This window comes from Mobula hypostoma, chromosome 5, assembly GCF_963921235.1.
Source record: "Mobula hypostoma chromosome 5, sMobHyp1.1, whole genome shotgun sequence".
Classification (NCBI taxonomy): Eukaryota; Metazoa; Chordata; class Chondrichthyes; order Myliobatiformes; family Myliobatidae; genus Mobula; species Mobula hypostoma.
Window position 1 is genome coordinate 165,775,745 of NC_086101.1, and position 121,896 is coordinate 165,897,640.

Here is a 121,896-nt window from a genome sequence, read left to right on the forward strand (position 1 = left end):
ACAGTGAAATGTGTCATTTGATTCAACGACCAACACAATCTGAGGATGTGCTGGGGCTCTGCATGCGTTCAGCACCAACATAGCACACCCACAAAGCACACCCTCTAACCTGTGCATCTTTGGAATGTGGGAGGAAACCCATGCGGTCAATGGAAACCATACAAACTCCTTACAGATAGCACTAGGTGTTCCGTAAAGCGTTATGTCTTTGTAGGGCATGTTGGCAAAAAGGAAAAAAAAACTTTATAAACATAAGTCCCTTCTTTTGCCAGGCTCAGAAAGTTAACAAAAAAATGATCTGCACATATTCAGACAGACAGGCACTGTCCTAGGGAACATGGAAAAGTAATTGTCAATAATATTTTTCAAAATATTCAGGAAGTACCATCTACCATGCATTTTAGGATATACATTTTTGTTTAAATTTACTGTATTTGTATAAAGCCTGAAATTGTCACGTCTACATGATAAAAGCAAACATCATAATGAATAAGAAAGGTAGCTGACTGCCAATATCTTTTAAAAGATCAAGGATCAACTTTATCCACCATAACCGGCGCACCAATCGTGAGTTGGAGAGCTCCGAGAGAGGAGATGGTGCACAGGTCCGGGAGCGAAGTTTAAAAGGGGAAAGCTTCATGGGAACTTGGCTATAACCAGCACACCAATTGTGAGTTGGAGAGCAGGGAAGGTTCAGGTATAAAAGGGAGACATTGCCTAGCAGAACAGTCATCGACGGAGTGATCTGAGGCAGAGTGGTAGGGTTTTGGCTCACTCGGGCTTCAGCGAGGTAAGTGGATTTCGTCTTTCTCCTTGCATTTTTTTTTGGAGGAATAGAGAGCATGTCTGTAGGGTTAGCACTTTGCTCTGGGTGTCAGATGTGGGAATCCTGGGAATCTTCCAGTCTCCCAGATGGCCACATCTGTGCCAGGTGCACCGAGATGCAGCTCCTGAGAGACAGCGTTAGGGATCTGGAGCTGCGGCTTGATGACCTACAGCTTATTAGGGACAGTGAGCAGGAGATAGATAGAAGCTACAATGAGTTACTCACCCCGAGGCTGCAGGAGTTAGATATGTGGGTGACTGTCAGGGAAGGGATGAGAAGAGCTCAGATAGTAGAGAACACCCCTGTGACCATCCCCCTCAGTAATCGTTATGTCATTTTGGATGTTGTTGAGGGGGTGACCTGACAGAGGATGACCACGGCGATCGGGTCTCTGGTACTGAGCCTGGTTCCATGGTGCAGAAGGGAGAGAAGAAGGTAAGGAATGCGGTAGTCATAGGGGATTCCATAGTGAGGGGAACAGACAGAAGGTTCTGTTAGCCTGATAGAGATATCCGCATGGTGTGTTGCCTCCCAGGTGCCAGGGTATGGGTTGTCTCGGATCGGGTGCAGAGTATTCTGAAGGGAGAGAGTGAACACATTGGTACCGGTGACTTAGGTAGAAAAAGGGAGGAGGTCCTGAAGAGCGAATTCAGGGAGTTGGGTAGGAAGCTGAAATGCAGGACCTCCTGGGTAGTAATCTCAGGATTGCTGCCTGTGCCACATGCTAACAAGTGCAAGAATAGCATGATCAGGCATGTTAGTGCGTGGCTGAGAGACTGGTGTCGGGGGCAAGGCTTCAGGTTCCTGGATCATTGGGGCCTCTTCTGGGGGAGGTATGACCTGTACAAAAAGGACAGATTACACTTGAATCCAAAGGGGCCCAATATCCTAGCAGGCAGATTTAATAGAGCTGTCAGGGAGGGTTTAAACTAATTTGGCAGCGGGGTGGGAACCGGAGTGATAGGGCTGAGGAAGGAGAAAACAGAAATAAATCAAAGATAGCGTCCAACAGAGATGATAGAAAAGACAGGCAGGAGATGAGGCATAATCACAGCCAGTGGGATGAGTTACAGGGTAATAGAGGCATGGTGCAGTTAAAACAGAATGCAGAAAACGTTACATTTGAATTCATGCAGCATAAGAAATAAAATGGACGATCTTGAAATTCAGCTACAAATTGGCAAGTATGGCATTGTAGCCATCTCTGAAACTTGGCTAAAGGATGGCTGCCATTGGGAGCTGAATGTCCAAGGATATACAGTGTATCGGAAAGATAGGTTAGTAGGCAGAGGGGGTGGTGTGGCCCTGTGTATAAGAAATAACATTAAATCATTAGAAAGAGATGACATGGGATTGGAAGGTGTAGAGTCTCTATGGGTTGAGTTAAGAAATGGCAAGGATAAAAGGACCCTAATGGCAGTTGTACACAGGCCTCCAAACAGCAGCTGGGATGTGGATTACAAATTACAGCAGGAGATAGAAAAGGTGTGTCAGAAGGGCAATGTCATGATAATCATTGGGAAAACCAGGCCAGCACTGAACCTCAAGAGAGAGAATTTGTAGAATGTCTAAGGGATGGCTTTTTAGAACCGCTTTTTGTTGAACCTACCAGGGGATCGGCTGTGCTGGATTGGGTGTTGTGCAATGATCCAGAGGTGATAAGAGAGCTTAAGGTTACGGAACCCTCGGGGAACAGTGATCACAATATGATTGAGTTCACTTTGAAATTTGAGAAGGAGAAACTAAATTCCAATGTATTGGTATTTCAGTGGAATAAAGGAAATTACAATGGCATGAGAGGGGGACTGGCCAAGGGTAACTGGAAAGGGACACTAGCAGGAAGGACAGCAGAGCAGCAATGGCTGGAGTTTCTGCAAAAAATGGGGGAAGAGCAAGACATATATTCCAAATAAGAAGAAATTTTTGAATGGAAGAAGGATGCTACTGTGGGTGACAAATGAAGTCAGAGCCAAAGTAAAAGCAAAAGAGAGGGCATACAAGGAAGCCAAAGCTAGAAGGAAGATAGATGATCGGGAAGCTTTTAAAAACTTGCAGAATGAAACTAAGAAGGTCATTAGGAAGGAAAAGATTAATTATGAAAGGAAGCTGGTGACTAATATCAAAGATGATACCAAAAGCTTTTTAAAGTATATAAAGGGTAAAAGAGAGTTGAGGGTAGATATAGGACCAACAGAAAATGACGCTGGAGATATTGTAATGAGAAACGCAGAGATGGCAGAGGAACTGAATGCGTATTTTGCATCAGTATTCACAGTGGAAGACATATGCAATATACCAGACATTCAAGAGTGTCAGGGATGTGAAGTATGTGCAGTGAAAATTGCGACTGAGAAGGTGCTCAGGAAGCTTAATGGTCTGAAGGTGGATAAATCTCCTGGACCTGATGGAATGCACCCTCAGGTTCTGAAGGAAGTAGCTGGAGAGATTGAAGAAGCATTAACAATGATCTTTCAAGAATCAGTAGATTCTGGCTTTGTGCCAGATGACTGGAAAATTGCAAATGTTTCTCCACTATTTAAGAAGGGTGGGAGGCAGCAGAAAGGAATCTATAGACCTGTTAGCCTGACATCAGTGGTTGGGAAGTTGTTGGAATTGATTGTTAGGGATGAGATTACAGAGTACCTGGAGGCACATGACAAGATAGGCCAAAGCCAGCATGGTTTCCTGAAAGAAAAATCCTGCCTGACTAACCTACTGCAAATTTTTGAGGAAATTACAAGCAGAGGAGACAAAGGAGATGCAGTAGATGTGGTGTACTTGGATTTTCAGAAGGCCTTTGACAAGATGCCGCTTATGAGGCTGCTTAGCAAGATAAGAGCCCATGGAATTACAGGGAAGTTACTAGCATGGGTGGAGCATCAGCTGATCGGCAGAAAACAGAGAGTGGGAATAAAGGGATCCTATTCTGGCTGGCTACTGGTTACCAGTGGAGTTCCACAGGGGTCGGTGTTGGGACCGCTGCTTTTTACAATGTATGTCAATGATTTGGACTATGGGATTAATAGATTTGTGGCTAAATTTGCCAATGATACAAAGATAGGTGGAGGAGTGGGTAGTGTTGAGGAAACAGAGAGCCTGCAGAGAGACTTAGATAGCTTAGGGGAATGGGCAAAGAAGTGGCAAATGAAATAAAATGTTGGAAAGTGTATGGTCATGCACTTTGGTGGAAGAAATAAATGAGCAGACTATTATTTAGATGGGAAGAGAATTCAAAATGCAGAGATGCAAAGAGACTTGGGAGTCTTTGTGAAAGATACCCTAAAGGTTAACCTCCAGGTTGAGTCAGTGGTGAAGAACGCAAATGCAATGTTGGCATTCATTTCTAGAGGTATAGAATATAAGAGCAGGGATGTGATGTTGAGGCTCTATAAGGCACTCATGAGACCACACTTGGAGTATTGTGTGCAGTTTTAGGGTCCTTATTTTAGAAAGGATATACTGACATTGGAGAGGGCTTAGATAAGATTCACGAGAATGATTCCAGGAATGAAAGGGTTACCATATGAGAAATATCTGACAGCTATTGGGCTGTATTCCCTGGAGTTCAGGAGAATGAGGGGGGGATCTCATAGAAACATTCTGAATGTTAAAAGGCCTGAACAAATTAGATATGGCAAAGTTATTTCCCATGGTAGGGAAGTCTAGGACAAGAGGGTATGACATCAGGAGTGAAGAGGGCATCAAAAGGTGTGGGAAGAAGGCAGGGGAGTGGAATTGGATCAGCCCATGATAAAATGGTGGAGCAGATTCGATGGGCCGAAAGACCTACTTCTGCTCCTCCATCTTACGCTCTTATTGTCTTACGTATTAGGAATTTGCTGTTAAAGCCACAGCATTCAACAATTATAAAGATTGAGGAATTATATAAAAATAAAGTTAGAGATTAAAGTATGGTCATGGAATAAAATGTGCAATATACATAAACATCTGTATGTAAACAGCATTATAAAAATTAGTTTAAAGTATTTGCAGTGCAGTGACAAGTGTTAATAGACAGGGGTGGGGTTGGTTAACTCGAGTGGTTGATCAGATGAACTGCCTGGGGGAAGAAACTTTTAAGATCAGACACGATGAAGCTGAAAGTTGGCATCGATGCTGGCTCAAAGCAGGCAATTCATCTCTCAAAACTCAGCCACCCCACAGGGAACGCACTGCCTGAGTCAGTGTGCAGGCAGATACTGTACACTAGTGAAGTTCAAGAGACTACTAGACAGGTATATGGAGGAATCTAAGGTGGGGGGTTTAAGGGTTGGCACAACATTGTGGGCTAAAGGGCCTGTACTGTGCTGTACCATTCTATGTTCTATGTTCATATTAAGTATGTGAAGATTGCAAATTTTGCTATTGATAAGTAGAATACCATGATTTCAGTACTTTGTTCTAGTGTATTTATGAACCATATCATGGTCTGCTTAGGCGCTAGCAGATCTGCCAAATATCAAAACTGCACACCAGATTCTAAACCACTGGTGAAAAAATACCACAGGATCTATGTTCAGGAGACAATTATGTTTATTTCAGGAGAAATATAATAAAATCAGACGACCATAAAAGGTCAGCACATAGGACAGTATCTGAAGGATAGCAAAAGTTAACATTTCAGGTGGATGATCTTTCATTAGAGTAAGGGAAACATAGGAAACAACTATGTTTTAAGTTGAAAGAAAGAAGAGGAATGGAGAGACGGGAAAAAAAAGAATGTCTGAAATAGAGTGAGAACAAGTTAGACTTAATGCAAGCAGTAGAGCTGTCAGGTCCAAGGGATTGGTGAAGTGCTCATCTATCTGGAAGAGATTTGATGGGAAGGAGATGAATGAGGTCAGAAGAGAGAAAATAAATAATGTTGGAATTTTGAAATATAGTGCGAATGGAACTGGAAATATAGTTGAAATATATCTAGTGATTTCCCCTTCCAGTAAAAAAAATCCCTCCCCCTAATCCTCTTCTATTCCCCACTCTTACCTCTTCTTACCTGCCTATTATCTCCACCGGGTCTCCTTCTCCTTCCCTTTCTCCTATGGTCCACTCTCCTCTCCTATCAGATCTCTTCCTTTCCAGCCCTTTATCTTTCCCACCCACTTGGCTTCACCTATCACCTTCCAGCTATCCTCCTTCCCCTCCCCACCCCCCAAACTTTTTATTCTGGAAACTTACCCCTTGCTTTTCAGTCCTGAAGTAGGGTCTCGGCCCGGAACGCTGACTGTTTATTCATTTCCACAGATGCTCCCTGGCCTGTTGAGTTCCTCCAGCATTTTGTGTGTGTTGCTTCTGCAGACATTTTTTATGTTTACAGCTGAAATGGGCTTGGCCAGTGGTGTGGTGGCTTGAACACTGGATTTTGAGGCGGATGGTCCTGAATTTGAATCTGGCCGGCTCCCAACCTGAGTAGCAGCAGTATCTGCACAGAAGAGAGGTCTGGCAATCTATCTCCATAGTGTAGTGGACAGCACTACACTATGGGTCTATAGGGTTGCTAGTCGTCAACAATGACTCAGTGGCGCTCAACCTCAACAACAACAACATAATTGAAATATAATTGCTGCAAATCTGAATTAAAAGATAATGCTGAAAATACTCAGTACATCAGGCAGCTTGTGTAGTGGAAGAATAAGTGAATTAACATTGTAGGTTAATAACATTTCATCATAGCTGGCCAATTCTGGTGTGAAAAGGAAAAACATGAATTCAATGTTATGCCCTAGTAGCTGTAACCTACTTAGGAGATCAGATGCTGCTCCTTGAGGTCATCTTGGACTATGTTAGAAAGACCGAGATCAAAGTGGGAGCGGTATGGAGAATTAAAATGATGGTTGCCCTCTTTGACAGGTGTTCTGCAAAGAGTGTCTTTGTGTTTACCTTCCCCAATATAGATTAGATCACATCATGAGAATCATGTGCAGTTCATTTATTTGTAATTTTCATTCTTAGTAATATGCTTTTTGTCAGGTAATGTTTTTCTAGTTACAGGTCTTTTAGTGGGCGTCCATTCACAAATTGTTCAGAGACTTGACAACACATTTAAAATTAAGAGCAAAAAATACAATGAAGATTGTGCAACTAGTGGAGCTGCTACCTCCCAGATCCAGGACCTAGGTTCCATCACAATCTCTGGTATCGTCTGTGTGGAATTTGCACATTCTCCCTGTGACTGCGTGGGTTTCCTCTGGGTGTTTCAGTTTCCTCCAACATCACAAAAGATGTGCAGATTGAGTTTTAAAATCTGTGTTGATTCGTTGAGAATGTAGGGATAATAAAATAGAATGGGCCCATAAGATACAGGAGAAGAATTAGGACATTTGGCCCATCGAGTTTGCTCCACCATTCCATCATGGCTGATTTATTCTATGGGTGGATAATCAGAGCAGATCTCGTGGAGTTAGAGATTGTTTCCAAGTTGTATGACTCAATGCAAGGAAATACACTTTTTACTCAATAGTTAAAAGGGAATTCTCAGTTTTTAAAGGATGTGGAAACTATCAGTGCCTTTAAAAGGGAACTGGATAGGCACTTGGGAAAATAATTTGTAAGATGATGGAGAAATAGAATTGATAGATTTATTCTATTGGGAAATGTGATGATCTGAATAGCCAACTTCTATGCTGTATTAATAGTGTGATTCTAACATATGGAAAATATTAGGAATTAAATGGTATGCTCAATTGGTTGTTCTGCATTAGATCCTGATATTCCTTGATTTTCTTAATAGCCAAAAATCTATTAAAGTTCAGACTTATATTACGATCTGAGCATCCATAGCCCTCTGGGTTGGAGAATTTGCAAACTTCTCCATTAAAATTTTTTAAAGCTTCACTTTCTGGTAGAGTGCTCACTGAAGATGTTTTCATGTCTTTGGGAAAAAAAATTACCCTCCAGCAGACTATTGCTCCGAAAGCTTTGAATTGATTTTATTCAGTTTATTTTTTTTCGTTTCTCTGGGGCAGACGAGCACCATGACAATTGTTAATGATGTCTCATCCTTCATTCAAAGGGTTAAGCTGTCTTGCGCCTCTTTGCAAAAAGAACAATGACGTATTGGTTGAGTTAATACATTCCTGTTGTAAAAATCATTTAAAGTGGTTCATAGTATGTCTCCAAATAAAGACCTAATTTAATCGTTGGTTAATATAGTTTGACCTCACTTTTGATTGCTAGATCATCAAGCGCTGCAGTTGTGTAATGATTTGGATGCTGCCATGTCTTGTACTTATTGGCAAGAAAAGATTGGAAATAGAATCCCCTGGGCCGAAGTTCAATAGCAGAGACTTAAATTACAAACTAAGTCTGGAGAATCCAAACTTCTCAGCCCAAAGCAGAGTTTACTTAAAAATAATATATAAAGTGGAGGAAAGTTTCAGAATGTTAATTTGACTTGCACGATGAATGTGGTAACATTGGACATGAGTAAAACTTGTAAAATACGAATAAAGGATTGACAATAGGGGATTCTTTTTCACGCGTATTGAACGAAGCGTAAAATAAGATTTCCGATCAAGAAATGAAGGCTGAAACGCTGTTTTATCTATTTAAAAAACTTCGCGATTAAAGACGCTTTACAACCTCCGAAGTGCCTTTCTGAAATTTAGTTAATAAAGAATCGCCAGTTAGTTCACAGCAAGAGCAAGGCGGCAGAATATGATCTCTCCAAATAGATAAGATGTCGATTATGTTGATCATTAACTTATTTGTAGTGGACATTAGGACCCGGGGGACGGTGGTTTCGGGAGGAAAAAGGAAGTCCTTATTGGCGGCGATATTTCTATTTAAAGATTATCCTGAGTCAGGAAACTTGGGCTCCGTAATGACCGGGCTTCGAGAATCTCTCTGTTAAACTGCCGGCGTGAAAAGCAATGGAAGCAAAAATGGAAGACTTGGACGCCTGCATTTCTGCGGAAACTGATAAAATTGAGCCGGAAATATCTTTGCTAGAGGACGAAGTATGTGAAGGTGGAGTACTGGAACCGGAGGAGGAAGAAAAACTTGGAGAAAGGTAACAGGATTTAGAGAGAAGGCTGAGGGAACAATTTTAGCCATGGGGCACTGTTTACATAATTTAGCAATACAGACGAGCGCTGCGAAATAATGTAGAGAGAAGTGGTCAGATATGATTCTGTGCAGATCTAGATTCGTTTTGCTCACTGTTCTCGCCTGCAGTTTGGCAGTGGTGGTGTTTGCACTGCCGGCTATTTAAAGTTGACTTGGACACCAGATACGAAGGCCTCTCTGCCCCTCCTACTTGTTGTCTGTTGAAACCAAAATAATTTTGCATTAAATCGAATGTCATTGTCGAATGACAGTTTCTCCGGCAAGAACTTTATCAAATATGACCCCCTTCCTTCCACCCTCTTCCCGGCAGTAACTTTCTATTGGACAGACGAGTTAGTCAAAGGACAAGTTAATATGGGGTCCCTGTCGATGACGCGATTACAAAAATAAGAACAGCAACAGATCGTTGATTTGGACAGCATTGTATGAAGTAGTAGAAATTTTGGCCCGCTGTGAAGGATATTTGCTGTACTTTCACCAAAATTGTAGTATATCCCATCTTTAATTCCGAATCACGATTTAACTATGAAATTGTGTTTGGGTCGGGAGTTGGGGGGGGGGAAGGGGGAAATTATTTGGGACTCTGGCCCTGTGTCGTTGTATAGTTGAGACCGGAATGTGCAATAAACAGTGACAGTGTTAGCATCCACAATAAAATTAAAGGGAACTAGCTGGATCGAAACTTCACCAGATTCCACGGGATTTGACACTTTCTGTTTACGTTTGTCTATCACAAGGCCCTGACAAGATCCGAACTGGATACTTAGTAGCCCTTGCGTTGAATCTTGATATCGTGGTATCTGTACCAAGTGGTTTGCAGAAGGGACATCAGGGTATCATTAAACCTCTGCTTTTCTCACTGCCATAAACACGAGAGATTTGCAGGTGCTGGAAATCCGCAGTAACACACACAAAATACTGGAGGAAAATCAGCAGGTCGGGCAGCATCAATGAAGAGGAATAAAGAAGCTAGCAGTCCGAAAGGTCGCATCTTTGTTCCTCTCCATAGGTGGTGCCTGACCTGCTGAATTCCTCCAGAATTTTGTGTGTTTTCTAATTACCTGTTTGCTGCAGCTAACTAGAACTTGGACCCCCCCCCAAAGTAAAATGGTGGTAATGTACAGAACTTTTGATGACATTTTATTAGTTCAGTATAATTAGATAACCTTTTGTTTAATAACATGGTAAACCTGGGGAAAGATCAAGGTAAGTGTAACTATCTGCCATAAAGGAGTTATATACAGTACTCCAGAATGTCTGTGGGATTGCTTCACAATGCACTACCACACTGACAGGTAGGTACTGTATATCAGGTAGCCATTTATGTCCATTGGCCAATTTTTGCTGGCTGCTTACTACATAACATTTTAACTGCTCCCTCCAAAACATGCAGCACACTGCTGCATAATTATCTCTAATCTACAGCCTGTCTGATCCTTGGCTAAACATTTCCTTGTTTCTGCATTATTTATAAATGTCCCTTGTTTCCAATTATTCTTGAAGTTTCCTTGGCCTATACTGGCCTTTTCTTGCAAGCCATTCTTCACCTGACATGTGAACATGTACAGCCAGTTTTATATGGATAATTATGGTATTAGTTCTAGTCCCACAAGAAAGCTGAATATTTCAATGTTGACACATTACTTTCTACTCAACATTCACCTGAGGTCACATATGCTTTTGGTGTATTCTTTCTAGCTATTTCATATGTCAATAGTAAACAATCTAAGTTTAGCAACAAATTTTTAAAAATTGTTGGGTAGGACTGGACTTGCATCCCTTCTTTATCCTTAGCATAGTCTAAGGATAGTCGAAGTCTTTTTAGACTGTATTGGTTCTAAAAAGCAACTTAGATATTAAAGAGATTATAAAAATAAAGATTAGCTTTATTGTCACACATACATTGAGGATAAGGTGGGATGTGTAATTTGTGTAAATGATCACCACAGTGAGAGGATTGGACTGGGTGCAGCTGCAAGTGTCCCCGTGCCTCTGGTGCCAACATAGCATGGCCACATCTCACTTACCCACACCCTAACTGTACATCTTTTGGAATGTGAGAAGAAACCAGAGCTCCTGGAGGAAACCTATGCAGTCACAGGGAGAATGTACAAACTCCTTACAGATGGCAGTGGGAATTGAACTTGTATCTGCTGCTGTAAAGTGTTGTGCTAACCATGCTGTTACCATGGTATCTTAGTAATAACTTTTTCTGCAGCTGTTGATTTTATGATTCAACTCTGCATGTTGCCCATGATATAGGGACATTCTAGACATTAAGCTTTGTGTCTCTCATACCTGCCTTAAATCGACTGGGGTCACTCGTGGTGTATTGACCAGCATATTACTGGTAACATTTTGCTTGTGTTTTTGTGAATTTATTCTCATCGTCTTTACTCCTTAACTGACTGGGCAAGTTAAATAACTTACTCACTTTAATCTTCCTTTCCTTTCCCTATATTCAAGCGCTGTACCTTGTCTCTGATAAAAGCAAGTTGATGTCAAGACCTTGCAAAGAGGGCTGGGCAGGGCTTCATAGCGGCAAATAATGCTAACTGTTGATGAAAAATGCAAATCGGAGGCACATACATCCGAGTAGTTTGGGATGGTATATGAAAGCATGTGTAAGCGTACAGGTAAGTTGGATGGTTACAGTCTTCTTTCAAGGGCAGGAGGGTCTAAAACTAGAAGGCATATATTTAAGGCAAGTGAGAGAAGATTTAAAGGGGGCCCAAGGGTCAACATTTTCCACATGGAGGATGGTGGAAATGTGGAAGAAGCTGCTAGATGAAGCTTTAGAGCTGGGTACAGTTACAATATTTAAAAGGCATTTGAACAGGTAGATGCATGGAAAAAGGTTATACGGATATGGCCAAAATGCAGTTAGGAGACCAAAAGGCAATGTTTTTAATAGGTTGAAAACTGTGTGAAAAATGGTTACAACCTAAACTATTGATACTAAGTTACAGCAACTTCTCCTCTGATACCTACTTATGTTTCTATTCAGTCATTCAAACATCAGAATTAAGGCATACAGGCCTCATCAAAAAAAACTGTGAGGTTGTGGTTGCCATATATAAGAATCATTTACTGCAGAAAGAACAATTAAAATTGACATTTCAGTGGGATCTTTTAAAAAGTAAGAATGAGTATGACACTGGGAAAGTAAACGAGATGAGCCTTCATGCGCACAAACCTTCATACTTCTCACGAATGTGGAACCGAAAGGCAAGAATTTAGGGTTGTGCTGAACAAATTAAGAACAGATGTTCAAGTGAATTTCTTTATATGTAAGATGATTAACAACTAGAACAGATTGCCATTGAGGATGGTTGGGGCCAAGACATGGGTATTATTTCATTGCAGACTGATTTATAATATGAATGTGTCTGGCTGTATATCAAATAGGTAGAATTGCTCAGTTGACCTCAAGGGATGCTTTGAAGTATTCAGGTGCCGATATTTTGTGTTTTTCTTCAATGCATAAAATAATAATGTCAGAATGGAGGAAGAGGAACTGGCCATTCAGCCCCACAAATCTGAACTACCATTCAAAAAAGTTTGTAGCTCTCATAAAATCCTAAATCCATCCAAACATCATGGCCCTATAACCCTTAATGTTGCAGGCTATCAAAATCCATCACATATTATCTGTCAAGATAGCACGTGCTACTTTTTCTGAGAGAGTTCCACACTTGTATCAGCCTTTGCATGGTGAACATCTCTCCAACAGGCTAACATCTCTCCAGAATGGCTTGGCTCTGATTTTAAGGTTATGACCAATCACTTTGTGGAAACTATTACAAAATGGGATAATGCTGGAGGACTGGGAAATGCCCCTTTAATCTAGTTTCCCTTCAAGCAGGAATGATTGTTCTTCAACTATCTCCAATTCCATTCAAAGTCTATAAAACCTGAATCCAGAATAAACTATTTTCTTATCTGTTTAACATGTTATTTTTATTGTTGCACAATTCATTGGAAAGTAGGGAGCTGGAAAAGCTGTTTGATGCATCTTGGCGACCCTATTTAAAATGGCATGTAATTTTCTTGCCAACCTTTATGTCTCATACAGGGTGCCGAGCAAAAGTCTTAGATATATATGAGCTAGAATGATAAGGTATTTGCACAGTACTGTATTTGTCAACATGGAGCGGAGAGTGAGTTTAAAAATCTGGCGGGAGCAAAAGATGTTGGGAACGGTGAGAGTGGGGTGCCGCAGGAGAGGTGTGGGACAGGTGGCAGAGAAGGAGTGCCAGGACAGGACTGTGTTGGTAGCGTGGCTGCAGACACACCCAGTCCTGAAACACCAGGCAAGGTCATTTGTTTCCAAACAATTGGTTTATTGATCATTACAGAATGTGTCTCTGGTGTTCCCCGCTCCCTCCCCTCTCCCAGTGTAAACGTAACTTTGCTAGATCAAATAATGACAGCACAAAAAGATCGTTTCTTATCTTTTCACCCATTTATTTCTTTGAGCTCAGCCGGCGAGTGAACTTGGACCTGACATCAGGGAGAGAATCTTTCTCATCTCCCCGGTGGTTCAACAAGTTCACTGCCTGATGTCAGAATTGTCAGAAGTTATAAGGCCACCGATACAAAAGAACAATCAATTTGTTAAGTATTCCAGCCAAGTCAATAGACTATTGATACAAAGAACAACCACTTTGATAACCACTCCAGCCAAGTCAATGGACTATTGATACAAAAGTACAATCAATTTGATAGACACTCCAGCCACCTTAATTAAAGAAAGGAATATCCTACTTGGTTTGCTGGAGCCACAACTTAATTACAAAGATAAGAACATCCATCAAATTTATGCTTTAGTTAAGAAAGGAATGTTCTGTCTAATTTCCATCAGGTACTGCTTTTTGTCAAAATCAAAAGGTGTGTAAAGCCCAGAAACATCTTGTGTGGATCTGGGTGAACTTTAACCCTTACCTTGCTCCAAAGAAAGCAGCTGTGAGACATTATTCAAACACACTGCGGTCACAGACATAGTCAGTACTTAATCCATTGTTTACAGGAATCTGAGAATCCCCCATTCCCTTAAACTTTATCACCAGCCCGCTTCCTACTCTCAGTCCACAATAGAGACCCATATCAGAATCAGGTTTATCATCACTCATATATGTCATTTTTTTTTGGCAGCAGCAGTACAGTGCAATACATAAAATTACTACAGCACTGTGCAAAAGTCTTAGGCTTCCTGGCTGTATATACTGTGTGTGCCTATGACTTTTACACAGTATGTAAGGCAATTTTGTTCTCTTTTTTTTAATCAGAATTTTAAACTGTATGGTTAATGTCCTTATAAACTTTAATTCCCCATCTCGGTTGTGATCCACCTCCCAAGGAGAAATTGATGTAAATTATTTTCATATCAACTAAGCTGATCTCAGAAGAGTTAACATTTTGCTTGGGTTTAATGAATTTATCCTTCTGGTTTTTACACTGTAATGGATTGGCCAAGTTAAATAATTTACTTACTTTAAACTTCCTTTCCCTATGTTAAAGCACTGTACCTTATCTCCATTCAGGATTCAGAGTGCCAACAGAATTTAATTCAGAAGTAAACTTGGATCAAATGCTTAAAGTAATAATTGACTTTCAACGTTTTGGGTGAAGACTTCTCATCCAGACTGATGAGGTCTTGACCTGAAATGTCAACTGTCCATTAGCCTCCACAGATGCTGTCTAACCTGCTGAGTTTCTCCAGCATACTGTATGCTGGTCTCTGTCTCTGTCTCTATAAATTAAGCAGCAGATTGATTCCTTTTGTAAAAGGATAAAGTGAGAGGTAATATTTAAACAACTGAGTTTATATTTCTTCATCTCTTCAGAGATGAGATGAGGACTACTCAGCCTATGGAAGATTTATGATCATCTGTTTGTACTGTGAAATGTTAGTAATGTGGCCTAAATCTAAACAAGTGATTAACATATTAATCCAAATCTGTGTACATCTGCAATATAATTCTGGGTAAGATACGAAATAAAAGCAGAAAATGCATGAAATCCTCACCAGGTTAGGTAGCATCTGTGGAAAAACAGAGGTAATATTTCATGTGGATCACATTTCTTCAGATCTCAGGAAAGTTAGAAAATCAATGTGATTTAAGTTGCAGTGAAGGATAGAGAAAAGGAAACAGAACTTACTGTAGTGGAGACCGAACGAAACAGAATCAGAATCATGTTTAATATCACTGGCATAAATTGTGACATTTGTTTTGCAGCAGTGGTACTGTACAATACATAAAAATTATAAATTACACAATATGTGTGTATGAAAATGTGTGTGTGTGTGTGTATATATATACACACACACACACACAAAAAGAGAGGGAAAAAAATAGAGGTAGTGTTCATGGACTCGTAGTCCATTCAGAAATTTGATAGCAGAGGGGAAGAAACAGTTCCTGAAACATTGAGTGTGTATCTTCAGGCTCCTACACCTCCTCCTTAATGGTAGCAATGAGAAGAGGGCATGTGCTAGGTGATGGTTTTTGGGTGGGGGGGTGGTTGTCCATAATGATAGATGGTGCCTTGTTGAGGCATTTCCTTTTGAAGGTGTCCTTGATGTTGGGGAGGCTCGTGCCCATGATGGAGCTGGCTGAGTTTACAGCTTTCTGCAGCTTTTTCCGATCCTCTGCAGAGGCCCCTTCATACCAGAAGGTGATGCAACCAGTTAGGGTACTCTCCACAGTACATCTGTTAAAATTTGCAAGTGTATTTGGTGACATACCGAGTCTCCTCAAACTCCTAGTGAAAAATAGCTGCTGTTGTGCCTTCTTTGTAATTGCATCAATATGTTAGGCCGAGGATAGATCCTCAAAGATGTTGCCACACAGGAACTTGAAACTGCTCACCTTTTCCACTGCCGATCCCTTGGTGAAGACTGTTGTATATTCCCTTGATTCCCCCTTCTTGAAGTCAGCAATCAATTCCTTGTTCTTACTGATGATTGTTTGTTTATTTAGGGATAGAGTGCAGAATAGGCACTCCTGACCTTTCAAGATGTGCCACCCAACTCTGATTTAAACCTAACCTGATCATGGGACAATTCACAATAACCAGTTAACCCACCCGTTACTTCTTTGGACTGTGCGAGCAAACCAGCGCACCTGGAGAAAACCCATGCTTCCAACAGTGATAACACACAGAGACTCCTTACAGAGGATGCCAATGTTGAACTCTGATCTCCAACACCCTGAGCTGTAATAGCATCACGCCAACTATTGCATTACCTTGGCACTGAGTCCAACGTTGTAGTTATAACAACACTCAACCAGCTGATCTGTCTCGCTCCCGTATGCCTCCTCCTCCTCTGAAATTCAGACAACAATAGTTGTGACATCGGCAAATTTATAGATGGCCTTAGAGCTGTGACTAGCCACGTAGTTGCATGTATAGAAAGAATACGGCAGTGGGGTAAGAGTGCGTCCATGAGGCGTGCCAGTGTTGATTGTCAGCTAGGAGGAGATGTTATTTCTGCTCTGCATGGACAGTGGTCTCCCAGTGTGGAACTCAAGGATCCAGTTTCAGAGGGAGATGCAGAGGCCCAGGTTTTGCGGCTCGTTGTTTAGAACTGAGGGCATGATGCTGCTGAACGCTGAGCTGTAATCAATAAACAGCAGCCTGATATGGGTTTTGCTATTGTTCAGGTGCTCTAAGGCTGAGTGGAGAGCCAATGAGAGTCCATCCGCTGTAGCCTATGGTGGTGATAGGCAAATTGCAGCAGGTCCATCCCTTGCTTAGGCAGGAGTTGATTCTAGACATGACCAACATCTCAAAGCATTTCAAAACAGTGGAAGTTAGTGCCACTGCGCGATGGCCGTTGAGGGAGCTCACCCTGCTCTTCTTGGGCATGATTCGAGCACGTGGAAACCTTCAGAAGCAATAGTGAGGGATTAAAGATGTCCTTGAAAGCTCCTGCCAGTTGGTTGGCACAGGTTTTCAAAGCCCTTCCAGGTACACCATCAGGGTCTGACGCCTTGCGAGGGTTCACCCTTTTGAAAGATGTTCTGATGTTGGCCTCCGAAACAGAGATTACAGGGTCACTAAATGCTGCAGGGATTTGCATAGTTGTAGTTTTATTCTCCCTTTCAAAGTGTGTATAAAAGGCATTGAGCTCAGCTGGGAGTGAAACATTACAGCCATTCCTGATGTTAGGTTTCACTGTATGGGAAGAACTGGCTTGCAAGCCCTGACACAGCTAACTTGCATCTGATTCAATCTGTAACCTCAATTGGAGTTGTTTATTCACTGTAAAATAGGCTTCCGTAGGCTGTACCTGGGCTTTTTGTATAGTTCAGGATCACCAGCCTTGACTGCCACAGATCTTGGCCTCAGCTAACTATGAATCTCCTGGCTGATCCACATTATTTGGTTTGGGTAAGGCCAGTATGTTCTCAAAGGCACACACTCACCCACACAGGTCTTGATGAAGTCAGTGATAACTGTGACATAATCCTTCAGAATATGAAGAATAATCCCTGAGTATTCTCCAGTCCAGTCCATCAGCTCAAAGCAGTCCTGCAAGTACTCTACCTTTGTTGACCATACCTTTGTTGGTCCTCACCGCTAGTGCTGTGGTCTTTAATCTCTGGCTCTACACTGATAGTAAAAATACAGCCAGGTGATTGGAATTTTCAAAGTGTGGGCGTGGGTTGGCACAATAAGCATTCTTGATGGTGGTATATCACTGGTCAAGTGTGTGGCTCCTCTGGTTCCACAGGCAATACGTTAGTGGAAGTTGTTCAGATACTTCTTCAAGTTGGCCTGGTTGAAATCTCCGCAATGAAGGGGAAGACGTCATAGTTTGCTGTCCTGTGCCTGTTGATCATGGTGCTCAGCTTCTCCAGTGCCCGCCTGGCGTCGGCCTGTGGTGGAATGTACATTGTTACCAGGATGATGGCAGATAGAATGGACAACATTTGACCACTAGATGTTCTGGGTCAGGTGAGCAGGACTGAGACAGAACCACAACATCCGTGCACCATGATGAGTTAATGATAAAGCACACAGTGCTCCTTTATCTTTAAAAGACTGAGTTGACCTGCCTTTGTGGAGAATAGTGAAGCGGTCGGATTGCAGCGCTGTGTCTGAAAAGGCGGGGGGTCCTTTATGATGGATGTTGCTTACCCATAACAGAGCTCCACGTAGATGTGTGTAATGTGTGGGGAGGGCTTTACCTGTGATGCACTGGCTGTATCCATTACTTTTTGAAGGAATTTTCATTCAAGGGTATTGGTGTTTCCATACCAGGCTACAATGCAACCAGTCAATATATACATCTATAGAAGTTTGTCAAAGTTTTAGATGTGATGCCAAATCTAAGGAAATAGAGATGCTGCTGTGCTTTCTTTGCAATGACATTTACGTGCTGGACCCAGGACAGATTCTCTTGAAATGATAACGTGGTGAAATTTAAAGTTGCTGACCCCCTCCTCTTCTGGTCCTCTTATGAGGACTGGCTCACGCACCTCCATTACCTTTAGTAGGATTTTCTGTTCAAAGGCATTGGTGTTCTTATACCAGACCATGATGCAGCCAGTCAGCACTCTTTCCACCACACATCTACAGAAGTTTGCCAAGGTTTTTGATGATGTGTCGAATCTCCACAGACTCCTGAGGAAGTAGAGGCACTGCCGTGCTTTCTTTGCAATCGTATTTATATGATGGGTCCAGGACAGGTCCGCTGAGATAGTGACACCCAGGAATTTAAAATTACTGACCCTCTCCACCTCTGATCACAATCAGTTCTTTGGTATTATTGACATTGAGTGAGAGATTGTTGTTACTTAGCCAAATTTTCAATAGCATACCTCTTGTATGCTGATTCATCACCCCCTTTGATACAGCCCACAACAGTGGTATCATCAGCAAACTTGTATATGGTGTTGGAACTGTACCTAGCCACGCAGTCTCATAGGTGTAAAGTGATTAGAGCAGGGGGCTAAGCACACAGCCCTGTCATGCACCTGTGTTGATGAAGATTGAGGAGATGTTTTTCCCAATCCAAACTGACTGGGGTCTGCAAGTGAGGAAATCCAGGATCTAATTGCACAAGGGGGTATTGAGGCCAAGGTCTCAGAGTTTATTGATTAGTTTTGGGAGGATGATGATATTGAATGCCAAGCTGTAATCAATAAAGAGCATCCAATATATGCATCTTTTCTATCCAGATGTTCCAAGGTTGAGATGGCATCTGCTGTAGACTTGTTGCTTTGGTAGGCAAATTAGAGAGGATCCAAGTCGCCACTTAGACAGGAGCTGATATGTTTCAACACCAGCCTCTGAAAACACTTTGTCACTGGGGATGTAAGTGTCACTGCCGATGGTCATTTGGACAGGTTACCACACTCTTCTTGGGCACCGGTTCAACTGAAGCCTGCTTGGAGCAGGTGGGTGCCACACACTGCCAGAGCGGGAAGGTGAAGATATCTGAGAACGCATCAGCCAGTTGGTCATCATACTCGACCAGGTACTCCATCCGGACCAGAAGCTGTACTTGAATTCACTCTCTTGAAGGCAGCCTGCATGTCATCTTCAGATACTGAGACCAAAGGATCATTAGGAAACATGGGGGTGCATGAAGGTTCCTCCCTGTTCTGGTGGTCAAATCAAGTATAGAAGACATTGAACTCGTATGGAAGCAAAGCTCTGCTGGTCCCCAATGTCCTAGCTTTGTAGGAGGTTATGGCAATCCAACCCTGCCACAACAGTTGTGCATGCCTCGTTGATTCCAGTCTAGTCTGGAATCTCCACTTAGCCCAAGAGATGGCTTTCCAGAGAGCATAACGGCACCTCTTGTAGCATTCTTTTTTTTTTATTTTTTAAATTTTTTAAATCTTTTTATCAAATAAGTATACAAAAAGGTAAGCCATATAGACACTAATACACTGTTAGAATATAATAAAATTACAGAAGATATTAATATAAAAAAAATACTACAAACAATATAATTTAAACATAACATACCAAGGTAACATAATAGTATACTAATTTTATATATATATCAATAGAGAAAAGGAAACCCCCCCCCCCAAAAAAAACCCACCGTGCAACTAACTAAAAGCAAAGCAAAGCAATGGGCTAACTTGAAACCAAACAGAGTTAAACTTAAAATCACGTCCTCAATCCCGACCTCCATTAAAAACAGTAAAAAAAAACAAGAAGGGTATATATTACATTAAATGAAAATATTGAATAAAAGATCTCCAAGTCTGTTCAAATTTAAATGAGGAGTCATAAAGATTGCTTCTAATTTTCTCCAGATTCAAGCATAATATCGTCTGAGAAAACCAAAAAAAGGTAGTTGGAGCATTAAGCTCTTTCCAATGTTGTAAGATACATCTTTTCGCCATTAAAGTAAGAAATGCAATCATTCTACGGGCTGAAGGGGAGAGATTACTGGAAATTTTAGGTAATCCAAAGATAGCAGTAATAGGGTGAGGAGAGATATCTATATTCAATACCTTAGAGATAATATTAAAAATGTCTCTCCAAAAAGTTTCCAAAGTAGGGCAAGACCCAAACATATGAGTTAAAGAGGCTATCTGCCCCGGACATCTATCACAAAAAGGATTAATATGAGAATAAAAGCGCGCTAACTTATCTTTGGACATATGTGCTCTATGAACAACTTTAAATTGAATTAGGGAATGTTTAGCACAGATAGAGGAAGTATTGACTAATTGTAAAATCTGCCCCCAGTCATCCACGGAAATGGTAAACCCCAATTCCTGTTCCCAATCTACCCTAATCTTATCAAATGGAGCTTTCCTAAGTTTCATAATAATATTATAAATCATAGCCGATGCACCTTTCTGACATGGATTAAGGTTGATTATAGTATCTAAAATGTATGTAGGAGGAAGCATTGGAAAGGAAGAAAGTATAGTACTTAGAAAATTTCTAACTTGTAGATATCTAAAAAAAATGTATTCTTGATCAATTATATTTATTAGATAATTGTTCAAAAGACATAAGGGAACCATCTAAAAATAAATCCAAAAACCGTGAAATACCCTTAGTCTTCCAAGTTTGAAAAGCACGATCCGTAAAAGAGGGAGAAAAAAATATGTTACCTAAAATAGGAATCGCTAACCCAAATTGATTAAGATCAAAAAATTTTCTGAATTGAAACCAAATATGCAAGGTATATTTAACTATCGGGTTAGACACCTGTTTAAGGCGTTTCCAATCAAAAGGAAGAGAGGAACCTAAAATAGAGCCAAGTGTAAAACCCTGAACAGATTGTAATTCCAATACTACCCATTTAGGAATGGATAGTATATCCTGGTCCAGTAACCAGAATTTCATATGTCGAATATTAATTGCCCAATAATAAAATCTAAAGTTAGGTAATGCTAAGCCTCCATCTCTCTTAGCTTTCTGTAAATGTATTTTACCCAATCTTGGGTTTTTATTCTGCCAAATAAATGAAGAAATTTTAGAGTCAACTTTGTCAAAAAAAGATTTTGGAACAAAGATTGGTAATGCCTGAAATATATATAAAAATTTTGGCAAAAAAAACATCTTAACTGCATTAATACGACCAATCAAAGTTAAATATAAAGGAAACCATTTAGATGAAAGTTGAGTAATATGGTCTATTAATGGTAAAAAGTTAGTCTTAAATAAATCTTTATATTTACAAGTAATTTTAATCCCAAGATATGAAAAATAATTATTAATCAATTTAAATGGAAATTTATAATATAAGGGAAGTTGTTTATTAATCGGAAAGAGTTCACTCTTACTAAGATTTAATTTATAACCTGAAAAAAGACCAAATTGTGCTAATAACTCTAAAACAGCCGGGATGGATTTTTGAGGATTAGAAATATATAAAAGTAAATCATCAGCATAGAGTGACAATTTATGGGACTTTAAGCCCCGAGTTATCCCAGTAATATTTGGAGATTCTCGAATGGCAATTGCAAGAGGTTCTAATGCAATATCAAATAATAAGGGACTAAGAGGACAACCTTGTCGAGTACCTCGAAAAAGAGAGAAAAGTAGCATTCTTGATTTCCAGACTGGAATGATTGATCTGGCTCTCGGCAAATTCTGGATTTCATGGTTCATCCAGGCCTTCTGATTGGGGTAAATTCTGAACAATTTTGTGGGGGCCACTCATCTACAGATGTTCTAATAAAGTCTGTTACAACTCTGGTGTAGTCATTGAGGTCCTCCAGATGAGTTCCTGTATGCAGCCCAGTCTACTGACTCAAGGCAATCCTGTAACCATTCCTCTGCATCCTGTGACCACCTCTTAGCTGTCTTGATCCATGCGCCTTTAGGCTTTGTTTGTATACAGGTAGCAGGAGTACAGCCAAGTAGTCTGATTTGCCAAAATGTTGTCTCGGAAAGGAATGATAGGCTTTCCCTGTCGTAGTGTAGTTGTGGTGAAGTGTGTTGGGACCTCTGAGGTAACAGGTTATATGCTGGTGATAATTGGGCAGGGTTTTCTCCACAGAGGCCTGGTGAAAATCGCTGACTATAATTTGAAGTGTGCCGGGGTGGGCTGTTTCTTGCCTGTAGACAATGTTGTGCAGTGTTGCGAATGCTTGTTTGTACTCAGCCACTGGTGGTATGTAAACTGCAAGGCAGGATCGCGGATGAGGCAAATAAAGTGGTCCATATTTAATCGTCAGGTGTTCTAAGTCAGGTGAACAAGAAGTCCACAAAACCCCAATGTCCATACATTAATGAGAATTGGCTAAAAATCACATGCTGCAACCTTTTTTCTTACCAGAGTTCACGGTTCGATCCAATCTGAAAATCATAAAACATTCTGGTTGGATAACTCAATCAAGCGTATTCGCAGTTAACCAAGTTTCAGTGCAACGGACAACTGAGATCTGCCTCATTTGTCTCTGATACAGCAGCCTTGCCCTGAGATCGTCAGTTTTATTTTCCAGTGACTCGAACCACATCGTCAGGTTCGCCAATGACACGACCGTGGTGGGTCTCACCAGCATGAACGATGAGTCAGCATACAGAGAGGAGGTGCAGCGGCTAACAGACTGGTGCAGAGCCAACAACCTGTCTCTGAATGTGAACAAAACAAAAGAGATGCTTGTTGACTTCAGGAGGACACGGAGCGACCACCCTCCGCTGAACATCGACGACTCCTCTGTAGAGATCGTTAAGAGCACCAGATTTCTTGGTGTTCACCTGCTACAGAATTTCACCTGGTCCCTCAACACCAGCTCCATAGCAAAAAAGCCCAGCAGCGTCTCTACTTTCTGCGAAGGCTGAGAAGAGTCCATCTCCCACCCCGCCGGCCCCCATCCTCACCACATTCTACAGAGGTTATATTGAGAGTATCCCGAGCAGCTGCATCACTGCCTGGTTCGGAAATTGCAGCATCTCGGATCGCAAGACCCTGCAGTGGATAGTGAGGTCAGCTGAGAAGATCATCGGGGTCTCTCTTCCCACCATTACAGATATTTACACCACACACTGCATCCGTAAAGCAAACAGAATTATGCAGGACCCCACGCACCCCTCATACAAACTCTTCTCCCTCCTGCCATCTGACAAAAGGCATCGAAGTATTCAGGCTCTCATGACCAGACTATGTAACAGTTTCTTCCCCCAAGCCATCAGACTCCTCAATACTCAGAGCCTGGACTGACACCATCCTACTGCCCTCTACTGTGCCTATTGTCTTGTTTATTATTTATTGCAATGCCTGCACTGTTTTGTGCACTTTATGCAGTCCTGGGTAGGTCTGTAGTCTAGTGTAGTTTTGTGTTGTTTTACGTAGTTCAGTGTAGTTTTTGTATTGTTCATGTAGCACCATGGTCCTGAGAAACGTCTCGTTTTTACTGTGTACTGTACCAGCAGTTATGGTCGAAATGACAATAAAAAGTGACTTGACTTGACTTGTTTACACATTCGCCGACAAGATGCTGGTTAGAGGAAGCCTCACCTGTCTGTGTTTCAGCCTGATTTGAATTTCGCCTCTCCTGTTGCATTTTCAGCCTTAATGTCGCTGCGTATAACTGCTCCTCATTTAACCGTCGAATATGAAATCTGAAGATCGTTGATATAATTTCATAGTCCATTGTTAAGAGGAAATTTATATGCTGCAGATTGTAGCAAAAGTAATTCAAAAGAAGTATACAGGTTTCCCCTGCCATCCGAAGGTAGAGCGTTCCTATGAAACGGTTCGTAAGCCGAAATGTCGTAAAGCGAAGAAGCAATTTTGTGAACGTTCGCAGACCCAAAAATAACCTACCAAATCATGCCAAACAACACACAAAACCTAAAATAACAGTAACATATAGTAAAAGCAGGAATGATATGATTAATACACAGCCTATATAAAGTAGAAATACTTTTCCACAATCATTGCCGGCACTGTTCTCCGTAGCGAAAATCTCACGCAAGCGCTGTTGGCAAAAACACTCTCTCCAGTAACCTTTAAGCTATGAAGCTGCCAAATCATACCAAATAACATGTAAAAATACACAGCCTATATAATGTAGAAATAATGTATGTACAGTGTAGTATCACTTACTGGAATTGGGAAGACAGCGCCGAGCACACTGATGATGGTGTGTTAGACTGAGTCGTCGCAAGCTGGGGTGGTGCAGTGGCCCCCACCCTCCAAGCCACCGACTGATACATTGCCGCGAAGCACGCAGGGGTGTAGCGGTAGCCGGAAGGCACCCAGCACATCTTTAAGAAAAAAAGCTGAAATAAACATGCTAATTAATTACGTGCCGCCCGACACGTAATTGTCAGCCCAGATCAGTGCCGATTGCATCGCCTCTGATCTGGGCCGACATTTACGTGTCGGGCAGCACCTAATTAATTAGCATGTTTATTTTGGCTTTTTTCTTAAAGATGTGCTGTGGGTCTCCCAGCTACCGCTGCATTCTCCGTGAATCAGTATCTGTCCATGGCCCGGGGGTTGGGGTGGTGGGACACTGGGGTGTCATCTCATTGTTGTCTGTTTCCATTAGTGCAGGCAGCTCGTCTTCTCCTATCTCTGCCTGCCTCGATGTCAAAGGTCGAGGTTTGTCATCTGCGGTGGCTGATGTGGAAGGCTTGCTTGACTGCTGAGCCTCGCGTATTTTTCTATCATACAGTTCTTTGTAAGCACTCAAACCATCCTGCAAATATCCCCTAAACCTAAACTTTCAAAATTAAAGTCGTACTTTATCATTGCAGCGAAAATCTCACGCAGTTGCTTCACGTTCATTTCGCTTCTGCCTTTTGTTTCGATGGTTATCCTTTCCTCTTCCAATTGCATCAGCTCTTCATCTATCAGTTCTTGGTCATGGGATGCCAAAACCTCTTCAACATCATCTTCGTCAGCTTCCACAAGCCAAGCTCACGTTGTCCTTACTTCGTTCACCACGATCGAAATGCTTAATTATGTCTAGTTTTACGCTAAGTGTAACACCCTTACGAGCTCTTTCAGGCTTTTCCGATACCTCAGAACTCATCTTGCAAACGGCTGCTCACAGGCACGTGTTTAAGCAATGCCGGCGAGAATCCGGGGGAGAGCAGCTGCTCGGGACGCACGCTGATTTTTTCGCGCGCTGATTTTTTTATCATGTGCTGATTTTTTTCCTAACAGTGATAACACCTTCTCTTAGCAACAACAGGGTACTAATGTAGGTCTTTCGTAACAGTGAGGTTTTGTAAAGCGAACGTTCGAAAAGCGGGGGACACCTGTATTTATAGGAAAACTGGTACAATTTTCTGAAGTCACCAATGCACTTCAGTGTCATCTTGAAACCTAATGTCGTTAGGTTGATGTAACTCCACACTCAACAGCTCTACTTTCTTGCATTTTTTTATATTAATATTTTTATTTTTATTACAAACAAAAAAAATACAGCACATCCGCAAAAACTGCAACCATAACAAAATCAAATTAAATCTTGAGCAGCAAAAGGGAGAAAAATATAAAGGCAAAAGTAAACATACACAGCAGAGGTGCACCACACCAAAAGCCATTGTCAATAGTAACCTTTGGTCACTTGGAGGATAAGACAATTGAATTAATAGTAACAGGAAGCAGAACTAAGACATAGGAGAGAGGAGCAGAATTTAGGTCGTGTCTGCTCCACTGTTCGATCATGGTTGACTTATTGTCCCTCTCAGTCCTATTCTCCTGACTTCAACCCATAACCTTTGATACCCTGACGAATCAAGAACCTGTCAACCTCTGCTTCAAATATATCATTCACCTGTCTATGGCAATGAATTCTACAGATTCACCACCATTTGGCTAAAGTGTCAGAAATTGTAAATTATTTTTGATCAGTCTTCATCAAAGAAGCACTTAAAACATCCTGATAAAAAGAGAATGTATTTTTAGCCAAACTTCCTCGAAAAGCAGGTAGTTAAGCTTAACTTACCTTTCTTGCAATTAATCTCTTTCTTTGCCTTTCATAAATTTTAAAAACTCATAAGAAAAACATAAATTTCTGTTAAAAATGGGATTTGATTTCTCTAAAGGTAGGCTTGGTCAGTATTGATTATAATTAATGCTATTTATAATATGTAAATTTATTGACAATGTTGAATAGTAAAGTTACTAAAAAACATAAGCCAAAGTAATATGGATAAAAAATATAGCCTAAGACACAATTTTATACAAGACTTTCTCATGCTGCATCTTGTCCTAGCATTTTACCCACTATATTTTCTTTCTTTTCTTCTCTGCTGCAGACTTGGCACAAAGGAAACTTGGATCACTAGTCCATGTAAACCCATTGATAAGTAACTTCCATTGTAAAGACAGACTTTTTGTGTGTCTGTTGTTGCACTAATGCAGTGAAATGACTCAGAAGATTGAAATTCTTCATCATTAACCTTATCAGAATTGTCCTTGGGCTGGGGCCTAGAATCCTCCTCTTCCAACTCATACACAGACATCCCACCTCTCCTGGAAGTTCCGGGAGTTATCGCATATTAATAGTGGCTCCCTGATGCCCGCAAATTATATACAATATCAGGGAAATCAATTTTTTTGAGAGAAAGCAAGAGAGCGCGAGAGCGACCACGAGAGAGAGCGCGAGAGCAAGCAAGAGAGCAAATTGATGGTGCTACCTCCCTGAAATGACTTTTTGCAGGGTGGGATGTCTGCTTACATCCTCTTCAAAAATCGTCACTTTGGACTGTCTTTAGAATGAAAAATTTGCTCCAATTTTCTACTACACGAGAGAGTTTGTTCGATCCGATAAGTCAGTCGGCAGTGTGTTAGGGGAAGTCAAGGGGTGTAATGAGGGAGGGAGAGGCTGACCTAACATCCCAAGCAGGGCGAGTCTATTCAATGCTTGGAAAATGCACTTCATGATCCGCATCGGCCTACTGGCCTCTCCTCTGTGCAGGACCGTGCTCACCAATGGTCAGCCTACCATCCTCCCCTTTGTGCAATACAGTGCTCACCAATGATCAACAGCCTCCCCTATCTTGCGGCCAAAATTGAGAATGGACTCAACCAAATTCTATTGCGCACTGCCACACTGGGCTGAGAGACCTCTAATGAGATTATTAGCCGGGGCTGCTCAGCCTTCGCCCACCACTCTGAGCGCTAGTGTCATGTGTTGTATGAAGTTCAAAGAATGATTTTTTTTAATCACAACCTCTCGCAGAACTCTAGGTTGAAGTATCCAGAGGTTTTAGCCACAGCTTTGGTCTCCAAATTTAAGGAGGATACAGTATATATATATATATATATATATATATATATATACACATACCTGAATATCCCTTTACTGAGGTAAAGAGAACAAAAATGTGATGCTATTGAAATGGACAAGATTTTGTGGGTATCTAGCAGGTGGGTTTTATGGGTATCTAGCAGGTGGATACTTAGAAAAAAGGGGCAGACTTAAAGAAAAGCAGGGATTTCTTCACTCAGATGGTCATGACTTTTTGGGACAGGGAGCTGTGGAGGCAGAGTCAAGAAATATAGTCAAGGTGGAGATTGACACAGACTTGAATTTGGGAAGGGAATGGGAAGGTGGTGTTGAGGATAAGATAGGTCAGCAGTGATCTTATCGAATGTCAGAGGGGTTTCAAGGCACTGATTTGGCCAACTCCTGCTCCTTTTCTTATTCTGATCCACTTTTCTCTGTCATAACCCAAGAGCGTAAATTTTTAAAATAAGTTTTGATTTAAGAGATTAGCTTTTCTCAGCCTGAGCACACACCCCTCAGCATCAGCGACTCCACAGTGGAGAGAGTGGAAAACATCAAGTTCCTTGGGGTGCAGATCTCGGACAATCTCACCTGGTCCAGGAACACCACTGGGATTGTGAAACGGGCCCAGCAGAGATTGCACTTTCTGAGGAAGCTTAAACAAGCATCACTCTCCACTAACATCTTAACTACATCCTACAGAGGCATGGTTGAGAGTGTGCTGGCCTTTTGCATCACAACCTGGTACTCCAGCTGCAGTGCTGTTGACAAAAAAGCCTTGCAGAGGGTGATTAGGGGAGCAGAGAAGGTTATTGGGGTCTCCCTACCTTCTGTCCAAGACCTCTTTCAGAGTCGATGCCTCGAGAAGACACGGTACATCATTAAAGACCCCTCAGACCCTCTCCATGAACTGTTCGTTCTTCTGCCATCAGGCAAACGTTACAGGAGCATCAAAACTAAAACCACAAGGCTACTAACCAGCTTCCTCCCACAGGCAGTCAGACTGCTAAATAGCTGCTCTACCTGACTCTGCTTTTGGACACTTCTAACTTGCACTGGACACTTATAACCTGATTTTAGCTGACATGTGGCTGTTGTGTTTTACTATTTATTGTTATGTTTATTATTTAGTGTTGTGTTTGTTATGTTATGATTGCACTGCTCCTGGGGAACGCTGTCTCATTCTGCCCGGCGGAGCTGATGTATGTGTAAGGGGGTTTCAACTTTTATGTTACTGCAGAGGCTAATTAAAATGGCCTCTTTATTATGTTAATCTGGGGAATGTGGCTTTGTTGTGTTAAATGCTGAGAAAGTTTGCGCTAGCAGCTTGTTTTAGTTTAGAGTGTGATAAGAAATATGTTATGAACCAATTGGGATAGTTGTTACGTTTTTGGTTTATTTGAAGATACTGTATGCGCGGGGTTTTGTGGGCAGAAGGCGGGAGAGCGAGACAGAGGATGGACGAGGTGCTGTGATGTCCGCTAACGGGATCGGACCCCGAGGAGGGCGTTCGGTGAGGAGACGGAGACGAACTCGTGTGGAGCGTCTGGTCAACCACCGTTGGTGGTCCCAGGCGGCTGATCGAGGTGGTCCGAGGGGTCGCAGGTTGAAGAAGAAGGTCCTTGAGCTCCAACTGTTTTGTGCACAAAGAGATTGAACTTTGATAAGTGTGGCACCTTTTATTTTCCTTTTATATTTTATTCTCTCTTAATTATATAGTTCTAGTAATATCTATAAACTGTAAATCATTTAATTGCATCTGGTGTATTGTCTGTTATTTGGGCGGGGTGGGGTACATCACACAACATCCACACAAACTAATTACCCAGTTTGGCGGGGCCGAGGCTGTTTCCCTAGACGACAGCGAGCCGAGCGACCCTGAGGGTGGCCGGGGGGGGGGGCTACATACGGTTAGAATGACAATAAAGTTTTTTGAATCTTGAAACTTGAATCTTGAATGTACATCAAAACATACAGTGAAATGCATAAATCAAATCAGTAAAGATTGTGCTGGGCACCCCACAAGGGTTGCCATGCTTTGGCTGCCAATGTGGCATGACCACAACTAACTAACCCAAATCGTGCATCTTTGAAATGTGAGTGAAAACTGGAGGAAACCCATGCAGTCACATGGAAAATGTACAAATTCTTTAGGCAGTGGCGGGAATTGAACACCAAATGTAAAGTGGTGCGCTAACCACTATGTTACGGTGCCAATATTTAAGGTTGTTTCAATGTGGAATATTCTGTTGTACACTGTGGTAGCATTGAATTTGAATTGAATTGACTTTATTGCTTACATCCTTCATATTAATGAGTAACAATCTTTACGTTATGTCTCTGTCTAAATGTGCAATTTATAGTAATTTATAATAAATAGTATGTACAACAGGACAGTCAATATAACATAGAAATACAGTTGTGTCAGCATGAATTAATCAGTCTGATGGCCTGGTGGAAGAGGCAGTCCCGAAGCCTGTTGGTCCTGGCTTTTACGCTGCAGTACCGTTTCTTGGATGGTAGCAGCTGGAACAGTTTGTGGTTGGGGTGACTCAGGTCCCCAATGATCCTTCAGGCCCGTTTTACACACCTGTCTTTTTAAAATGTCCTCAATAGTGGGGATAGGCTGCCTAGAAGGAGCTTTTACGTTTGCCCTGTGACTGCATGGGTTTCCTCCTGGGCTCCGGTTTCTTCCCACATTCCGAGGACGTATGAGTTGTGGTTAGTAAGCTGTGGGCATTCTGTGTTGGCTCCGGAAGCCAGGTGACACTCATAGGCTCTCCCCATCACATCTCCAACTGTGTTGGTCATTGATGCAAACGACACATTTAACAGTGTTTTAATGTACTGTATATGTAATAAATCTAAACTTTAAATTAGTGAAGTAGAATCCACAGAAGTTTTAATGAAATGATTTATATACTCAGGAATGGAATATTTCAGTGTATTGCAATAAATAGAACTGGTCCAATTAACTCGTAGAGAAAAACAAAGAAAGATGCCCATATACATGCAAATATATATCAATGCTTGTATAATTTTTGTTTCACACAATATAACAGATAACTGTTATTAAGGCAATAGACCTCAACAACTCAGACCACAAATGGCCTTCAATAGGCCTCAACAACACTTCAAGTTCCAAATGACTCTTGAACTACAGCAACTGTGTCTGTTGTCCATGCAATTTCTTCCTTTCCCGAGTTTATTAAAGCACCTGCCTCACCAAATATGTGTATCTGTTGACCAACTCCTTGTTTTAGGTGAGGAAAAAAAAACCAATCAGAATCCAAAGCCCTGAGCTGAAGCAGTATTTCATTCAATAAGAGAAAACACTTCGGGAAGACCAAGTAATGGAAGGCCCCAAACACAAATACAGTATGTACACTGCTCAGTCCAATATAGATGGCCTCCACAGTGTAGCCGGTTGCATTCCAAAAAGCAGGATGGTATCATGATTTCCTTTAACACAAAACTGTTGTCTATGCATGCATCATGAAACACTAGTTCAAATAGAATATATTTTGTACTAACTAATTTACTTTTTTTCACACATATCCCATGAGAGGGATTTTATAAATTTGGGAAGTGGTTTGTGAATTTTGTATGGGCAGTTTTCTGAAAAATAAATTGCTGTAGGGGGGAGGGGTCAACTGTACATCTCACTTTGATTGACAGGTGTCAAATACAATTAGTTGTTCACCGTATGTTTTACTATTTTGCGTGTGAACAAATGGTTCTACAGCATAATATATTTACGATGGGAGTGTATTTTAAGCTACAAGGCAACTATGACGTTCTTGATTCTTTCTATTCCCATGACGACATGTTGTTCAATGGTCTCCTCTACTGCCGTGATGAAGCCACTCTCAGGTTGGAGGAGCAACACCTAATATTTCGTTTGCATAGCCTCCAATCTGATAGCAGGAATATCGATTTTTCTAACTTACAGTAATTTCTCCCTTTCCCCCATTCTTTTTCAATCTCCTATTCTGGCTCACCTCTTACCCTTTCTCTTCTCACTTGCCCATCGCTTCCCTTTGGTGTCCCTCCTCGTTCCATTTCTCCCGTGGTCCACTATCCTCTCCTATCAGATTTCTTCCTCTTAAGCCCTTTATGTCTTCCACCTATCACTTCTCAACTTTTCACTTCATTCACCCCCTCCCTCCCCACCACCTACCTGGTAGGTGAGGCAATGTTAGTTAAATTTAGTGTAATTTGGCCTTGTGTTTGACAGAGACGTTGTGGGCCAAAGGGCCTGTTTGTGTGCTGTACTGTTTTATGTATTGGATAAGGTCACTCTGGAGGAGGTGGAAATGCCGAACAATTATCTGAAATTATTTGAGGAAAATGGAATGAAAAGTGCAAACGTGACTTAAAAATACTAGAGTTCTTACATATTTAAGCTTGATAAACACTTCATGTTGCTGGAGTGAAATATCCAAGGCAGTAAGTATGCAGGCAATGCCATATTACTTTTGGAAAGGTTTGCCATGTGGGTAAAGTCTTGTTCTCACATATCTTCTTTATCACTTTCCCATACTGTAGAGGATGGAATCTTGTTTATTGCTATCGGGAGCAGTGGTAATTACTTGCTATATCAATGCACAACAAACTGTGAGATAATACCTCTACAGCAGCTTAAAATATCCTGAGGCATAAATTGATGACTATGACCAGTGATTGGGTATGGATCTGCTGTTGTTGCTAAAGCTGTTGGTTCAGCTTGGGAAAAATCACCATTGGTGAAGATTTCCCATCAGTGATGTTAAGATAGAACTACTCTTTGAATTCTCTGGGATTTGGCTTCCTGTTACATGCATCTGTTCCTGCCTCCTTTTATTGTATTTGATGCTTTCAATCATGTTCTAACCCGGACCACACATTTGTGAGTCAAGTGAAAATTTTGCAAGAATCAGCTAAATCTCACTTTATGTTGAGAAAGTCTGACAATTAATTGAACACTTCAAAACATTTCTATCAACAAGACAGTAACCAGAAGGTGTGAACAAGCAACTAACATCCAAGCACCGAATAACCTCTGTAAACTTTACCCTTGAGTTTTTACTCTGGCTAATATACCATTGTTCTGAGTTGGGTCAGCTTGAGGCTGTTCGAAAACATATGTCAAAATGGCCAATGAAGGTTATCGTCTTTATATCCCTCAGAATTCTAAACCTAACAAGGGCATTACCACATACACCACAGTAATTCTGAGCAGAAGTTGTGGATCCTTTTACAGTTGTGTATCTTGCTCAAATAGTTTATCAGACAATTGACACTGTTCAGAATTTTGTATACGCAATTTGTAGTTTTTAAAATTCAGATGTCTACAATGTTTTTATTGTCTTACTTTAGCACATGTTATAGTAACTCCTTGATCTATGATTACTTACTGAATTTTTCTAAAACATAATTTTTGGGGGTAACTTCTATTTATGAAGCTCTTTTTGCTATAATGAGCAGAGTGTCTCTTGCCACATGTAGGAATACACTATACCCAAATGCCCACAATGCATTTAAACTCAGCCTTTGTATGAAATACTGCTTCCTGGACTGCACTGGCATCTCACGTGGCTCTCAGTAGGCATTCCCAGCAAAATGAATGCTAATTGAATCAATTCTAAAAAGGGTGTTGCATCAAGATTGTCTCTTCAACTCCTGCTCTATCACTTCCTGAGCTTTCTTATTGATATTACTCTTTCAGTCCTATTGATAGAGTGGTGATCTATTATTGAAGTGACTAGCTTCACGAACCCCAGAGTGACATGTACCCCACAGGGTCAATGCTGTCACAGTCAAAATGCATGAATCAAATGATCACAAATTGAGGAGTTACTGTAAATTTATTTTAAAAATAATTTATGTATTTGAAATAGTTTGGAAATGTACAATGCAAAATCTTGCCTTACAACTTTGTTTGCTTATTTTCTGATAGCCTAAAGGAAGTCATTAAAGACAAGTCAGTAAAACCTAAAGTGAATTACATTATGTCAAGCTCATCCTTCTCCATGTTGGCGGTTCAAAGTGAGGACTGTGGAATTATTTGGGAAACTGTTTCAAGTAGTCGGTGCTCCACACCATGGGCATCGGAAAGCACTGCCTCTGACGTTTACAGCATGGAAAGTACTCCTCTGAGCTCTCCACCAGGGAAAGTAATATTTATTACAGATGAACTGTCTCAGTGCTCATCTGTGAATGAGCATCAAAGCAATAAAAAGAGTAAATCTGAGAAGCATCGTGTAGAGGCAATGGATCTCAGGCCCGGGGACACCTTGGAAATGGCCAGAAATAACTTGTGTGTTTTAAGAACACAAGCAGACAAAGTTCAACAAGTTGGAATGGACAAAATGACAAATTCAAAATTGTTGAAGGAGACTAATAAGACAGAGGTTTACAGTCAACCGCTCGTAGAACATCGACCAGTATTGTCGAAATTAGCAAGAAAACCTAGTGAGGATGAAAATGTGATGCATGAAGTGTCAGCAACCTCTGAAGATGTTGTGCAACATCTTGCTCCAGTGCACTGTCGGAGGAAACATCATAAAAATACAGTAGAACAGAATGAAAATAGTGTAAAGCTGAAAGACAGTTGTTTAATCAATTCATTTTCAACAAGACCAGACCAGCAAGTTAGCATACCTCCAGCAAAACTAAGAAAGCAAGGAGAATCAGAAACTCTGAAACATTTCTCAGATACAGGACTTATTTCAGCATCACCAGAGTGCAAAGATTCAAGGCTGTCTGTAGAAACTAGTACAGAGCCTGTAAGAATTTCACATTCGAAAGAGACTTGTAAAGATACAGAGCTCTTCTCTTCACCTTCCAAGATGGTAATATCTAATGGAACAATACCTACAGGCAAGGGTGACTTGCAAAATATTAAAATTGCTTCAGATTACGGTCCGCCCTTTTCTCATGAAACATCTATTCCAGACTGTAAAAAATTAGCTTCTGACATGGAGCTAACATCTGTTCCATTTGAGGATAGATCACATTTAAATAGAAGTCCCGCTGGCAACACATTAACAAAAACAATACTTCATAGTTTTCCAGAGAAACAAGAAATTATGATAAAAGAGGATCAAGCTTACTCAATGGCAAATCCAGAAGTCAACTTCCTAGGGATGCCTATAACTATCAGTTCAGAGCTTATGAAGCCCATGGGAAGTGCAGAATCTGGAATACCTTATAAAGGCACAGATAATTTTGGATCAGTAATCAAAGATGAATGTGTAGAAGCTGCAGATGTAAACTTACAGAATTTATCTTTCACTCCAACTGTAGGGATGGTTGCAGGTATGGAAACACCTCAAAGTTCAGAAAGGCATGAAGCTGAGATACAGGAGAAACCATTTTACTCAATGGCAAATCCGAAGACATTGGAAGCGCCAAATGGATCCCTTCACAGAACACCTGAGGATGCTTGTCTCTCAAGGTTAGTGGATTTGGAAGATAAATTACAGCTTGAAGAAGATAGTAAAATTCAGAAAGCTGTGTTCAACATAGTGGCTGAAGGTTCTGAAATATTGAACATTATTGCTCCAGCAAACCTTTGTTCAGTGGACCAAGAGGAATGTCGCAAAATGCAGGACAACCTGTTGTATTTACAAGTCAATCCTAATATTGAAAAAAAATATTTTGAAGGTGATATTGCGAGCACAGATAGTTTTAATAGAATGAAGGATGCACAACAATCAAGCTTATTGGGTGCATCACAACATTGTGAGCAACACCCGAATCCTCAGAATTTATGGGACTCTTTCACTGTGGGAAAATCCATTCCTTCCTCTGTAGTGCATGCTGAACATATCCATGTAACTGGATCAAATCCTTCCAATGTGGCTGGGTCAAATCCCTCTGATGCGATTAGAACCAATCCCACTCATGAGATTGAGACACATGCTTCCCATCGACTTGGATCCAATCCTCATACTATCAGCTCTAATCCCTCTCATGGGAGCGAATCTAAACCCACATCAGTTGAGACACCCAATCCTTCCACCGCTACAGTATCCAATCCTACATCCACTGAACAGAGCACTGCAGTTGATAAGTCTGCTAAGAAGAGCGGAAGCAAGGAATATGATTATTTTGAAAAATATACTTTGGTGGATGAAAGAGTCCCCATTGATCCAGTTACAATAGGACACAAAGTCTTGGAATTACCAGTTCCAGAGGTAGAGAATCCATCTGTGATAAACCTGGAAATGGGCCTGAGCGCAGAAGAAAAAGAGCTTTTTAATTTTGATGAGTTTGATGTGTCTGGAAGTCCTGGAAGCTATGACGATACAACAGAATTTTCTGTACAAACACCCAAGCCTGAGCCATTGAGAAAAAGAGAGGAAGGAGATATTGCAGGTGTATTTTATCATAAGGAAGCTGGTTCGTTGCTCTTTGACACGACTGAAGGAATTCTTTCGCGCTCCCATAGTTTTCCAATTTCAACCAAGTTGGTTGACCTTACACTTCTAGAGGAACCACCTGCACTGGCATTTTATTATAAAGACCTCTATGAGGAAGCTAAGGGACGGAGAGACCAAAACAATGACCAGTCAGATGAGGACAGCAGTAATCCCGAACTTTCATTTCATTGTCATTCATCTGACACAGATGAAGGGAATGGATTGTACTTCGAGAAGTACATCCTGAAGGATGATATCCTAGATTTGCCAAGGGGAATGAAACCAGAGCAATCTCCTTGTTGGAGTGAAGCATTGCCGCAAAATGTTGCCGTTGAAGCAGAAAGAATTTCATTATTTTCGGAAAGTGAAGAGCAGTTTCCTGCAATAGACATTGATGAGGCAGAAGTTCCAATGCAAGAAAGAGATTCTGAAAAAGTATTGGAGCTACAGAAAGAATATGAAGAAAAATCAATGGAAGAACATGAAGATCAAAAAGTTTTGTCAGAAACTCTATCCGTAACATGTGAGAAAGTTTCAGAAGAATTAAGTATGGCAGTTGAGCAAAAGGAAGAAAATGCTAATGAAATGGCAAGTAAGGAAACACTGGATATTCAAACATTCCCTGTTGAGGAAACACTTTATGTAAAAGAAAAACTTTCCGCTGATGTTGAAGATCACTTGGATACAGGGCATCTTGTCAATCTAGATTATTCATTTGACAAATACGGAAATCTCTCCAGTGAAACAGGATTAGACATTAATTATAATTTGCCAGCACTAGAAATTAAAGATACTCAGGAATGTGTGTCCAGTAAGAAGGCAGATATTTATCAGAATGAATTTGATATTTTGGAGAAGGAACAATCTGTTGAACAAAAATTCAGAATTGAAGATGAACAAGCTCCTGCTGAATTGGGACAGGAAGCTGACCAGGAATGCATTAAACCATCCAGAAATATTGAAGATACAGCACATGATGAAATAATCATTGGGGAGCACATTTTAGAGACTGAAGAAATAGCTCCACAACCAGGGACAGAAGAATATGGGAAGACAGACTATACAGCAAGAATGGATGAAGAAATCTGTAAAGGTGTTCAGAAAGAAGACTTTGGTCTTAATGATAGGACATTACATTCAGAATCAACTGAAATTCCAATACCCGTTGATGAAATGGAAACTTCAGATGTTGAAATAATTGATTTACAGAGTATTGAAAGCATTTCTAAGGAAAAGGTTAACATTGAAACCGAAGACCAAAGAAAAACTATAGATGAAACAGGTTTTGAAGAAAACAATGATGTGACTCAATCTGAAGTCAATAATTATGAAATTATTCCAGCTTTTACTGAACAATTGCAGGAAGAAGAGTGCCTTACTGGTGACACAGTGCAACCCATGCAAAACAAGTATGAGTCACCCAAGATGCCATCAAATGAGATACTTACTGATGTAATAACTTATGAGCGAGAGTCAAAGCATATTTTTGATGATATTCAAACTGAGCAAGATGCTCACAGAATAATAAGTGAAACACAAGATCATGAAATTGAGGTTCCACAACAGCATTGCCCTCTAGAGCTGATCCAGAATAAGGTGGATATCAATGATAAAGCTTATCTTCATGACAGCTCAGAGGATTTACTTGTGAAAGATGTAGAGGAAGAATCCAAAGATTTGTCTTTAATGGAAGATGTGAAAATTATTGAGGATGAAAGAAACCAGGCAGAACTTGATAGTCTGGAATTTACAGATAAAGAGTTGGAAGAAATTAATCAAGAAGAAACTCAAGAATCGAGTCTCCAGAAGACAGTAGGAGAGGATATAGTTGCAGTAATCCCACAGAAACCACCAAAGCCAGCAGACACCTATTGTGTTACCTGTGGGCTTCCAATCTTTGCAATTGATAAACTGTTTGGAGAACATCAAGATCATGATGTCATCTCAATAGATGCAGCTGTGGTGAACCTAAAGGTGAGAAATGTTATGTTAAATAAACCCACATTTAGATCACCTTGCACATTGAAGCATTCATCCCAAATTGCAGCCTTCCAGTGAAAATTTATTTCTGTGGCACTTGATTGGTTAAAAAAAAAGTTCAATACTTATTAAATGAATAGAAAGATAATTATTGGCTACTAATACTGTAAACTAAGCAAAATTATCTAACTTCAAAATTTTCCTTGTGTTGTTTTATTCCTTATACTGATGTTTAAAATGTCTAGTTGGAAGGAATACATGCATTGCCTAAATGTTTTGATGAGCCATTTACAAATATAAGAAAACTTGACTCTATTGGGGATATCAGTTTAGTAGTTATTATCAATTAATCATGCAACAATCTCCATTCTGCCTGAAACTTGTTGTAACAGGCACCCAAAAATAAGGGCATCAGGCAAATAGTGGAGAGGGGTTATTGAAATAGGGAGATAAATGGAGCCAACAGGAGTAGCTTGTAACAACAGACCAGTATAGGTTGCCAGGTCTTAAGAACCTGAGTTACGGGGAATGGTTGAACAGGTTAGGACTTTATTGCCTGGAGCATAAGAGAATGAAGGGAAATTTGACAGAGGTATACAAAATTATGAGGGGTATAATAGGATAAATGCAAACGTGTTTTTTCCTCGCTAATGTTGTGTGAGACTAGAACTAGAGGTCAAGAGTTGAGGGTGAAAGCTGAGATGTTTAAGAGGAACATTAGGGGAACTTCTTCACTCAGAGGGTGGTGAGAGATTGGAAAGAACTGCCAGCACATTGGTGAATACAGGTTTGATTCCATCATTTAGAAAAGTTTGGATACATACATCGATGGGAGGGGTTTGGAGAGCTATGGTCCAGATGCAGGTTGATGGGACTAGGCAGAATAATAGTTTGGCATAGACTAGATGGGCTGAAGGGCTGTAGTGCTGTATGATTCTATCATTGCTTATTATCAATCATTACAAATGAAATCCTAGGATTCAAACTCTATTTCATGAAGATATTGAAATACTGTTATTTATTAATTTTCTATATATCTGCACAATACAGCTGTGGTTGAAACCTGAAACAGTAAATGTGTTGATGTCTATTAAGCAGATTGGCACAGGAACAGGCAGGTTAACCATTAGTCTGTCAGGAATGCAATGGCTCTGCTGCCCAGTTATTATCAAAGCAAGGAGCAATACCTTTGTGTCATGCTCCTTGTGAGTATTCAATTACGCATACTTGGGCGTTATGGATAATTTGGATGATGATGACATGGGAATGCCAGATGCAGATAGTTTACTGCTTAAGGAAATTACTGATCCAGCTAACGGATTGAATTCATCTCCTAACTAGAATCTCAGTCAATAAAACATATTCACACTTAAAAAAAACTCAAAAGGCAGTAACTAGGACTGCTTTTTCCTTTGATCGCCAATGATCATGTATTGTATACAGTGTATACCACGCCTTTAATTCACATGGTGAATTTTGGTTGAACAAATAATAGGCATACAATAAGTACAATAAACATCATTACAAGATTGTCTTCTCAAATTATCAAAGTACATTTATTATTAGTGTCACCATATAGTATCAGAAGATACATTTTCATGCAGGCATTCCCAGGAAAAATCCCAAGAATATTGTTTACCAAAATGTCTACCACACATTGTAGGACGAAGTGTGTGCCTACAAATGTTCACGTGCCGAGATTTTAATGATTGGGTATCAGAGACCTAACAAGTAGTTAAGAGTATTCTTGAAGGGTGCCATATGTTGTGACTGTGATCAAAGTTACCAGGAGACACTGAAGCTGGTGAGATTGAAGTCTTTATTCAGCACAACAAACTGGCATCATTGGAAACACTCTTGGTAGAGGCTTGCCTGACCCAATATCACATGACATTTTTATATGCTAAAGATCAAAGGTAATGGCAGGACAAGTCTATAGTTACAATGTGTCCACAATGCTTCCTTTGAATTACATATAATTTTCAAACACACAGATCTTCACACCAACACTCCAGACACTCAAACTGAATGTTAATCACCACTGGCTCTGGCTGCATTCATGCTTATGCTTCCATTTCAGGTCAATAAAGTATTTATATGTTTGCAATCAACCCCAGTCCGCAGCTCCAGGAACATCATTGTTCTGAGCTGCATTTTAAACTCAATCTACAACCCACATTCAGGTCCGAAGACTGGTTACTGTTCCAATTAATATTTGCTGTATTACATTACTCCAGAATGCGCCCTAACAGCCCCTCCTCTTGGCCCCCCTGGACAAAAATAATTTTGATCCAGGAAAGACCAAACCTTAAGGATCTAATCAAGAAAGGCAGCAAAAGTGTCCTGTACTTTGGACTCTCTTCGCCAATTACCTGTCATATCCCCATGTGCTTCTACATCTACACTACCATCCCTGATGGCTAACTACAAACTCAAGCAGAGATGGTACTGTGCCAGGGCAGCATGGTAACGTAGTGGTTGGCACAACACTTTACACTACAGGTAACCTGGGTTCAATTCCCACCACTGCCTTCAAGAAGGTTGTACGTTCTCCATGTGACTGCATGGCATTCCTCTGGGTGCTGTGGTTTTCTCCCACAGTCCAGAGACTTGCTGGTTGGTAGGTTAATTGGTCATGGTAAATTGTCCCATGATTAGGCTAGGATTACTCTGGGGATTGCTTGGCAGTGTGGCGAAGGGATAGAAGGGTGTATTCCACTCGGTATCTCAATAAATAAATAAATAAAATTGACGAACAGTCTTTAAAATGCAGCTTTGTCATTGACTGTTGTCTCCTTCCCTGCTGGCCGATTGTGGTTTAATCACATTCTTTGTCTCTGCTCCTCATTCTCTGATAACTTAAGACTCAACAGTGGCTATCAGTGGCTCTTTGGTCAGACTCACAGGCAACAGTTCACAATCCATACCCTGACAAAAGACTGTCAGAATCTGACAACTAGTCTCTCAGACCCTTTAACTGATGTACAGGAGGGGTTGGATGGTCTCTAATTACTGCGAGGACCTCACCCTGATGGCGCCCCCTTCTGGATTGCCCATTCAATCACTGGCCCAAGCACTGAAAGAGTCCAGTTTATTTGTTTTCATTCCCTATTCAGGCTAGAGTGACTGTAATTTCTTCTCTTAGTCTGTCATGCTGTCAAAGTTGTGGAACCTGATGTCCCTGTAAACTCAGATCCCTTCCCATCTATTTTCCCCAGTGGTTTTCTATTCTGATCTATACATCTGCCTCCAGAAACCAGCCTTCATTACAGTGTATAGTGGCCATTATACTTTAACAGGCAGTTCATAGCTTGCTACCACACTTTCGGTGTCTTCTGCATTTGTGTTTATTATGGGTCTGCTTCAGACAGGTGCAGTCAGATCTGATGCAGCTAGCTGGGGTTCATCACTTAGGTTCTTTGCAATGACACTGTTAACAGGTACCTTGATCCCTCGCTCTGTCTGTGAGTTTCACCGGAGACCAGTGTTTCCACGGGCTACCTCATCAGGTTTGCACACAACACAGGTGTCATTGGTTAAACGTCCCATCTGGGGTCCAATCTATCGTGGAGCAAACCGTTCCTTTTCATGACTTGATCATGGGAGGACTATCTCTTCTCTCTCAGCAGCAATGTGTTGCTGCCGTTTTGCTCGGTCCCTCATTGTGTTACCCTGGTTACAGTGGTCCTTCGCATCTCTGTATAATCTCATTAAATTGGCATTTGTAGTTTCTTCCTGTACACTTGTAGTTACAGTTGCCTCTTGTTCTTCTGCTTCCCTCCTTGCACTGAGTCTGCCTACTCATTCCCTTTCTGCTCCGAATTATCCCCTTTCTGTGAGCCTTTAATCACTGCTGCCTCCTCTGGCAGCTGCATGACTTCCGACAGCTCCTGGCTGTGCTTGGCCCCTACCCTTGGGACCTCCTGACATGATTCCCACACATTGCTCTGTTTCACCTCGCTGCTTGGGGCTGCTGTTACTCTGTGGGCCATGCTGGTTGTTTTGTGGGTCACACATGTTTGCTGTTCCTGTCTTGTCCATGTATTTCATCCTTTTTCTGAGTCTATGATAGCACCTGCCTTAATCACTGTGTCTGGTACTTTCATGTTTGGACACACCCAAAATCTCTTGGAAGCTGCAGTCCCTCAATCTCAAGTACCTGAGGTGACTTCTCTCCACCCTCATTGTTTCATTTCCTGTAATGGTAATGTAAATCGCCTTTCTGGTCATGGACAAGGGTAGATCAGTTATCGATTCTGACGACCCTGTGTCCAACTTTTCACATTGCTGGTTTATTAACCTCTTGTGTACATCGATGGATGACCGTCTCTGGCAATAAAGGCTGTAGCCAGCTGTTTGTCTGACCTCACCAGCTCTGTAATGTGGTTGGCAGTTAAATAGGAACAAGAGGGCGCTGCTGTGGAGTCTGCCTGTTTTGGTGAGTAATCCTCACACCTTCCTCTCTCTTCAGAACACTGCCTCCAACCATGGCCAATAGGCCATAGCTGTAACACATTATCTCCTTTATCCTTCCACCTCTATTCCAGCAGTTCCTTGCTAAGTGCTCTGGATATTGGCACACAAAGCAAGTCCTCTGATATTATTGCGGAGTAGGTTGGTCCCATCGCTATCTTCAAATCTAAAACTTCCCGCTGAGCGAGCTCAGGCCCTCCTTCAGCATTTTCAGGAAGACTGGGTCATTCCTCCCTGGATTATCCAACTCTGAATACTCCTCATACACTCGATATTTACGTTCTGCACGAACCACGGCAGGCGCACCAGCTCTCTGAAAAACTGACATTATTTTTCCCCAGTTACTCTCACCTCCCCCCATCACTGCCTCACTTTCTCCTTAAAGAATTGATATCCCTTGTCATTGTTAGTATTCCCCATAGTTGGCTATGTACCATCCTGCACCCCCTGGACCATACTGGCCCACATATTCCTTGGGCACTTTGCTTTTGCTAACACATGTATATCTTTGGGGTGCATCTGGTGAACTTCAACCATTTGCTGAGGCTTGCGCCAGAATTCTGTATTCCCACAGGCAACTTTGGCAGGGTAGCTCTGACAAAATGCTTTGCTCTCCCCTCCCTAGGAGTGAAGACCTTGTAGATGGTCATAATTAGGGTGAAGGACTGGCTTTGGTTATCAGGGTTTTCAACCTGATGTTGCCTGACTTCATCGGTGCCACCCTGACAGATATATCTAGATATTTCCTCTCCCTCAAGTATCTCCACACTAATTACCACAATATGCAAAATATAAATGGAAGATAAAAATGAATCAGTACATACTTAAAACCACAGGGTGTGTACTCTGCAATCCGCCACTTATGTGTGTTTGAACTTGTACTTTATCCTTAGTATTTGACTGTTATACCAAAGTTACAGACTTTTTCTTAAAAAAACAAACACATTTGTATATGAGTCTGGTACTATACAGTTCTCCAGATGAGTACACATGCACCCCACTGGGGTTCCAAATGGTTAGTATCCACCACTGATAGCCCTGCCTCACCAAATTTGCCAAAACTGTCTGGTCTCTTACACAAACCCTACTTTTATATCTACCAGTTCAGCTCTCTGTCATGTTCGTGATACTTCGTGATCCCATGATTATTGATCTGAACAGATCTACTGCTGAGTCTTAAGAGGACTGCTGAGATCACTGGCACACAATGGGCCATGAAAGTAACCTGGATGAGCCCCCAGATGTGACTATGATCAAAGTCACCATAAGACACTGAAGTTAGGGATATAGAAGTCTTTATTCAGCACAACAAGCAGGCGTCATTGTAGACACTCTTGGTAGAGGCCTTCATGATTCAATATTACATGACATTTTTATATGCTAAAATGGCAGAACAATTCTATAGTTACAATGTATTCACAATGCTTCCTTTGAATTACATATAATTTTCAAGCACCTAGATCTTCATACCAACAGTCCAGATACCCAAAGTGAATGTTAATTGCCACTGACTCTGGGTTGCATTCATGAATATGCAGACATCTCAAGTCAATGGAGTATTTCTTGGTTTGCATCTGACCCAGGTCTGCAGCTCCAAGAAAACCATTGTTCAGAGCTGCATTTTATTCTCAACCTACAATCCACATTCAGGTTTGTAGAATGGTTGCTGTTGAAATTAATATTTCCATAACTCCAGATTACACTCTAACATCATAATTGTAAAGGCCAGTGAGTGCAGTGGTTGTGACAGGGCTTAGTTTTGACCCACTGTGGTATTTAACTAGTTCCAAACAATTGGTTTCAGAGATCATACATTTCCATCTAGGAATTGTCCAAACCACAAGTTACGGGGTAGGAGAACCCTCTCGTGATTAAACTGATGATGGCCTTGTTGTTAATTAGTATTTACTTTGAAAATTTACTGTAATAATATCACAGTGGTTTATGATTGTACATCATTCAACTTGGATATTGCCTTGTTCTTGGTACAATGAATATGTGGAATTGTTGTCACTTCTAGTAGATATACACAATATAAAAAGAGCTATTTTATTTCAGTAAAGAACAGAAAATGTCCCTCTGCAGCCAAACTCACAATATTTGACCCAATGTATTCTGTTTAATTAGTGGTGTTGTGGATTGTGTAGAGGATTGTCGAAGATTGCAGAGAAACATTGATAGGACGCAGAAGTGGGCTGAGAAGTGGCAGATGGAGTTCAACCTGGAGATGTGTGAGGTGGTACACTTTGGAAGGACAAACTCCAAGGCAGAGTACAAAGTAAATGGCAGGATACTTGGTAGTGTGGAGGAGCAGAGGGATCTGGGGGTACATGTCCACAGATCCCTGAAAGTTGCCTCACAGGTAGATAGGGTAGTTAAGAAAGCTTATGGGGTGTTAGCTTTCATAAGTCGAGCGATAGAGTTTAAGAGTCATGAGGTAGTGATGCAGCTCTATAAAACTCTGGTTAGGCCACACTTGGAGTACTGTGTCTAGTTCTGGTCACCTCACTATAGGAAGGATGTGAAAGCACTGGAAAGGGTACAGAGGAGATTTAGCAGGATGCTGCCTGGTTTAGAGAGTATGAATTATGTTCAGAGATTAAGGGAGCTAGGGCTTTACTCTCTGGAGAGAAGGAGGATGAGAGGAGACATGATAGAGGTATACAAGATATTAAGAGGAATAGATAGAGTGGGCAGCCAGCGCCTCTTCCCCAGGGCACCACTGCTTAGTACAAGAGGACATGGCTTTAAGGTAAGGGGTGGGAAGTTCAAGGGGGGATATTAGAGGAAGGTTTTTTTACTCAGAGGGTGGTTGGTGCATGGAATGCACTGCCTGAGTCAGTGGTGGAGGCAGATACACTAGTGAAATTTAAGAGACTGCTAGACAGGTATATGGAGGAATTTAAGTTGGGGGGTTATATGGGAGGCAGGGTTTAAGGGTTGGCACAACATTGTGGGCCGAAGGGCCGTACTGTGCTGTACTATTCTATGTTCTATGTAAATATTCAGATGAAATTATTGCTAGACATCTAATGTTTATTGATAGCACTGCCTAATTGCTTGCTATAATATCTAAAGCTGCTGGTTATTTTCTGGAATATTACTTATGGTCTGTGTCATGTTTATCTCTATCTGCCATTTTAATTTCAGAGAGTAATGTGATTCAATTACGTCAGCTAACAGCTGTAAATTCTCAAGTTGTCTGTTTGCTTCAATTGTTTTGCCTTCTTAAGCTACTTTCACAGCAAAATTCCACATGAGAGATGGAGTCAGATAGGATTGGAACAGAGATGGGAATAGATTGGAGTATGAAAATGATCGGCTTCTGCATTCAATATGAAAATGATAAGCCTCTGTGTTTAAAGTGGAAATGATAGACCTTTGCTGCCTGGATGCTGAAAAGTATCCAAAATAACAGATATCGAAGTAACACACTTGGCAGTGTGGAGGATCAGCGAGATCTTGAGTCTATGTCCATAGGACACTCAAAACTGCTGCACAGGTTGACAGTGTTGTTAACAAGGCGTATGGTGTGTTGGCATTCATCAACTGTGGGATTGAGTTCAAGAGCCGTGAGGTAATGTTACAGCTATATAAGTCCTTGGTCAGACCCCACTTGGAGTACTGTGTTCAGTTCTGGTCACCCTTCACTATAGGAAGGATGTAGATACTATAGAGAGAGTGCAGAGGAGATTTACAAGGATGTTGCCTGGATTGGAGAACGTGCCTTATGAAAATAAGTTGAGTGAATTTGGCCTTTTCTCCTTGGAGCGTCAGAGGATGAGAGGTGACTTGATAGAGGTGTATAAGATCACAAGAGGCATTGATTATGTGGATAGCCAGAGGCTTTTTCCCCAGGGCTGAAATGGCTAACACAAGAGGGTATCATTTTAAGGTGCTTGGAAGTAGGTACAGGAGGGATGTCAGGAGTAAGTTATTTACACAGAATGCAGAGTGGTGGGTGTGTGGAATACACTACTGGAGACAGTGGTGGAGATAGACACAATAGGGTCTTTTAAGAGCCTCTTAGATAGGTATATGGAACTTAGACAAACAGAGGACTATGTGGTAGGGAAATTCTAGGCAGTTTCTGGAGTAAGTTCTGTGGTCGGCACAACATTGTGGGCTGAAGGGCCTGTAATGTGCTGTAGATGTCTATGTCTATGTTCTATAACCCAGGAAACATTCAGGGGATCGAGCATTTTCTGGAGAAAGAAACAATTAATTACCCTGATATTAATAGGTGGGCTTGATGAGCTGAAGAGAAGGGTGCAAATTTAGTGTGGTTGTAACTCTAGAGTGATTTTTGTAGAGTGCGTCCTTTGGCAGGGGAACGTAGGGATGTTGGAGGAAAATTTGAGTAGCCTGCGCCAGCGCAGAAGTGAGCCTCCCCTCCACTGACTCTGTCTACCCCTCCCACCTGGTCATTCTCACCTCCTCCCACTGGGCAGAATGTACAAAGGCCTGAGAACATATACTGCTGGGCTCAAGGATACCTTTTACCCTGCTGTTATAAGACTCTTAAACAGAGACCTTTTGGGCCAAAGATGAACTCTCAATTTCCTCGTCTACTTTGACATGACCTTTGCACTTTATTTCTCCACCTGCACTGCACTGTCTCTGTCACTGTAACGCTTGTTCTGCATCACACATAAAATACTGGAGGAACTGCATCTATGGAAATGAAGAAACAGTTGACGTTTCGGGCCAAGAGCCTTCTTCAGGACTGAGAAGTAAAGGGGAATAAGAAGGTGGGGGGGAGGGGCAAGGTAGCTAGAAGGTGATGGGTGAAGTCAGGTGGGTGGGAAAGATAAAGGGTTGGAGATGAAGGAATCTCATAGGAGAGGAGTGTGGACCATAGGAGAAAAGGAAGGAGAAGGCAAGTGAGAAGAAGAAAGAGGACAGAGTGAGGAATAGAAGAAGAGGGGAGAGAGAAATAATTTTTTTTTACCATAAGGAGAAATCAATATTCATGCCATCAGGTTGGAAGATAACCAGACAGAATACAAGATGTTGCTTCTTCATCCTGAGGGTGGCCTCATCTTGGCACAAGAGGAGGCCATGGACTGACATGTCAGAACAGGAATGTGAATCGAAATTAAAACCTGGAAAGTTCCACTTTTGGCGTATGGATTGGAGGCACTTGAAAAAGTGGTCCTCCAACTTACAATGGATCTCATCAGTGTTGAGAGGGCAGCATTGGGAGCATTGGATACGATAGACAGCAGCAGCAGATTCACAGGTGAAGTGTTTTCTTACCTGGAGGAACTGTGTGGGGCCCTGAGTGGAGGAGAGGGAAGAGTGAACGGGCAGGTGTAGCACCTTGGCCGCTTGCCGGGATAAGTGCTGGGAGGGTGATGAGTTTTCTTCTTACCTTTAATAGGTATGTAGGAGCTGCAGTAGGCCATCCTTGTACTTATGTTTGGAAATATCTGTATGGAGAGCATACAAATAAAAGCTTTTCACTGTAATCCCATTACATGTGACAATAATAAACCAATTTCCAATCAAAGGGGATTTATGAGTTCTGGGAGAACCATGAGTAGCTTTTCAAGCTGCTCATGATTTGCAGGTAATATTGTAAACACACTTGCGTCTTCTCCTGAGCTGCTGGGTCTAGGAAGCCTGAATGGCCAATGTTGAGCCAGTATGAATAATTGATTGTGAGGTCCCCAGCTTTATTGTAAAACTTTGGTTCCTTCACCCCTGTCCCACTTTTATAAACCCTGCAAAGTGGGTGGGCTTGGGACTGAGAATTTGAAAAAACTCACGTGACCCTCTATCACCCATATCATCAACTCCCTCCAGTGATGTTGTTTGAACTGTTGTGTCTTTTCTGGAACTTTCTGTTTTTTTATGTAAGTTTGATACACTTTGGAAGGTTGAGCTTGAAGGCAGAGAACAAGGTTAATGGCAGGGTTCTTAGCAATGTGCAGGAGCAGCAGGATCTTGGGTCCATCTTGTCCATAGTTCGCTCAAAGTTGCTGCTCAATTTGATAGTGCGGTTAAGAAATCATATGGTGTGTTGGCCTTCATTGGGGGATTGAGTTCAAGAGCCCCTGGTTGAACTACACTTATGTTAACTACTATTATGTTCAGTTCTAGTGGCCTTATTATAGGAAGGATGTGAAAGCTTTGAAGAAGACACAGAGATTTACCAGCTAATTGGGGAGGACATACTTTTATGGTGATTGGAAGAAAGTATAGAGGGATGTCAGAGGTTTTTACAAGCAGAGTGGAAGGTGCATGAAATGGACTGCTAGGAGTGGTGGTAGAGGCAGATACATTAAGGACAATTAAGAGACTCTTAGATAGACACATGGACGAAAGGGAAATGGACGCCTATTTGAGAGGGAAGGGTTAGATTGTTCATGGAGTAGGTTCAAATTCGTTTAATTGTCATTCAACCATACATGAATACCATGAATGTGGCTAAATGAAAGAGTGTTACTCTGGGGCCAAGGTACAAAACACAGTACCAACAGTCATACACAGCACAAGGCACATGCAGCACATACTGTATAAGATAGCAAGAACACCTAAGATATTAGTAAAATACAGTCACACAAAAGATGTATAAATAAAATTTGTAAAATTATTTTTAAGAATATGTAGTTCAAGACCCTGAGTCCATGATTGTTGTGGCAGTCTGCAGCCAAACACAATATGGCTTGCCTTCTGCTGAGCCAATACTGGGGAGCAGCACTGGCTCCAGTTTGGATGCCGTGCCACGCTGGGAGTGCACCGACTCTAACACCTTTCTCCTGGGCGACTGTAAACTAGCGACACCGCTGCTTGGAGTAAACCGTCTCCAACGCCTCTCTCCTGGGCGACTGTAAACTAGCGACACCGCTGCTCGGAGTAAACCGTCTCCAACGCCTCTCTCCTGGGCGACTGTAAACTAGCGACACCACTGCTCGGAGTAAACCGTCTCCAACGCCTCTCTCCTGGGCGACTGGAAACTAGCGACACCGCTGCTCGGAGTAAACCGTCTCCAACGCCTCTCTCCTGGGCGACTGTAAACTAGCGACACCGCTGCTCGGAGTAAACCGTCTCCAACGCCTCTCTCCTGGGCGACTGTAAACTAGCGACACCGCTGCTCGGAGTAAACCGTCTCCAACGCCTCTCTCCTGGGCGACTGGAAACTAGCGACATCGCTGCTTAAAGTGCACCGGTTCCAACACCTCTCTCCTGGGCAACTGTAAACTGGCGACATCGCTGCCTGAGGCCTGGTTCTCGCTGAGACCAAGACCACACAGCTCCTCCGCTGTCCTCCCCTGCTGTCCGCACTAAATCAGTGAGTCGGACTTGCAGTGTCTGATGTCCAGTGTTATGATTACAAGATGGTCAGTTGCTGTTAGACTACGCATCGCCTTTACTCGTCTACTCCTATGTCGCCTCTTGTCGCAGGCAGCAGCACAATCCCCACCACATCCAGCTCCCTTAGTTTCTCCGTCGAAATACACACCTCGCTATTGGGGTCGACCTGCAGTACTTTAAGTTCTTAATGTCCAGCTGTGTCTTGTGATCATATAAAAATACATTTAAAAAGGACAATAAAACCTTTGGTTGGCCGCATAGAAGCAACTACGTCCAAGCCTGCTGCCATCTTACTGGAGCTTAAAAGATTGACAGATCTTCGTGAGGCTAAGGGTCCATACAGTACTCTATTCCAATTTCAGTATCCACTATATTTTAGATTTGTAAATAATGGCTCCTCCGGCTCCAGAATTGTCTGTAGCTGACAGGGAAGTGTGAGTCTTTCATTCCATTTTGCTGTTCAGCCCTGTGCTTTCTGCTCTCCAGCGGTGGTAGTCAACCCATATACACTTGTTGCCTCTGCCATCAGAATCGGGTTTTTAAAACTCTCGTTGGCTATCTCATCTGGAATTCGAAAGGCAAAAAACTGCAGGAAGTAAGAAATAAAAATATGGAACATGTAGGCAATAGCCAGCAGGTCACAGAGATCTATGGATGAAAAACACAATTAATACTTCAGTTTGAAAGCTTGATCGGACAACATCTTTATTTCGATCAAAATTTTAATCTTAAAGATTGTCTGTTTTTCTCCAACATTTCCTGTTTTGGTTTCACCTGGCACTTATTTATAATGAGATGTTTTTTTCCCCATCATTTTAATCAACAAAATTAAAACATTGAAATTTTAAGATTTATAGATGAGTGGACATCCAATCGGTGCACACAATAGATATTTAAGCATCATCTCTTAGGCTTGACCAGAGCATAGTTTCATTGGGAGCTCTTGTGTATTACAACTCTGTGACTCATTAACATAACTGTATAAAGCCACATTCAGTGTTTCTTTTAATATTTCTCAAATTTAACATTATTTTCCCAGCAGAATTTAAAATTTGAGTGAGGAAAGTTACCTATCCCCTTAAATCACTGATACAAAAACTTCTCATATACAAGACAAATGACAACCTTTTGTTCTTAACAATTATGACTAAAAGTAGCATATTTAATTCCATAAGATAACCTTCAAAAGGTATTGTAATTGCTTTTTAAATGTTTTTCTTTCTTTGTAGGAAAAGTTGGATGTGTTTATGGAGGCAGCTGAGGAAAAGGCATACAGAACAGAGGAATTTGTGACAGAACTAGAAGATGCATTTAATACTGTTGAGGTGGGTGGTATGTTAAATTTTACATCAGTTTTGATATTCATACAATCCAGGTCAGGAGGTTTGTGTAAATACCACAAAAAAACTGTATTTGTTTAATTTTTGTTATAGACTGCTAATGAGGAAGAATAATATATATTTCAGGTGACATGTGCTCAGTGTCACTTTGTTAGGCATAGGAGTGGAACTCAGTGCGGTCTTCTGCTGCTGTAGCCCATCCACTTTGACATATTATGCATTTAGATGCTCTTCTGCACACTACTGCTGTTAACGTGGTTACTTGAGTTACTGTCGGTTTGAACCAGTTTGGCCATTTTTTTTCTGACCTCTCTCACTAACAAGGTGTTTTTTGCCCACAGAACCTGGTGTTTTTTTTTTGTTTGTTTTTGCACCATTCTCTGTAAACTCTGGGGACTACTATGCATGAAATTCCCAGGGGATCGGCAGTTTTTAAGATACTCAAACCACCCCATCTGGCTCCAACAATCATTCCATGGCCCATTCTGATGTTGGGTCTGAATAACAACTGGGGCTCTGAATTTAAGAACATAAGAAATCAGAGCAGGAGTCGGCCATCTGGCTCACCAAGCCTGCTTCGCCATTCAATATGATCATGGCTGATCTGTCCATGGAGTAATCTCCACCTACCTGCCTTTTCCCCATAATCCAGAATTCCCCTACCATGCAAAAATCTATCCAACTTTGTCTTAGATATGTTCACTGAGGTAGCCTCCACTGCTTCATTGGGCAGAGAATTCCACAGATTCACCACTCTTTGGGAAAAGCAGTTCCTCCTCATCTCTGTCCTAAATCTACTCCCCTGAATCTTGAAGCCATGTCCCCTCTTGGCCATGTCTGCATGCTTTTATGCATTTAATTTTTGCCACATGACTGGCTGATTAGATATTTACATTAATGAGCAGGTATACCTAATAAAGTAGCCACTGAGTGTAGTATTAATGATTGCGTGTCCAATTCCAATTTTGTATTGGAATAAACAGCAAATAGGGAATATAAGATATGCGGTAAATGCATGCCCTCTTGCATTTGACATTTCTACCCTGGGAAAATGATTGATTGTCTACCCTATCTATGCTTCCCATAATTTAATACACTATCAGGTATCCCCTTCAGCTTTTGTCATCTCGAACCCAGGTTCGGCCATTAGCTCACTAAATCTGTGCCAAGCATCAAGCATCCATTAAACTAATCCTTCCCCAACACAATCTTTTCTCTCTATATTCCCATCAACATCCCTCAAATTTTACACAGTGCAATTTACAGTGGCGAATTAACTCATTGACTCCATGTTTTTAGGGTATGGGAGGAATCCAGAGCAACTAGGGGAAACCCAAGCAGTCACAGGGAGAATGTACAGACACCACCCAGACAGCACTGGAGGTCAGGATTGAATATGGGTCACTGGGGCTATGTGGCAGTGACTTTACCAGCTGTGTCACTGTGCTGCACATGTCTATAATAAGCATTGCTTTCAGCTTCCAGCAGTGAGCAAATGCTTTCTACAAGTGTTTGTGCTTTGTTCCAGATCACTGTCCCTTTGCGAAGAAATATTTCCAGCTATTTATGCTCTCATGTTCCTTTTTGATCTTCCCTGGTTTTCCAGCCCTGTGTTACACTTGTTACCCAGATGTTCAAACTGAAAATTTTCCCTTTAGAATTTCAAACATTTCCTCATTTTAAAAAAATCTAAGTTATTTTAACTTAAACAAATAACTAAGATTTATAAGCACAGATATTATTCTTGTAACTATAACAATGAGGTACTTAAACCAACTTTAATCCTACTTCAGCAATGGAACAGAACAACTCTTGGAACCCTATGGACTAAGTGTTTTTTTTTTGTACAAGTGTCTTTTTTTGCAGCCTTTTTTCACTATCTTATGTAATTGATGTAGATATGTTGTATATAATATATTGTGTAATTTCTATACCTAATGCAGCTATACATCCTCTACCTAATAAAGTGGCTATTGAGTGCATGTTTGTGGTCTTCTGCTGTTGTAGCCCATCCACATCAAGGATAAATGTGTTGTGTGTTCAGAGAGGTTGTTCTGCACATTACTGTTGTTATACGTGGTTATTTGAGTTCCTGTCATTTTCCTGTCAGCTGGAAGTCTGGCTATTCTCTTCTGACCTCTCTAATTAATAAGGCATTTTCGCCCACAGAACTGGCACTCACTGCATGTTTTTTTTTTGGCATTGTTTTTCTCTGTAAACTCTAGACAGTTGTGCATGAAAATCCCAGGAAATCAGCAGTTTTGTGAGATACTCAAACTACCCCATCTGGCACCAACAGCCATTCCACGGTCGAAGTCTCATTTCTTCCCCATTCTGATGTTTGGTGTGAACATTAACTGAACCTCTTGACCATATCTGCATGCTCTTATGCATTGAATTGCTGCCACATGATTTGCATTAATGTGCAGGTGTACAGGTGTATCAAATACACTGGCCATTGCGTATATACTGCTGCAAGGAAGGTGTTCATTGTACCTGGACCTCACTGTACTTGTGCACATGACAATAACATGGACCTTAATCATGATTTAATCTACCATTTTAAGTGAAGAGATCAAAACTGAGCATAGTTTTATAGTATTGTGAGCATATTAAAGCATTTAAATGTAAGGTGCAAGTCCCCAGTTTACATTTGGAATGCCCTAGCTATACAATATAACACTATATTTAATTTGCCTATATACTGGACATATTGGTTTCAATATTTTGTCATTTGTAAATCATTAGTCCCTCAATTTTTCATGAACTTGCTTGTTAGTAAAGGCATCCGTTAGTCTTGCGAGACCATGGATCTGCGCCTGGAAAGTCTTCACTCTCCAGGGAGCAGGCCTGGGCAAGGTTGTATGGAAGACCAGCAGTTGCCCATGCTGCAAGTCTCCCCTCTCCACGACACCAATGTTGTCCAAGGGATGGGCGTTAGGACCCATACAGCTTGGCACCAGTGTCGTCGCAGAGCAATGTGTGATAAGGGCCTTGCTCAAGGACACAACACACATTGCCTCGGCTGGGGCTCGAACTCACGACCTTCAGGTTGCTAGTCCAGTGCCTTAACCACTTGGCCATGTGCCCACTTGTTTGTTAGTTATGTAGAAAAAAAATACCCATTTATCCCCATTTTGTTATCATTTAATGCTCTCAACTGAAGTTATACTTGTAATCTCCCGTACATAGGAGCAGAATGAATATTACTGTAGACATGAAGGAAGTTAAACTAATTTCATTAATAATCTAACTATTTCTCTAAAAATCACAGGAAAATTGTGCCAAAGAGGAGAAGTATCTGGAGGAGCAGCACGAAGAAGTAATGAAGTTGCTGCTGTCACAGTACACTGAGATGACACAGGTCCTTGAAGAGGAGAAAAAGATGAAACTAGAACACTTGTGTGACCAAATGGTCCATTACCGATGTAGCATTGATTCGACAAAGGAGGCTGCTGAGAAGACGAGAGAGAGCCTTGAACTTGATGACTTGGCATTCCTAAAGGTATGTTTACATATCAATTGTTACCATATCCACAGTATGAACAAACCTAAGGGGTCAGATTTAGTAGTAAATTTTTGAGTAATTTAGTTATTTTATTTCACTTAGAGATACAGCCTTTTGGGCCGCGCTGCCAGCAACCCCTAAATTTAACCCTAGGCTAATCACGGGACAATTTAGAATGACTCATTAACGTCTTTGGACTGTGGGAGGAGACAGCAGCACCCGCAGGAAATCTATGCGTTCCACAGGGAGCACATACAAACTTCGTACAGATGGTGCCGAAGTTGAACTCTGAACTCTTAACTCCTCGAGCTGTAATAGCGTCACACTAACTGCTACACTATGGTTACTTTAAGAAAAAACATACAAAATACCAAAATGTTAGATTGATCTTAGAGTAGATTAAAAAGGTAGCATGACATCGTGGACCAAAGGGCTGGTACTATGATTTAGTGTTCTATGTTTTTCGTTTCATATCCAAATTTTAAACTTTAACATGATGGACGGCAGTTGTTAGATAGGCTGGAGGAACTCAACTGGAGGGAAGTAATGTTTGACATTTTAGGCTGAGGCCCTTCATCAGGATTGGAAAAGAAGTGAGCAGAAGTTAGAGTTAAAGGATAGCTCAACCAGAAGAAGATATAGCAATGGGCACTCATATAGACCCACCTCTGTCTGCCTTTTCATTGGCAATGTGGCACAGTCCATATTGAGGAACAACTCCACAGTTGCATTCAAGTCTGTGAGTTAGACTGCCGGGAAGAGTATAAAAGGTGATCATTTTTTCTTTGGTGGTTTGATAGAGGAACGACTGTGCAGGCGCGTGGACATCAGCGAGTTAGATTGGCAGGAAGAATTTAAAAAGAAGACAGCTTTATAGAGCGGGCAACAGAGTAGAGGAAGCCAGAGTAGGAGGGCTTTGGCTCAACAGAGCTTTGGCGATAACGGGTCGAGGCAAGGTAAGTTACTTGTGAAGAAAGTATGTCTGTGAGGCTGGTGTTCTGTACTGGGTATCAGATGTAGGATGTCCAGGAGACTCCCAGCCTCCCGGATGGTCACATCTGTGCCAGGTGCATCGAGCTGCAGCTCCTTAGGGACCGTGTTAGGGAAATGGAAATGCAGCTCAATGATCTTCGTCTGGTCAGGGAGAGTGAGGAGGTGATAGAGAGGAGCTATAGGTAAGTAGTCACACCGGGGCCTCGGAAGACAGGTAAGTGGGTAACAGTCAGGAGAGGGAAGGGCAAGAGTCAGATACTAGAGAATACCCCTGTGGCTGTCCCCCTTAACAATAAGAGCTCCTGTTTGAATACTTTTGGTAGGAGGGACCTACCTGGGGGAAGCAACAGTGGCCATCCCTCTGGCACAGAGTCTGGCACTGTGGCTCAGAAGGGTGGGGAAAGGAAGGGGATGGCAGCAGTGATAGGGGACTCTATAGTTAGGGGGCAATTCTGTGGACACAAGAAAGGAATGTGGATGGTAGTTTGCCTCCCAGGTGCCAGGGTCCGGGATGTTTCTGATCACGTCCGCGACATACTGAAGTGGGAATGTAACAGCCAGAGGTCGTGGTACATATTGGTACCAATGACATAGGTAGGAAAAGGGAGGAGGTCCTGAAAACGGACTACAGGGAGTTAGGAAGGAAGTTGAGAAGCAGGACCTCAAAGGTAGTAATCTCGGGATTACTTCCTGTGCCATGTGACAGTGAGTATAGGTATAGAATGAGGTGGAGGATAAATGCGTGGCTAGGGATTGGAGCGGGGGCAGGGATTCAGATTTCTGGATCATTGGGACCTCCTTTAGGGCAGGTGTGATCTGTACAAAAAGGATGAGTTGCTCTTGAATCCAAGGGGGACCAATGTCCTGGCAGGGTGGGAACCGAACTGAAGAGATGGAAGAAAGGGCGGTTGGCTCACAAATCAAGAAAGCTTGGAGACAGTGCGAGAGGAAAGATAGGCAGGTGATGGAGAAGAGATACGCTCAGACTGATGGTTTGAGATGTGTTTATTTTAATGCAAGGAGTATCATGAACAAAGTGGATGAGTTTAGAGCGTGGATCAGTACTTGGAGCTATGATGTTGTGGCCATTATAGAGACTTGGATGGCTAAGGGGCAGGAATAGCTACTTACAGTGCCAGGCCTAAGATGTTTCAGAAAGGACAGGGAGGGAGGCAGAAGAGGTGGGGGTGTGGTACTGTTGATCAGAGATAGTGTCATGGCTGCAGAAAAGGAGGAAGTCATGGAGGGGTTGTCTACGGAGCCTCTGTGGGTGGAAGTTAGAAACGGGGGTCAATAACACTACTGGGTGTTTTTATAGACCACCCAATAGTAACAGGGACATGGAGGAGCAGATAAGGAGACAGAATCTGGACAGGTGTAATAATAACAGGGTTGTTGTGGTGGGAGACTTTAATTTCCCAAATATCAACTGGCATCTCCCTAGAGCAAGGGGTTTAGACGGGGTAGAGTTTGTTAGGTATGTTCAGGAAGGTTTCCTGACACAATATGGAGATAAGCCTACAAGAGGAGAGGCTGTACTTGAACTGGTATTGGGAAACGAACCTGGTCAGGTGTCAGATCTCTCAGTGAGAGAGCATTTTGGAGATGGTGATCACAATTCTATCTCCTTTACCATAGCATTGGAGAGGGGTAGGAACAGACAATTTAGGAAAACATTTAATTGGAGTAAGGGGAACTATGAGGCTATCAGGCAGGAATTTGGAAGCATAAATTGGAAACAGATGTTCTCAGGGAAATGTACGGAAGAAATGTGGCAAATGTTCAGGGGATATTTGCGTGGAGTTCTGATTAGGTACGTTCCAATGAGATATGGAAAGGATGGTAGGGTACAAGATCCGTGGTGTACAAAGGCTGTTGTAAATCTAGTCAAGAAGAAAAGAAGAGCTTACAAAAGGTTCAAAAATCTAGGTAATGATAGGAATCTAGAAGGTTATAAGGCTAGCAGGAAGGAGCTTAAGAATGAAATTAGGAGAGCCAGAAGGGGCCATGAGAAGGCCTTGGCAAACAGGATTATGGAAAACCCCAAGGCATTTTACAAGTATGTGAAGAGCAAGAGGATAAGACGTAAGAGAATAGGACAAATCAGGTGTGACAGTGGAAAAGTGTGTATGGAACCTGAAGAGATAGCGGAGGTACTTAATGAATACTTTGCTTCGGTATTCGCTATGGAAAAGGACCTTGACAATTGCAGGAATGACTTACAGCAGACTGAAAAGCTTGAGTATATAGACATTAAGGAAGAGGATGTGCTGGAGCTTTTGGGAAACATCAAGTTGGACAAGTCACCGGGACTGGACGAGATATACCCTAGGCTACTGTGGGAGGCAAAGGAGGAAATTGCTGAGCCACTGGCAATGATCTTTGCATCATCAATGGGGACAGGAGAGGTTTTGGAGGATTGGAGGCTTGCAAATGTTGTTCCCTTATTCAAGAAAGGGAGTAGAGCTAGCTCAGGAAATTATAGACCAGTGAGTCTTACTTCGGTGGTTGGTAAGTTGATGGAGAAGATCCTGAGAGGCAGGACTTATGAACATTTGGAGAGGCATAATATGATTAGGAATAGTCAGCGTGGCTTTGTGAAAGGCAGATCGTGCCTTACCAGCCTGATTGAATTTTTTGAGGATATGGACTAAACAGATTGATGAAGGTAGAGCAGTAGATGTAGTGTATTTGGATTTCAGCAAAGCATTTGATAAGGTACCCCATGCCAGGTTTATTGAGAAAGTAAGGATGCATGGGATCCAAGGGGACATTGGCTAACCCACAGAAGGCAAAGAGTGGTTGTAGCCGGGTCATATTCTACTTGGAGGTTGGTGACCAGTGTTGTGCCTCAGGGATCTGTTCTGGGACCTCTTCTCTTTGTGATTTTTATAAATGACCTGGATGAGGAAATGGAGGGATGGCTTAGTAAATTTGCTGATGACACAAAGGTTGGGTGTGTTGTGGACACTGGCTGTCAGAGGTTATAGCGGGGCATTGATGGGATGCAAAACTGGGCTGAGAAATGGCAGATGGAGTTCAACCCAGATAAATGTGAAGTGGTTCATTTTGGTAGGTCAAATATTATGGCAGAATATAGTATTAATGGTAAGACTCTTGGCAGTGTGGAGGATCAGAGGGATCTTGGGGTCCATGTCCATAGGACACTCAAACCTGCTGCATAGGTTGACTGTATGGTTAAGAAGGCATACGGTGCATTGGCCTTTATCAATCATGGGGCTGAGTTCAAGAGCTGAGAGATAATATTACAGCTGTATAGAACCCTGCTCAGACTCCACTTGGAGTACTGCGCTGAGTTCTGGTCGCCTTACTGCAGGAAGGATGTGGAAACTATCGAAAGGGTGCAGAGGAGATTTACAAGGATGTTGCCTGGATTGGAGAACATACCTTACGAGAATAGGTTGAGTGAACTTGGCCTTTTCTCCTTGGAACAACAGAGGATGAGAGGTGACCTGATAGAGGTGTATAAAATGATGAGAGGCATTGATCGTGTGGATAGTCAGAGGCTTTTTCCCAGGGCTGAGATGACTGACATGAGAGGGCACAGTTTTAAGGTGCTTGGAAGTAGGTATAGAGATGTCAGGGGTAAGTTTTTTTTTTATGCAGAGATTGGTGAGTGCGTGGAATGGGCTGCCAGTGATGGTGGCGGAGGTGGATACGATAGGGTCTTTTAAGAGACTCTTGGATAGATACATAGAGCTTGGAAAATAGAGGGCTATGGGTAACCCGAGGTAATTTCTAAAGTAAGTACATGTTCAGCACAGCTTTGTGGGCTGAAGAGCCTGTATTGTGCTGTAGGTTTTCTATGTTTCTATATAAGATTCCACAACTCTCTCTCTGCTGCATCGTTGACTTCATTGGTGCTACCTTCCACACCTATGCTGAGCTCGTCATTTTCATCAACTTTGCCACCAGCTTCCACTTTGCCACCAATTTCTACCCTGCCCTCAAATTCATTTGGCCCATTTCCAAAAGCTGTCTCTGCTTTTTTCATCTCTTTGTATTATCTACTGATACTTTTTTACAAACCTACTGACTCCCACAGTTACCTTGATCAAGGATGCTATTCCCATCTCGCAGTTTCTCCTCTGCTGAAGCTGAATTGTCCTTTTTTTTTTCGGAAAGTGAGTTTCCCCTCCACTTCCATCAATGCAGTTGTCAGAATCAGGTTTATTATCACCGGCATGTGATGTGAAATTTATTAACTTAGCAGCAGCAGTTCAATGCAATACATAATATAGAAGAAGAAAATAATAATAATAAGTAAGTAAATCTTATTCAGTATACTTTTACAGTATATGCATATTGAATAGGTTAAAAATCATGCAAAAATCAGAAATACTATATATTTTTTAAAAAGTGAGGTAGTGTCCAAGGATTCAATATCCATTTAGGAATCGGATGGCAGAGGGGAAGAAGCTGTTCCTGAATTGCTGAGTGTGTGCCTTCAGGCTTCTGTACCTCCTACCTGACGGTAGCAGTGAGAAAAGGGCATGTCCTGGGTGCTGGAGGTCCTTAATAATGGCTGCTGCCTTTCTGAGACACCACTCCTTGAATATGTCCTTGACTAGTACCCAAGATGGAGCTATCTAAATTTATGACCATCTGCAGCTTTTTTTTGTTCCTGTGCAGCAGCACCCCACCCCGCCTGCCATACCAGACAGTGATGCAGCCTGTCAGAATCCTCTCCAGTACATCTATAGAAGTTTTTGAGTGTATTTGTTGACATACCAAATCCCTTCAAACTCCTAATTAAGTATAGCCGCTGTCTTGCCTTTTTTATAACTACTTCGATATGTTGGGACCAGGTTAGACCCTCAGAGATCTTGACACCCAGGAACTTGAAACTGCTCACTCTCTCCATTCCTGATCCCTCTATGAGGATTGGTATGTGTTCCTTTGACTTACCCTTCCTGAAGTCCACAATCAGCTCTTTTGTCTTACTGATGTTGAGTTCCAGGTTGTTGCTGTAGCACCACTCCACTAGTTGGCATATCTCACTCCTGTACGCCCTCTTGTCACCACCTGAGATTCTACCAACAATGGTTGTATCATCTGCAAATTTATAGATGGTATTTGAACTATGCCTAGCCACACATTCATGTGTATATAGAGAGTAGAGAAGTGGGCTAAGTACACACCCCTGAGGTGCAACAGTATTGATTGTCAGCGAGCGGGAGATATTATCACCAATCCACACAAATTGTGGTCTTCCGGTTAGGAAGCTGAGGATCCAATTGCAGAGGGAGGTGCAGAGGGAGGTACAGAGGCCCAGGTTCTGCAACTTCTCAATCAGGATTGTGGGAATGATGGTATTAAATGCTGAGCTATAGTCGTTGAACAGCATCCTGACATGGGTGTTTGTGTTGTCCAGGTGTTCTAAAGCCATGTGGAGAGCCACTGAGATTGCATCCGCCATTGACGTATTGTGGCGATAGGCAAATTGCAATGGGTCTGGGTCCTTGCTGAGGCAAGAGTTCAGTCTAGTCATGGCCAACCTCTCAAGGCATTCAGATCTTCACTCACATCTCACATCGCACATCTCACTCACGTCTTCTCCATTTCTCAAACATCTGCCCTTACCCCTTGTACTCCCCCCAAACATAATGGGGATAGGGTTTCCCTTGTCCTCAGCTGTCACCCCATGTGCCTGAGGATCCCACACATCATTCACTACAACCTCCCCTTTCCTCACCGCTTTCTGCAGTGATTGTTTTCTCTGTGACTCGCTTGTCTGTTTGACCCTCCCCACCAATCCAATGCAAGGCACTTAACCACGCAACAGTGATAAGTACTACACCTGCCCATACACCTCTCCTGTCCCCAACATGTAGGGCCCTAAACATTCTAACCAGGTGAGGCAGCACATCAGATGGTAATACATCAATGTCATTCATTACATCTGGTGCTCCCAGTGCAACCTCCTGTACATCGATGAGATCCAGTGCAGAGTGGGGGTTGTCTCATCCAGCGCCTTCTCCCGGTCTGCTGCAACAGATGGAATCTCCCAGTTGCCACCCATTTTAATTCCTCTTCCCATTCCCACACTGACATGGCTGTACACAAACTCCTGTATTGTCACTTTGAAGCCAGACGCAAACTGGAGGAACAAAAACCATATTCTGTCTTGGTAGTCTAATCTGATGGCATCAATATCGATTTCTGTAACTTCCAGTAACCCATCCCCAGTTTGTTTTCCTTTATCCCTGTGGCCTCTTTTTCCCCTAGTGAGGCAAGTGACCAAGTGGTTAGGGCGTTGGGCTCACGATCTGAAGATCGTGGGTTCGAGTCTCGGCCAAGGCAGCGTGTTGTGTCTTTGAGCAAGGCACTTAACCACACACTGCTCCAGTCCACCCAGCTGAAAATGGGTACCAGCAAATGCTGGGGATTAACCTCGCGATAGACTGGCATCCTATCCGGGGGGGGGAGGAGTCTTGTACTCTCAGTCGCCTCATGTCACAGAAACCGGCATAAGCACCAGCCTGATGGGCCACAAGGCTCGGGACAGACTTTAACCTTAACTCTTTCCCCTGCCCCGCTCTCATGGCCTACCCAGCACCTCAACTTTCTGGTTCCCCATCTCCTTCCCTGTATTCCATGATCTACCATTCTCATCTATCAGAATCCTTCCACCCATCACCTTTCAGCATCTCAGCATTTTTCCCTTTTTTATTACTCCCCAACCTCCTGCCTTTCCCCTCCCACCTGTCTCAGGCATCAGCTGCTGGCTTGTGCTCTTCTGCCTTCCCCTACCCTCGTATGATGAAGGGTCTAGGCCTGAATCGTCAACTGATTATTTCCCTCTATATATGCTGCCTGGCCTGCTGAGTTCTTATAGTATTTTGTGTGTATTTAATCTTTGATATTTTTATGGGAAGAAGTAGAAGATACTGTAGATGCCATAAATCATATTCATAGTGAAAATAAGGATTACTTTCCATGCTGTGAATAAACCTCAGTTTTGAAAGTGCTAATTAAGGGAGCTTTAGTGAATATGTTCAAGGAAGGGCATCATTTATTTTATCCTGATTTCACCTTCATCCTGATGTGTACTAATTGCCAACAGATGTATATCCATTTATTAAATGTTGCTGTTACATGATCGCACGCAACAAAAGATTTGGATTTATGACTCCATAACATTTGTGACAAGTGGCAGTAGGTGTATAATTTATCTACATCACCTCCAATCAGTTGTGTTGATAGATGTACAACACTGTGAAACACGAATGTCAACTTATTTATTGAAGTGTAATTGATAACAAAAGAACTGTGGATGTGGGAAATCTGAAATTAAAACAGAAAATAACCTGCCAGACCTGCTGAGTATTTCCAGTATTTTTTTTTTGTTTTCGTTTTGTAAAGTTCACACAATAAACTTAGCATAGTTAGCATGCTTTGCATTTTAAATAAATGTCTTCCAAATTTTCAATTTACTGACCTGCATATTTTGGCATAAATTCATTCTTACCTGATCTCTCTGGCCAGTGCCTTCTCAGTCACCATTACTAACTAGTAAAGTGGTTGAGTACATGAGGCCGGGTTTGATCCTACCCTTTCAAACTTGATGCCTACACCAAATACTTGGCCATTAACCACCAATAGATCTTCTATGTCATTAAATTAATGCATTGCCAACCCTTATTCCTCTGATTATCATTGCCAATTTTACAAGCTGCATACCCTTCATTCCAAAAATAAAACAAGGTGTTCATGGGCTGCGGTACAATCATTAATGCTCACTGTACGCTACACAATGGGAGCTTCTGCCCACCTGACTTGTGTCATATAGCCTGTGTACAAGAAGAATATTCAAATATTACATTCTTCTGCTTCAATAGAAATGACATGTTATCAGAGTTTGCTAAGTATTGATGGGTATATTCAAAATATCTCATGAAGCAAGACTGGATGAACTGGGCTTGTACTCGTTGGAATTTAGAAGATTGAGGGGGGATCTGATTGAAACGTATAAAATCCTAAAGGGATTGGACAGGCTAGATGCAGGAAGATTGTTCCCGATGTTGGGGAAGTCCAGAACAAGGGGCCACAGTTTGAGGATAAAGGGGAAGCCTTTTAGGACCGAGATTAGGAAAAACTTCTTCACACAGAGAGTGGTGAATCTGTGGAATTCTCTGCCACAGGAAACAGTTGAGGCCAGTTCATTGGCTATATTTAAGAGGGAGTTAGATATGGCCCTTGTGGCTACGGGGGTCAGGGGGTATGGAGGGAAGGCTGGGGTGGGGTTCTGAGTTAGATGATCAGCCATGATCACAATAAATGGCCGTGCAGGCTCGAAGGGCCGAATGGCCTACTCCTGCACCTATTTTCTATGTTTCTATGAATAAACATGTTAAAATGGTTTTGTTCAACTGAACCGCAAAACAATGTACTTGGATGTTTTTTCCTTCTTTTGAAAACTTTGATCTGGTTACAGTCTAAAGCTATTTAATAATTAGCACTGATAGATCTTGCAGCCTTCTAATTATAAAGTCATGCATGAACACACTGAACCAATGCTTAATGAAGCTGGCCTTGTAAGATCAACTCAGTTTGTTATGGTTCAACGTGCTTTGCCCTTGAGTCACACTATCAAGCCTAGTTTAGATTCCTGAAATTTAAACGGAAGCATAAACTGCTGAGAATGCTCAGATCAGCCAGCACATGTGGAAGGAGAAAAAGTTACTATGTCAGCCTGAAAACCCTTCATCAGAGCTGGGGGAGAGGGGAAAACAGGGTAGTTTTAATTTCTGTTGACTTGAACCGTTTCTCCTTCCACGGATGTTCCTTGACCTGCCGAGAAACAAAACGGAGATAAGTTTCAATTTGAGGACAAGTTAAAATTAAATTGTTTTCTCACTTTTCCAATTCTGGTGAAGGGCCTTCAGCATCAAACCTCAACATTCTCTCTGCCCGCAGCATGGTAGCATAGCGGTTAGTCTGCTCTTTTGCAGCTTGAGGCGCCATGAGTTTGGAGTTCAATTCCAGAGCTGTCTGTCAGGAGTTTATACGTTCTCCCTGCCACTGCGTGGGTTTCCTCTGGGTGCTCCAGTTTCCGCCCACAATCCAAATGTGTACCGATTAGTGAGTTAATTGATCATTGTAAATTGTCCTGTGATTAGGGTAGGGTTAAAAAAGTGGATTGCTAGATGGTGCAGCTTATTGTGCAGGAAGGGCCTGTTCCACATGATCTCTCCAAATAAATAAATAAATACCTGACCTTTCTCGGGGTTTTTTTTGGGTCATGTTTCCTTTGTCAACAGTTTTTTTATTTTCTAGTTTAGATTTGATTTCTTCCTTTGGTTCCCTGATTAGCCTCTGTTTTTGTTTCAGCTGTTAGTTACTCTTTCATTTCCAGTCTGCAGTACCTTACATCAAGAGTAGATCAAATAATAATGTTTTTCATTGACCTGGATTACAATAATTTTCTTACTGGATACGTTGACTTGGTTTGTTTTCATCACAGTCAGATGAGAAATGTCTTTCTATGTGGATTAACAACTGCCGAGTTATTTCTGCTACGTGAAGGGCAAATTATCCAGAAGTATTTTTCTTGAACTGTGTTCCTGGTGTGAACTTGTGATGTGAGTTAATTTCTCATCCATCCACCCACGGCAGAATGAGGTTGTTTATCTAGTCAAAACCATAAGACATAGGAGCAGAATTGGGCCATTTGGCCCATTGAGTGAGTTCCACCATTCAATCATGGCTGATCCTTTATTCCCCTCCTCAACCCCATTCCCTGCCTTCTGCCCTTAGCCTTTGATGTTGTGTCCAATCAAGAACATATCAATCTCTGCCTTAAATACACCCAACAACCTGGTCTCTACAGCTGTTTGTGGTAACAAATTCCACAAATTCACCACCCTCTGGCTAAAGAGGTTTCTCCACATCTATGTTTTAAATGGATGCCCCCTCTTTCTTGAGGCTGTGCACTCTTGTCCTAGACTCCCCCACCATGGGAAACATCCTTTCAGCATCTACTCTGTCTAAGCCTATTAACATTTGAAAACAGCGTAAAATTGGGGGGATGGCTGCTAACTTTTGCAGGTCTGCATAGTTCTTGCCTGTTTGGTGCAACTCATGTTTTCAGTATATTTTTATTTGCATGGTTTGTCTTCTTTTTCACATTGGTGTTGTCAGTCTTAGTTTGTTATGTGTAGTTTTCCATATATATAAAATGTCTATTGTATTTTTTCCTGTAAATGCCTGCAAGAAAATGAACCTCAGGGTAGTATATGGTAACTTGTATTTGGATAATAAATTTACTTTGAACTAGTTGGAAGCTTATGTTTTCTTTTGGACCATGGCTGGAATGGTTTTTTTTCTGAATGATTTTTCTCTCTCGTAACAGTGTTAAAATTGCATTCCATACTCAAAGTAATCAACTGACACAAGGTCCTCCATTGGTCAGGGTCAACCTTGGATGTTGTGTCCTAGCTATCTCTACAGCACATGCTCTCAGTAGTATTATTTATTTTTTATTTGCCTTTTTTCACTCATTGGTTGTTTGTCAGTCTTTGTTTATGTATAGTTTTCCATAAACTCTATTGTATTTTATTTTCCTGTAAATGCCTGCAAGAAAATGAATCTCAAGGTTGTATATGGTAATGTGTATATACTTTGTTAATAAATTCTCTTTGACTTTGACTTTTGACCAACTTAACAATGACCATCAGCAACAAAGGAGTGTCTAACTACCAGCTCTCAAAATTCATTGACATTACCATAAGATCATAAGGCAGAGCAGCAGAATTAGGCCATTCAGCCCATTGAGACTACTCCGCCATTCTATCATGGCCGATCCCGGATCCCACTCAACCCACACACCTACCTTCTTGCCATATCCTTTGATGCCCTGACCGACCAGGAAACGATCAACTTCCACCTTAAATATACCCTTCAACGCAGTCTGTGGCAGAGCATTCCACAAATTTACTACACTCTGTCTAAAGAAAAATCCTCCTTATCTGTTCTAAAGGATCTCCCCTTAATTTTGAGGCTGTATCCTCTAGTTCTGGATACCCCTACCGTAGGAAACTTCCTCTCCACATCCACCCTATCTAGTCCTTTCAACATTACCATCACTGAGTTCCCACCATCCTTATCTTGGGGGTCAACATTGACCATAAAGTTAACTCCAGAAACCAATGACATAACATGGCTCCAAGAGCGGGTCAGAGGATAATTATACTGAAGTGGGTGACTCCTGACCTTCTCAATGGCTTTCCAGGAGTGTGATGGAATGCTCTCTGTTTGGTTTGGATGAACGTAGCGCCAACAGCATCCAGGGCAATGGGACTCCCTTGACTGGCATTCCTAAATATTTACTTTCTTCACGTCCAGTGCAGCACAGTCAGAGTGTATATTGCCTTGGGCTAATCTGATGGCACCTTTCAAGCACATGACTTGTACACCGACAAGGACGCAGGCAGAAACCATGTGGTAACAGCACCACCTGCAGGTTCCCCATCCTGGCTTGGAAAGATATTACTGATTTATTTTCATTGTCACCTGGTCTCAGTTCTGGAACTCACCTTCCAACAACATCATGGTGAACTTGTACTGCAGCAGGCCAAGTACATGGTTTATCACCACCTTAGGACTGGCCAATAAACACTGGCCTTGCCAATGATGACCTCATAACTGAAAAATATAAAGTGGAAAGGACTAACAATTAAAACTTTGCTGCAGGCAAGGGAGCCATTTTATCTGTTGTGCCTGTGTTGGCTTTTTGAGTTGCATTGTGTTATTCTCAGTTGTCCCACCTTTATCTAAAGCTCAAACAACAGGAATTCTGTAGATGCTGGAAATTCAAGCAACACACATCAAAGTTGCTGGTGAATGCAGCAGGCCAGGCAGCATCTCTAGGAAGAGGTACAGTCAACGTTTCATCCCTTTCCCTCCTGTCTTCTCCTATCATTTTGTAAGTCCCCCTCCCCCTCCCACTTCCAAATCTCGTACTAACTCTTCCTTCAGTTAGTCCTGACGAAGGGTCTCGGCCTGAAACTTTGACTGCGCCTCTTCCTAGAGATGCTGCCTGGCCTGTTGCGTTCACCAGCAACTTTGATGTGTGTTGCTTTATCTAAAGCTCAGCAGTTTAACTTCTTGTCGAAGTAGATATTCCATACCCTTTGAAAAATTATCACTGCATTTATTTCTATCAAGGATCAGCCTTATTTTCATATACATTTATGTGTATTCGGAATATGCTGTGGTGCGTTGGCACGGAATGGAACAAAAATAACATTCATCAATGGCTGGTGCAGCTCGAAGGGCCAGAAGGGCGTATTCTGCACTCTCCATAAATATGTAAATAATATGTACGAACCGCATTATAAAAAGTGGTTTAAAGTGTGTGCCGTGCAGTGTCTGGGGTAATAGATAGAGGAGGTTGGGGTGGCTCCATCTATAATCCCAATCACTGCACTATAGATATTACATTCCAATTCGTAGTGATACCCCTTTCATTCTGCCACTCCAGTTTTGTCCTACGTTCAGGACAAAATGATTGCTAACACATCAGTGATGAGACTATTATGTGTTTGTTGAACAAAGCATGTAGTATAGGTGATGGAAGATTTGGATCTGTGAAAAAGCCTGAAATTACCGAGTGTGGTAGTCTGTAGTATTGCAAGGAATTGGTGGCTTGGATTTGGAACTACCAGGTTGGTAGAGATCAAGCAAGTAAATAGTTAATATTCTGCTTCCTCAGCTGGTTCACAATTTGATCATACTTTTTAAACCCCTCAAATACTCTCTGCTTTACCAAAGCATTTGTTAATCCCCTCATAATTAGCATCTCTGTTGGATCATAATCAATTTTGTCTGAGTGGTATTTTTCATTATTAAAAACAACAGATAGATATGTAGAAGTTGATGTTGCAATCTCTAACTTACTAAACTATTCTTACTAAATCTGACTTTTTCTAAAATGAAATAATTTGCAAAGGATTTGCTATTATCTCCACATTATTATAAATTAAAAATAAGGCTCCTAATTAAAATATTTGTTGAAACATACTTTTATACTTATCAAAATATTTCTAAGACTTGTATGGCACCCTTCATTACCTTGAACATTATGAAGTTATGCGCAGCCAATTAATGACTTGTCAACTACACTGATGCAATAGGACCAGAGCCAATTTGTGCACAGCGACATAATCTACGATCAGACCAAATAATCTGCTTTTAATTATGTTGGTCAGGATACTTTTGAACAGGAGCAGGTGAGTTTTCCCAGTGTCTGAAATCCACCCCATGGATGGAAAGTTTAAATTTCCATTTGAAGTACAACGTTTTCCTCACCATTCCTCACATTATTTACAAGACTCTAAAGTAGAATTTGAAACCATAACCGTATCTGATCTATTACCACTGAAAAATTTCCAACTATATCTTAAAAAGGCCTGGGAACTGTCAGAAACTGGATGATTGAACCTATTTAATGTGCATGTTGCTACTCTGTACCAACGTCCATGCAGATAGCATGGTCTTTTAGATAATTTTAATGCCAGTTTATCAAAATTTTAAAAAATATTATGTGCGCAAATGTTAATAATTAATTGAAAGGTAGTTAATTTAAATGATTTTGATTTTCTGAACATCTATGGGATAGCTTAGTGAAAATATCTTAAATCCTTCCTGGTCGATCAGTACTAGAATGTTTGATGGAACTTTGAGTATTCTTGAAGAATGTTTAATGTCTGTTGCTGACAGTTTGAAGGCTTTGCTCTCATGGCTTAGTTTGTTTCATTTCTGCTTCTCCTCCTTATCCACAGTCCTTCAGGATGATCAATGACAGGTACTTTTGGATTGATCTATTTTTGCTTGCTTCATTCAGAGTGGTTGACAGCCGAATCTAACAGCTGATCAATGCTATGGCAGTGAAAAGCTTAAGAGCCTTGAAGATGGTGATTAATACGTTTGGGATGTTTTTAATACTATACTAACTTTGTGTTGCTAAAGTATATTTTCTGCAATACTGGTACTAAATTTGCACTTTGAGGCTTATAAACATATTTGGAAGGGCAATAACCTGTTTTGAAGTAACGTCAGTAACATGATGATTTGTAATATTCTGGATTCAAAAGTACATTGATACACTGTTTAGATAACAGATTGCATTCTCCTTTGTTCTAAAATGGGAAGAAACAGCCCTGTACATTGCCCTTATCCTGTAAGCACATGATATATGAGGTGATTTTAGTGCAGCAACACAGATACATCATTTTCTCAAATGCTTCCATTTTTGGGAAGAGACACATTCCAATAAAACCTCTTACTGAATTTGGTACCAATGCCACTTAGCTCTGTGGCTGCAGTGCCAGGCTCTAGCTGTTAGTAGGGCCCACGCATGTCGCACCCAATGCTGGAAATGGTGCTATGGAAAGAGAGTGTGAGATTGAGAGAAAAGGTAAGGAGGAAATGAGCCTCTGCCACTTTACTGATGATTATCTCAACATGAGGCAACACAGTAGAGTAGTAGTTAGTGCAATGCTGTATAGCACTGACTGTAAGAATGAGCTTCAATTCCTGCCGCTGACCGTAAGATCGAGCTTCGATTCCCAGCGCTGACCGTAAGATTGAGCTTCGATTCCCGGTGCTGACCGTTTTCCCCATTGACATCTGGATTTCCCCTGGGTGCTCCAGTTTCTTCCCACATTCCAAAGATGTACAGTTAGGGTTAGTGAGTTCTGGACATGCTATGCTGGCATCGGGAATGTTATCTCTATCAGCACAAACCTCACTGATTTGATTTGACGATGCAAATAACACATTACAATATATGTTTCAATGTACATATGACAAATGAAGTTAATCTAATTTAATCGTGTTGATGAAGGCAGTTAAAAGATGGCAGGATGTGCTTGTGTATTGGTGAGGTGGGAGCACAGTAAGGTACATCTGGTGAGAGAGTTAGCAGAAAGCTGAGCTTCGGAAGTGAGATACCTCAATACTGTCTGTGCAAGAAATGGCACCAAGGTTGTGTGGATGTGGGAGATAAGTGAGAGATTAATGGGTGATCTTACGAAACTTTCTAAAAATTGAGGGTTATAGGTACAGTAGATAGTCACAGTCGTTCTTCCAATGACAGCAAAGTCTTAAACTAGAGGGTATGGTTGGCATAGTTTTATGGTGAGACAAGAAAAATTTAAAGGGGCACATTTTTCACACGGAGGGTAGTGGGGTATATGGAGTGAGCTGCCAGAGGATGTGGCAAGGCAGCTACAGTCATACTGTTTAAAAATAATTTGGATAGATACTTGGATAGGAAAGGTTTAGAGGATTATGAAGCAAATGCATGTAGATAGGATTAGTGTAGATAGACGTCTTGATTGGAATGGACAAGTGGGATAGAAGGGCTGTTTCCTTGCTGTTTTACTCTATGAAGTCCGGCTTGCACTTGCTACTGAAAGGTACTGTACTTCTGTTGGCTGCAATACTCTGATTAGTCAGACGCTGGGGTCTTATTCCCCCACATTTGCCACAGAGAGAGAGAGAGAGAGAGAGAGAGAGAGAGAGAGAGATGTGTATATACACTGTAAATTAGCCTTGTCATGGGTCCTGTTCCTTACTTTGCCCCTTAGCCTCACAGTCTAGGTTTGCTGGAACTTCTACACAGAAGGGAGGCTCATTTGGCCTCAGGAGCTGAGATGGATCACCTGAACCTCATGTCCCAGGATTCTGGGGCACTGCAGAACCACACAGCATTGTCTGCGTGAGAGGCAAGGCAACGAACGACTGCAGCCACCCCAGATGGTTACAGCAGTTGGAAGCCAGCCTTACTGGCAAACAGCACAGATATTTGGTTCACCAGTCAAGGAGAAGAGACGACCTTCCTGCAGCCATGGGCAAGGAACTGCCTGGTGGTAACACAGAGGAGCCCACCCAACTATCTGATTCCATTTAAATGTTAATATTTTGTTAATTTGGACTGGAGAAGGATTTAATGTTGAGGCCTTTAACTTCTATTTCATTTTGAATTCTGAATTAAACACTTTTGTTTAATCTTAAATTGCAATGAGAAATCCAGAAACTGTGCAGATCAATAAGCAACCTGTTCAACAGAGATCAATTAATTGTTTACTCTACAATCACAGAATTACAGAATATTCTTTATTGTAGATAATGCACATGAATCAGCACTTGCAATTTTGGTGTTAAGGTATTATTCATCATGATGAAAGATGAGACAGTATCTCAATATCTCTGAAGTATTCTTTAATAGGGGGAGGCACTATTGTCTCCCTTAGTATGAGGGTACAAAACGTAATGCAAGATTACCATAAATTATATGGTAGGGGGATGTGACCTGTACACAATATTCCAGATGCAGTCTCAACAGAGACACCTGTAATTGGATAAGGTATCTCTGCTTGTGTTCAACTCCTCTGGCAGTGAAAGCCAAATTTTGTACTGAACCTAAGAGATTCTAGGTAGAAGGATGTGATGTTCCTCTAAGCACTGATATTCCGCCTTTTAAAGTACGCCTCCTGTTCCACAAACCCTCATTGTTTCCTCTGCTGCAAATCTCTTTTGCTTCATTTCTAAGGTGTTTTCAATGTTTGGACCTCCCCATTGATCTCTGTCATGTACTTGCTGTTCTGAACCTAATATACTTGTTTTGAGTACCGTACCTTGGCAGCATGCTGCTTGTTTGAAGCTTTAATTAATGTTCTGTCTGCTTCAAATATGACACTACTTCAGCACAGGCTTTGCAATTAGCATTGCTGTTGACTTTTTACTGACTTACTCTTGTTAGTATAGAATTAATAGATATTCTAATGGCTTTTACAAGCTTTTCCATGACATTGATGGTATTAAAAATGAAGTATCAGAAATTATTACTCACTTCATTTAATATTGATAGTAATTACTTGTTAAGATCAGCATTTGCCTATTATGCTTTTGCATGACATTAACATTAACAGAGGGTACTTCTTTTCTATTGAAGTTGATCTTGCTCACACAAGTATTTTGGGCTGGTTGACCAAAGAATATAAAAGCAAACATGTAATGCTGGGGCTTTATAAGGCATTGGTCAGACTGCACATGGAGTTTTGTGAGCAGTTTTGGGCCACTTGTCCAAGAAAGGATTTGCTGGCATTGGAGATGGTCTGGAGGTTCATGAGAATGTTCCTGGGAATGAAAGGGTTAATGTATGACGAGTGTTTGATGACTCTAGGCCTGTATTTGCTGGTGTTTAGAATAATGGGGGGTGGTGGGAGTCTCATTGAAACCTGTCGAAAGGCTTGGATAGAATGGTGGAGAGGATATTTCCTATAGTGGCTGAGTTTAAGACTGGAGGACACAGCCTCAGATTAAAAAGATGTCCCTTTAAAACAGAGATGAGGAATTTCTTTAGCCAGGAATTATGTGGAATTCATCTCCACAGATGGCTGTGGAGGCCAAGTCATTGGGTGTATTTAATGCAGAGATTGATAGGTTCTTGATTAGTAAGAGCTTCAAAGGTTACGGGGAGAAGTCAGAAGAATGGGGTTGAGAGGAATAATAAATAAGCCATGATTAATGGTGGAGCAGATTAGATGGGCTGAATGGCCAATTCTGCTCCTATGTCTTGTGGTCTATGTCTCATAACTATGGGAAAACAATACTGCAGATGCAGGAATCTGAAACAAAATCTAGAAAAACTCAGCTAGTCAAACAGCGTCTGTGAAAAGTGCTGCCTGTTAATACTTCCAGTCAAAGACCCTTTATCAGAAGTGAGAAAGCAGGTTAGAGAGAAAGCAGTGGGCAATGGGTGGAACAGAGGAAACATCGATAAAAGGATGACACGATGAACCCCTAACCTCCTTTGTCAATGTGATGTGTTCCTAATGCTGTGGGATCTGGTAACATTGAATCAATTGGCTTACTGGAACATACTGAGCAGAATATACAAATGAAAGGAAATAAATGGTATGTACAAGTGTTCAGTCCTGAGAGAAACTGAAAGAAAGAGCATGTTATATCTGAAGTGTATCTGGAATGTTTATATATCCAAGCACTCCCTCTGCCTCATGATCTCGGCTGAATGAGCAATAAAGGGAATTGCCTGTCCTGCTGCAAACTACAACAGGGATTGTCATAGTGCTGTAGTCAGCAGCAAACAATGTAATAAGTTATTGATCAACTACAGCTACCTAATGTAATCCTGAAGTGAGGAATCTGGGCTTGGAAGGGATCTTCATCCCACTGATAATATACTTCAGGTAGTGAGACTATGGTTTATGTCATAGAAGGTTTCATACTTCTGTGACAACAGTGACACCTGTCCTTGGAGAGATTGAGAAAGGAGTGCAGCTACCTAACAACCATGGGGAGGAGTCTGTGGTATTGAACTCTTTCATAGCTTCTCCCTCAGAGAATACCTTGCATTACTGTGCACCCTTAATCCCCCCACGTTGCAGTTCCAAGTCTTGCATCAAAAGTACTGGGGTTTCCAGCTGCAGTTCCCAAGGTCTGAAGTGACAGAGGAACTCAGTGGAGGTCTCGGCTGAGGGTGATGATGTATGGTAGTGTTGTCAGAATGAGCAGGCAGCCTGCGCCAGACCACAAGCGGTGACGGGCAAGGGTATGATGACCGTTTAAGTCAGGCAGCTGCAACTTTAGAGAACCTGGTGGGTTTCTGATTGGCTGATGACATGTCTGCATAATAAAAACAACTAAAATACAGTAGTGCTAAAATACGCTGTCGCACAAGGATTAATGACATTGGGAAGCGTGCCATGCTCTAGCATGACTCATATAGGGAATACCAAATTCTCAACACAAAATCGGTCATTTATCCGCTCAACTCTGGGAAATCAATTTTCATTAACGAAGCACTGAAATAAACTGAACTCTGCAATCTAATTATTCTTCCTCCCAACACCTATACTCTTCAGCAGACTTGGGTTCTCAGATGTGCCCAACAGCTATCGATTTTTTCCCCCCCTTTTTACTCCAATCTTTTCAAACACTTGGTATTACATTTTGAAACAATTACTTAGGCTTTTGGCTCCTCTAACTAGACTGGCAGTAGCTGGAAGATCTTTAAGTTGATAGAGGCACTCTCGGAAAGTTCTATGTGATTATCGTTTTTGTATCGACTTAAATAAAAGGGAAGCTAAAGTATTTCCCATTATGACCTTAATAATTTAGAAAATCCCTATAATATTTGCAAACGATGAACACCCTTTTTCCCATCAGATTCCTCATTGGGAAAACCATGGAAACTCCCAATTCAATATTTTGTCTCTATTACCCTTCTTGGTAATTTATTGCTCTTACTGTTCACCATATGAGGAATCATTTCCACCTGTTCGTCATTAAATAAGTTAGTAGTTTTACATGTCCCATTGTTTTGTTTGTAACAGTAAAGATATACCTGTTCTGTTCCTCTAACAGCTTTCCACAGCACTACAAGACCAGCCTTCGAATTTAATGCGTTTAGGCAAAAGATCCCACGTTCCTCCAGAAATTCCCACACAATTCATGCTTTTCAGAGTGAATAAACCTCTTGACTCTCTCCTGAATAATATCTAGTCATTACTCAGAACAGGGTGCAATATCAAAATGCCAGTAAAAGTCAAAGCACACTTAAAACGGGCAGCAGAATGCTCTCATGGTCAGATAGTAAGCATATTGTATTTCAGTGGGTATGGTGAGTCATGTTTTTTAAGTTCTTTTCAGATAGGCAAAGTTTATAGAGTATATTGTTGTTTTGCAGAACATTTTCAAAGAGGCGACCCTGAATTTGCTCCCCAGTCCTGAAACTAATTCGGGAGAAATTACTGGCTAAAGAAATTCATCCTCACCTTTCTTCTACAGAGATTCTGAGTCTGTGCCCTTTGGTTCTAGAATCACCCACTATAGGAAACATTCTCTCTATATATCTCCACTCTATGTGTCCCTATTAATCTATGATTTTTTTAGATTGATTATTACAAAATTATGACTAAATTCCTTCAAATAGTTCTGAATGGTTTAATTTCCAAAATAATTCACTGTCATTGGAGTTGCTTTATGTGTTGGAATATGACAGGTTCTCAGATAATTATAGTCTTTAAATGTTAAGAAAACTGTTGATGAAACAAAATATGATATTCGTGGGTGATAACAGAATCCGTGAAAATGTTCGGTGGGTTAGGCAGCAGCTGTGGAGCAAGAAAGTGTTTTGGTTCAGTTCAGTGACCTTTTGCCCATTCTGCATTGTGAGTGGGAGGGAGTAGCGAAGTAATTACTCAAGAGTTATACAAACATTTCAATAATCACCTACTTTTAATAATTAATTTGCTGCTGTTATTCAAAAGGAAATAGCATAACTGATAAATCAATATCTATTTACAGAGTGATTTCTGCTTTGGAGACTGCAATTTCTCTGGATTTGAAGCCAAGTTGGTGTTCCTCCTTGGAAGACCTTGCTGTCAAATCTTCAAGATCTGGATTTGAGTCCTTGAAAAATTTACCTGGTACTGCTATTAAGCTTTATTGGCTGCTTAATCTCATTAGCATAGAGATATTTCTCCATTTAGAAGCAAGTTTCATTGACGGTTTGAGGATACTGATAGAGTGGGAAAATTAATAACTGGGGATGTGATTCAAAAAAAGGTAAGCAGTGGATTTTCACTAGGCCAGTAGCATTACTATGTTTTTCCCCCTGGAAAGTAGTGATATAAATATGCCAACATTAATGCATTAATTAAAGTATATTGATATGACGTAAGCATGGGAATAGTGCTCTAATGACGCAGCGTTTGTCATAACCATCTCTGTGCCTTTGTGCAATATCCATACATCTGCACCTTGAGCTGACTGGAACTTGCCCACGTTTCAGCACCATCTCCGTTTCAGTGTCTATCCTGCTCACTCCCTTGAAGATAAGGTCAGATGAACTGAAAAGCTGGCCTACACATTAACCTTTCTCACAAACACTTGATCCAACAATGTTCTAAAATCACAATATTGTTAGATCTCTCAGACTCGTAATGCAATCTTGATTGCTTCTGCTGGCAAATGATCAGCATCAGAATCAGATGTAATATCACCAGCATGTGTTGTGAAATTTGTTAACTTAGCAGCAGCAGTACAATGCAATCCATGATGATATAGAGATTATAAATAAATCACAGTATATGTGTGTGTATATATATATATATATATATAATATAGTTAAAAATAGTGCAAAAACAGAAATGTGTTCAATGTCCATTAAGAAATCAGAAGGCAGAGGGGAAGAAGCTGTTCCTGAATCACTGAGTGTGTGCCTTCAGGCTTCTGTACCTCCTTCCTGATGGTAGCAATGAGAAGAGGGCATGGCCTAGGTGATGGGGATCCCTAATAATGGACATCGCCCTTCTGAGGCACCGCTCCTTGAAGATGTCTTGGATGCTACAAAGCTGCATTTTATGGTTCCAATGAGCTAGCTGGTTTTGCACCTGTATCCAATCCCACTTCCATTAATAGCTTGGCTTTCTTTTGCTCGAGGATCACTAAATTCTATTCTTCAGCAGCTTCTTCTGTACCTTCTGTAATTTTATTGTTGAAGGGATATATCCAGTCTTCCAAGGTAAATTGTAAACATCTCTTGTTTTCTGTAATATTTACTGAGATTTCTGTTGTACGGAGTCCAAGTCATCTTTGCTGACTCATCTTGAGCTCTGCTTACATACTTAAGGGGTTTCCCTTCTATTTTTCTGCATTTGTTTTATATAAATGATTGACTCACCAGGTACAATCTCACAGTGGCATTAATCCTGATTGCCCGTGTTGAATATTTGGGTACTGCTTGTTCTACAGTTAGGTATACTGTAATCATATTCTCAGCAGACTCTGAAAAATAGTATGTACAATGTTGCAACAGTCTATCTCATGACATCATTCTTAACAAAGTTCAAACAATGATTATGATTACACATATCATCGTATATTTATGACGAAGGTCCTGACGAAGGGTCTCGGCCTGAAACGTCGACTGTACCTCTTCCTAGAGATGCTGCCTGGCCTGCTGCGTTCACCAGCAACTTTGATGTGTGTTGCTTCAATTTCCAGCATCTGCAGAATTCCTGTTGTTTGCTATTCCTTCATTGTCACTGGGTCAAAATCACAGAATTCCCTCCCTAACAGCACTGTGGGTGTACCTACACCTCAGGGGCTGCAGTGGTTCAAGAAGGCAGCCCATCACCACCTTCTCAAGGGCAACTAGGGATGGGCGATAAATGCTGGCTTAGCTGGCGATGCCCACATCCTGTAAATGAATATATTTTTTTAAAACCCGCAATGTTTGTAAAATAATTCATGCATATAAGGGATATATATCCTTCACAAACGTCTACAGATGGGGAGCGGAGAGCATCCTAGTATGCTGCATCACTGCGTGGTACGGAAAGAGCTCTGCGGCACACAGGAAGGCTCTACAACGGGTCATTGAAACTGCCCAGGCAGGCACCAGCCTACCGGCTATCACAGACATATATACAGAAAGGTGCCTGAAAAAGGCCAGCAACATAATGAAGGTTCTCACCCACCCTGCTCATGTTCTGATCGTCCCACACCCATTAGCAGACATCCCACCCTACAAAAACTCATTTCAGGGAGGTAGCACCATCAATTTGTGGGAGACTTCCGGGAGAGGTGGGATCTCTGCAATAGAGTAGCTCCTTCGCAGCTAGCCAGCTAGTTTAAATAACGTTAGCTATGCTAATAAACAAATGACACCTGTTAAACTCACCTCAACATGTCTTTTACAGTCTTAACCCACCATGGGCAATAGAAAAGTCATTGTTGCAAACAGTGCAGCGAGTAACGCTGTCATTATTTTTGACCCCTATTAGGCAGGGGTACACTTCAGTGTAGTCTGGGGTGATGTACGTTTTTTTTTGGAACACTGCCACTCTGACTTTTTTTGGAACTCTCTCGCTGTTGCTCTTGCTGCTCGCGCTTGCTTGCTCGTGCTCCCTCTCTCGCGCTTGCTTTCTCACTCTCGCGCGCTCTCTCCCTCTCTCTCTCGTGGTCACTCTCTCTCGCTCTCTCTTGTCACTCTCACTCGCGCTTGCTCTCTCGTGCTTGCTATCTCGCGCTCTCTCGCTTGCTTTCTTTGCTTTCTTGCTCTTGCGCTCGCTCTCGCACATTCTCTCACGCTCGCTCTCAAAAAATTCAATTTCTAGGACACTATATATAATTTGCGGGCATCAGGGAGCCACTATTAATATGCGGGAGACTCCCGGAGAGGTGGGATGTCTGCACCAGGGTGGAGGCTATGTAGCATACACACCAGGACCTCCAGACTCAACAACAGTTACTTTCTCCAAGCAGTAAGGTTGATCGACGCCTCCACCCACTAACCCACCCCACCCCACCCCACCCCACCCCAACCATCACTACGTTATCATTTCCTGTAGGTCATCTTATGCACAGACACTCCTATCATCATTTTAAGGACATACAATCAATCTATGTGTATAAGCTATTTTTGAGTACTTTATTGCGTTTTTTTATTACTGTGTTGTGCTCTTTGCAACACACACAAAATGTTGGAGGAACACAGCAGGTCAGAGAGCATCTATGCAAATGAATGAACAATCAATGTTTTGGGCCAAGACCCCTGGGCAGGACTGGAAAGGAAGGGGGAAGAGGCCAGAATAACAAGGACGAAGGAGGGGAAGGAGGACAAGCTAGAAAGGGATAGGAGGTGGGCAGTAAGGAGAAGAGGTAATAGGCCAGAATGGGGAATGGAAGAAGACGGAAGGGAGAGGGGAAAAGAAAAAAAATATTATCAAAAGGAGAAATCGATGTTCATACCATCAGGTTGAAGGTTACCCAGAGGGAATATGAGGTATTGCTCCTCCACCCTGAGAATGGCCTCATTGTGGTGGAAGAGAAGACCATGCACTGACATGTCAGAACAGGAATGGAGATAGGAATAAAAATGGTTGACCACCATTTGTGAATGGTGAGGTAAACATGTGGTAGGATCCTGTTGAAGATGTTGGAAATTGCAGAGAAGGATACGTTGGATGTGAAGGCTCATGGTATGGTAGGTGAGGACAAAGCACAACTCTATCCATGATAAGGTGGCAGGAAGAAGGAGTGAATGCAGGAACTCGAGGAGATGCAGGTGAGGGCAGCATCAGTGAAGTGAAACCCCATTCTTTGAAGAAGGGGGACGTGTCTGATGTCCTGGAAAGGAAAGTCTCATCCTGGGAACAGATGTGGCAGAGACAAAGGCACTGAGATAAGGGAATTGCATTTTTATAGGAGACAGGGTGGGAAGAAGTATAGTCAAGATAGCCATGGGAGTCAGTAGGCTTCTAGAAGAAGTCGGTAGACAGTTTATCTCCAGAGATGGAGACAGAGAGATTGAGAAAAGGGAGAGAGGTGTCAGAAATGGACCAAGTGAATCTGGGGGCAGTGTGGAAGTTGGAGGCAAAGTTGATTGTGTTCTTTATCTTATTTTTTTTTGTTGCATCAGAGCCAGAGTAACAATTGTTTTATTCTCCTTTACACTTGTGTATAGAGCATGACATTAAGCAATCTTGAATCTTCTTGAACCTTGAAATAATGAATGTATATGGCAAATAAAATTAATCCTTGATCAACATATGGCTGTAGCCAGAATGGGGTTAGTGACCTCAAGTACCTGACCTCCAGAGTGTTCAGAGTTTGTGTGACTTCATATTGTGTTTGTGGTCCATCTTAGCTACTTTCCAAAGCACTGGTGAGAAAAGGGTGACATCCTAGAACCTCCCTTTTCTCCTGCATTCCTTGGGTGGATGAGTTTTTAAAGGAATGGATCAAAATATCAGGCGTCAGCTAATTAATTCTATTTTTGCCTTTTAAGTTTAAAAGTATATCGTTCAGCGTACATCCTTTAAAATGTCTACGTGAAAGTCCAGTGCTGCTGTCAGTGGCAGAGCGCAAATTTAGTGGCATTTGGCCAGTGGAAGAGAGGGGTTGGGTAAGGTTCCCAACAGCTGCTTCAAGCTTGGAGCTGTTGACTCACCAAGAAGGCTGTCTCCTTCAGCGCTCACTTGAGGAACCTTTCCAAAACTTTCCATTATTTCCAGCTTTCTCTCCACTAATATGAGGGCCTTGATCATAATGTAATACCTTGCCAATTCTCTGCAAAGTAACACTTCAACCAATAGCAATCCAACATGTGCCATTCAGAAGATGGGAGTTCTCATGGGGCCATTAGTCATTATTTCATCCCTTCCAAGAACTGTGTAAGACTTACTTCAACTCATAGGACTTGTAGTCCGTGTTTCCTCTCTTATCCTTAAGGGATCAACTAAAGTTTCTTTTTATAATCATGTGCATCACTACAATCACATGTTCCCTTCTGGAATTCAAATTCCCTTATTTTCTCATGATGTGGGAGGCAATTTGGCCCTACAAGTCTATGCTGGCTGAGGAAGAAAAGTATTTCATGACAGAGGAATGCCAATAACACTTAAAAGAATGAGTATGTTTTTCAGCGTATAAAATTTTTAATTTGTCTCACAGAATTTTATTTTTTTTTTCAGTTCCCCACTCTCCAACAATTGTACCTCAGGAGCCAAATGCAGCAACCAGCACAACAATAACCGTCTATTGGACAGTTGCAGAGGAAGACGTCATTGATTATTTCCAGGTGTACTGCGTGGAGCATTCTGAGGGAAGCCGAGAACTAAGCGGTAAGGGGCCACACTGATCACTGTCCATTTTTGATCTGATTTCAATACGTCAGTGAGCTTTAATATATATATAACAGAAATGACTAAATAATTGCAATAATGTACAGTGTACCTTATTAATAATAAAGTCCTACTTGGGTCTTTAGCTCCCAGTGGAGCATAGGCCATTGATGACCTCCCGTCTCCATCTTCCTCGGAAGTTGATGGTATTGGAAATAATTCAAATGGTTGATGTAGGTGGTTGATGGTTAGGTTGAGTTGGTCAATGTTGGAGTTCACCAACACTTCTGCAATCCATTGCATCCACTGTTACAGGGCACTGGCCTATACAGCTTCACCAGAGCCCTGTTGGCCGGCCTTACCAGTTCCCACCTCTCACGAAAGGAACGTAGGGTTGGACTTTGAGAGGTGTGAATATCTTTGTTTAATTATCTATTTCATCTCCTGAGCCTCACAAACTAAAGTGAGATACACTGGAAGATGAAAATCGGAAATAAATAGAGAAGGTGCTAGGAATTCTCAATAGGTCAATTAACGTCTATAGAAAGAGAGAAAAGACAAACATTTCAAGCTTTGACTTTACATCAGAAGCTCCAGTAAGATTATCATTTATCTATCTCTCTGGGCATAGATGTGTCTGAGCTATAAGACATGGAAAGAGGATAAGGCCATTCCGCCCCTTCTGCCTGCACATGGTCCATATGCGTCCATTCTCTGCATAATCCCCTCTGTCATATCTGTTTCTACCACCACCCCAGCAATCCATTCCTGTCAGCCACTACTCTCTATGTGCAAATAAACCTCCCCCACACATCTCCTTTGAACCTTCCTGTTCTCACCTCAAATACATATCCTCTAGTATTAGACTTTCAAGTTCAAGTTTAATTATCATTCAACCATGCAGGGATACCAAAAAAAACACAGCCAAATGAAATTGCATTCCTCTTGGGCCAAGGTGCAAACCACAGTCCCAGCATTCATACACGGCACAAGACACATATAGCACGTACTGTATAAGATAGCAGTAAACATACAGTCTCGAAGAATATTTGTCACCCAAGTCCCTGAGTGACATAGAAACATATAAACACAGAAAACCTAGAGCACAATACAGGCCCTTTGGCCCACAATACTGTACTGAATATGTACTTACTTTAGAAATTACCCAGGGTTACCCATAGCCCTCTATTTTTCTAAGCTCCATGTACCTACCCAGGAGTCTCTTAAAAGATCCTATCGTGTCTTCCTCCACCACCATCGCTGGCAGCACATTCCATGCACTCACCACTCTCTGCATAAAAAAACTTACCCCTGACATCTCCTCTGTACCTACTTCCAAGCACCTTAAAAATGTGCCCTCTCACGTTAGCCATTTCGGTCCTGGGAAAAAGCCTTGTTCTGTGAATTGATGGAGCATGGGGTGTTGTTGACCGGAGCAAGCGGTTCTCAGCAGTCCCCAGACAAACATATGCACACATGCAATCCAGTTTGTGTCCTACCGAGCGAACGTTGGGGGACAGCCCCCAATACAACATGCATGCCACTCCGCACCGCCTCCAGCATTTACCCTCGTGGACTGCTGCGATAGGCGAGCCCGCGGCACGATGCTTAGACCTCGCTACAACTGAGGCTACGCAGCTCCCACACCAATTAACCAGTGAACCATTCACTCAGTATTTTATATTACCAATGTCTACCAGAATTTTACTATTGTGAAAAAGGCATCCAAGACATTCACTCGCTGTTAGACCACACACCACTTTCGCACTGACTCCGACACCTTTCTGTAGCAGGCAGCAGCACGGTCTGCACCAAGTCCAGCTCCTCCACCAACAAGCAACTCGCTGATGGGGTAGACCTGCAGTATTTCAACCCTATCGATACCGCTCATAATTGTATCAACTTCTATCATATCTTCCATCAGTCTCCACCATTCCAGAGAAAACAAACCATTTGTAGTTTGTCTAGCCTTTCCTTGTATCACATACTCTCTAATCTAGGCAGCAACCTGGTAAACCTTTTCTGCACCCTCTGTATACCCTGCACATCATTCTGTAATGCAGTTCCCCAGAATTTTATAAAGCTGCAATACAACTTTCTCACTTTTTTCTTAAAGGGAGTACTGCTGAAGAATATAAAATGGCGGTGAAGGAAAGTTATTGTATTCTGGACAATCTGGAGCCAAGCAGGCGTTATCTAGTTTGGGTGATGGCAGTGAACTTTGCTGGGTGCAGTCTGCCCAGTGAGAAAGCGATGATTCAAACTGGTGAGTATGTTCAAGTGGTGTGGCTGAAAAATATTCTACTTGGTGATAATATGTTTTACCTTTTAGCTAGAAGTTCCATGTAAATGCTACCACGAGTCGATTTCCCACTTTGCTGTTCAATAAACTCATTCAAAGAGTAGTTTACTCAGCTGAGCAGTGGATTAGCTACAATAAATGGGAGCACACACAAATGCTGGAGGAACTCAGCAGGCCAGGCGGCATCTATGGAAAAGAGTAAACAGTTGAGGTTTCTCGGTCCAAAACGTCCACTGTTTTACTCTTTTATATGGATGCTGCCTGGCCTGCTGAGTTCCTCCAGTGTTGTGTGCTGTTTGCATTTACAGCTTCTGCAGATTTTCCCGTGTTTACAATAGATAGCAGTTGCCTCTTTGGGATAGAGAGGACTCCAATGGTCAGGTCTCCAGTCCAAAACACTATACGATGGCCTTTACTACACGTGTATATCAGGTGAGAACGGATTTGATCCAAATGGGATCATATTTCTCTTATATCACTCACCCCTGTGACTGGATCACAATCTGACATTCCTGAGGCTCTCAGAAGAGCAAAGGAGATTGTGTAAAATGAAACACATCAAATCATCTGTATCCTGAGGAGTTTATTTAAAGACATACAGCACAGTAACAGGCTCTTCCAGCCCAATGAGCACATGCCACCCAATTATACACGTGTGACAAATTAACATACCAACTCATACATCTTTGCAACGTGGGAGGGAACTGGAGCTCCCAGACAGAACCCACATAGTCACAGGGGGAACGTACAAACTCCTTTCAGACAGCAGCGGGACTTGCGCTTGGGTTGCTGGTACTGTGCTAACCATTACGCTACTGTGCCTCCCTGTGCTGTTGAGCAAAGAAAGCTAGTTTTTAAAAAAATTCTTATGTGACTGAGACTTCCTGTTTCTTAAGATATTTTACTTTCAATCTTGAATTACCTCTACCACAACAGTTCACCAGTTCACCTTGAAGCAGAATTTTGCCAACTTGCTCCCATAACCCTTGACAAACAAATTTGAAATAAGTCTCTGGTTAATCTGTGAGACTAACTAAATTACTGAGCTAATGTCTGCTTTTTGCTCTATTGACAACTGAATCAATTTCTGTACGACTTGAATGTGTTATCTCACAAACAATTATCATCTGCTGAGAAGTACACACATAATTGCATATTTTTGGTTTTTGCTAATTTAAATTAAGTGTCTGATCCATTACCAAATCAATGAGTTTTTTTACTTGGAAATAACGTCACCTGCAGTTACTCAGCTAAGATTGAGGAACAGAGGGATGCTGGTGGAATCTTCTTCTCTGAGGATGTTCACCTTGTGGTGGTGGAGATGATTCTGTGTTCCTGAGATCCCGAGAGTGATGGTGTCTAGTGTTCAGCCATCTGGCACATAACTCCTGGTAGGGTCAAGGGGGAATTTCTGGATAAAAAGCAATCCAAGTAAGACCTCCAAATAAGCAGTGGAGCTGGTGAAAGATGATAACGCATCACAACAGGAGTGAAGGCAGAGCAAGGCTGCAGCAGCCCCAGTCATCTTGCGTTCCGTGCCATTGGGCCCTGACCCCGCTCTGTCAAGGACTGCGTGCATCAACCTCCCCACATTAATCAAAGTCATGCACGGGTATTCTTCATTAAGGGAGAATGCAACCCCTTAGGAGGATGTTGCTCTCAACTGGAGTGCTTGCACCGCTGTTACTGCTACGTTAAGCTGCTGCTTCCTTCCAGCTAACTGCAGATCCCCAGTTGTATTAAAGGGACTCTGTCAAAACGGGAGCTGGAGCCTGACACTGTCAGCGTGCATATTGCTAGGTAGCGGAACCGATGGAGGTTAGAGAAGAAAAGATCCTGAAACATTTTACCTGCATTAAGTATGCTGTTTATATTACATCTCTTTGGCAGGTCACTGTCACCTGTTTAACATTAATTGTCAATAGATTTCAAACTGATATATTCATTTTACAGAAAATTCAGAGCCATTGAGCACTGATATTTGATTTTGATCCACACTTTCAAATGAGAGGAGTGTATTGGGCTCAAGATACTCACTGCCCTTTCTGAAGGTGTTAATCTCTTTTTTTTAAAAAAAGAGACATTTAATTGGCGAAGAATGGTTTTATATCATGTCTCACAAGAAGTGATGCTCTCTCCTGAAGTGTTTAAACCATAGAAATCATAAATTTGTTCCATATATGAAGACAGCCTTGACAAAGAACTTCTAACATAAACCCATAACCAGTTCTGTGCGCAGTCCACTGGATATTCAATCACCCATGAGACCATCATTGTCTCTTTCTAAAAAGCTTCAAACTTGGTTGTTCACAGAAAGACCAAGGCAAAACCCTACAGTGTTGAAATAAAAAGAGAACATGCTGAAAATATGTTCCGGATCGAATACCACTTAATGGAGAGTGAAGCAGTTAACATTGAAGAAAGATAATTAACAGTTAGTGTTTTGCATGAATGATATTTCACCTGTGCAATTTCTAATGAGAGGTCATTATGCAGATACATTAAGTCTACATTTCCCTCTTTCTACCAATGATGCCTGAGCTGCAGTCACTTATAGAGTTGCTGTTCCTTGTCTTTTTTTTGGTCTTCCAATTTGGCCCTGCATTTATGCAGGGGCTGATTTGTACTATCACATGTCACGTGGTCACCTTCATCAAGTGTTTCATCCAGTTGTCTACTCCTTAACAAGATCCCTTAACAAGAAGGAGTGTCATATCTGTTACAACATTCCATCAAGGGTTAACATAAAATGCTTTATTTTTCCTCTTCCGCATTGCTGTCAAAACTAGCAATACGTAGTAAATACCGATCTTCACTGCCTAGCAGCAAATTCAGCTGCGTGGGTTTCCTCTAGTTTCCTCCCACATCCCAGAAGCTGGCAGGTTGATTGGTTAATTGGCCACTGTAAATTTTGTAAACATGGCAGTGAGTGGTTGAATCTGGGGAGTCAATAGGAATGCGAGGAGAATATAAAGAAATTAATGCTTTAGGTCGTTGTGGGCCCAATGGGTCTGTTTCTGTGTTGTGTAACTCTGACTATAAAGTCAGTTTATGAAGTAATCTGGATATTTTTTTGTAAAGGCCGGTATCGCCCTTGGCAACTGTGGAGTGACTGTACAGGAAAACCTATCTGTTTTGTTGATGGCCAGTGGTTAAGGAAATCTGCTTCTCTTAGTCCAACTATGTGGATCAGAACAATGCAGCCGACTCTTAGCTGCCCTCTGAAATGGTTGTAACAAATCATAATTAAAAATAGAACACATCAATAGAATGAGCAACTATGTGGGAGAAGCTTCCTCATTGGGGCTTTATTGGTTCAGTCTTCACCTTTTCAGGGAATTAGTCGTGAATATTTATTGTTGATCTGCTGCTGATACCCATGTCCCATAAGGAAAACTTAAAACTTAGCATTAGCCCGAAATTAAACTTTCAATCTGTGGAATGGGGTGTGATATTACGTGATGCTTGTAATGAAATTGGCCCAGCCTGATAGCGCTATGTTTTGTTCATGGTGATGGTGGTGAAAAGCATGCTCTCCACATACTGAGGGTTTTCTTTTACAAAGTAGTAAGTGGCCATCGTACAGTCAGGAGATGAAGCTGCATAATTTTATTGTGACTTGTCTCTTGCGCAGTTCCAGCGGCACCTATGATTAATGCTGAGGATTGTACTGTGTGCTGGGACAGTGCCAGTATCCGCTGGACGTCTGGAGATCTCGATACTATTGACTTCTTCATCCTTGAGTTTCACAAACAAAACTATCATCAAAAATCAAAGTTCAGGTCAGTTGGACTCGTGGTCGAGAAGTTGTCTTATTCAGCTGTTATTTTCTAAAACAACTTATCTACTAATTTTTAAAAAAGCAAATACAAATATGAAGTATTTCATCAGCTGCAACAGATCTTATGCTCTATAGGCTCCACATTTCCAGGTTTTCATTGGTACCAGTGTAGTCAGAGTAGACTGTACGATAAAGAGTACACCTGGTACAGGTAAAGAAAGACCATGTTTCACTGGACCTAAAGCATTGCCAATGATGAAGCAAAATGACCTCACCAGCAGTTTCCTCAGCTTCGATTCTCTGGTCTGAATAAACCTTCCAACATTGGTCATCATCTCAACAATATTCCCTGACCCTATGTGCCTCTGGCGCTGTGTTCTTACCATCCTGGGCAGAGTTGCCCCATGCTGAGGGGTAAACCAGCCTTAGGGAGGTAGGAGCCAGCGCCCTTCCTTCATGATGAAATGTTTCGGCCTGAAACGTCGACTGTTTATTCGTTTCCAATAGATGCTGCCTGACCTGCTGATTTCCTCCAGCATTTTGTACTGTATGTGTAACTCTTCTTTTATCTATCTCCTGTGTCCTCAAATCTGCCTTTCTCTCTCATCATTTATGAAACTCGTTATACGAGGAGTGATTGATAAGTTCGTGGCCTAAGGTAGAAGGAGTCAATTTTAGAAAACCTAGCACATTTATTTTTCAGCATAGTCCCCTCCTACATTTACACACTTAGTCCAGCATGCGGATCCTTCTTTGTAGAAGCTGGTGTCTTGGACATCCAGAAAGTGGTCCACAGCAGGGATGATTGATAAGTTCATGGCCTAAGGTAGAAGGAGATGAGTTATTAACTTCAAACTTTCTGCATTATCACTCAAAGAGTTGAACTGCACGTGCATGTAACAAGAGCTGTATAACTCATCTCCTTCTACCTTAGGCCACGAACTTATCAATTACCCCTCGTAGATCCCCCTTTGACCCTCACTTTCTTGTCACTTTCCTGTCACTTTCCTTCCTTCCTTCCTTGACCATTTTTCCCTCTTCCCCCTATGCTACCCCATACCCATACTTGGGGTCCGAGTCCATAGGATGCTCAAAGCAGCTGCGCAGGTTGACTCTGTGGTTAAGAAGAAGGCATACGGTGTATTGGCCTTCATCAAGCATGGAATTGAATTTAGGAGCCGAGAGGTAATGTTGCAGATATATAGGACCCTGGTCAGACCCCACTTGGAGTACTGTGCTCATTTCTGGTTGCTTCACTACAGGAAGGATGTGGAAACCACAGAAAGGATGCAGAGGAGATTTACAAGGATGTTGCCTGGATTGGAGAGCATGCCTTATGAAAACAGGTTGAGTGAACTCGGCCTTTTCTCCTTGGAGCGACAGAGGATGAGAGGTGACCTGATAGAGGTGTATAAGTTGATGAGAGGCATCGATCGTGTGGATAGTCAGAGGCTTTTTCCCAGGGCTGAAGTGGTTGCCATAAGAGGGCACAGGTTTAAGCTGCTTGGGAATAGGTACAGAGGAGATGTCAGGGGTAAGTTTTTTATGCAGAGTGGTGAGTGCGTGGAATGGGCTGCCAGCAACAGTGGTGGAGGCAGATACGATAGGAGGCTTTTGGATAGGTACATGGAGCTTAGAAAAATAGAGGGCTATGGGTAACACTCATAATTTCTAAGGTAGGGACATGTTTGGCACAACTTTGCGGGCCGAAGGGCCTGTATTGTGCTGTAGGTTTTCTATGTTTTTATGTTACATACACATGTGGTCCACGGCCCTGTTTCATTGAGATTATGCATCTGATGTGGCCTCCCAGAATTTGCCTTTGTCACTTGCTGGCCCTATGAGTTGGATGGTATTCCATCGTCAGATGGATATTAAAATCACACAGTGAACAGAACAAATTGATTCAGCTTTATAAAGCTGCTAAGCTTGGAAGACTTGTAAAGCTGGTTCATGATCTCTGAAATCTGCCAACCAAGGAGCAGCACTGGGTACTTTTCAAGTTCTGGAACATTAAGCAGTTGAAAGTACTGATATGGACAAAGTGCACAAGCACTGTTTTTTAAAAAAAGGGCTACCATGATCTCTCTAGATCAGAAGAAAGAAGTAAAAGGGTCATAATTTGCCTCCTCTCCATCCCCTTTTCTGTCCCCTCACCCTTCTCCATCCCCTTCTCTGCCCCCTCGTCCTCACCCTTCTCCATCCCCTTCTCTGCCCCCTCGCCATCACCTTTTTCCACCCCTTCTCTGCCCCCTCGAACTCACCCTTTTCCACCCCTTCTCTGCCCCCTCGAACTCACCCTTTTCCATCCCCTTCCCTGCCCCCTCGCCCTCACCCTTCTCCATCCCCTTCTCTGCCCCCTCGCCCTCACCCTTTGCCACCCCTTCTCTGCCCCCTCGCCCTCACCCTTTTCCATCCCCTTCTCTGCCCCCTCGCCCTCACCCTTCTCCATCCCCTTCTCTGCCCCCTCGCCCTCACCCTTCTCCATCCCCTTCTCTGCCCCCTCGCCCTCACCCTTCTCCATCCCCTTCTCTGCCCCCTCGCCCTCACCCTTCTCCATCCCCTTCTCTGCCCCCTCGCCCTCACCCTTTTCCATCCCCTTCTCTGCCCCCTCGCCATCACCTTTTTCCACCCCTTCTCTGCCCCCTCGAACTCACCCTTTTCCATCCCCTTCTCTGCCCCCTCGAACTCACCCTTTTCCATCCCCTTCTCTGCCCCCTCGCCCCACCCTTTTCCATCCCCTTCTCTGCCCCCTCGCCCCCACCCTTTTCCACCCCCTTCTCTGCCCCCTTGCCATCACCCTTTTCCATCCCCTTCTCTGCCCCCTCGCCCTCACCCTTTTCCATCCTCTTCTCTGCCCCCTCGCCCTCACCCTTTTCCATCCCTTTCTCTGCCCCTCGCCCTCACCCTTTTCCATCCTCTTCTCTGCCCCCTCGCCATCACCCTTTTCCACCCCTTCTCTGCCCCCTCGAACTCACCCTTTTCCACCCCTTCTCTGCCCCCTCGAACTCACCCTTTTCCATCCCCTTCTCTGCCACCTCGCCATCACCCTTTTCCATCCCCTTCTCTGCCCCCTCGCCCCCACCCTTTTCCATCCCCTTCTCTTCCCCCTCGCCATCACCCTTTTCCACCCCTTCTCTGCCCCCTCGACTCACCCTTTTCACCCCTTCTCTGCCCCCTCGAACTCACCCTTTTCCATCCCCTTCTCTGCCCCCTCGCCATCACCCTTTTCCATCCCCTTCTCTGCCACCTCGCCATCACCCTTTTCCATCCCCTACTCTGCCCCCTTGCCCCCACCCTTTTCCATCCCCTTCTCTTCCCCCTCGCCATCACCCTTTTCCACCCCTTCTCTGCCCCCTCGACTCACCCTTTTCACCCCTTCTCTGCCCCCTCGCCATCACCCTTTTCCATCCCCTTCTCTGCCCCCTCGCCCCCATCCTTTTCCATCCCCTTCTCTGCCCCCTCGCCATCACCCTTTTCCATCCCCTTCTCTGCCACCTCGCCATCACCCTTTTCCATCCCCTACTCTGCCCCCTTGCCCCCACCCTTTTCCATCCCCTTCTCTGCCCCCTCGAACTCACCCTTTTCCATCCCCTTCTCTGCCCCCTCGAACTCACCCTTTTCCATCCCCTTCTCTGCCCCCTCGCCCCACCCTTTTCCATCCCCTTCTCTGCCCCCTCGCCCCCACCCTTTTCCACCCCCTTCTCTGCCCCCTTGCCATCACCCTTTTCCATCCCCTTCTCTGCCCCCTCGCCCTCACCCTTTTCCATCCTCTTCTCTGCCCCCTCGCCCTCACCCTTTTCCATCCCTTTCTCTGCCCCTCGCCCTCACCCTTTTCCATCCTCTTCTCTGCCCCCTCGCCATCACCCTTTTCCACCCCTTCTCTGCCCCCTCGAACTCACCCTTTTCCACCCCTTCTCTGCCCCCTCGAACTCACCCTTTTCCATCCCCTTCTCTGCCCCCTCGCCCCCACCCTTTTCCATCCCCTTCTCTTCCCCCTCGCCATCACCCTTTTCCATCCCCTACTCTGCCCCCTTGCCCCCACCCTTTTCCATCCCCTTCTCTTCCCCCTCGCCATCACCCTTTTCCACCCCTTCTCTGCCCCCTCGACTCACCCTTTTCACCCCTTCTCTGCCCCCTCGCCATCACCCTTTTCCATCCCCTTCTCTGCCCCCTCGCCCCCATCCTTTTCCATCCCCTTCTCTGCCCCCTCGCCATCACCCTTTTCCATCCCCTTCTCTGCCACCTCGCCATCACCCTTTTCCATCCCCTACTCTGCCCCCTTGCCCCCACCCTTTTCCATCCCCTTCTCTGCCCCCTCGCCATCACCCTTTGCATTGCTTCTCCCTCTTAGTATTATGATGTATGTTTAGATTATGCTGTATGCTCATATCCTGAGTTAGACTTGAGTCTTTTGAATTCTGAGAAAAGCCTCACCAACTAATCCTAACACATAAGTAAGGTGTTTTTGAAGCTGAAAGCAACATTTGACGTCTGTTTTGCTAATTATAATCAAGGGCCCAGAATTCATTGTCTGTTATTTCATCAGATGAGTTACTTAATGCCTGTAGAGATAAGGTAGCATAGGCTTGTATTACTAGACCATTTGTGCAGACCAATAATCAGCGGATATGCCTTCAAATCTCTTAATAGCAACATGACTGGTTGAAGAAATCGGTACTGGTGACTACAAAGATGTCAGAATGTCATAAATTGTGCAGTGGGGAAGTAAATCTGTGATTGTGCACTGATCTGATCCCAGACCCACCGCACTGTGTTTGACTCTTAGCTGCCCTCTGAAATAGGATACAAGCACAGATGGTAAATGCAGACGTCGACAGCAATCTACACATTCCATGACTTAAAATAATAAGGAAGCTAGAAAGTCGTCTTAGCTGCAAGTTTATGACTTCCATTAGTTACTTTTGATAGTTTCTACCCCACTATTATAAGACTATTAAATGTTCCTTAGTATGATAGGATCTACCTCGTATGACCTTGTTCTTTATTGCTTACCTGCGCTGCACCCCCTCTATAACGGTTGCACTTTATTCTGCATAGTTATTGTTTTACTTTGTTCAATCTGAATTCACTGTATGATGAGTCAGTCACACAAAATGCTGGAGGAACTCAGCAGGTTAAGTGGCATTTATGAAAAGGAATAAAGAGTTGAGACCCTTCAACATCATACAATGAATTGTTCTGTATGAACAGAATGCAAGACGAGCTTTTCTGAATCTCAGCGGCACATGTGACAATAAAAAACCAATTTCAACTCCAATTTCAGTTCCAACCTTTTATCTTTTCCTTTCAGGTCTATGGCAGGAATCCGAGGATGTGAGCAGACAGTCAGCTTGCCACCACTTGAGAACTTCCTGTTCTTTGTTAAAGCTGTGAACAATCTTGGATGCAGTGACACAAGCAAACCAGCACTGATTTCCACTAAAAGTAGGAGATGTATTGTTACAATATTTGAAAATGAAATGCTCGATATCTATCAGTTTTTCTTCGTCTAATTTAAGTAATTATTTGAAACAAAAATTGTTGAGATTAGAATATTTTCTAGCCTGGAAGGAAGAAATGCAATAAAACAGTCAATGAAATGCAACCGAAGATCAGAGTAGCTTTGAACTAAATGAGCTTCATGAACCTGATTGATTTCTTTGTGGACGTGACAAAACAAATTGATGAAGGTAGAGCAGTGGATGTAGTGTAAATGGATTTTAGTCATGCTTTCCGCAAGGCTCTCCATGTTGTGACTGTGATCGGAGAAACACTGAAGCTGTTGACACACAAGTCTCTGTTCATCACGGCAAACAGGCTTTCTTCTGGAGATCCTCCTGGTAGAGTCTCACAAGCCCACAAAAACATCACATTTTTATACCCTTAAAATCAAAGATTAACAGCAGGTGATTCAATACAATTTCAATAGTTACAATGATATCATTCACTTTGATATTTTAGCTTGACAATGCTTCCTTTGATTTTCATAGCTAGAGTGGGAGACACCTCTGAATGTTCAAACACCCATGCTGGGACAAACTAATTGACAGAGATATTCTAAAAGCCTCCAAGGACCAAGAGCTAGATGCTCAAGATTAGTGTCTGTGCAGTCTGACTCTCTGAGCCCACAAAAGAATAAATTAGCTATTGATTGCAACAATACCTGTGACCATGTTTGAAATGCTAAACGACAACGTCAATCTGACCTCAAACAAAAGAAAATCTGCAGATGCTGGAAATCCGAGCAACACACACAAAATGCTGGAGGAACCCAGCCTGATCTTCCAGTTTGAACTCAAGTCACAATGGTGCAAATAATTTAGCAATGTTTGATGCAGGCCAATTAACACAACCCTATTGTCTTAATATTTGCCTGATACATATGCAAGCATTTCATGGTCACCATTTTGCAAGCCTTATCTCCTAGTCTATGGGCCAACCTGTGCTCCATGTATAGTGCAGAGGTGTGGTTTTAACTTCGATTTGTTGCTTACAATTTACAATCCACATTAAGAGCTGAAGACTGGTTCTTGTTTGAATTAAAGTCTGCATTCACATGACTCCAGAATACTCCTTAACAATACACTCATTCAGAAAGTCAGGAGGCTCGAGATTCAGGGAAATCTGGCTGCATTGATTCAGAAATCGCTTTCCCATAGAAGGCATGGGGTAGTAATAGATGGAGTGTATTCTGCCTGGAGGTCTATGACTAGTGGTGGTCCATGGTGACCTGTTTTTGGACCCCTGCTCTTTGTGGTTTTTATAAATGACTTGGGTGAGAAAGTAGAAAGGTGGCTTGGTAAATTTGCAGATGACACTAAGGTTGGTGGTGGTGTGGATTATATAGAAGGTTGTCTTGGTTACAACAGGATATTGATAGGATGCCATGCTGGACTGAGAATTGGCAAATTGGGTTCAATCTGGAAAAATGTGAAGTGATAACTTTGTAAGGGCAAATTTGAAGGCAGAGAACAAGGTCAATGCCAAGATCCATAGCAGTGTGCAGGAACAGAGGGATCTTGGGTCCCATGTCCATCATTCCCTCAAAATTGCCATTCAAGTTGATAGGCTGGTTAAGAAGATATATGCTGTGTTGTCCTTCATTAGTTGGGAAATTGAGTTGGCCACCTAATTATAGGAAGGATGTAGAAGCTGCAGAGAGAGTGCAGAGGAGATTTACCAGGATGCTGACTTGAGTAGACAGCATGTCTAATGAGAAAAGTTTGAGCGAGCGAGGGTTTTTCTCTTTGGAATGATGGAGGATGAGAGGTGACTTGATAAAAGTATATAAGATGATAAGAGGCATAGATAGTGTGGACTGGCAGTGCCTTTTTCCCAGGGTGGCAATGGCTAATAAAAGAGGGGATGATTTTAAGGTGATTAGAGGAAAATATAGGGGAGATGTCACAGGTAAGCCTTATACACAGAGAATGTTAAATGCGTGGAATGCAAAGGCAGGAGAGGTGGTAGTGGCAGATATATTAGGGAGACTTAAGGGACCCTTAGGTAGGCAGTGTATGGAAAAAAAAATAGAGGGCTATATGGGATGGAAGGGGTTGATTGACCTTGAAGTAGGTTAAAAGGTTGGCACAACATCTTGGGCTGAAGGGTCTGTATTGTGCGGTACTTTTCTGTGTTCTATCTTCTCCATTGACTTAGACATGCTTAAGGAGAATTTGCTCGATAGAGGGTAGATTGTATTGACCGTTAATATACATGGGCATGGTAAATGTGGTTTGAGAGCTTTATCGGCAAAGAAATTGAACTGTTACCTCTAAATTTTAACCAAATATATCGTTAGAAGCAGGAAGGGGGTGAACACATTTAATGCAACTGGAATTAAGGATTAATTCACAACAGAGGACAGAATAGAAATTCAAGATCGTATTACATTGTATTGAAAGTCAAAAGTTTTAAAAAAACCATGAAAGCAGGAAATTGAATTTGGACTTGTCCTTTCCCTTTTCTGAGAACCCCGGGGTAATGTCTGGATACATAACTAGGGATATGGAATGATTGACAATGAAATACACACAGAGACCTTGCATCGTGCTAAGGATGAGGAGCTGTAATTTGTTGCCTATAGCTCGTGACCAGATTTGAAGCTGGCAAAAGAGATGTGTGGATGTTCGGGAGTTTCACCCAATTCCCTTTGGCCTATATTTATGTGTTGAATGTTATAGAGAATAAAACCTTGTTTTAAAATTATTTGTCATTGTATAGGTACTCGCTTTCATCTGAACAAAGAAACAGTCCCTCCAAGTATGCAGCTGTCTGAAGATGGGACAGTCATTCACTTTGATGACCAAGCTATGGAAAATGAGAATCCACTGACTGAGTAAGTAGCCACAGCAGTGAAGCACGAAAAGAACAATTTCACTTTAACAACAGGAATTCTGCAGATGCTGGAAATTCAAACAACGCACATGAAAGTTGCTGGTAAACACAGCAGGCCAGGCAGCATCTCTAGGAAGAGTTTCAGTCGACGTTTCAGGCTGAGACCCTTCGTCAGGACTAACTGAAGGAAGAGTTAGTAAGAGATTTGAAAGTGGGAGAGGGAGGGGGAGATCCAAAATGATAGGAGAAGACAGGAGGGGGAGGGATGGAACTAAGAGCTGGACAGGTGATTGGCAAAGGGGATATGAGAGGATCATGGGACAGGAGATCCGGGGAGAAAGACAGGGAGGGGGGGAAACAGAGGATGGGCAAGAGGTATAGTCAGAGGAACAGAGGGAGAAAAAAGAGAGTGAGAGAAAGAATGTATGTATAAAAATAAATAACGGATGGGGTACTAGGGGGAGGTGGGGCACTAGCGGAAGTTAGAGAAGTTGATGTTCATGCCATCAGGTTGGAGGCTACCCAGACGGAATATAAGATGTTATTCCTCCAACCTGACCAAACTCAGGTTATATTCCGTCTGGGTAGCCTCCAACCTGATGGCATAAACATCGACTTCTCTAACTTCCGCTAGTGCCCCACCTCCCCCTAGTACCCCATCCGTTATTTATTTTTATACACACATTCTTTCTCTCTCTCTCCTTTTTCTCCCTCTGTCCCTCTCACTATACCCCTTTCCCATCCTCTGTTTCCCCCCCCCCGTCTTTCTCCCCGGATCTCCTGTCCCATGATCCTCTCATATCCCCTTTGCCAATCACCTGTCCAACTCTTGGCTCCATCCCTCCCCCTCCTGTTTTCTCCTATCATTTTGGATCTCCCCCTCCCCCTCCAACTTTCAAATCCCTTACTCACTCTTCCTTCAGTTAGTCCTGACGAAGGGTCTCGGCCTGAAACATCGACTGAAACTCTTCCAATAGATGCTGCCTGGCCTGCTGAATTTCACGTTACTTCCACGTATCATTCCATACACATGTTCCCACACCAACATGTGTCAGCCTTCTCCACTGTCAGGTCAAGGCTCAATGCAGATTATAGGAACAGCACCTTGTATTCCGCCTGACGTGACAGCATGAACATCAAACGCTCAAACCTCCAGTAACCACTCCCCCTCTGACCCTTCCCCCCCATTTTCCTTTTTCTCTTTCCTCTTTATCTGACTGGTCCCATCACCTCCCCATCCCCCACATTCTCACTCTCCACTTTTCCATCACCCACACACCCACCCCACTAGTTCCCTTCCCTTCTTCCCTCCTTTTATTCACTACTCCACCTACCTCTCCTGTCAGATTCCATCATCTTCTGCCCTTTGTCACTTTTTGACATCTTTCCCACTCTCCTCCCTCCCTCATCTGCCTGTTTCCTCCAACACCTGTCTCTGTATATAACCTGCCAGATCTTGCTCCACTCCTTCTCTCAATCTGCTTATACTCTCTGTCTAGCACTTCCAGTCCAGATGACCCAAAATATCAACTGTCTGTCCAGATCTGCTCCTTAACCCATTGAGTTCCTCCAGCACTTTGTGTTGTTCCAGATTCCGGCATTAAATGTCTCTCTTGTCTCCAAAAGAACAATTCCATCATATTGTAATTAGTGGTTTGGTCGAACCCAGCAAAGGACTAAAACTTCCTCCCTGATGCTGTATTTTAACAACTTTAACAATCCCTTCCCTAAGCAACAATAGAAACTTGTATTATAGAGCACATTTAACCTAATCAGGAGATTGGTATGAAACTACAGTTGACAGTGAGCCACCAAACTAGATTATAGGGCAGATAACAAAACTGTTGGCCAGAAGTGTGCTTGATCTTTACTGGAGTGCATGGTCTTAGGGGATTGGAAGCTGAGTTAACAGTAACTTTCAAAAAGTGAATGGAATAATACTTGAATGTAGATAAAGAGAAGTTGAATGAGAGTAACTGAATTCTGCTCGAGGGCCATCATGGGCACATTGAGCCCCATGCCCTCCATGCTGAGTAAAGCCATTCTACTTTTGTTAAATTCTGAATGCCTAATGCTCTGACTATCCTGTTGCAACTCCCAGTCACTCATTTCACTCAGTTTTCAGATCTTCCTCCTGCCCTGTCAGTTGTGCAGTGTGATTTGGGGCGTGCAGAACAACTAAATAGGAATGAGGAAGAAATTTTAAAAAGACGCCTAATCTCCACCAGAGGCAAGACCCTGCCCAAACAAAGGAACTGAACAAGATTAGTAAAAATAATTGGTTGCTTCACTGATTTCATAGTCTGCACTCCAAAGGGGCCTCCTGTATGTGACCATGTTTTTCCAAGTTTTCACAGCTTATATGACTATGGAGTCATTGTGCACTACAGTCCATTTCAAACTGTTATTCTGCCTAGTCCCATCGACCTGCACCTGAACCATCGCCTTCCATACTTCTCTATCCATGTACCTATCCGAATTTCACTCGTGTTGAAAGTGAACCTGCATCTGCTAGCAACTCATTCCACATTCTCACCACCCTCTGAGTGAAGAAGTTCTCCCTCAGGTTTCCCTTAAATATATCACCTTTCACCCTTAACCTATGACTCACCGAACCTCTGTGGAAAGAGCTTGCTTGCACTTACCCCATCGATACCCTTCATAACTTTGTATACGTCGATCAAATCTCTCATTCTCTGATGCTCTGGGGAATAAATTCCTAACCGATTCAACCTTTCCCTATAACCGAGGTTCTCAAATCCCAGCAACATCCTTCTAAATGCTATTGTACTCTTTCAATCTTATTGCAATCTTTCCTGTAGGTAGGTGAGCAGAACTACACAAAATACTCCATACTGGGCCTCACCAATATCTTTTTAAATCTTTTTATTGAATTAGTACACAAAAGGTAAAACATATAGCAACCAATACATTGTTAAGATATAAATATACAAGTAATATTAATACAAAAAAAATGCAAACAACGTAAGTTAGTTATAAAATAACAAGGTAATATAGTTGTATACTAATTTTTCATATATACCAATAAAACGAGAAAAAAGACCTACCGTGCAACTAACCTACAAACCAAAGCAATGGGCTAACTAGGTAAATAGTAGACTTGAACAAATTAAACAATCACATCCTCAGACCCGACCTCCACTAATAACAGATAAATCCACAAAGGGAATGTATGTATGATCAGAGAGAAAAAAAATAGTTACATTAAATGAAAATATTGAATAAAAGATCTCCAGGTCTGTTCAAATTTAACTGAAGTATCATAAAGATTACTTCTGGTTTTTTCCAAATTTAGACACAGTATTGTTTGAGAGAACCAGAAAGACGTAGTTGGGGCATTAATCTCCTTCCAATGTTGTAGAATACATCTTTCCACCATTAAAGTAAGAAATGCAATCATTCTACGCACTGAGGGGGGTAAATTACTGGAAGTTATAGGTAATCCAAAGATAGCAGTAATAGGATGGGGAGAAATATCACTATTCAAAACCTTTGAGATAATATTAAAAATGTCTACCAACATCTTGTACAGCTTCAGCATAGCATCCTAACCTCTGAATCAGAATTCGAATCGGGTTTAATACCATTGGCATATGTTGTGAAATGTGTTGCTGTGCGGCAGCTGCACAGTGCAAAACAAAATTATAAAAAGCTGTAAATTATAATAAAAAGTATATATATATAAATTAAATCAGTGCAAAAAGAAAGAGAGAAAATGAGGCAGTGTTCGCAGAGTCATTGTCTGTTCAGAAATCTGATGTCAGGAACGGGGGACAAGAAGCTGTTCCTGAAGCGTTGAATGTGTCTCCTTCTTGATGGTGGCAATGAGAAGAGGGAAATATCCTGATGATGGATGCCACCATTTTGAGGTATCATCTTTTGAAGGTGTCCTGGATGCTGCGGAGGCCTGTGCCCGTGATGGAGTTTGCTGAGTTTACAACTTCCAGCAGGTTTTTCCTGATCCTGTGCAATGGCTCCTCCAAACCAGACGGTGATGCAACCAGTTAGAGTGCTCTCCACAGTACATCTGTGGAAATTTGCGAGTGTCTTTGGTGTGGTACTAAGTCTCCTCAAACACCTAGTGAAATATAACTGCTGTTGTGCCTTTGTAATTGCATCAGTTTGGTGGGCCCTTGATAGGTCTTCAGAGCTGCTGACATCCAGGAACTTGAAACTGCTCACCCTTTCCACTGCTGATCCCTCGATGAGGACGGGTGTGTGCTCCCTCGACTTTCCCTTCCTGAAGTCCACAATCAATTCCTTGGTCTTACTGACAGTGAGTGCCAGGTTGTTGCTGCGACACCACTTAACCAACTCATCTATCTTGCTCCTTATGCCTGCTTGTTACCATCTGGAATTCTGCCAACACAAAGGTTGTGTTTGTCAGCAAATTTATAGATGGCATTTGAGCTTTGCCTAGACACAGAGTCATAGGTGTAGAGAGAGTAGAGCAGTGGGCTAAGCACGCATCCTTGAGGTGCACCAGTGTTGACTGTCAGCAAGGAAGAGATGTTATTTCCAACCCACACTGTGGTCTCCCTGTGAGGAAGTCAAAGATCCAGTTGCAGAGGAAGGGGCAGACACCCAGATCTGGGAGCTTATTAATCAGAATTGAGGGTACAATTGTGTTGAACACTGAGCTGTACAAATAAACAGCAGTTTGACATGGGTATTACTTTTTTCCATGTGAGCTAAGGTCGAGTGGAAGGCCAATGAGATTGCATCTGCTTTAAGATCTATTTAAGACTATGATAGGCAAATTGCAGCGAGTCCAAGTCTTTGCTTAGACAGGAGTTGATTCTAGCCATGACCAACCTCTTCACAGTAGATGTGAAGCCACTGGGTGATAGTCGTTGAGGCAGCTCATCCTGGTGGTCTTGGGCACCTTTTGAAACAGATGGGCAGCTCTGACTGCAGCAGTGAGAGACTGACAGTGTCCTTGAACACTCCCGTCCTTTGGCACAGGTTTTCAGAGCCTTATCAGGTACACCATCAGGGACTGATGCCTTGTGAGGGTTCACCCTCTTAAAAGATGTTCTGACGTCTGCCCCTGAGACAGTGATCACAAGGTCACAGGATAGCGCAGGGATTTGCGTAGGTGTAGTTCTATTTTCCCTTGTGAAGCGTGCATAAAAGACATCGAGCTCATCTGCTAGTGAAACATCAGAGCCATTCATGATGTTAGGGTTTGCCTAGTAGGAAGTAATGGCCTGCAAGCCCTGCCAGAGTTGATGTGCATCCTATTTTGTCTGTAACCTCCATCGGAACTGTTTATTTGATCTTAATATAGCCTTCCGTAGTTTGTACCTGAAGTACTTGTATAGTTCTGGGTCAGCAGTCTTGAATGGCACGGTTCCCGGCCTCAGCAGACTATGAGATTCCTGGTTCCTCCATGGCATCGGGTTTGGATATGCCTGGTATATTCTCAAAGGCACGCGCTCATCCACAAGTCTCGATGAAGGCGGTGGCAACTGTGACGCATTCATTCAGATTCAAAGATGAATCCTCGAATATGGCCCATTACTGTACTCAATACTCTGATTTATGAAGGCCAACGTACCAAAAGCTCTCTTTATTACCCTATCTACCTATGTTGCTACTTTCAAGGAATTATTGATCTGGATTCTCAGATATCTCTGTTCTACTGCACTCCTCAGTATCCCTCCATTCACTATATAAAAATTACCCTGGTTTGTCCTTCCAAAGTGCAACACCTCACACTTGTCTGTTTTAAACACAAAATAATCTGCAGATGCTGGGGTCAAAGCAACACTCACAGCACGCTGGAGGAACTCAGCAGGTCGGGCAGCATCCATGGAAACGATCAGTCAACGTTTCGGGCCAGAACCCTTCGTCAGGACTGAAGAGGGAAGGGGCAGAGGCCCTATAAAGAAGGTGGGGGGAGGGTGGGAAGGAGAAGGCTAGTAGGTTCCAGGTGAAAAACCAGTTAAGGGTTTTTGTGTTTTCCCCTATTCCTTCTTCACCTTTCCTGCCTATCACCTCCCTGCTTCCCCTCCTCCACCCCTTTATCTTTCCCCTTACTGGTTTTTCACCTGGAACCTACCAGCCTTCTCCTTCCCACCCTCCCCCCACCTTCTTTATAGGGCCTCTGCCCCTTCCCCCTACAGTCCTGACAAAGGGTTCCGGCCCGAAATGTTGACCGATCATTTCCACGGATGCTGCCCGACCTGCTGAGTTCCTCCAGCGGGTTGTGAGTGTTGCTTGTCTGCTTTAAATTCCATCTGCCGTTTCTCAGCCCATTTTTCCAGTTGGTCCAGATCCCACTGCAAGTTTTAATTGCTTTTTCTCACTGTCCACTGTACCTTTTACCTTGATGTCATCTTCAAATATGCTGTCCATTTGCTATGACCTAACTGAACCAGATAAGCTAAGAAAAGAACTGCAACTGTTGGTTTCAGAGGCTCCACCGTTCCCCTGGAGCTATTTTAAGTACAAGGCTCAGACAAGAAACCTGAGGTGAAGTATAATAGTGTTTTTGAGGAATTTTAATAGATGTAATTTGTACATGGAGTTTCAATGTAACCATTTTACAAAATGTAAAGTAATGGGTATTTTTTATGATTCTGCATCTAGACTGCTGTGACATTACTTGAGCACACTTTCATTATAAATATTAAGACTAGACCACTTTATACCTTCGCCTTTTAATGGGGAATAGACACAGCACAAAGGTATGTTTTATTTCCCCGCCAAAGGAATGTGTAACAAAGAAGCTGTTTCTTTAGCAAAGTTTCTGTGAGGGATAAATGTCAGAAATGATGAATATCTGTCTCTCAGTGGATTTAAGGTAATTCATTCTCAGATGACAAACATAAAGTTCTTGAGCCAATTCATTACCTCATCAGACTCCCTCAGCTGGGTTACTGGCTGGTAATTCAATCAAAGGTATCCAGTATCCACGGAGATCTGTCGGCCAATCATATGACTTTTCCCGCAGTGATTTAAGCTGCTGCCAGAAGCTGTATTTTGTGTCAATTGATTATCCCTGCGAACATTCGAGCCACATTCTGTTATCTTTGAAAATCTCCCCTCTCTTTAGAAGTGGAATTGTGAACCATTACCTGTGGATTCACTACATTTACTGTATTCTTAATTTAGAAGCTTACACACGCAGATTGGTTCTTTCCAATTTCCTCTTTGGGATAGTTCTTGTCAAATTAATCACTAGAAGGAACAGTGACGTACAGCTGCCTGGAATTTCATCCACTAGATGCACCATATAGTAGTGAATTTACATTTTATTTTGCTCCTGAGCCTCGGTTCTATTAACTTCAATGGAAATCCGTTACAAATCTATTATAAATATTGATGTCATATCCACTGTTAATTTGCTGCAACTCATCCTGACCTCTTCTTCTAATACCTTTATTACCAGCAAAAGATTTAGAAAATCCATGAAATAATTCCCCACCACTCAGAACATACCCTTATCTCATTGCTACCATCAGGGAAGGACGTACAGGAGCCTGAAGCCACACACCCAATCTTTTATGAGCAGCTTCTTCCCCTCCACCTTCAGATTTCTGAATTGGCAATGAACCCATGTACATTACCTCACTATTTTTTGCTTTTTACACTACTTTAATTTAATTTTATATATACAGTATGTATATTTATTGTATTTATAATTTTTAAAATATTATGTATTTCACTGTAGTCCTGCTATGAACCAACAAATTTTATGACATATGCTAGTGATATTAAACCTGATTGTGATTCTTTCTCAACTCCCTCAACTACAAGTAATGCAAATCTGACTGTGCCTGCTGCACAGTTGATATAGCCACCAGTTTTCAGATATGATTTGACATTACAAGTCTGTATTGCTTAACACTTGAGGACTACCCTGGGGAGTAATGATAATCCTAAACTATGATACCATTTGTACTGGTTCTGTGTGCTGCAAAGCAAAGCCACCTCACCTTTCTGCTGACTCTGTATTCCCTCTCAATTTCTCCTTCCATCTTAACCTTGAATTCTCATCTCGGTTTCTGCCTACTTACTTCCCACTCCTCCCTCCCTTCTCATTTTCAGTGTTAAGTATGCGCAGAGCAAGAATGACAACCACGCAGTTGGACTGATGTTTTCACTGAGTCATATTAGCCACAATACATGCTGGGTAACTGACAGTGTGGGAGCGAGGAACTAGGCCCACTGAGATGAGCGTCAACCCGCGCGGAAAGAGAGAGCCCTCCCTGCGCAGGAGGCCCCATCAGTTCACTGCACGACCAATCGGCCACACGCACTCTTGCCACGTTCTTGCAATCGATCCCATAATCCCATACGGTTCACCCAGTATATTGACTGAATTCACTAAACCCACTCACCTTGCCTTCATGGCAATATTACAGCCATCAGGATAGGAATGATCCTTCTCTGATGCATGCCCTTTCTCCATCTTCATGAAATTCTTTTTTAAAATGCTCAACTCCACCTCTTCCGTAGTTTCCTATCCGTTTCTCTCTGAAGTGCCCTGTGCCTGAATTGGTTTAATAAATGTCATTAAACAGACTAAAATAATTACATTATCTGGATGCTATAAGTCTGACATAAACTCAAAAGAATAAACTGGAAACGCTCAATGAATCAGGCAGCAACAGTGAACTGAAAACAAAGGCCACATTTCACATTAACTCTATGTCGGCATGCGGCTTAACTTCCATCTAGTAGACATTGGTAAGTTCAGTAATGTTGCTTTCACACCATCTGTAACACTGCTCCCCAGCTCAAACACAAGCAATCTCCCATCAACAGTTGGTCAGTCATTCACCTGAGTCAAAGTACTGTATATCACCCTTAGTGCCTCGTTCAGGCTGGAGCTGAATTTCAACTCCATCTCCTCTTCACTTCAAAGTAAAATCACAACGATACCACTTTTAGTAGAGACACTCCAAAACCTCCTCAATTATATGCAGATTCAATGGAAGTAGAATTCATTCAAATATAAAGTAATAAAGTGCTACCAACCCACATACCTTCCTCCTCACCTATCACCTGCCAACTTGTACTCCTTCCCTTCTCCCTACCTTCTTATTCTGGCTTCTTCCTCCTTCCTTCCAGTCCTGATGAAGGACTGTTTATTCCCCTCCAATGATGCTGCCTGACCTACTGAGTTCCTCCAGCATTTTATGTTTGTGTTCTCCACCCTCCTCCAGCATTGATGCTGCCCAACGAACGGGGTTTTGCCTCTACCTTTGATGCTGCCTGAGGTTTTCCTTTCAGAAATGTTCTCCTTCTTCAAAGAATGGGATTTCCCCTCCTTCGCCTTTGATGCTGCCCTCAAGTGCATTTCCTCCATTTCCTGGACTTCTGCGCTCACCCCATCTTCCTGCTGCCTTAACAGTGATAGAGTCCCTCTTGTCCTTACCTAGCGCCCCACGAGCTTTCGCATCCAACACATCATTCTCCGGAGGGAATGTCCGCCATCTCCAAAGGGATCCTATCACCAAGCACATCTTTACCTTCAACTCCCCCCCCCCGCCACCACTCTCTGCTTTCCACTCCCTCTGTGATTCCCTTGTCCATTTGTCCCCACCTACTAATCTCCCTCCCAGCACTTATCCCTTCAAGCAGCCAAAGTGTTACACTTGCCCATTCACCTCCTCCCTCACGTCCATTCAGGGGACAAACAGTCTTTCCAGGTGAGGCAACACTTCACCTGCTGGGGTTGTCTATGGTGTCCGGTGCTCCCGATGCAGTCTCTACATAGCTGAGACCCAACATAAATTGGAGTAATGCTTCATCGAGCACCTCTGCTGCATTCACCGAAAGCGGAACTTCCTGGTGGCCAAACATTTTAGTTCCAATTCCCATACCCTTTTTGACATGTTGGTCCATGTACCAACACCTTATATTCTGTCTGAGTAACCTCCAACTGATGGCATGAATATCAGTTTCTTCCGGTGAAAAAAAATTCCCTCTATCTCCCCTCTTCTTCTATTGCCAACTTTGGCCTCTTACCTCTTTCTCACCTGCCTATCTAACACCCCCTTCCGCACCTCCAGTTGCCCCTCCTCCTTCCCTTTCTCCTATGGTCCACTCTCCTCACAATCTGATTCCTTCCTCTCCAGCCCTTTACCTTTCCTACTCACCTGGCTTCACTTATCTCATCTAGCTGTCCTCTTTGCCCTTCCCTTATCTTTTTATTCTGGCATATTCCCTTCTTCCTTTCCAGTCCTGAAGAAGGGTCTCAGCCTGAAACATCGACTGTTTGTTCCTCCTGCAGTTTGTGTGTGTTGCTTTTCAATTTCCAGCATCTGCAGAATCTCTTGTGTTTATGGCCCAAATTTAAATTGAATTTCCAGCATCTGCAGAATCCCTTGTGTTTATGGTCCAAATTTAAATAAGGTACTGAATAAAATGCATAAAGAATCACATTTGTTAGCTCATTTCACCCTACCTGTGTAACAGTTTTACTCCTGCTGAAACCCCCAACTCTGTTTTATAGCATTTCATGCTCCATTGTCCATTAGCTGCAGGCTTTGCAAAGCCCTGCTGTTTATTCCCTGCCCTATGTCATTCAGCTCATCCATCCAACTCACTGTTTAACCTGTCGGCTGCCAAGTCCTCACCACCAGTGGTCACAAAAGTTTCAGTTGCCAAGATCCCTGTTATTTCAAATGGACCTGGGAGATTTTTATTTAATTTCATCTGTAGAATGTGACTAGTATAGATAGCACTATTATTCGTCCTAATTTCCCCAAGGAAAGGGTGATGAGTTGTTGCCTGCTTGAACCCCTTGTAGAGACTTGATGCAGTTGTGTATTTAATATTTAAGTAATGTAGTGCAGTTTGTGTGTATATGTGTGTGTATGTGTGTGTGTGTGTGTATATACACACACACATACATACATATACACATATGATGCATGTGTGCCTTGCTTAAAGTAAACTTAATTAGACTCACATTTTGGACTCTTGTACCTTTGAATTAGTTTCAATATTTGAAGTTACAAAAACATAATATTGGCAACAGGGTATTTTTAAAATGAGCCCAAGATGGGTACAGACCTGTTCAAATGCAGGGAATCGTTTGAACTAAAAAAAATCACGGTGAGTAAAAAACATAGCCCAGCACATGCAGAGAAAATAAAGGCCATAAATGAAAGAATTGATGATTCGTAAAAAGTGAGTACTGGATGATAATAATCATAAAAAAAGCAAAAATGGCTGGCTACATCGAAGAGATTGACGAGTTTGATTACACAATTGGTAATTGGCTTATGTATACTGAACAGTATTTTTGAAGCAACTGAAATAGCCACTGAGAAGCAAGTGCCAATTTTTCCAAGTGCAAAAGGTGTACAGTTTGCTCCAACCAAACCAGCAGAAATGAGCTTTGGTAATATTGTCAGTGTAATGCAGGAACACTTAGAACTGAAGCCATTCTTGATTGCAAAACGCTTTGGATTTCATAAGCAGAATCAAGAAGAGCATGATTCCATTTCAGCATATGTGGCTGAATTGAAGAGATAGTCTGAGCGTTCTGGGCATTACAGTTCAGTAATGGACTTAATGATACACTAAGAGATCATTTAGTTTGTGGAATCTTAAAAGAAAGCATTCAAAAGCAGATCCTAACTGAAGCCCAACTTACATTTAAAAGAGCAATTGAAATTGCGGTTTCAATGGAAACCACAGACAGAGATGCAATTGAGTTGCACTCAGGAATGAAAGTGAACATGAATAAAATTGCAGCGTCTAAACAGAAATCAGCCTGGTCAATCAAATTGTGTTACCATTGTGGCAGGGGCTCTCATACACTGAACAATTACAGATTTAAGGTGAAACCCACAGAAAGTGCAACAAAGTAGATCACATACAAAGATCATGTCGGGCAGACAAAAACAAATGGACTGCACAGAGAGGAGAAAAAGATAATAAGTCAAGTTGCAGTTTGCAAAAAGAGCACTAATCTGCATGCCATTGATGAAAAATCTGATAATGGTGAGAGTGATACAAGACTGGGTACCCTTTAGATTTTCAATATGAAAACTAACAATAGACATGCAATATGGCTTACACCAGAAGTGAACAACAAATTAATTAAAATAGAATTGGACACTGGCTCAGCTGTTACAGTCATTCCATAAAATGATTTTGAACAGCATTTCAAAGATGCTAAACTGAAGCCTGCAGATATCCAACTAAGAACTTATACTGGAGAAAAGATGACTCCTATGAGAATGAAATCCGTGTGAATGAAATGAAACAACCAATAAACCACATTGAGTTTGCATGTGATAGAAACAGGAGGACCAGCATTGTTGGGACTTGATTGGCTGAGATAAATACAACTTGATTGGAGATCCATCCATGATTTGCATCCCATGTTCCCTGCAATGAAGTCAACTGAAAGTGAATTCAACAAGGTACTGTATGATGCCACACCTGTCTCCATGCTGTACACCATGAAACATTGCCCAACAGAGCACAAACAGATTTTGGTGTCAACCTCTGTACTCTGGTTGGAAAGAATATTGGACAAAGGAAGGACCATGCTGCTCAGAAGAACTGTGAAAGTAATGGAAGCATTGGTCTGACTACAACTGCTTTTGTAGGCAACATATCTGAGAAAACCTTTGATATGTTTATCGGGCAGTTACTTATGAAATGTGGTTTGGTTTTAAGCTGGAAGAGAGCTCAAGAAGCTTCAGGAAAGTTGCAAACATTTAACTTTTGTGAAAATAAAGAACTAGAATCTACTCTGCAATCATTAAGGCTATTACATGAACTTCAAATGGGAGACAAAAAGCTGTTTGTAAAAGTAGATGCCAAGACCAAAGCCCAGCTGGATGAATGGAAGGCCATGAAGAAAGGAGTCAATGAAGATATGAAAATAGAAGATTCATCAGATGATGTTGTGGATGAGGAAACCATAAGACCATAAGACAAAGGAGCAGAAGTCGGCCATTTGGCCCATCGAGTCTGCTCCGCCATTTTATCATGAGCTGATCCATTTTCCCATTTAGTCCCACTCTCCTGCCTTCTCACCATAACCTTTGATGCCCTGGCTACCAAGAGGAGAGATCAAATTGTAAAGGGAGCAACAAAAAGATTAATAAGAGAATACTCCAGTGAACTAAATACATGGATCAAGATCAGGATTCACAAACTAGAAGATGGAAAAAGAACAAGAATAAAAATCACTGGAGCTGTCAGAACCATTTCTGCAGTCTCCGAGTCAACTCCTACAGTCATCATGGAGGAGGCTCCAAAACCTGAAATTGGTTTCACAGCCACAAGTCTCATCTGCCAAGCAGAGTGAAGAAAGAAGTTAAACTCCACAAGAGTAAGAAATCCTCCACTGTGATTAAATCTTTAGGCCTGAATGGAACAATTTAAAACTTCACTATGCAGTGGATGTCCTATGTGGTTCCTTTAAAAAATTAATTACGGGTGATATATAAATATATATGTGAATTGTATATGTCTTCACGCCATTATGACATCACGAAATGTGACTTCTGTCTGAGTCTCAGCCTGGAAACGGACCCGACTGTGTGGAGAACATCATACTTGGTCCCAGTACCCAAGAAAGGCTAACCGAAAATCTTGAATGACTACTGTCCAGTGGACCTGACCTCACACATCATGAAGTCCCTGGAGAGGCTGTTCCTGGCTCACCTCCAACTCCTGGTCAGATCAGCCCTCGATCCTCTGCAGTTTGCCTACCAGAGGCATATTGGAGTCAACAATGCTGTCATCTACCTGCTGAACAGAGCCATTTGGATAAGCAGATAAGAGGATCATATTTTTTGATTTCTCAAGTGCCTTCAATTCCATGCAGCCCTCATTGCTGGGGGAGAAGCTCAGTTCACTTCAGGTTGGCACTTCCATTGTATCCTGGATAACGGACTACCTAACTGGCAGACCACAGTCTGTGCAGCTTCAGAGCTGTGTGTTAGACATGACTATCAGCAGCACTGGGGCCCCACAGAGGATTGTATTGGCTCCCTCCCTGTTTACCCTGTATACCTCGGACTTTCAATATAACACTGAGTCATGTGACCTGCAGAAATCCTCCGATGATTCAGCAATATTTGGGTGTATAAAGGGGGGACAGGAGGATGAATACAGAGCCCTGGTGGAGGACTCTGTCAAATGGTGCAAGCTGGATCATCTGCAGCTCAAAATTAGTAAGACAAAGGAGATGGTGATAGACTTTAGGGAGACTAAGCCTGCACTACTCCCTGATAGTGAGAGTGAGGATGTGGATGTGGTGAGAACCTTCAAGTACTTGGGGGTGCACCTGGGTGACAGACTTGAGTGGAGCACCAACACAGAGGCTGTGTACAAGAAGGGCCAGAGTCACCTCTACTTTTGAGGAGACTGAGGTCCTTTGGAGTATACAGGCCTCTCCTTCACATGTTCTACCAGTCTGTTGTCACCAGTACAATCTTCTATGCTTTGGTGTGCTGGGTCAATGGCATTAACACAGGATGCCAGCAGTCTCAATAAACTGATTAGAAAGGCTGGTTCTGTTATAGGAGTCAAACTGGACACAATGGAGGCTGTGGTGGAACAAAGGACCCCAAGGAAGATCCTTCCAATTCTGGACAATGTTTCACAGCCTCTGCAAGCCGCCTTGCCTGAACAGAGGAGCACTTTTAGTAATAGACTAAGATAACTGTGCTGCTCCAAAGAGCGCTACATGAGATCACTCTACATTCTTAGAGTCAATCTATAGCCAGGGAAGTGATAACCACCTCCTGTTAGACTGTTGGAGGTAACTTATTTTTTTTTATTCTTTCTCACTTCTCTTCTAATATTTGTATACCTGTGCACTTGTAATGCTACTGTGACACTGTAATTTCTTCTGGGATCAATAAAGTATCTCTCTATCCTTCTATCTATCACGTAATACGTGTGCACCTCGCTTAAAGTAAACTCAAAGTTAGACCTGCATTTTGGACTCCCGTTACCAAACATAACAGGCTGCCTGGACCACTTCAGAGGTCAGCTGAGAGTTAACCACAGAGCTATCTGTTTGTAGTCTTGTATAAGTCAGACCAAGTAAGGACACTATGTTTTGTTTTTTAAAGGACATGAAGAAAGCAGATATATTTTTGAGATAATAAAGTAAGTTCACGGTACTTGTTGTAATTAAAACCCTAAATTATTCTGAGGTAGTTTTGAATTCCATGGTCTGGAGGGTGGTCAAAGCCAGATCATGAGATGTATTTAAGGTTAAATATTTTCAAGGTTGAAGAACTGAGGGCTGTGGGAGACAACGTAGCACAAAGGCTGAGTTGATGCCAGCATTGGATTAGTAGATGGGTGGGGGATGCATTTGATGACCTGCACCTAGTGCACACTTGGAACTTCTGTGCTGGAACTTGGTCTCAGGCTTCACAATCTTTAATAACATTACCATCTGCAGTGCCTTCTAGCTTTGCCTGCATTCATGATGTTTGTTATAAATTTAAAACTGAGTAGGCAGTTGGCAGAATTTCTGGCATTTGGAAGGGAAGGGTAGTATTATTTACATTGTTATCAGGCTGTCTTACATTTGATGGTGGGGAATGGAATATTTATGAAATGATACGGAATTCCATACATGGAATGAGTTGCCAGAGAAAGTGGTTGAGGCCGGTGTATTAACAACATTTATAATCCTGTGGACAGGAATATGGATAGGACAGTTTTAGAGAAATGTGGGTCAAAAGCGGGCAAAGGGGGCTATTTGAGCTGGGTGTCATGGACCAGTAGGGGCGAAAGGCCTCTTTCCATGATGTATAACTCTATCATTGGGTGGGGGATCTGGGTGAGGACGATAGCACAAAGGGTCATTCAGAAACGAACAGTGAAAGAGCCCTGACATTAGAGGAATAGGATCAGCAATTCCCACCACACGGTGCAATGGTCTTGTTCTTGGCTACAAAGCCCTCAGTGGAACGATTTGTTAAGGATGGCCGTAGATTGGTTGTGTTTTCTCTGGAGACAAGAACATAGAACCAAGGAATAAAAATGCTGACAATACTCAAGGTGTTCATCAAAATTCTTTCCACATGATATTAGGAATCCAAACTCAGCCAATTTACTGTCTATCCTAATCTTTGATTACACGTGTCATTTTTAACATACAGTCAATACATTAAAATCATTGGTGTCACCTCGGTGAACTGCTCCTGTGTAGAACTGAATTGAATTGGCTTTATTTCTTACATCCTTCACATACATGAGAAGTAAAAATCTTTATGTTAGGTCTCCATCTAAATGTGCCATATGCAATCATAGTAATTTATAATCATTTATAATAATAAAACAGTCAATGTAATATAGAGTACCCTCAAATCAGCATGAGTTCATCAGTCTGATGGCCTGGTGGAAGAAGCTGTCCTGGAGCTTGTTGGTCCTGGCTCTTATGCTGTGGTACTGTTTCCCAGATGGTAGCAACTGGAATAGACTGTGGTTGGAATGACTTGGGTCCCCAATGATCCTTCAGGCCCTTTTTTCACACCTGTCCTTGTAAATGTCCTGAATCATGGGAAGTTCACAACTACAGATGCGCTGGGCTGTCCGTACCACTCTCTGCAGAATCCTGCGATTAAGGGAGGTACAGTTCTCATACCAGGCAGTGATGCAGCCAGTCAGAATGCTCTCATTTGTGCCCCTGTAGAAAGTTCTTAGGACTTGGGGGCCCATACCGAACTTCCTCAACCGTCTGAGGTGAAAGAGGCACTGTTTTGGCTTTTTCACCACACAGCTGGTGTGTACGGACCACATGAGGTCCTCGGTGATGTGAACTTGAAGCTGTTTACTCTCTCAACCCCAGATCCATTGATAGGGGTTAGCCCATCTCCATTCCTCCTGTAATCCACAACCAGCTCCTTTGTTTTTGTGACATTGAGGGAGAAATTGTTTTCGCCAGTGATCTGAATCAGTCTCCCAGTTATAATAGGCAACAAAGATAGTGCAGGTTTGTCATGTGGATCGTATTGCTATCCTGTAAATTATTATCTCTGTGTGACCACTCTCTCTCCGCAGGTGCCGTTCTGTTCTTGGAGAAACTTTGCCTCCTCGGGGTCAACACTACTGGGAAGTAACAGTTGACCGGTGTGAAGCCTACAGGATTGGAGTAACATACCTCAGCACAAGAAGCTGTTCATTGGGGAGAAGTAACAAATCGTGGTGCATGCGATATTATGCAACTGCAGCAGGGTATGAGTTGTCTTTTATTTACTACACAATAGTGGGATTCAGGGGCTATTCTACTTCAAAGTAAATTTATTATCAAAGTACATGTATGTCACCGTATACAACCCTGAGATCCATTTTCTTGCAGTATACTGGATAAATGAATAACAACCGTAACAGAGTTAGTGAGAGACCGCACCAACTTGGGCGTTCAGCCAGCGTGCAAAAGTCAACAAACTATGCAAATACAAAAGGAGGAAATAATTGTAACAAATAAGCAATAAATATAGAGAACATGAGATGAAGAGTCCTTGAAAGTGAGACCATGGGTTGTGGGAACGTTTGAATGATGGGCAAGTGAAGTTGAATGAAGTTCCCCCCCCCCTTGGTTTAAGAGCCTGATTGTTGAGGGGTAATAATTGTTCCTGAACCTAGTGGTATGAGTCCTAAGGTTCCTGTGCCTCCTTGATGACAGAAGTGAGAAGAGAGCATGTCCTGGGTAGTGGGGGTCCTTGATAATGGATGCTGCTTTCCTGTGACAACGCTTCCTGTAGATGTGCTCAATGATGGGGAGGCCTTTACCCATGATGGACTGGGCTATATCCACTACATTTTGTAGGATTTTCCATTCCAGGGCATTGGTGTTTTCATATCAGGCTGTGATGCAGATAGTCAGCATATAGTACTCTCTCCACCACACATCTATAGAAGTTGGTCAGAGTTTTAGATCTCATGCCGAATCTGTACAAACTCCTAAGGAAGTGGAGTGCTGCCTTGCTTTCTTCGTTATTGCACTTGTGTGCTGGGCCCAGGACAGGTGACAGCCCGATTCCAAATGGAGGAATTAAGCTTAGATGAAACTTCCACATAAAAGTAGTGTTGATTAATCTCACATGGGGCTTTTGTGGCCAGTACAGAAGATCATGGGAATGCAGATGTGTTGTGTTGGAGAAGTAATATACTGTACACCCAGTGGCTACTTTATTATGTACACCTCTACACCTTGTTAATCCAAATATCTAATTAGCCATCATATGGCAGCAACTCAAGGCATAAAAGCATGCAGACATGGTCAAGAGGTTTATTTGTTGTTCAGGCCAAATATCAGAATGGAGAAGGAATCTGATCTAAGTGAGTTAGGCTGTGGAATGATTTTTGCTGCCAGACCGGGTGGCTTGAGTATCTCAGAAACTGCTAATCTCTTGGGATTTTTATGCATAACATTCTAGTTTACATAGAATTGTGCGATAAACAAAAAATATCCAGTGAACAGCAGTTCTGTGAGTGAAAATGTCTTGTAAATGAAAGAGGTCAAAGGAGAATTAATGGCCAGACTAGTTCAAGTAACTCAAATAACCATGTGTTACAACAGTGGTGCACAGAAGAACATCTCCGAATGCACAACACATCAGATCTTGAAGTGGATGGGCTACAGCAGCAGAAGACCCTGAGCCTACTGTATTTGCAAGCATGGATAAAGTAGATTTCCAACATGAAACATGAAATAGCATTAAAAAGATTTGGTTTTAAATCATATGGGGTGAAAATTTTGTCCTACAAGCTCATTCCTTTCTCAGCTAATGTAAAACATAATGCATTAAATTCTGCTTAGGTCTTAATATCTTAAGATTGCATTTAACATTATAGTTAACTATATTATTTTGCTGCTTGATATAGGTGCATCTGTTAGGTATAGAAAATTATAAGGGGTATAGTTGGGATAAATGCGACCAGGCTTCTTCCACTGAGGTCGGGTGAGACTAGAACTAGAGGTCATGGGCTAAGGGTGAAAGGTGAAATGTTTAAGGAGAACATGAGAGGGAACATCTTTACTCAGATAATGATGAGAGTGTAGAATGAGCTGCCAGCAGAAGTGATGCATGTGCTTCTAAGTGGTTCTATTTCAGCATTTACGAGAAGTTTGTATAAGCCCATGGATGGGAGGGGTATGGAGGGCTATGGTCCGGGTGTAGGTCAATGGGACTAGGCAGATTAATAGCTCAGCATGGATTAGATGGGCCAAAGGGCCTGTTTCCTTGCTGTAGTGCTCCATTGACTCTATGCTCAGGAGCTCCATAGGTGATACAATCATTTACTATATTACTGATTCTGAGCAGGTTAACACATCCGCTAAAGCGATATGCATCTATCAAGTCATAGCAACAGCCAGCTTGATCAGCTGCTCACATGTGCAGCTAATTCCTTAGCTCCAGCTGTGCTTGGAAGGGAAAACTCACAGCCAAGTTGGATACTCGGCCATCCCACGTGTCGATATTCACCCTCTAGCAGAAAGTTCACGATCACGAGCAGGAACGATGAGTGATTTATGCACTAGTTACATAAATCCAATTGCAGAAGTCTTCCTCGCTTCTTTGCAAAGATCAGTTAAAACCAGCAGACACCAGCAATCAAATCCAACTCTCTTCTGGTTGCATGGTTCATTTAAGTGGTGCTTGTGCACATCAGGCCAATAGTACATCACCGGTTTGAACCAATTTGTAAAGTTGGTAGTGGTTACATTATTGAGAGTTTTAAACATAGAAACATAGAAATCTACAGCACAGTACAGGCCCTTCGGCCCACAATGCTGTGCCGACCATGTAACCTACTCTAGAAGCAGCCTAGAATTTTCCTAGCGCACAGTCCTCTATTTTTCTAAGCTCCATGTACCTATCTAAGACGTCCTTAAAATACCCTATTGTATCCGGCTCTCCACCTTCACTGGCAGTGCATCCCACACACCCACCACGTTCTGTGTAAAAAATTACCCCTGACATCCCCTCAGTACCTACTTCCAAGCACCTTAAAACTATACCCCCTGATGTTAGCCATATCAGCCCTGGGAAAAAACCTCTGGCTATCTACACGATCAATGCCCCTCATCATTTTATGCACCTCTATCAGGTCACCTCTCATCCTCCGTCACTCCAAGGAGAAAAGGCCAAGTTCACTCACCCTATTCTCATAAGGCACCCTAATCCAGGCAACATCCTTGTAAATCTCTGCACTGTCTCTATAGCATCCACATCCTTCCTGTAGTGAGGTGACCAGAACTGAACACAGTACTCCAAGTGGAGTCGAACCAAGGTGTTGTATAGCTGTAACATTACCTCATGGCTCTTGAACTCAATCCCATGGATGATGAAGGCCAACACACCATACAACTTCCTAACAACACTGTCAACCTGCGCAGCAGCTTTGAGTGTCCTTTGGACATGGACTCCAAGATCTCTCTGATCCTCCACACTGCCAAGAGTCTTACCATTAATATTATATTCTGTCTTCAAAATATGACCTACTGAAATGAACCACTTCACACTTATCCGGGTTGAACTCCATCTGTCACTTCTCAGCCCAGTTTTGCATGTTATTGCTGTCCCGCTGGAACCTTTGACAACTCTCCAGACTATTGATAACACTCCCAACCTTTGTGTCATCAGCAAACTTACTAACCCATTCTTCTACTTCTTCATCTAGGCCATTTATAAAAATCTCAAAGTGGGGGGTCCCAGAACAGATCCCTGCGGAACTCTACTGGTCACCTTGAGTGGACCATCGGTGATTAATATTCGAGGGATCACTAATGACAAACACTCGAAGGATCACTGATGATCAATACCCGAGGGATCACTAACATAAAAGTTGCTGGTGAACGCAGCAGGTCAGGCAGCATCTCTAGGAAGAGGTACAGTCGATGTTTTAGGCCGAGACCCTTCGTCAGGACTAACTGAAAGAAGAGCTAGTAAGAGTCTCACTAGCTCTTCTTTCAGTTAGTCCTGACGAAGGGTCGCGGCCCGAAACGTCAACTGTACCTCTTCCTAGGGATGCTGCCTGATCTGCTGCGTTCACCAGCAACTTTTATGTGTGTTGCTTGAAATTCCAGCATCTGCAGATTTCCTCGTGTCTGAGGGATCACTAATGATGATTTGGCTGGCTGTCCATTGCAGTAAGGTATTCAATGGTTCATTACCTCAGTGCAGCTTCGTACATACATACTACTTCAACTTTAATCGTGTAATCAGGTAGGATCGCTGTCACACAGAGCCTTTTCTAATGGACTTAAGGGCCGTTTTTCTAAAATTGTGATTACAGTAATTTGACTGATCTCAGTTGGTTTCCGTGCAGCAAAACCTCTTAACTGAAAAACATTGTTTTGTTGCAAACATTGATTGACATTCAGTGGTTGAATTTTGTTTTGAGTTGGTTGATGAGATCATAATAATTGATGTGAACACCGAACATATTCTTTGAGCTTGTTGCTTAATTTTATCTTGTCGTTGCATTCATTTTGTTACCTTATTAACATTCTTGTTTTTCTAAATAGGCATAGATACGAATTTCTTCACAACAGTACATTACATGATGTCCTTCTCACAGAATTCCCAACAAGCGTTGGTGTTTTTGTGGACTGTGACAGTGGCCAATTGTCGTTCTTCAATGCCCACAACAGACAGTTACTTCATACCTTCAAGCACCAATTCACTGATTTCATCTGCCCAGCCTTTGTAGTTGAGAAGCCTGGATTTCTGTCTTTGTGTACAGGAATTGAATTACCAAAGTTTGCTAAATGCAGCAAGTGCTAAACATTTTCATGCTATCAGAGACTTCAGTTGTCCAAGTCTTTCAACTGTTGTAATCTTTGATTTTCACATCCCAAACTTATCCTGATACACAAAAGAAGCAGCTATATCTGTCTCAACAAATTCAACGTATTCTTAACTCATTGTGAAGGATTATCCACAGTTCAGCTCCACTGTATCATTAAAGATGCTGAAATAATTTAGAAGAGAAATATGTTCCATTTTATTCACAGTACAATGAAGCTTCCAGTAGATCCAATCAACAATGGACACCGTTGCATGGGAATTGCTATTTCTTAGTGTTATTTCCTTATGTTGAAGCTGGTTGGATAACATTCTCTAAGTTTTTATGATATCATTAAAAAAAAGTAGAAAGATGGTGATCATTCAGTTTCAGTGGAGTCCTTCTTTGGAATTTATTGAAAAAAATCCCCCAGTTTAATCCATTAAATATATTCAATTGACAAACCATAGACCATAGACAGAGGAGCAGAATTAAGCCATTCAACCCAATGAGTGTGCCCAAATGGTTGTGCTTAAGAGCTAAATAATTTTAGGGATTTTAAAATGTGCATTAAATGATGTTTTGATATTCATCATGCTTACTAAAGGGTGAAAAATATCTTCAGATATTGTTTGATATCTACCCGTAGCATATCCCTGATACTGCATGTTTGTTAAAATAACACTGCTGTCTGGGTTTTTTTTTAATGATATTCCAAATTATTTATCATGTGTTGATTTACATAAAAGGTTGTCTTTTCACACTGCAACCATTTTTGTTGTAGACCTGTGCAAATCAAAATATAAGTTCTGATAATATAGAATTGGATATAAATAATCATACATACTGTGGTTTAATTGTCTATTTTATCATTCTGCTGGATATACCTTCTTTGTAGATTTGGAAGATGTTTGGGAAATAATCTCAGTGAAATTCAAAATTATGACATTGAAAGTCATGACAAGAGCCCTGATCATGCAGTAGTTAGAACATCGACAACACAACTACAGCAATGCCTAATAGAGGTTGCCTATTAACCAGACTCCCTTGAAAATTCCAAATTTCTTGAGGTTCGACTTATGCTCCTTTGTGATAAATTTGTCCAGTCCAATCCCCCAGAGAATTACTTTAAAATAGTATTCTTACATAGACAGCTTTTGAGGTTTGACAGCAACATGCTTGTTTTATGTATTGTTATGTAATATATGTGACACACAAGAATATTTTTTTCTTGCAGGAACGTTTTGTATTGCTTTAATTAATTGATATATTTGAAAATTAAAACAATTGCATTTTTACACAAGCCAAACTGATACTTAACATGCTCTATTGTGGATACTCTTTTTTTAAAAAAAGTGGCATGTCATACAGGACAGTTTGATATGAAATTTACCAGTCAGAGAGGGAGCTGTTAACATATCTTACCATGTTTGTGGTATGTACGGGTACTTTATATTACTGTTAATTTCAACTCATGAATGGAAATCATACCTTTTTTTGCATTGGCATGAATTTCTTGTCATCAAGTAGGCAAATGAAAGCTATTTTTTGATTCTGTGAAACTGCGGTTATTGTCTGTCAGAGGCAAAGACAATTGTAGGTTTCAGTACTTTTCAATCCTTTTAGTTTAATTGAACCTTTTATGTAAATTAAGATAATCTGGGCTGGTTTTGTAGGTTAGGAAGGCAAATAAAACAGTTTAAAGGCCATGGAAGTATGTAAAATGATGTCATACTAAAATTCTGCTGTTTTGGTGAGACACCCTGTAAATTTATCCATGAGCCAGCTTTATAGTAATGATAACATGTTATACTCCACCTCGGAAAGTTGGTGCCATTGAAATCATCTATGGAGGGAAACGACGACTTCAACTAAAATGAATTTCGGAAAGAGAGGAGTGAGCTTCTTATATTCAAATTTCCGGTTATGCCCATTAATGCCAGCAATTCACAAAACAGATTATCTAACCTTGCAGGAAAATCATAAGGCTAATCCCTGGAATCTGAGACCTTGATTAATAGAAACTATTAAATTATGTTTAGGACTTACTATGAAATGGATATTAGAAAAATAATGGAGGCAAACAACCTTATGATTCTTCCACTGTGTGTTAGGTGCTGTGATGAGGTTTCTTTTTCTGAATGGATAAGATAGAATGGCTGAAAAGATTTTACTGATCCACTTTTCATTTGTGATAAAAGGCTTGTACAGCTCTTACTAAGAATTTTTTGAGGTTTAATGAAAGAATATTGTGATGGGGAGTATTATAGGACTAGTTTTGTAAGTGTCTGAATTAAATATAAGATATCATATTAATTCAATTACTGGATTAGCTGCCAAGTTTCAATGCCATTGATCTAGTGAAATAAGTTCAAAAGACACTTTGGCTAATCAAGAATTTAAATCAATTAATTAAATAAACCTGGGGTCTATTTTTATTAAAATATGCTAGTCTTGGTAATTGTGGGCTTTTGAAACTACTGGATTGTTGTAAAACTCATCTGGTTCACCTGTGTCATTCAGAGGAAATCCACCATCCTTATTTTGGTCTGGCCTTCGCATGACTGAGATCAAACATTGTGCTGAGTCATTACTATCTCAACCAATCAGAGGCGCCTAGGGATGGACAATAAACACTGGTGTCGCCAATGATGTACACATCATGTGAAAGAATACATTTAAAAACACTGTTCTTAGAAGGTGCAATAAATTGTTAGGTGATTAACTATCAATTGTGTTTTCTGCTATGAATTTATTTATTTTAATTTATATTTTATTTCATAAAAATGAAGCTGAAAGTAGTCATATGTCAATGCTATGCATTGCAGCTAAAAAAAACCCTATTGAGCTGACAATACCCCTTAATGTGGGTATTATAAACACTCTGTGTTATATCAAATGCCAGGAGGAATCTGAGAATGTTGTTATAGAGAGAAAGATTAATGGATAATTTCATTAAATTATCATAGAAAATCTTTAAATTTTTTTTTCTAGCACAGGAATGAAAAGATATTAAACTTTAGTTTTAGCCTTTATATAATTGCCTAAAAGTCAAGAGAAAACAGATGTGGCAACATCTATACTGGCTGGCTGGTGGTGTAGTGACATCCACACTGGACTTTGAGGAGGATCATCCCGGGTTCAAATCCGATCGGTTCCTTGCACACTTTCCATCCCTGCTTGTGTTGAGGGTCAAGCTAGCAACTCAGTCTCATAAAAAGCAGACAAATATTACGGAAACGGCCCAATGCACCACAGGGCGCAAAAAGGAACAACATCTATACTGATGAAATTTTTAAATTCTGGCATCATAAATACAACAATGCAGCTAATAGAAAATATGTAGGAGATAATTATAAACAATTTATATTGATAATGGCTCCATTGCGTTATTCACCAACTATCCCTTCATCTCCGTTCTAAGATTGCAACATAAATTGGGCCTTTGAAACATATCAGCGCCTCTAATTCACCATAAAAATTAAGTCAAGTGAGGTGCAGGGCAGCTCCTTACTGAAAGAAACCTTAACGGTAAGTGTTCTGAATCGATCTTTGATTGTTTATAGAGATCATGAATCTGAACTTATTCTCACAAAATAAGATCTCTTTTGGCTCCTGGCATAAAGTTTACACAGATTGTTAAGGATTTGGATAATGAACTTCCAGTTGATAATAAACCATGTGTGCAAATGACTGGATATACTTTCCTTTTGCCTTTCTAGAAAGAAATGTAAGCTGTTCTCTTTGATTACTGTAAATTATGCTATTTACATATATAAACAGTAAAGTGGTTTAAGTTTCAAAAATATGGTGTCTTTATTTTGTTTGTAACTGAGTGTTAATTGAAATATAGCAAACTAAATTTGGTTTTTACACATGGAAAATGGTCTGGAATTAGTAAAAAGATCAGGCAACGAGTTTAGATAGAGACACAGAGTTAAAGATTGAAGATTAGCTTTATTTTTACATCAAAATATTGAAGCATAGAGCAAAATGTGTTGTTTTCGTCAAATCAAATTAGCAAGGATTGTGCTAGGCAGCCCGTAAGTGTCACCACGCTTCCAGCGGCAACACAGTATGTCCACATCTCACTAGCCGTCTCTGTACGTCTTTGGAATATGGAAGGAAACCCACACAGTCATGGGAAGAAGTACAAACTCCTTACAGACAGCAGCAGGAATTGAACCCCTATCAGTGATCAATGGTACTATAACAGCATTTATACAGGTCAACAACCTTCGTCAAAACTGGGAAAGAAAATTTTGTGTTCTGTGGGTGTGGGGGAGGGCGTCTGTGAAAAGGCAAAGATCAAGAGAAAGAATGAATGAACTAGTTGTGCCAGCTGAGAGAAGAAGGCAACAAAGAAAGATGATCTACCCCATCTGGAGAAATAAAAAGAAAAAGGTGACTGGGGATAGAGGAGAGACAACTCAA

General features: G+C 41.9%; 1 protein-coding gene across 2 annotated transcripts; it reads left to right on the plus strand.

The window, feature by feature from the left end:
* The first annotated feature begins 8,615 nt into the window (after positions 1-8,615).
* On the plus strand, positions 8,616-121,211 carry cmya5 (cardiomyopathy associated 5). 2 transcript variants are annotated; one of them, XM_063049332.1, is made up of 14 exons: positions 8,616-8,834; positions 33,512-37,952; positions 50,981-51,076; positions 54,366-54,596; positions 69,398-69,420; positions 75,951-76,072; positions 81,125-81,274; positions 83,391-83,540; positions 87,211-87,358; positions 88,620-88,703; positions 92,672-92,805; positions 95,584-95,698; positions 112,729-112,902; positions 117,203-121,211. In XM_063049332.1, exons 1-14 carry the CDS (start codon positions 8,695-8,697, stop codon positions 117,459-117,461), a joined length of 6,267 nt encoding a protein of 2,088 aa, XP_062905402.1. In that variant the 5' UTR covers positions 8,616-8,694; the 3' UTR covers positions 117,462-121,211. The 2 variants fall into 2 exon arrangements, with proteins under 2 accessions (XP_062905402.1, XP_062905403.1); XM_063049333.1 differs by lacking the exon at positions 88,620-88,703 and having other exon boundaries at positions 117,203-121,210.
* The last annotated feature ends 685 nt before the right edge of the window (positions 121,212-121,896 follow it).

Bases quoted from the DNA above. Each gene is read 5' to 3' on its own strand.
- cmya5 (XM_063049332.1), top strand. From the start codon at position 8,695: ATGGAAGCAAAAATGGAAGACTTGGACGCCTGCATTTCTGCGGAAACT. The intron at 81,275-83,390 runs GTAAGGGGCCAC...TTTTTCTTAAAG, and splicing joins GGGAAGCCGAGAACTAAGCG to GGAGTACTGCTGAAGAATAT. The intron at 87,359-88,619 runs GTCAGTTGGACT...GCTTCACTACAG, and splicing joins CATCAAAAATCAAAGTTCAG to GAAGGATGTGGAAACCACAG.